This window comes from Mustela nivalis, assembly GCF_964662115.1.
Source record: "Mustela nivalis genome assembly, chromosome: 3".
Classification (NCBI taxonomy): Eukaryota; Metazoa; Chordata; class Mammalia; order Carnivora; family Mustelidae; genus Mustela; species Mustela nivalis.
The window spans coordinates 44,278,567-44,422,745 of NC_139022.1; the positions used below are offsets into that span (position 1 = coordinate 44,278,567).

Genomic DNA, 144,179 nt, shown 5'->3' on the forward strand with positions numbered 1-144,179 from the left:
ATGCTTAACTGACTGAGCCACCCAGGTGCCCAAACATTACTCAAGATTATTACTATAAAATACGATAAAGTCTTTTAGAAGAGTTTTGTGATCTTGTACTTGACTCTTGTCTTCAACTCCCTTTCTCCTGGCATCCTTCCTTTCCCTCCCCTTGACTGCTGGCTTGGGGAAGAGGTTTTCTTCCCAGTCTTAGTAAAATACTATGTTCTGCTCCGAGGCTCTGGCTACTGTTACAATGTCCCCTTTTGTATCCTTCCTTTTTCTGCTTGAGCATTTATTTTTTCTTAATTATATTTTTCTTCCAGGTAGTTTACTTTAAGGATAATATTAAAAATGAACAAGTGGTTTGCCAATGCCTTGGGCCCTACCCTCTGTCAATAAGTAAATCACCATCCTAGATTTCCCATTACACTTAAATAGAATATTTGGAAGAAGAGAATGTGTGTTTCTTATTTTTATTTTGTAAGGGTTTCACGAATATCTTAATCTCATAATTTTGTATTTCATATTTAATACGTTATCAATTGTCACATGATCTTGGGCAAGTTAATTGATCTCTGAGTCCATCATTCCTCATTCCTAACATGGAAAAATGATAACAGCTGCTATATTTGTTCACAAGAATGTCAGACTCAGATGGAATAATATAAATGGAATTTGTACAAGTGTTGGTTGTTACATTGTTAGTTGGGAAATATCTGCCTGTATTTAACTCAATCAGACTGGTCACATAGTTGATACACTGCACCCAAGTATTAGGGCTAGGTTCATCTTGGGTGCCTATTTGTATTTGGGATTATTTCTTGATCAATTTGTGCAATATCAGTTTGGCTTATTTTAGTAGTATGAACGAGGCATAGGCAGTTATTGACTGTAGTACAAACCTACGTGTTAGTGCTCTCCTAATCTTTAAGGATACATTAGGAACTTGGAATCATCAATCTTTTTTGACAATTTATTTTTATTTTTAAGATTTTATTTTGGATATAGAGTGTGAGAGAAAAAGTACGTGCATGGGAGAGGGACCGAGGCAGAGGGAGAGAGAGAATCTGAAGCAGACTTCCTTCTGAGCACAGAGACCTGATCTACGGACCCTGAGATAATGCCCTGAGTCAAAATCAGGAGTTGGATGCTTAACTGACTTGTCTACCCAGGTGCCCAACAATATGCTTTCTTTTCATGTTCTACAAATGCTTTGCTTGAGAGAGAACATAGGTATATTTTGTAGAGAGTAAAGCTAGTCATCTTTCCTTTTTTTATAAGCAGTAAAACTTCAAGTGTGTTAAAGAAGAAATGGAATACTTTTCCTGTTTAAAAATCTAATTGAAGGCCTTGGGGCACCTGGGTGGCTCAGTGGGTTAAGCAGCTGCCTTCAGCTCAGGTCATGATCTCAGGGTCCTGGGATCGAGTCCCGAATCGGGCTCTCTGCTCAGCAGGGAGCCTGCTTCCCTTCCTCTCTCTGCCTGCCTCTCTGCCTACTTGTGATCTCTCTCTGTCAAATAAATAAATAAAAAATCTAAAAAAAAAAAATCTAATTGAAGGCCTTAATTCTATACTCTCTCCATGGAGTGTGTGTGTAGGTGGGGCTAGGTACCCAATGTGAGCATGCAAGAAGAGTGAGAGGAAGAGAAAAAGAATCAAAACATGTAAACGAGACGCTGGAATATTTACACTGTTCTCAGATGTGAAATTAAAGGCCCCCAGAAATTTTACCTTTTTTTCCCTTCAAACTCCCACTTGATAAATCCAGAGTTTTTTCTAAGAAATTTATGGTAGTCTTAGACTGAAGTCATTTTGGAGTTCCCTCCCATTTTAATAGAAATATATAGGCAAAACTCAAGTTGGCTGTTTCATCCTGTTTTTCATAGAAATTGTTACAGTTGTTGTATGCCTAAATGGTGGGACTGATATTTGTGTCAACAGAGATCTACATTGAACAGAATAAAGTTCTGGGGGAAGAAATGTGACACTGCTTTGGAAACAGGAAAAATATTAATAGACTATAAGTATCTGAAGAGTGGCAGTAATAGGAAACATAAAAAATTAACTGTATTTGATGTATAATATAGCAGATGAAGAAATGTGATTGGTCTGCTTATGTTGAGACATTATGTTGCAAAACTCATTTTTGTTGAGATGTCTGTGGTTTTTCCTTCACTAACATAAGTGATTTTCATATTGCCAAATTTTTCATACGAAAGAATAAAACGAAAATCTCATTGGCTTTCCACCTAGGTTACGCGCCAGTTTTAATCTATGGCAATATCTAGGTCTCAGTTTAGCAAAAGAATCGTAAGTGTTTAAAAATGTAAACCTTTACTCCTATCCCTATCTAAATATGTGATTTGACCATATACTTACACACCTATATTTCTTAAACATTTATCAGACTTTGAGCGGCAGTAGGAGGTGTTCTTAATCTAAATTGAGTTTTTTTTTGAGTCAGAGAGTATAAAATGGCTTGTTGGTTGTCAATGACAGTATTTACAGTTCCCTGTATGGCAGACATTTCTTTCATTTATTGAGATAGGATTAACTTTGTTTCCTGTCTGGTATTGGACCCTGGGATAGCTCAAAACTGGGATATGTAATTTGAGAGGCAAATTAGTCTGAGCATGCAAAAAATCTTAGTTGCTTCTTACTCTCTAATAAAATGGTGGTGGTGTGGCAAACACAGAAGCAGTACTTTTATCATCTGTACCAAGTAATAGCAGTCAGTTTAGGAAAGAGTGTGAAAAGAGAGGTTAAAAAATATGTAAAAAACCTATTGTAATTAAAAAACAAAACCAAACCAGCATCTTTCCCTGTAACTATACCTCTCAACTTCAGTCATTAACCTTATCATCAGTCTGGCATAGTACGGAGAAAGAAAGAAAAAAAACCCTCCATGATTTTCAAGTGCGTTTGTTTCACTGGAGACTTCTGTGTTTTTCCTGATAGAAAAAGAGGGATGGAGAGACTGAAATTTCTGGATACAATGTATCAAAGCATAAAAACGTTTCATAAATGAATTTTTAAACTGGGCTGTGATTTGTCTTCATGCACACCTTAATGTCTGACTTCTGAAAGACATTCAGACATAATATTAGCTAATAATTAACCATTAATGAACATTTTCGGAGCCCTCTACAAATGCCTTTACGGTGGATCGATTTCCACAGCGGTTTTTCCAAGTGACGTATCTTCCTCCTACTTAACCATCTGTAAAGACAGAGCATGGAAATCTTCTGCCTTTTCTGTGTGGGCAGACGGGACGGCCGCGTGGAGTGAGAAAACACCGGTTCCACTTTGTGTTCTACAGCCTGATAACCTGAGGGAGGTCTGGCCTCTCGAAACTTCAGGAGGTTCATTTAAACATCGAGATAATAACCATCCCATTATGCAACTCCACGGACTGATAACCTGAGCTCACAAACGTAGCTCTCTCTGCAGACCGTAAATGGGATGCAAACGTGAGCCAAGGGCTCCGGGTTCCAAGCAGCTGCATCCCTGTTCCAGCACCGAGGTCCCAAAAAAGCGGGGGAAAAGTCAACCCGGTGAGGTCACTCCCTTAGGCCAGGGCCCTAAAATTCTGCACCTGGAGGCGGTGCTCGGCGAAGCCTCCAGAACCTCACTTGGCACAATGGCGTCCTTAGGCTCTTTGGTCACCCAAGCCGCGGAATTTTTAGTAGTTGTCCTTAATCATGGGAGCGTTTTCTTCCAGGGCTCCCTCAGACACCTCGCCAAGCCTCGCCTCTCCTAGCCTCGCCCAGAGGAACATACCCGTATCCACTATTACTCCACGCTCCCCCTCACGCACGGCTCGCGCCGAGGTGGGGATGGAGGAGTGGCTTGGCTTTTATGGGCCTCGCCAGCCAATGAACGTGCCGCCTTTCTTCCGGTCGGAGAGCCGGCCAATCCGAGCAGGCCGCTGTAATCTTCGGCTCTGCTCGGCTCTTTTCGCTGATGCGGGAGCTTGGGGGCCGCCGCCGCTAGAGAGACGCTTTCCTTTTTTATTTTTTTTTTCCATGTGTTCACTTCCGGGTCCGGCGCCGATCCGGATGCCCGAGGCAGAAGGATGTTTGACCTCCGGATAAGCGAGGCGCCGCTGTGCATTCATTCCCGGCTGCATCGGTGGCGACAGCAGCGGCCCGGGCGGCGACTCTCCGGCCAGAGGCGGCGGTAGGAGGCACCGGCAGTAGTGCAGAGAGCGAGCCCGAGCCGAGCGGCGTTCCCTCCCTCGCTCGTTCCTTCCCCCCCTACCTCGCTCGCTCCCTCCCTGCGTGGCTCGCTTTCCTCCTCCGGTCGCCGGCGGGTGTGATGTGCCGCCGCGGCTGCCCCCGCCGCCGCTGACTGACGGAGCAGGGGGCGCCGCCCGCGCCCGGGACCGACCCCGCAGCTCGCGGCCGCGCCTCTGAGGTAAAGCCCCCTCCGCGGTGGCGCGCGGCCGGCCGGCCCCGGCCCCGCGGCAGCCTCAACGCGGCCGAGGCTCCCTCCTTCCCGGGTGGGGCTGGGTGGGCTGGGGTCCCGGGCTGGGGTGCGGCGGGGGCGGCGCGGCAGGCGGGGGGCCGCGGAGGTGGAGGTGGAGGAGGAGGAGGAGGAGGAGGGGTGGGCGAGGACCCCGGCGGGCTGGCGGCGCGGAGGGAGGACGGGAGGGGCCGCGGCCCGGGGGGGTGAGGGCGCCGAGGGCTGGGCGGCTGGGGAGGGGGCCGCGGGCGGCGGGCCGGGCGGGTGTAGAAGTTGCCGAGCGGTGCTGCGCGAGTGGGGACGCGGGGAAGGTGGGCGAGTCGGGGAAGGCGGGGGCTTCTGCAGGGAGGGGTTTTTGAGGTCGGGAGCGCAGCCCTGGGGCTCCTGATTGTGTCCAGACAATTACGCTCGGAGTGGGGGTTTGGGCCGGAGGGAGGGAGGCATCTGGCTGCTGGAAGGAGGTGTCAGGGGTCAACATTCATTTCAGGGGGAAACTTCCCACTGGGGTGTCTGTTGGGGGTGTGTGGGGGGGCTGGGATTTACCTATTTGTTAGAGCTTTTGACTTAGCTTAAAACTTAACCAAGGCATTAGTCGAGGGAAACAAATTTTCTCTGCTGGCTACTGTTAAGGTGCTGGTTTGTTTGTTTATCCCACATGCAGGGGAAGTGACACACCGAAGCGTCGGTGCTCTTGGTCCACAGCTACCACATTGCTTTTCCGTGGGGCGGTGATGGAGATGTGTGTGTGCTCCTGGGGTGGGGGTAGTTAGGCCTGTATTAGGATCATTCTAGTTTTCCCAAGGAAGGAGGAAAAGTTAATGGGTGGGAGAGAGAGAGAGAGAGAGAGAGAGTGTGTGTGTGTGTGTGTGTGTGTGTTATGTGCGCGCGTGTGTGGGAGATGGCTACTGTTGCTACACTGTGCGAATTAGTTGTAACTCTGTTGTAATGAGTACGGAGGCTGGCCAATAAGTGACCCCTTTTTAACCTTTTGTGTTAAAACGTGGACTTTAATTGGAAAATGAAAAACCTTCTGATTTTTAATAGGTTAAGAAAATAAGTCAATATTTATTTCTTGTGCAGTTACTAGTGAATGGCATTTGCTCACAGTAAGAGATGTTCAACTACATCTGAGTTGGAATACTTTTTAAAATTAAAAAAAAATTTAATTTTTAAACCCACGGATATATTTTTGAGGAATATTTGCTTTCCCTATAAATAAAAAGTGGAGGAAAAATAATACAGATTATAAGAATGAGTTAGGGTTACAAAGATAGGAGGCCAGTTTAAGAAACCATTTTCCTCCAAAAATCAAATACAGTTGGTGACATTCTTCATAACTTTTTTCGGGGTAGGGTGGAGGGTTCTGCTTAGTGTATTTCATAACTCTTACCATACTTTGTCCTGTCTATATTCTGAGCTAAGATAAAGTATCCTTTGTATATATTAGCCCTTTTTATTGCATGTAAGGTAAAAATCACATTAATTGGCATTAAAAGGAGGTATTACCAAATAAATTGCATGGCTTTGACATAGATTCTCTGGAATGTACAGACTTCGGCTTCCAGAGAGCTTGCACTTCTGCATATGCATCAGTTATTAACACCTCTTATTAAAATGGGGACAGAAAGGTTAATGTTAATATTGATATATATGAGACTTTTTTGGGGGAATCTTAGAAAATGATAATCTTCAGTGGTGATTTATTGTGTTCACTTACCTTTTCTGCCACTCATCAACTCAGAAGTTAATGCATTATGTAATTATTGACATTGTCTCTGTTAGATTTACAAAGTGATAACTCTTACCAAAATATTCAACACATGGTATTCATTTATTCCTTCAAATAAAAAGGCAGGAATTAAAATCAAGGAGTAGTTCAGTTCAACCTGGACTTTTACCATCAGCAAAGGAACTTTACTCTGGTGAGGATGGAAGAGTGGTTAGAATATGAAAATGACTCAGACCCAGTGGCCGTCTTAAAGGGGAGCAGCAGACATGCACGGAAATGATGGCAACACAAAACACCTGTGGGATTTATTGGAGGTGAATGGAAGCATGGGGGCTGTGTGTGTGTGAGTGTGTGTGAGAGAGAGAGATACTAATTTTTAACTGGGGAGTTATGAATGACTTTAGATCTGGTAACAATCCATTTGGGCATTAAAATATTTGAATGGGCAAAACGGGGTGTGTGTGTGGGGTAGTTTTGGGCAGAGGCGTGTTGGTTGGGTATTATGGGCTTGTTGAACTGCACATGAGGCTGCTGTGCTGGGAGGTCTTTGTGGGAGAGGAAACTATGAAAATAGGTGGAGATTGAGCCGTGGAAGTCCAGAATGCCTTGTATTTAAAACTGAGTCAGTTTGAGGTATAAAGGTCCAAATGTCCAGATTTTATGCTTCTAGGAAGTAGGTAGGCAAATAAGGATATTAAGTTCAAGGAAACAAACTGTAACAGAATAATCAACATGTTATCATTTATGCTGATGGAGGAAAGCAGAGAAGTATATAATCTATAACACCATACCTGGCTTTGTCATATTTCTGTACTTGAATTTGAATATGGGTGTGTCTGGTAATTGGTGGTATATGAAATGAATCCAGGCTGTAACAAGGAGCCTCTGGAAGAAATGGGAAGCTCTCTTTTTATTTCTCTGTCCCCTCTGTAATCCTCTCTGTACTGGCAATAGGCTCTTTTTTCTGGTGTATTTTATTGATTCAGAGTTTCTCACAAGGGAACAAGTGGTTGTTTAAGTTTTAGAGGGTTCCCTAAAAGGATATTTCAAACTAAATTGAGGGAAAGCTGTGATATTAAACAACACAAAACACAGGCCATTATATAGTTGTATTATTCTGAATGCATTTGAAGGTGAGATTCGCTATGGATAAAGTGAAATATAAGGAATCCACATACAGGGAGAATTGGCCATGACAGTGGGATGGTAAAATAGGAGGTGTTCATGGTTCCAGATAATATGTATAAGGTTTTTAGTTATCTTAAATATTAAATGACCCTTACAGAATTTAACCCCAAACTTTATATCCTTATCAAAGAAATACTTAGAAAAATACCACCCTCAACAATAATAGTGTTTATGTCTATGTAGTAGACTAACCTTTTTGGGAAGGTTTTTGATGGGTTTTACTAACTGTTCCTTTTAGATGTCCAAAAAGGATATATATACATATATGTATGATATATATGCATACACACACATATATGATATATACATATATATACATATATACATATATATATACATATATACATATATACACACATATATATGTGGTATACATAAACTGAATTTGTGAACCCAAGTATAACTGAATTATCATGAACCTTCCATTTAAAACACTAATACTTGTTAAAATTTATTAACTGCCGGCTTTGTAAGGGACCAAGATGATACTGTCAAGACAACTTTTTTTTGTTATATGGTGTATAATCTTTGCTTTTGACAATAGGAAACAGTCAACTAGAGTTTAAGCAACCTTTTAAAGATACAGCACAGTGCTTATTTAAGTCGTTTTTTTCCCTGATTTCAGAGTCTTAAACCACCAAATACCTGTTTTTTCCCTAATCTTCCATCCTCTTCCTTTTTTGTGTTTTCTTGAGAGGTTGGCACTTAGTGGTACTGATTAGTATTGTTAGTATATGTTGGGGTGTTGGTTCTTCAAGATGGAACTTTTTTGGAAATGGCAATTTTGGGGATATCTGTAGTTTTTTAGTTGTAGAGATTGCATAGGAATGGTCAGTGTGGTTCTAGTGACTAAAGCTAACTCAGGGTATCCTTTTGTGATGATGTCCTAAAAGACAGAACTATATTTGGGATTCTTAATAGGTAGAAATCAAGTGTGTATTACCTATGAGTGTAAAGTGACTTGGGAAGATGCTCTGCATTACTCAGAAAATAAGGAATGAGAGAGAGATATAAGGAGAGATAAGTTTTATACACATTTTTCAAGGTGCTATTAGCCATGTTTTTTCTAGCTCCTTTCTCAGAGCTGGGATTTAGAACCATAAATGTTTCCTAAACCATAGAGTTTCTTCCAATTATGGGACCTTAGGAAGGTGTGTAGTGATTTGTTCTTAAACTATAGTAAGTGATTGGTTATATTCTCACTTACCACTCCTTGCCTATCATCTTTGTTGTAAGAAAGAATTCTTAACAATGAGCCTGCAGTGTTTATGTATTTGGTAGAGAAGACACACACTTTGGTCATTTTCTTGACTAATAATAGATCACACAGTTATAATTTAATTTAATGAAGGTCTGTAGCTGAATTATATCCACATATGCCTAAATCACATCCATATTTTTTATAGCTTGCACTAGAAGTAAGTAAAATCTCATGAAACTCTTTTTCTTTCTTTCTTTCTTTTTTCTCTTTCTTTCTTTCTTTCCTTTCTTTTTTTTTTTTTTTTTTTGGTTACTCTTTTTCTTAAGATATTCATGAGTTGGGTGCCTGGGTGGCTCAGTGGGTTAAGCCTCTGCCTTCAGCCCAGGTCGTGGTCTCAGGGTCCTAGGATCAAGTCCTGCATCGGGTTCTCTGCTCAGCAGGGAGCCTGCTTCTCCCCCATCTCTCTCTGCCTATTTGTGATCTCTCTCTGTCAAATAAATAAATAAAATCTTAAAAAAAATTTAAAAGATACCTATGGGTTGTCAGAAGGTTGACTGGTGGGCAGAATAAGCAAAGACTCTTGGGAACACCTGTTTGAGGAGACTGTGTTTTAACTCACCTGTTCAACCCACTCAAAAAATTGATATTCTTCATTCATTTACTGCTTGATGCCCATGTGGTATTAAATGGCAGTAGACTATTCTCTAGTTTGTTTTTCAATTTTTAATCCCACTAGTTATTTTATACTTAGCAAGAATTATTTGTGTTTACCCTCAACAAATCGTTGATGGCACTTGTACTTAATGTTGTAATTATAGTTTAATGAAACATTATTTAGTGAAGTATAGAGGCAAAAAGTTATTTGTGTAAGAACCTCTGGCTCCTTTGAAAACAGGTGAATAGCTAAAATAATTATAGTTAAAATAGGTGTGGGTGAGAAGACTTTAAACCATGAGGGGAACCCTCATTAAACCCTAAAAATCTAAAACGAATCTGCAATGATTGTGCCTAAGTTTTGTAAGAAGTCCATCCATATTTAAAAAAACAGAAACTGGAAATCACAGGTGATGTACAATAGGTGTGGTTTTTGCAAGAATGAAGAGAAAGAAGAGATTGGTCTGTAGACCAATCATACTGTCTTGGGAATGTACATTTTTTTTATGTTTTAGTTGCAAGAAAATGTTCAAGATATGTGGACTTTTTCATGACCTCATTTCATGTCTTTTTATTTTTCTTTAAGTTTTTAAAAATTTATTTGGGAGAGCAAGGGAGAGAAAGAGAGTGAGTGTGAGAGAGCAGGGGGAGGGCAGAGGGTGAGGGAGAGAGAAAATCTCAAGCAGACTCAGTGCTGAGCACAGAGCCCAACTCGGGGCTCAGTGTTACAGCCCCGAGATCATAACCTGAGCCAAAACCAGGAGTCAGAGGCTTAATTGACTGACCCACCCAGGCACCCCATGATTCCCCTTTTCTAAGTTAGTTAACTTAGAAACTCTTGGTTAATTATATATTAAAGAGAGTATCTGCTTCTAAAATACCATCTATTTTATACCCTTATAGATTGATTTAATAGCATCCTCTTATAAAAAAGAAATAAATTCTGGTATTTCTGCTATATTCATTAATACCTTAGGGTGAATTATTTAATTATCTATTCAAGTGATAAACCTGTGGTTTTCACATATTTTCCTATGTGGTCCTTGATCTGATTTTGTGTTCTACCTTTCAGCTTTTATATAGAGAGGAGCCGCCTTAGAATCCCAGCATCTCCTCAACCAGCGTAGGGACTACTGGAGTGAATTGGTAGAGGAAATTGCCCCTTGGAAGAGGAAATGCCATACGCTTGATGTGTACCAGGAGCTGTTGAGCTTGGTTCAAAGCATGCTGGTCTAGCAGCTTACAGGAGCTGCCCTCCTGTCTTGCCTAGCTGAGCTCAAGTGTGAAGGAAAACTTTCAGGTTTATAGGAAAGGAGGTCCAGGTTGGGGAAGGAGAGATGGATAGGTTTTGCTATTTATCTTGGTGTCTCTGCATCTTAATGCTGAAATGCAGTAGTTTCTGGTATGGAACAGTGAAGTATTGAGGTAGGGCTAGTTTTTCAGAGCTTTGGTCTGCCTCTGATTTTTTTGGCTCTGCTCTCCTCTTTGTGTTGGATTCATCCTCAGGCTGGTAGCAAGATCACATCTAGACATGCATTGGCCAGGAAATGTTTTGCACAAGCTTACCAGCATACTTTTCCTTTCATGTTTTATTGACCAGAATTAGGTCATGTGTATTTCCTAACCAGTCATGACAAGGGGAATAGGGTTATCATGGTTGATTTCTTTTAATCAGGATACATCCCCTGCCGTTGGGGATGGGGTCATGGTTTCCTGAGTTACATTGTGGAGGGAAGATATTTTAAAAAATTGTGGGAAGGAAGAATATGGGGGTGGGGGGAGAATATGGGGAAAATGGATGTTAGAGAGGCAATCAATAGTGACCACTACATCTGCTTGTTTTGAGAATGAAAATAAATAATGCATATAAATGCACTTTGAACTTTAAAGGGTTGTACAGATGTAGTAGATGAAAGATTAGAAAGCTGCTTCTGTTTTATACTCTTAAATATGCTCAGGGATGAATATTTTAGGAGCTTAAAACAATGTTTTTTTATTGACTATCTTTGCATCAATAAAAGGAGTTTTTCAAGTTGTAAGATTATATCTTTTTTCCATGAAACTCATAAAGCCATTATAACTTTAAATTAAAAATTCGTACCTGTAAACTTACTTAAATGTTTTTCTGAGTTGTTGCCCTCCCTCCTTTCCAAAAATTGTGTGTGCCTTTGATCTCATCAGATTTCTTTCTTCTTCTCACTTAGAGGACGATAAGTGAGTTGAGGAAATGGGAATTTGTCAGTCAGAGGAAGGGTTTATTTTGAATCATGGGATCCTAGTGAGATAGGAGGAAAGGATAATTTTTACCTATCTTGAGAAGCAAAAAATTGGTGGGGGAATGGGGACACAGGGGAGAATCACAGAATTTTGGAATTGAAATAAAACAAATCATGGGAAGGTTGAGTGAAATTCTCACAGCACACTCTTGGTGGGTGGACTCTCCTTTCCTAATTGCTAGTATGGTGCTCTTTCTGACCCAAGAGATAGGAGGCCCTGAAAAGTTTTGTCTGCTTTACAGTTTTGCTTGGGACCATGAGGTAGTTCTGTAAAGTAGTCAGCCAACTGTCGTTAGTACAGGTACGTATTTCCAGGGTTTGGAAAGTTTTAGCTAGAGATTGTTTTTTTGTTTCTTTGTTTTTTTTTTTTTTTTTTTTTTTTTTAAGTCAAATAAACTGACACATTTTTTAATCTTCCCTCAAGCACAGCAACACACAGACAGACAAGTAACCTCAAACCTGGCCTGTTTAAATGAAAATGCAGAGGCAGAATGAGTGCTTGGAACAATTTATGTATGTTTAAATTCAAGAAAGTTGTTATATTAAAAATTTTTGTACCTGTAGTGTATGTAAAAAAATGCATGTGTGTGTGTATGTGTGTGTATTACACATATACATTGAGATACATGCATATATATATGTGTGTGTGTGTGTGTGTATGTGTATAACACACACACACAGGATTTTAATTGTTGCAATTCTTCTCATTGTCATTGTGGCACTGGTATATATTCAGAGTAGATCTGTCTATCCTCTGCAAGGGTATTTATGTTAATGACAATTATTTGTAAGTAGCGAGATTCGTGGTGATTTTTATTTTTACACTTTTTCTTCTTTATATTGTTTGGATCTTCCGCTATAATTAATCATTATTATTTACCATCAGGAAAAATAGTAAAGTTTTTTTTTTTTTAAGGAGGAAGAAAAGAAGAGAATCCTGGGGTAGGATGTTTTTACCAACTTAGATTTTAACATACTTCTGCTTTTGTTTGTATATTACCTTGGGTAAAGTATGCCTGGAATGCAGGGCTGCTTTGTAATTGTCTTTACTTTTAGAATTTTACTTTTAAAAACTTATTTACTTTAAAATTTTAAGTCGAAATTGGCCATATAATACCTTTTGATACAAGTGTACTGTATGAAAGTACTGGACTTCTGAGTATTTAATAGTTCTCTTTGTGTTACCTATTTTTAAGACTTGTGTGTTTTTGACTTCAGGTGGTAAACTTGGCAGTGTATTAGAGGCCACTGTATTAGAGTCAAAGTCATAGTCAGAGTTTCCTTTAGTAAAAAGGGAAGTGAAAATGTTTTTTTCCCTTACAGTCAGTCTGTGTCATGTCTATTTTTTCTGTTTTTGTGAAATACTTATTTTATATTCCAGCAATGAATACTTTCAGATGGCAGGCAAATACAGTAGGTAATGTTATAGGTAAAGAAGAGGGAAAATTCCTGGTATTCTTCTTGTTTTATGGTATGCAAATGTGTGGCTACAAGACCTTTTAATAAAATCCTGATTTGAAGTGCAAACATAACCTCGTATTGTTTTGGAGGTGAAACTAGTAGATGTCAGTCGTTGGTGACGTTTTCAGAAACTGGTATTTACAGTTGCATATTTTTAAGGTATTATTATATTCTTTTGCTCTAGAGATCTGAAAATAATGTGAATCAAAAAAAGTATACATCTTGAGACGCCTGGGTGGCTCAGTGGATTGAGCCGCTGCCTTCGGCTCAGGTCATGATCCCAGCGTCCTGGGATCGAGTCCCACATCGGGCTCCTTGCTCCGCAGGGAGCCTGCTTCTCCCTCTGACTCTGCCTTCCACTCTGTCTGCCTATGCTCGCTCTCGCTCGCTCTCTCTCTGACAAATAAATAAATAAAATCTTTAAAAAAAAAAAAAAAGTATACATCTTAAAGATGTGGAATCTTGTAATACCAATTTTCATTTAAAAAATGGTAGATGAGGGGCGCCTGGGTGGCTCAGTGGTTTGGGCTGCTGCCTTTGGCTCGGGTCATGATCTCAGGGTCCTGGGATCGAGCCCCGCATTGGGCTCCCTGCTCCGCAGGAAGCCTGCTTCCCTCTCTCTCTCTCTCTGCCTGCCTCTCTGCCTACTTGTGATCTCCGTCTTTCAAATAAATAAATAAAATCTTTAAAAAAAAAAAAATGGTAGATGAGTGCTGTGAAATGTGTAAACCTGGTGATTCACAGACCTGTACCCCTGGGGATAAAAATATATGTTTATAAAAAATAAAAAATTATTAAAAAAAACATTTTATATATTAAAAAAAAAACACTGAACATCAGTGTTCAGGTGAGCTTCCCTGTGTAATACCAGTAATTATCTATGTAACACCAGTAATATCATCAGGTTGGTAACACTTACACAAGTTAGTGTAAGAAGAATTAACTAAATGCATATGATTCCACTAGGAAAGGATACTGGAAACTCAAGGCTTGGTTTCCACTGGACTTCAACCCATGCATTTTTTCCCTTTGTTGATTTTAATCTTTATCTTTTTACTATAATAAACTGTAATCATGAGTATAGTAAAAAAAAAATGGTAGATGATGTACTGAGTTCTTTTTTCTGTCATACGAATGTGAGCATATTGTAGCTCATATTCTTTTGTACATTTGAGTTCTGAAAGTAGTTTATAGTTCATGAAATATCCAAATGTAGTCAGCTCTTTAGAATCATTCCTTTGGGTGTGGGTATTTTCTGATAATCTGTTACAGGTTGATAACAGTATGTGTCATATGTATGTTTATTGTATGTTCCACTGTTGATACACATTTTAGTTGCCAAGTACTGATGAAGTTGTTTGTGAAGACTGAATGAAAAATAAAATCCTGAGGATTGGGAATGAGAATGTGAGATAAATCAAAATGTCTTTTATTATAAGCACTTGTTTAAAATCTTCTAATTCAAGATTAGTAAATTTTTTTCTGTGATGGAGTAAATGAGAACAAAAAGGGGTAGTTTTAAAGATAAAGTCAGCTAACACTGACTAGAAATAAGAGAAAAGTGTTTGGGGCACCTGGGTGACTCAGTGGGTTAAGCCTCTGCCTTCTGCTCAGGTCATGATCTCAGGTTCCTGGGATCGAGCCCCGCATGGGGCTCTCTGCTTAGCAGGGAGCCTGCTCCCCCCCCCCCCCCCCGTCTGCCTCTCTGCCTACTTGTGATCTCTATCTCTCTCTCTCTGTCAAATAAATAAATAAAATCTTTAAAAAAAAAAAAAAAAAGAGAAAAGTGTTTGTGAGGAGGGCTATGTATCCCGGTGGTTCTCAGCCCTGACTTCACATTAACATTTTTTGGGGACCTTAAAAAACATGATGGGTAAAGGGATTCTACCCCTGATAATTGATATTTGAATCTGGGGGTGGGGTGCTGATATATTTTAGGGTTGTTGTAAGTGATTCCAGTGTGTTGAAATGTCTGATTTCTTCTCTTTCCCCTTTTACACGTCTCTTAGCTCTTAACTTTCAAGTTCTCTTTTTAATTGAGATAAGGGTGTCAAAGTGAGACAAGAAATGTATAGGAAACATTTGCAAGAGGACCAGGTTTACAAAGTGACTTCTCTTAATAGTTTTGTACCCAGAATCCTTAGTGAAGCCACTATATTCATTGGTTATTAGCAGTTTTTGCTACATACAGCCCCCAAATTAGAGGATTGTTGAAGTTTTGAATATTTGTTAAAGGGAAGTTTATCAAGAATAAATTAAAGCATCGTCTCAGATGCCTCTGAGAATCATAAGAAACCTAAGTGATAAAAACAGTTGTATCTCTAAAGTATAAGAAGACAAGAATTGTTGCTAATCAAAAGTTTATTAGTCATAGCTTATATTTATCATATTTATAATATCACTGTATTGTATTTTCCTGGAACATAAGGTTGAAAGAGGCATTAATAGTTTAGTATAACTGCATGCGTACTGCTTTACTCTTTTTTATACCATCGTCAATGAGAAATATCTTTGTTTTCCCCTAAGTGGAAATAATTTACTTCAGTTATAGTACATTGTGTAATATAGTATGTTGTCTATGACTTATTTAGTCAGTGTTTGTATACATGTAGATGTACTATGATAAAAGGATTTTGTGGTTTTTGTATCTTGTCATTTATGACAGTCAGCGTCCTCTTTTGTGCCATATTTGGTGTAACTTCCTAGGTCACAAACACCCCTACCGGTTACAGCCTGTAGTGGTACAATGAGAACAGGCCTTTTTTTTTTTTTAAAGATTTTATTTATTTGGCAGACAGAGATCACAAGTAGGCATAGAGGCAGGCAGAGAGAGAAGCAGGCTCCCTGCTGAGCAGAGAGCCTGATGATGCGATGATGCGGGGCTCAATCCCAGCACCCTGGGATCAAGACCGAGCTGAAGGCAGAGGCCCCAACCCACTGAGCCACCGAGGTGCCCTGACAGACCATTTTATGATGAGTTTAATATGTTAAATTCCATTCAAGGAACATTGATTGGTGGCAAAATTGGGTTTTGCAGTTCCTCTGTAAATTTCAAGGGTTAGACTTTTGTAAACTGCCGTAGAAGGACAATTTGTGGTAAAGAAATTTTAAAGTGGATGGAGTTGTAGAGGACATGTTCTTTGTGAACCTGGAGAAGACTTTTAGAATTATTTTGTGTTCACCAAAATTCCACAAGAAAATCACATGATTATAAGGCTTCCAGTAACACTTTGTACACACAGTGACTGAGCAGTGGATACTGTTTCCTTATCAACAATTTTAACATCCATAATGCTCTGGAAACCAAAAATATTTTCTTGTATGTTTGGCATAAATTGATTTTTTCATAAAACTTATGTTGAACTGTTGTGTCTTTATTTCCTAGATTTGTTGGTTTCACTGCAGAAATAGTAAATTTGATTATAATGTCCTTTTCCAGACTTCTGTGTGTCATCACAACCTTTTTACAAGTTATGTGGTACATACACACTATATCACCTGTCAAAAATCCCCTAAAATTCAGGATTCCAGAACATGCTTGGCTGTAAGAACTTTGGAAAGGGACCTGTGGAAACTGCATTAATTTGCTTCTACTTCTTGTTTCTTCATTGAAACTACTTAGCATCTTATTCCTCTGGAATGGAGTTTCACTAAGATGCTAGTAAATTCCTAGTGCTTTTTTTCTCTTGTAAATACATACATACCAAGAGGCACTTTATTTTAATCTGTGTTTGTTTAACAGTTGTTGAAAGCTTTTCTGTTTTTTTGGCACTAAGTTATTTAACCCTGGTCCTGTGGGCCCCAGTGTGGTCCCAGGAGCATTGTGTAATTAGGATGCTCAGGATGGAAAATGTTTTGGGTAGCTGGTGTAGCCGAGCATTCATCACACACTCTGTTTAGTCCTTGGGGTTATATAATTTTACCTCTGCACATGGTAACTTCATACCAAAGCACCTGCAGGCAGTGCTCTTGGCTTCCTTTTTCTTTTTTTTTTTTTTTAAAGATTTTATTTTATTTATTTATCAGAGGGAGAGAGGGGGAGAGAGCAAGCACAGGCAGACAGAATGGCAGGCAGAGGCAGAGGGAGAAGCAGGCTCCCCGCGGAGCAAGGAGCCCGATGCGGGACTCGATCCCAGGACGCTGGGATCATGACCCGAGCCGAAGGCAGCTGCTTAACCAACTGAGCCACCCAGGCGTCCCTTGGCTTCCTTTTTCATTACAGAAAGAAGCAGGGGTGTGGTTGTAATGCCTCTGTTTTAGTTTCCTTAAACTTCCTTAATTTGTTTTTAAGACTTCACTGCAAAGATCTATATACTTAACTGCCCCCCCCCATCTTTTCTGTTTTTTTCTTTTCTCTCCTTTTCTTTATTACTCCACCCTCCCCTCCTTTGAAATCATATTTCTTAACAAGATAAGTTCAGGATTATGTATGGTATTCTGAATCAGGAACAAATGCCCTGCTGGTGTGAAAGGTGACAAATAAATCTGCATATTTTGGAATTTCCCTGAAGAGGACCTTATTATAGGGAAATGAATATTGTACTGCTTATTAGTGTTCTGTGTACGTGGTCTTTTGCTTTGTTTCCCTCCCTAAACACTGAGGGGGTGATGGGGTGGTGAGCACGGTTGTGTATGCTTTTTCCGTTGTGTTTTTGAATTTACCAAGATGGTAAGTATTTTACAGTGTAGTTACTAATGGAAGATTTCGAGCTTACATAGGTTATGTGCATTTGTTGTGTGTTCGGAAAGTGCTGTAATTCTCTTGTACATATCATACTTTACATTATTGTTTGTTTATGCTGTGTGATGTCAGGGATTGAGTGTCTGTGTGCCATTTCATTTCCTGTATTTGGCACATGATAGGCCTCTCGTGATTACTTGTTTGTTGAATGAATGGATTAATCATTTCATCTTTTTTATTAGGGAGAATTAACATGGAAGAACCTTGATTAAATACCTCCTGAGGCACTGTGCTCATTCCAAACCAATTTAGTGGGCATCTTCATTGTTGTATGAGGTATCTCACACAAATAAATTGGCCCTACTTTAAATATCCTAATAAACACAAGCATCTGATATAGCTACTTAGGCTTAAAAGTAGAGAAATACTTTATAGAAAGGCTTTCTTTTATTAAATGGTAAGAGTTGAAATTAAAGGCATTTATGGGCTAGCCAGAAAATTTAAAGGAAGTATTCAACTTTTGGAACATTTCAGTTAATTATGATTTTGTCGCAAGGTTTTTTTTTTTTTATATTAGATAAAGTTTTTTTCTTTTTCCTGTTTTTACATTTTTGCACACTAAAGTTCACTCCCCCCTGCTATCAGTGCACAGAACAATTCCGTTAGGTCCAAATATTGCCCTCCTTCTGCCCCTTTGTAGTAAACCCCTTCTCCCCCTCCCAGCCCCTAGCAACCCCTGATTTTTTCTCAGTTTCTGTACTTTTGCCTTTTTCAGAATAGCATATTAATGGAACTGTGTGGTATGTGGGCTTTTGAATCTAGCTCCTTTCCCTTTGCATAGGGTATTTGAGATTCAGCCTTGGTGAAGCATGTGTCAGTCATTTCTTTTTGCTCCTGAGCACTGTTCCATTATATGGATGTACCTGGGCATGTTTATCCATTAACCATTTGAAGCATTTGTTTCCAGTTTTTGGCAGTTAGGAATAAAGCTGCCCTGAACATTTTTGTGTGCAGTTTTTTTTTTTTTTTTCTTTTTGGTGAATTAAAAATTTCATTTGACTTGTTAAGTTCCTAGGATTGGAATTATTGGTCATATGATAAGTGTATGTTTGACTTTATGAGAAGCTGCCAAACTTTTCCTGAGCAGCTGTATACCGTTTTGTAGTTCCACCAGTAATGTTGAAGAGTTGTAGTAATAAGCAGTTCCTGAACTTTAAATCTCCTGTATTGAATTACTTTTTAATAATAGCTTGTTAATTTGATTGCATACCAAAACACCATAGCAATAATATTCAGCCTGAACATGATATTTTCATTGCTGTAGACCTTTATCAGATAGATAGTGATTTAGGGGAACCTCAGTTTTTAGGGAATGCAATCTTCATGATGTTTTGGAGCTTTTCTTTCTAGCTTAGATGAGCCAGCCCTGATCTCTGTAAGAAAAACCAGGCCTGAGGCACCTGGGTGGTATAGTCGGTTAAGCTTCTGACTCTTCGTTTTGGTTTAGGCCCTGATCTCAGGGTTGTGAGATCCATACCCATATCAGTTGGGTTCTGCACTCAGCTTGGAGTCGGCTTGAGACTCTCCCTTTCTCTCTGCCCCTTCGCCATGCTTTCTGTCTCTCAAATAAATAAATCTTTCAAAAAAAAAAAAAAAAAGGAAGCAAAGAAAAGAAAAACTAGGCCTTAACCCTGGTGCCATATTGGGACTTAAAGTGTCTTTCAATTTTGTGTCTCTGTCTTCTGGCTACAGCACTTAATTTGGAGAAAGATTCCTATGGTTTGGTCCAGGCAGAAAGAAATCCTTAGTCTGGAGAAGTGATAGTTTAAGTTTTTCTATCACTTGTTGCACATTTCATTATAGAATTTTGTAGAAATTAGCTTGGTTATCTATGATTTATTGTCAGTTACAATATTAAGTTCTTTCTATGATGAGAATTGACAAGATTGTCTTCCTAAGTAAAATTATCCAACGTTGATACTATTTTTTTGTTAAAGATTTTATTTACTTGTCAAAGAGAAAGAGAGAGAAAGAGAGAGAGAGCAGTAGGGGGTGGGATAGAAAAAGCAGGCTCCCCACTGAGCAAGGGACCCCCCCCCCCAATGTGGGGCTCAATCCCAGAAACCTAGGATCATGACCTGAGCTGACACTTCACCGCCTGAGCCAGCCAGGCGTCCCTCAGATGTCGATACTCTTGAGTGAACCTTTTAATTTTGTGACCTTTGCCTACACTCGATGATTATATATATTTTTACAAATTTAGAAATTAGCACTGTAGTTAAAAAGAAAAATAGAATTTCATTAGGAGAACTATGTATGAAGCAGCTACTGACTTTTCTGAAGTACTTTTTCATTTATCTGGTTTTATCAGTCAATGACCTGTTAGATAAATTAGAAGACTGAATTTATACTAAAGTTTTTTATTTTAGTATTTTTTTTAAGTGATTACTACTCAGTGTTTTCTAAACATGTTCAGATCTGCTGAGTCAGGGTTCTCATTCTGCACATCAGTTACAAAGTGTCCTGTGATGCATAGATTGTCAGAATTTATCAAGGTGTATAAGGTTGTCTTTGTTTTCTGTCACATTTTTACTAGTCACTTCAGTTGTTCCTGCTATGTTTGATTTTCTAATAATAAACTTACAAGAATTATTTTAAGATTAAAGTAAAATATAGTTTAAGGGCTCTTTTTGTTTAATTAGCAAAATAAGCATTTTGTGACCTCTTTAAGTACATTCATTTTTTTTCTTCTGGTTCATTGCTACGTTTTGGAGATTAGAGACTACAGTATAAATGACCTTTGATTCGTGAGGTGTTACCCCACTTTGAGCTGTAAATTGCCTGTCTGTCCATACCTTTTTCTTTTCTTCTTTCCTTGAAAAAGACATGATCTTATAAATTAACATTCCTAAACTTCTTTTTTTTTTTTTTTAAAGATTTTATTTATTTATTTGACAGAGAGAGATCACAAGTAGATGGAGAGGCAGGCAGAGAGAGAGAGAGAGGGAAGCAGGCTCCCTGCTGAGCAGAGAGCCCGATGCAGGACTCGATCCCAGGACCCTGAGATCATGACCTGAGCCGAAGGCAGCGGCTTAACCCACTGAGCCACCCACATTCCTAAACTTCTAAGAGGTAGATTGTCTGTTCACTCATTCATTCATTTGCTCATTTATTCAACAAACATTAAATAAATGTCTGCTATATATTATGTGTTATAATAGATAATGGGGAGGTAGAGTTCAATAAACTATTCCTCCCCTTCAGGACATCAGATAAAATAAATGGGCTATCTTAAATTTGAGAAGTAAAAGCTTTGTGTCTTGTCTTTCCTGTAAATTGGCTGTAAAATGTAGAGGTTTCATTAGGTTCACTTTTTTTTTTTTTTCCCTCCATCAGGAAGCTCAAAGGTTATCTTATTTTATTTTCTTTTTTTGTGACCTTAACAGCAAGTGATACTTACCTACTTCCATTATAGGAGTTACATAATGACGATACTTGAATTCTGTCATTTCTTACTTATTAGGCGGGAATATGTTTAAAGAGAGGAAATTCCCCTCATCAATTAGGGTTGATCCTCATTATTAACAGACTCTATATTTGCAGCTTTCTGTACTTGCTGAAATTTATTTGTAGCCTCCAGATCAACATTCTTGGTGCTTTCCCAGGCACTCATGATATGTACATGCACATGTGCAGAGTGGCAAAAAATTTGAATTATCCAACATGCATGTTCCCACCCCAAACTGAACAAGGTGATGCTCTGCCTTTTTGTTTTGTTTTTTTTTGGGGGGGCCTATATTATGCCATTTGGGGGGTGATTTTGCTGTTTAAAATGACCCCCAAATGTAGTATGGAAGTGCTTCCTAGTGTTCCCTATACTCAAAAAACCTGTGTGATATGCTTTCTTGAGAAAATGTGTGTTACATGGGCTTATTTCAGGTGTGAATTTTAATGCTGTTGGCTCCGAGTTCAATGTTAATGACTCAACAATATGTATTAAAATAAAGCATCTTTACACAGAAACATTCGTGAACAAGGTTGTATATTAATCGTTTGCTGACAAGGTTGTGACCAGAGGCTTGCAGGAACTGAACCCTTTATCTTCCCTAGGAGCATGGGTCCATTGTTCTTGTTTCAGAGTTTGCTGCAGCTTTATACAACATAACTCCTGGGAACCAACTGTTTTTAGTTTTGCTCGGATACAGAAGGATATCCTTTTTAATCGATTTAAAAAGTATACTGTTGTGCCATGGGATTCATGAAGTAGATAGACTTAAAAGGGCATGGTGAGACCTGTTCTGGGACAAGTTCATTGCTATATCCCCAGACCCTTGGATTGTGCTTGGTACCGGGTAGATATTCAGTAAGTATTTGTTGAATGCAAGTGAGTCTTCTCAAAACAGAACATGACTTTTCCTTGATGGCTTGGAGTTTAAATTTAATACTGTTCCTATGATTGGGATTTGCAACCGTGTTTGCAATTTTACAGTGAGGTGACCTGCTCATAGAGATTGATCTTGTGAATTTTTCATTTATAGAAATTTACTGTGACCTCTACTTGATTTTTCATTCCCATGATACTTAAAGGGGCAGGAGATGAGGGTATTTTATGCTTCTCTGACTGCACATGTAATAAATGTTTAGGGGGCTGGATATTTTCAAATTAAACTGCCTTCCTGTTCCAACCATTGAGACTCCTTAAGGGGTATGTATTACCAATGAGAGTATAAGTTCATCTGTGAAAATGAAGAGAGGAGGCACAAAAGATATTTTGAAGATCTATGATATAGTCATATCCTAGTTACTAGAAAAGAGTCACAACTAGATAGTTAGAAAATTTACTGGATTAGATATTCAGTAATGTTTATGTATATTAAGAAAATTTAGACTTTAATAAAATTTCTCTTTAAAATTTGACTCACTTATAACTGATTATAACCTAGCATGGTTTGATACTCCTGTGCTGTTACATATTTATTACAGCTTTCAAACTTAGAAATCTTCTCTGACCGTACATAGAAATCTGTTTATCACAACCTGTAAAGATGTATTTTCCATTGTGACCCGTGGATACATACACATTGATAAATAGAACAAAAACAAAATCTCACTGAACAAAACTATCTTTATGACCTTTGTGTATTCCATTTTCTTTTCTGTATAATACTATTTCATTTAAAAAAGTGCTGCTCAGGACTTCTTATATTAGTTGAACTAACCCACTGATTTAGGGTTATGATCCACACTTTGGGAAACCCTGTTCTAATAGAACTGGGGGCAATTTTTAGACTAGAGTTTCCTGGATCTTGAGAGGAATATACAGGGGGCATCACTGAAGTCAGGTTTCAAAACTGTAGTGTTGATGATAGTTACTAAATGTTTTCTGAGACAAAATAAGTTTCTGTAGTATGTAATTACAGAAATTAATCTCCATTTTTGACATTACAGTTAATGATTTAGCTTTTAAAAATAAGTGTTTAGTCTTTTCTTAGACAACCACAGTTGAGCTCATGCCAGAAACCAGTAACTGGGACACTTGCTGCTAATAGAAGCATGTGATGTGCCGGTAGCCATCACATCACAAATATCCTTACTCATTTAAATTTCGGAGAAGCCTGCAGACATGTATTATAATGTAGTTTTTAGAGACTGAATAAGGCATTTGAAATGCTGAATGGGTCATTACATATACTAAATATGGACTTTTTCATTTAAGTTATAAAGCATTGAGAAATCAATGCTGTGACAAGTAACGTGAAAAACAATTAATTTTAAAATTTCCATTATTTCTAATTTTGTATTTGCAAAAACACTGACAGACATGTTTAACATGAAAAGATGACCACAAGAAATTTTCATAATATTACAGATACATGGAACAATTCTATATGTATTACAGCAATATTTTGAAGCTAGATGGAGTATTAATAAGCATTTTAAAAAAATTTAGAACGGCTCATTAATATTTGAAAGCTTTTGCTAGCTCTGGGTGTTTTTTTATGAGGTAGAACATACTATACTGACATGTTCTCAGACTACTTACTCTGTTTTATGTGGTTGCAATCTAAAGAAGGCCAGTTGGCTCTGTAATGTATTAAATTACTGGCCCATGAAGATTAGAGAATCTGATTTTCTATTTTATGTTTTGAAGATTCATCATTGATCATCAAATTAGGAGTATGCCAGTGGCCTACATTTCTGTTCATCTAATCAGATTATGTGTGATGTTTTCTGTATTTAGCAGGTCTTTTTTTTTTTTTTTTTAATCTTTCTTAGTGGATGTTACAGCAAAATTGTATTTGTTCTTAAAAGCAAAACAATTGATTATTTGTATTTGTTTATCAGTTCTTGAGGATAATTTTAAAATACATCTCTTTAATAAATTATGTCTTTTAAATATAAGTATTTAAGTCAGTGTGCTGAAAATAGTGACAGAATCAAACATAATTTGTAAATATTTTGCTAGTGTTTATGCACATTCATGTAGCTTTATGCATGTTAACTAAATTCTTTCCATTCTTTTTTTTTTTTTTAAAGAATTTATTTATTTATTTGACAGAGATCACAAGTAGGCAGAGAGGCAGGCAGAGAGAGGAGGAAGCAGGCTCCTTGCTGAGCAGAGAGCCTAATGCGGGACTCGATCCCAGGATCCTGGGATCATGACCTGAGCCGAAGGCAGTGGCTTAACCCACTGAGCCACCTAGGCGCCCCAAATTCTTGTCCATTCTTTTGGTTATAGATAGTTTAGGGTTTCAGTTAAAAGGGTAATATCTTTTAAATAAAAGTTAAAATACCCTTAGGCAAAAAAAAAATATCCTTAGGCCATATGGATCATTATTTAATTTGCCTTATCAGAAGGTGTATGCTAGGCATATTTGTATGATACTTGTTCTCTCAGTAGTTTTTATTTCTCTGGATGCCAGATTTTTAAGTTTTTATGTTGTGTTTTTCCATTTTCTTCCTTGTAGTGTTTAAATTTAAAACTTCTGAGAGACATGTTTTTTTTACTAGTATTACTGTATCTGTAGGTATAATAGTACTATGATTATTTGTGGGTTTTTAGCAACTGGGGTGACTTTGATGGACATTCTGAATCTTGTATCTGCTTATATTTCTGTTTTTGTTTGACTATTAGAAATCAGAAAAATAAATTTATTAAGTATGGGTACTGAACTATGTGGTATCCATTTTGTATTTAGTATTATGTAGTTATATTTCTAGCATGACCTAGCTGCTTGCTTGATTTCCTAACTTGAAAATTTTCTCAGTTGGTTTGTACTGTGTGTATTGTAAACTGCCCTAAATACTTTTTTCTAACAAGGCTGGCTTTTAAATAGAGATGTTAGTTTTTAGGATAGATTGTTTCTAAAAATGCATCTATAATTTAGTGAGAAAATGATATACTATTCAGTGGTTCTTAACTTTTTTAGGGTCATATAATCTTACAATCTGTTGAAAGTTATGGATTCTGTCTTAAGAAAATGCTCAGAAGGTCCAGGGATTTCAGGTTAAGAGTTCCAGTACTAGTGGACTCTATTTTCATTCAAAGTAAAAGTAAATCAAACCAAAACAAAAAATGATTTGTATAGGCACTTACTACTTTACTTTTCAATAACTTGAAATATTCTTACTAGGTTTTGACAGTATTTTTAAGTTATATTAGGACTAAGTCTATTTATTCATGTTAGAATTAATATTTTTATTAAATTAATGACTGCATGCTAGAATATCAAAATAAGAGAAAGATGTATAAATAATAGTGTCTTCCTCATATCTCTAATATTTGAATTTTTTAGTAGATAAAACCACTTTTTTTAACACTTGAGGAAGAATTAAAAGCCTATCATTTTAATGCTTTAAATGTTTTCTTAATGCTTTAAATGCATTTTAGTATTTTAAATGCTTTAGGTAGTATTTCTATAATTAAAAATAATATGCATATACTATTCTCTTTGATTCTATCTCAGATTATTTTATTGTAAGTAGGCTTCATGCCCAGGGTGGAGCTCAGTGCATGCAGGGCTTGAACTCACTACTGAGAGATCCAAGACCTGAGCTAAATCAAGAGTTGGACGCTCAACCAACTGACCCACCTGAGTGCCTCCTATGTCAAATTTAAATTTTTTTTTCTAATTTTAATTTTATTTTTTTTCTAGCTTTACTGAGGCATAATTGACAAAATTTTATGTAAAGTGTACAATATGTTTTGTGTATATTGTAAAATTATCACAAGTTAATTAACAACTCCATTACATAATTACTTTTTTTTTTTTTGGATGGTTGGTAAGGACAGTTATCTACTCTAAGCAAATTTTAAATATACAATACAGTACTATTAAAATACAATACAATATTACTAACTGTAGTCACCCTGCTGTACATTAGGTCCTCAGAACTTACTGATCTTATAACTGCAAGTTTGCCCTTTGACCTACTTTTTTCCATTTCTCTTGGTGCCTGTCATCCACCATTCTACTGTTTCTATGAGTTGGACTTTTTTGTTTTTGTTTATTTATTTATTTATTTTTAGATTCTACAAATTAGCAGTTCCCTGTAGTATTTGTCTTTATGTCTGTGTATTTCACTTAGTATAATGCTCTAGAGGTTCATCTGTGGTGTCCCAGTGGCAGAACTTACTTCCTTTTTTATGGCTGAATAATGTTTCATTGAAAATAGCCTGTTTTCTTTTTTCATTCATGTATGACAGACACAGTTTGTTTCCATATCTTGGGTATTAGGAAATAGTGCTTCCATGAGCATGGCAGTGCAGATATCTCTCTGAGATACTTATTTCAGTTTCCTTTGGATATATACCCAGAAACAGGATTACTGGATCACATGGTACTTCTGTTTTTGATTTTTTGAGCAACCTTCCTACTATTTTCCATAATGACTATACTAATTTATATTTCCATTAACAGTACACAAGGGTTTGCTTTTTTCCATATCTTCGCCAACATTTGTTAATTCTTACCTTTTTGATAATAACTGTCCTAACAGGTATAAAGTAATAATCTCATTGTGGTTTTGATTTGCACTTGCATGATAACTAGTGATGTTGAGGACCTTTTTTTGTATACCTGTTGGTATATCTTTTTTGGAAAAATGGCTATTCAGATCATTGCCTATTTTTCTCTTTTTAAAAAATTTTTTTTTTTTTTTTTTTTTTGAGTTGGGAAGTAATTCTCTTTAATTTTTTAGAAAAATTTGTGTAGAGTGAGTATTACTTCATACTTAAGTGTTTGGTGGAATTCACCAGAGAAGCCATCTGGGCTTTTTTATCTACAAATTCAGTTTCTTTTTTGTTTTGTTTTTGTTTTTAATTATTTTAATTAACATATATTGTATTATTTGCCCCAGGGGTACAGGTCTGTGAATCATCAGGCTTATATACTTCACAGCACTCACCATATCACATACCCTCCCCAATGTACATAACCCAGCCACCCTATCCCCACCCCCCCACGCCCCCAGCAACCCTCTGTTTGTTTTATGAGATTAAGAGTCTCTTACGGTTTGTCTCCTTCCTGATCCCATCTTGTTTCATTTTTTCCTTCCCTACCCCTTAACCCCCCCACTCTGCCTCTCAGATTCCTCACATCATGGAGATCATATGATAATTGTCTTTCTCTGATTGACTTATTTCACTCAGCATAATACCTTTAGTTCTATCCACGTCGTTGCAAATGGCAAGATTTCATTTCTTTTGATGGCTGCATAGTATTCCATTGTGTATATATACAGTTCTTCTTTATCCATTCATGTGTTGATGGACATCTGGGTTCTTTCCATAGTTTGGCTATTGTGGACATTGCTGCTATAAACATTCGGGTCATTGCCTATTTCTTAACATTATTTACTATTGAGTAGTATGGGTTCCATATATATTTTAGACATTAACTCCTTATCAGACATATGATTCACAAATACTTTTTCTCATTCCATAGGTTGCCATTTTATTTCATTGGAGGTTTCCTTTTGCTACAGCAGACTTTTAGAGTCCAGAGCGCTCACCTTTATACCATGGAACCGCGCGGCTACAGCAGACTTTTAGTTTGATGTAGTCCTATCTGTTCATTTTACTTTTGTTATCTATTCTTTTGGTGTTATATTTAAAACATTCATTCCCGAGACCAGTGTCAGGAAGATTTTTTTCTATGTTTTCTCCTAGAGGTTCAGGTGTTGTATTTAAGTCTTTGGCCCATTATGAGTTAATTTTTGTGAATGATGTGAGATAGGGGTCCACTTTCATTCTTTTGCATGTGGATGTCTAGTTGTCCCAACACCATTTATTGAAGAGACCATCCTTTACCCATTTTATGTTTTTGGTGCCCTTGTCAAAGATTAGTTGACCATATATGTATGGATTGATTTCTGGGTTCTCTATCTTGTTCTGTTGATTTATGTGTCCTTTTTTTTTTTTTTTTATGTCAATACCATGTTGTTTTGATTGTTGGAGTTGTGTAATATAGATTGAAGTCAGGAAGTGTGATGCCTTCAGCCTTGTTCTTCCTTAGGATTGGTTTGGTATTTGGAGTCTTTTGTGGTTCTCTCTGAATTTTAGCATTGTTTTTTCTGTCTGTAAGAAAAGTCCTTGGATTTTTGATAAGGATTGTGTTGAATACATAGATCACTTTGGGTTATTTAATCAATTCTACCAATTTAAGAACATTGTATATCTTTGTTGTATTTGCGCCTCTTCAGTATTTTCCATTAATGTCTTACATGTTTCAGTGTATAGGTCTTTCACCTCCTTGGCTGAATTTATTTCCAAGTATTTAATTCTTTTTGATCCTGTTGTAAATGGGATTGCTTTTATAATTTCTTTTTCAGAGCATTCATTGTTAGTATATGAAAGTTCATGAATTTTGTATGTTGATTTTTGTGTCCTGTAACTTTACTAAATTTGCTTGTTATAGCTAACAGTTTTTGGTAGAATTGTCGGACACATAGCATACCAAAACTAATGAATATAACAAAAATACTTCTTAGAGAGAAATTTATAGTGATAAGAGCCTATATTAAGAATAAAGAAAGGCGAGCCTGGGTGGCTCAGATGGTTAAGTATCTGCTCTCCACTCAGGTCATGATCCCAAGGTCCTAGGATTGAGTGCTGTGTTGGGCTCCTTGCTAAGTGTTGAGTCCACTTCTCCCTCTGCCTCTGTCTCATGAATAAATAAATAAAATATTAAAAAAAAAAAGAATAAAGACCTAATATAAAGGAACCTAAAGTTTATAGTTCAAGGTAAAAGAAAAAGAACTAGAAGAAGAAAAAACTAACTTCAAAGTTAGCAGAAAGAAGGAAATAATGAGATCAGAGCAGAGCTAAGTGAAATAGAAACTAGAACAACAGAAAAGATCACAAAATGAAGAGTTGTTCTTTTAAGGATAAAATTGATAAAAGTCTTAGCTAGGCTAAGAAAAAAAGAGGAGACTCAAAATTAGAAACAAAAGAGGAGATACTGCAGATAATACTGCAGGAATACAAAAGCTTGTAAGAGACTCTTGTAGGCAATTATTGCCAAAAAATTGTGTAATCTGAAAAAATAACGTCATAGAAACAAACAACCTACTAAGATTGATTCAGGAAGAAATAGAAAATCTTAATAGACTTGTAATTACTAAGGAGATTGAATTAGCAAAGAAAAATTTCCCAACAACAACAACAACCACAAAATAACAGGACCCGATGGCTTTACTGGTGAATTCTACTAAACATCTAAGAGAGGAATGAATACAGTTGTTCTGAAACTCTTCCAAAAAATGAAGAGGAGGGGCGCCTGGGTGGCTCAGTCATTAAGCGTCTGCCTTCAGCTCAGGTCACAATCCCAGGGTCCTGGGATTGAGCCCCACATCGGACTTCCTACTCACTGGGAAGTCTGCTTCTCCTTCTCCCTCTCTCTGCCTGCTGCTCCTTCTGCTTGTGTGCTTTCTATCTCTTTCAAATAAATAAATAAAAAATCTTAAAAAAAACAAAATAAAACAAAAAAAAACTGAAATGGAAGTAATACTCCTAAAGTCATTTCATGAAGCCAGTACTACTGTGATGCCAAAGCCAGATAAGGACTCTATAGAAAAAAATATTACAGACCAATATCCATAATATATATAAATGCAAAAATCCTCAACACAACACTAGCAAACTTAATTTACTGGAACATTTAAAGGGTCATATGCTATGATCAAGTGGGATTTAAGCCTGGAATGCAAGGATCCTTCAACATTTGCTAATCAATAAATGTAATACAGCACATTAACCAAATAAAGGTTAAAAATTGTATGAGCACAATAATAGATTCAGAAAAAGCGTTTGACAAAATTCAATATCTGTTCATGATAAAAGTCTTGAGAAATTATGTATAGAAGAAAGTACCTCAACATAATAAAGGCCATCTGTGACAAGCCCGTAGGTAACATCATTTTCAGTGGTGAAAGGCTGAAAGCTTTTCCTCCAAGATCAAAAACAAGACAAGGATGCCCTCTCTAACCACTTGTCTTCCACATAGTACTAGAAGTCCTAGCCACAGCAGTCAGACAAGAAAAATCAATAAAAGGTATTCAAATTAGAACAGAGGAAGCAGAATTGTCTTTTTTTTTGGCAGATGGATTATCTTAGAATTTTCTACTGTAACAGTGATATAATTTTAGCCTACACATTTCCAGTTATCCTTCTGTCTTTAAATGTTTGGAAAGTTACTATTTTTACTTCTTCCATTGCTTACCTTTGACATTTTATTTTATTTTATTTTATTTTATTTTATTTTTTTTTTAAGATTTTATTTATTTATTTGACAGAGAGAAATCACAAGTAGATGGAGAGGCAGGCAGAGAAAGAGGGGGAAGCAGGCTCCCTGCTGAGCAGAGAGCCCGATGCGGGACTCGATCCTAGGACTCTGAGATCATGACCTGAGCCGAAGGCAGCGGCTTAACCCACTGAGCCACCCAGGCGCCCCTACCTTTGACATTTTAAATAACATTTTTACATTTCTGTTTTATTCTAGCAATTTTAAATTCTCTCACTTTTTTTTTTTTTTTTTCATTTTGTCTTTACTCCATACTTTGTAAGGTGCAGATACTCTTATTTCTCTTGTTTTTTTTTTTACCACTTCTACTTCCACTTAACAGCTGAGCATTTGTCAATTGTATGAAGGTTGGGCAATTTATATTCTCTTCTGTAACATTTATTTTGCATTTTTGGGGTAGGATTGATTCTAAAACCTGAAAATTAATGAACTGTGCTTGCATTTTTAGGACATGCTGGAGAACCAAGTAGTATACTAGGATTAAAAATTTTTTATTATTTTTTATTGTAATTCCAATATAGTTAACCTACAGTTTTATATTAGTTTCAGGTATACAATATAATGATTCAGCAATTCTGTACTTTACTCAGTGCTCATAGTGGTGAGTTTACTCTTTCTTCCCCATCACCTAGTTCATCTATTTCACTCATCCTTACACCCCCTCCTGTCTGGTAACTATCAGTTTGCTATAGTTAAGAATCTGTTCCTTAGTTTGTCTCCCTCTTGCTCTTTTTTTCCCTTTGTTAGTTTGTTTTGTTTAGTAAATTCCACATATGAGTGACATCCTGTATTTTGTCTTTCTCTGACTTATTTTGCTTAGCCTTAAACTTTCTTGCTTCATCTGTGTTATTGCAAATGACAAGATTTTATTTTTTTATGGATGAATAACATTCCATTGAATACATACACCATATCTTCCTTACCCTTTATCTATTGATAGACACTTGGGCTGCTTCCATAATTTGACTGTTTTAAATAACTAACAGTGCCATAAATGGAGGGTATCCTTCCTCATTAGTGTTCTTTGGGCCCTTTTTGCTCTAGTTCAGGAAAATTTTCTTTGAAAAGTTTTTTTAATTTTCTTCGTCCTTTACATTTGTTGAAATTATTAATTTGAGGGGCATCTGGGTGGCTCAGTAGGTTAAGCTTCTGCCTTCGGCTCAGGTCATGATCTCAGGGTCCTGGGATCGAGCCCTGCATCCAGCTCTCTGCTTGGTGGGGAGCCTGTTTCCTCCTCTCTGTGCCTGCCTCTCTGCCTACTTATGATCTCTGTCTGTCAAATAAATAAATAAAAATCTTTTTTTTTTTTTAAAGATTTTATTTATTTATTTGATAGCGAGAGATCACAAGTAGGTGGAGAGGCAGGCAGAGAGAGAGAGAGAGATGGAAGCAGGCTCCCTGCTGAGCAGAGAGCCCGATGCGGGACTTGATCCCAGGACCCTGAGATCATGACCCGAGCCGAAGGCAGCGGATTAACCCACTGAGCCACCCAGGCGCCCAATAAATAAAAATCTTAAAAAAAAAAGAAATTATTAATTTGAAGTTGGAGGTGTTTGGTTGCTTCATCCTGTGTGTTTTCCTTTATTTGTTTTCTTATTTTTGTTTTGTATATTAAGATTGTTTCCCCACTTGATCTTTGCTTATTCCATTTAATGTAACATTATTTTGTCATTCTCCCTCTATATTACTGTTCTTCTCAAAAGCCTCTCTGGATCTAGTTGTTATTATTTTTGGTAGTCTTTCCTCTTCTTTTGTGTGGGTGATCTCCTTTTGCCAGATTTTTTACTTGCTTTTTTTGTTTGTATTTTTCTTTCATATAATTAGCTTTCTTCCCAAATACAGTAATTCTGAATTGTCAGTTCATTAGTCTCTTGATGTCATGTATACACTATGGTGCTTATTGACTATGAGTTTCCACATTAGAATGAGTACTCAGGGCACCAGTCTGTAGGCAAGGGGTTCTTCAGAATGCCAGATGGGGATGGGTTTCATTCTGTGATGCCAGAGTATAATTTTCCCTTCCCCATGTTCTCCTTTGGGCCTTCCTTTGGCTTCTTTAGAGGTCTGTTCTTATTTTGTTTTGCTTTGTTTTGTTTTACATAGGAGATAGTTAATTGTAGTTAGTAACAGTTTTCCCATTCCCCCATTTTACCCCTGCCTCCCATCCCTTCTTTCGTGCTCACTATTTCACCTTCCTTTAGGAAGCCTTTGTGGACTTCTAGTCTGGCAGATCACTTCTTTACTTACCTGTTTTATTTTCTGGCACTTAGTTTGGGATTTTGCTTCCTTCACTCTTTCACCTGTAGTATATGTGTTTCTTCTCATCTTTTATAAGTTTATTAATGTTTCATGTCTCTAAGGGTAACTGGTAAGAATATACATAGTTACAGTTGTTAACTCTTAAAAAATAGGATATTTAAACAGAAAGGTATATATATATATCATAGACAGCATGTTACAATTTTGTAGGTTAATAATTTTTTTCTTCTGTTCTCTGTGTGTGTATGTGTGTATGGTTTTTTTGTTCAGAAATGTCTTGGAGCCCTATGTACATGAATGGGGCTTGTTGAGTGGTGGGTCGTTCCCCCCGTGCCCCCCCGCCGCCCAGTTTGGTTCAGATTAGGATTGGCCAGTATCGAGGTGTTATAGAATACTGAGAATATAGGATGGCAAAAGGCAGAAGGAAGTCCCAGGCTGCAGATCCAGCTAGAAGGAAACAGTCTGTATTTTGAGAGGTCAGACAGTTAGCAAGAACAACATGAGAAAGTAAAGTGGGTAAGAATATGAACTCAGGAATTCTCCTTTTTTAAATCATTTCTCACCGTATCAGTTACTAACTTCATGATGCTGGTCGTGCCATGTGATGTCTTTAAAATTTAATTTCCTTGTTGGTAAAAAAAAACTTTTTGAGAATTTATGAATTAATCTATTTAAAATACTTACTGTAGTAAGTGCTCAGCAAATACCAACTACAGAGATTTCACACACACACACACACACACACACACACAGAGCTTCTGCATTTTTCTGGAAAAATTGGTATGTCTAGATTCCTCAGTGGCACTGGTAATATTTACAGCTGAGTAAAAACTGTCCCTTTCAAGTGGAGTATTTGCTTTCTAGTGCTGTAGTCCCTAGTATTCCTTATGGTCTTAGTCTCTGCTTGATTCACTCATACATATTACCTGCCTTACTTGTTTGGGCATTTGGATTTGTGACTCATGGTTTATTGGTGTTAGGTAGAGCTGAAAGAATGTCTTCGGTTTTCAGAACTGATTTTTCTTTGGTGCTAGGATGAATCACTACAGAAGACAGAAATGCAGACAGTATTAACAGAGTAACTCAGGCAAGGGAATGCTATCTCATCCAGAACATTCTTGGGAGCACGGGTAGCAGACTGGTTGGCATATGCAAAAAATTCTCACTGAGGTCTTTCAGGTGAACGAACAGCCTGATGTTAGGGGGTCTGGTGATAAGTAGCTGGGGGAGGGGCGCTCTAAGTAGAAATTATACACCTAAAACCTGGAAATGTTTAGGGATAGAAATAAATCATTTATTAATCTATAATATCTATTGACTGCCCTACATGCCCAGTAGTGTACTAGGTTCAAAGGTCATGAAGTTATATATGAGTCGTTGTCATCAAATTCAACAGGCAATTTTAATACTGTCCGTAATATAATGGCATCCTTAGAAATCTCCTAGTCTAATCCTATTTTATAATTATTAAAATAAGGATAGCCATATTAATCCTTGCCCAAGTGTTTGCTACTAGTTGGTATTCCAAGACCTCTTTTTTTATTATCCTTGATAGGCAGGTAGCATCAAAGAGGTCTGGAATCATGTAGTGAGGGTCCCTAGACCTGATTCAACTGTTGTATTAGAGCAGGGTACAAAGATTGGAACTTAGGTAGGAGAGAAGGTTGTATTACCTTACATAAAACTCATTCTTTGAAAATTGGAGTTAGAGATTCTTTTAGGGGACTTGAAGTAAGTGGCTATGTCGGAGAAGCCTACATGGCACAGAACTATAGGCACCTTCTAGGACCTGTAGGTGTTGTGTAGAACCCAAGGGTAGCCTCCATCCCAGAGCCAGCAAAACAGGGGCCCTTACTGTTACAGGGCCAAAATGTGAATTCTGCCCATAATCTGAAAGGGCTTGGAAGAGAATTCTTCGCTACTTTAGCCTCCAGGTGAGAATGCAGCCTGGCTGATACCTTGAATGAAGCCATGAATTCCTGAGCAAATGACTCAGTTGAGCTGTGCCCAGACTTCTGATCCATGAAAACTGTGAACTAGTTAAGTGTGTATTGCTGTAAGCCTTGACGTTTTTGCTAAATTGTTACACAGCACTGGAAATCTAGTACTTTTGGTCATGTCCAAGTATATTGTATTCTTTAGTATAGTGTTATAATGAACACAGTGCTTTACTATCTAATGTGAAATACCTAGTCCACCCTGTCCTGTGCTTTAAAAGCATGGTCATAGCAATTTGTGGTGCGCTGTGCAACAGTTCGAAATGACAGGTGTGCCACATACGCTCTCTCACAACTACTCCACTCATGTAACCCGAAGTAGCCATCAAGATATGTAAACGAATTGGTATGGATTCATTCTTTTTTTAAGATTTTATTTATTTATTTATTTGACAGACAGTGATCACAAGCAGGCAGAGAGTCAGGCAGAGAGGGAGGGGGGGGAAGCAGGCTCCCTGCTGAGCAAAGAGCCTGATTCGGGTCTCTATCCAGGGCCCTGGGATCATGACCTCAGCTGAAGGCAGAGGCTTTAACCCACTGAGCCACCCAGGCGTTCTTGGATTCATTCTTACAAAAACTTATTCATGAACAATAAAATTTGAATTTCACATGATTCTCATGTGTTATAAAATGTTATTATTAATTTTTTTCCCAACCATGTAAAAATGTAAAGACCATTTTTAGTTTGTGGTGTGCAAAACAAATCACAGGCTGAATTTAACCTGTAGGCTGGAATTTGTGGCTGTAGTTAATAGCTAGACTTGTAGGTGATACTAATACTATTGGGTAGTTGCTATAATAGGGAAAGTACTAGTGCTGTTTGAGATCCTCAATAAGAAAATATTTCAATAAAAAATGTATTTGTAAACATATTTTAAAGACTAAAAAATCTTATTACGGGTTCATGAGGAGTTTCTTTTGAATGTGGTGAACTGGAAAGGCTAAAACAGAAAAGAGCTTCCTTTCTCACTAACCACATTATCATGTATCTGCTTTGATTATTCTCCCTTCCTCACTCATAGATGATATCTTAGTTTCCTTTGATTTTTTGTTATATATTTATAAGAATAAGTTTACTTTTGGCAGTGGACTTATTTTCAGGTATTAAAGGTTTTGAGGTTCAGTTTTAAGCTAATTCCTTGCTTCTTTCAACCACTATCTCCCCACCTCTCACTTTCAGGCCTGGCTCTTGGCTCTGGAACTTTGTTTGGGGAAGAGATTTGACTTTTTTCTGCATCCCCCCCCTCCCCCCGCCCATTATGCTGGCCCTTGCTCCTTTACCATTCATATTGGATAGAGGGGTATGAAGACGAAAGGGCAAAAGTCCTTTCATATATGAAACACGTTCATAGGCTCTTTCTTTCATGAGGCACTTCTGGTTTTTCAGAGGCTTTGTGAGGACTCTGTAAAACAAAGTTCTAAATATTGCTGTACACAAATATGTACATACATGCATTACAAAAAAGGTCTGGAGCATACACACCAAACTGAAAGTAATGGTTATTACCTCTGCATAGGCAAGTGGGTTGGAAGACAAGGGGTGTGGGTATCCCAAGGGGTACTTTTACTTCATCTTTATTATTTGAATTCTTAATTACATGTAGATTGTGTTTTGGGTATTTGATTAAATGTAAACCAAAAGCTATGTATTGAAAATAACATAAAAGATTGCAAAAGGGGGGCGCCTGGGTGGCTCAGCGGGTTAAAGTCTCTGCCTTCAGCTCTGGTCATGATCCCAGGGTCCTGGGCTCTCTGCTCAGCGGGTAGCCTGTTTCTCCCTCTCCCCGCCCTCCCCGCCTGCCTCTCTGCCTACTTGTTATCTCTGTCTGTCAAATAAATAAAATCTTAAAAAAAAAAAATGAAGATTGCAAAAGGAAAATTACTTCTAGAAGTAATAGAAGTATAGAAATATAGAAAGGCTCTTTAAGGTTCTAAAGTAAAGTACTGTGGTAAATTAAAGTACTGATACATTCTAAAGTAGTAAAATTCTGATATATTCTAAAGTAAAGTACTGATACATTCATTAACTTTAAGAAACATTATAATAATGTTATAGGATGGAAAAAAAACCTGAGCTTTCTGATGTAGCATTGCTTTTTGGGTGTGGGTTATTTCTAAAAGTCACATTTTGAAGAGTTGTCGATACTATGACCTATGATGTGTAGGTTTTAAGTATCATTTTATGAGCTTGGACAAATGTATACACCTGTGTAGTCCTTTTCCACTTAAGATGTAGAACATTTCCTTCTCCCAGAAAGTTTCCTCAGGCTACTCTTCACTCAGATATCCCAACACCCTAGGCAGCACTGGTGTGATTTCTATCACCACAGCTTGTTTTGCTGATTTTAGAACTTCGCGTAACTGGAATCATATAATATGTACTCATAGGTTCCTGACTTTGTTCACTCAAATATGCGAGAGATTTTGCTAAAAAAAAAAAAAAAAAATTAAGTTCTTTTAATATATACAGAGCTATTGATATTTTCTATTTCATCTTGTAATCCTATGTTGGATTTCTAAAAAAAAATTTTGTCCATTTCCCTTAAAAAAAAAGATTTTAATTAATTAATTTATTTTAGAGAAAGAGAGTGTGCACAAGCCTTAGGGGGAAGAGAGAAGACAAGCAGACTCTACACAACAGTCTTGGAGCCCAGTGTGGGGCTGGATCTCATGACCTGAAGTTCACGACCTGAGCCAAAATCAAGAGTCAGTTGCTTAACTGTCTAAACCAGACAGGTGCCCCAAGAAATTTGTCCATTTCGTCTGAGTTATCAATTTACTGGCATAAAGTTGCTCATAATTGTCCTTTATCTTTTTAAAATTTGTAAGATCTTCAGTGATGTGCCTTCTTTCAGTATTGTTATTGGTTATTTATATATTTTCTCTTTTCATTTTTGATCATTTTTGCTAGGAGTTACCAGTTTTATTGTTAATTTTCAGAGAAGGAGTATTTTGGCTTTATTTACTTCCTCTGTTGTTTATTTTCTACTTTTATTGATTTTGTTCCCTAGATAATTTCTTTGAATTTCCTTTCAGGTTCATTGACACTTTATTCTGCTTTATTCAATCTACTTTTAAGTGTATCCAGTGAAGCTTTTCATTTCACATATGAGTCTTTTTGTTCTAGAGTTTCCATTTTTTTAATGATATTTTGGCATTTATCAGCTGACACTCCTGATTTCACTTATTAAGACTATATTTTCATATAGTTCATGGGATATTAATAATAGTTTTATTAAAGTATTTCTTTCTTTCTTTTTATTTTTAAAGATTTTATTTATCCATTTGATAGAGAGAGATCACAGGTAGGCAGAGAGAAAGAGAGGGAAGCAGGCTCCCTGCCAAGCAGAAAGCCCTATGCGGGACTCCATCCCAGGACTCCGAGATCATGACCAGAGCTGAAGGCAACGGCTTACCTCACTGAACCACCCAGGCACCCCATTAAATTATTTCTTAAAGTGATGTCTAGTTTGCTCTTTTCTAGCTTTTTAAAAAGAATACCTAGGGTGCCTGCGTGGCTCAGTGGGTTAAGCCTCTGCCTTCAGCTCAGGTCATGATCTCAGGGTCCTGGGATCAACCCCCACATCAGGCTCTCTGCTCAGCAAGGAGCCTGCTTCCGCCTCTCTCTGCCTGCCTCTCTGTCTACTTGTGATCTCTTTCTCTGTCAAATAAATAAAATCTTAAAAAAAAAAAAAGAAAACCTAGATCATTGCTTAAAAATGTTTTTCAGTTAGGCATTTAAAGCTTCTGATTTTGTTCTAAGTGTTGATCTAGATAGAGCTTACAAAATTTAGTGTTTCATTATTATTTTGTTACAGCTTTTTCTAATTTCGCACATTTATTTTTCAATTTATTTATTTATTTATTTATATTAACTTGTAATGTATTATTTGTTTCAGGGGTACAGGTCTGTGATTCATCAGTCTTACACAATTCACAGCACTCACCATAGCACATACATTCCCCAGTGCCCATCCCCTAGCCACCCCATTCAACTTTATACACAAAAGTGTATATAATTCCTTTTTTTTTTTTAAGATTTTATTTATTTATTTTATTTTATTGTTTATTTATTTGACAGAGAGGTCACAAGCAGGCAGAGAGGCAGGCAGAGAGAGAGGGGGAAGCAGGATCCCTGTTGAGCAGAGAGCTTGATGCGGGGCTCCATCCCAGGACCCTGAGATCATGACCTGACCTGAGCCGAAGGCAGAGGCTTAACCCACTGAGCCACCCAGGTGCCCTTTTAATTGCTTTTAAATTTTATTTTGATCAGAGAATGTGCTGTGTAATACTTCAGCTCTGTGAGATTTAAATTCTGACACAGCATATGATCTTTCTTGGTGAGCATTTAAAGGAAATACTATTTAGTAGTTATTAAATGTTATATTTTATAAATGTCAGCTAAGTGCAGGGTACTGATGGTATTATTTAGATCTACTGTGTCAGTATAATCCTGATATTTTTGCTTCCTTTAAAATTTTTCGAAGATCGATTTATTTATTTCCTAGAAAGAGCATATAAGAGCATGGGAGGGGCAAAAGGGAGAGGGAGAGAAAATCTCAAGCAGACTCCCTGCTCTGTATGGAGCTTGATGTGGTGGGGCTTGATCTCATGATCCTGAGATCTGACGTGAGCCAAAATCCAGAGTCAGTCCCTCAACTCCCTGAGCCGCCCTGGCGCCCCTAGATATTTTTGTCTTCTATTTTGTCATTTATTGAAGCATTGTTAACATTTTCACCTTTGATCGTCTTTTTTCCTTTAGTTCTTCATTTTAGTTTTAGTTTTAGTTTTTTTTTTTGTTCATATGTATTTATGATTTTTATGTTTTTCAGCTTAATCGATATTTTTGGCATTATGAACTGGACCTCTGTATCTTTAGAGATATTTCTTTGGCTATTTACTTTGGTAATATTGTAGCTTCTCAAGTTTTCTTACACTTGCCATTTGCATAGTGTATCTTTGTCTCTTCTTTTACTTTCAGTCTCTTTGTCTTTGTATTTGAAATTGTTTTTAGAGGTGAATATAGGTGAATGTTGCTTTTAAAAAAAAAATTTTTTTTAAAGATTTATTTATTTAACAGAGAGAGAGGAAACACAAGCAGGGGGAACTGAAGTGGGAGAAGCAGGCTTCCTGCTGAGCAGGGAGCCCGATGTGGGGCTCAATCCCAGAACCCCAGGATCATGATGTGAGCCAAAGGCAGGCTCTTAACGACTAGGCCATCCAACTGCCCCTGGATGTTGCTTTTTTAATACAGTGACAATTTTTCCCTTTTGAGAATGTGGTCTATTTTCATAGGCCTTTGTGTGTTTTTGACTGTAATGTCCTGATCTTTGTTTTCTTTTTGTCTCATGTCTTCTTTCTCTTTTGTTTTAATCAGCTGTTGTTTATTGTTTTTATATTTTGCCTTAGTTGTTTAGTTATTCCTATTCAGTTAATTTTTTGTATTTGTCCTGCATATTAAAATAAACATTCTTTGCTTGACATTGGCTACTTAATATTGAACCACATCATTCCCCACAAATATAACAATCTTAAAATAATGCAATTCCATATACTTGCCCCCATTTTTGTTGTCGTAAATTTTACTTCCATTTTTTGTTATTAATGACACTAAAAAGTTATTTGTGCTTTAATCAGTAATTTATCTTTTAAGGAAATGAATACCCATGCATTTTTGATTTCCAGTGCTCTTAATTTCTATTCGAAGTTTGACATTTCCTCAATTTATAGGTTAATGTTTTTCACTGAATTTGGGACAATTTGAACCATTATTTATTCACAAATTTTCTGTCCCATTCTCTTTATTCAATTTACTAGGACTTTAATCGCTATTTAGTAGTTTTAAAGTCCTGTTTTCTAATTCCACAATCAGGATTGTTTTGGAGTCTGTTTCCTTTGACAGTTTGGTTTCCTGGCTGTGGACTTTCTAATTATTTGCATGTCTGGTAATTTTTAATTGTATGCTAGACATTAGGAGTCCAGCATTGTTAAGAGTCTGGGTCTTTTGTCTTTTTAAGTATGTTCAGTTTTGTTATGGAAAGGAGGGAGGTTTGCTGATGCTTTTCTTAAATCTAGGCTTGGTTTTAGGCTTTAGTTGAGCCGTGTATTGTAGTCTTTACTCTAGAGTATGGTCTTTACTCTTAAGACCTGGTCTTTGTGGTGTCTCAGCTGAATTCCTGGGATATTAATGAGTTTCCTCCACCATGACTATATATGAACTTAAATCTCTCCCAGCACTGTGCAGCCATTAGTATGTTCATTATTCATTTAACCCCATAGTAGCCATTGTCCAATAGATATTTCAGAATATTGCTACACATGTAGTCTAGCTTTCTGCCTACCACTCTTTATCCCCAGCACTGTACCACTGCCTCACCTTGTGTACCAAATCCTACAAATTTCACTTGTTTCAGCAGTGACTGATCTTAATCACTGCATTCTACCCGTGTCTCACCTCCCTATATTGTGGTCAGAAAATTATCCCTCCCTAGAGAGCTTAGGTAAAGGTGGGACTCACCTTATGTGTTTGCTTTTTCTCGAAGATCATAGACCATAGTGCCTGTTACTTAATAACTGAAAATGGGTGCTTTATAAATTTTATCCATTTGTGTAGTTTTTTATAGCAGGGTGGGCAGTTCAGTATCAGTTACTCTATTATATTTGGAAACAGAATAAACAGTGTATGTCTTTTACAGATACCAAAGAGATGCTTACAGTTTTATCTGCAAAATATGAGTATGGCAGAAATACTATGAAACAACTTAAACACATTGGGTGTTAGGATTAAAAGCCTATTTGGGGGATTGCTGGGAATTAATCAGATGATACTATTTGTTTCAGCTCTTGTTGCAATTGCATTATATAATAAGTTTCAGAAATATAAGAAAGAAGTCCTTGATACTGATCCAGGTTTCCTTATTAGTGACTATGTTTTGAAGTTACTTCTTTAATTGCAGAGAATAGGAATCCACTTAAATTGTTCAAACAAAAGTAGGAGAATTGCTCAAGCTTGCAGAATTGAGGTATGGTAGATGGGTGAAATTCCCAGAGAAGATGAATGGGGAAGACTCCTCCAAAAGCCTTTTTTTGAGGTTTAGTGTTTTCATGTATCTATTAGAAAATATAAAAACTAATCTTCTCCACCTCATGGCCAGTATTTCTTTTTCTATTTTTTTTTTAATTTTATTTATTCCTTTGACAGAGACAGATCAGAAGTAGGCAGAGAGGAAGGCAGAGAGAGGAGGAAGCAGGCTCCCCGCCGAGCAGAGAGCCCGATGCGGGACTCGATCCCAGGACCCTGAGATCATGACCCGAGCTGAAGGCAGAGGCTTTAACCCACTGAGCCACCCAGGCGCCCCATGGCTCAGTCATTAAACATCTATCTGCCTTCCAGCCCAGGTCATGATCCCAGGGTCAAATTACTTTTTATTTTTTTTTAAGGCCTAGTTCAAATGTTACATAAGAATTGTTTCCCATGATGAGTGGCAAGAGTGCTCTTTGCATTACCATTTCTGAAGCCCATTTCCATATATAGTTATAAGTAATAATAAATATTTATTATTTATTAATAAATAGTATTTGAATTCTTTTTTAAAAGGTTTTATTTATTTATTTGACACACAGAGAGAGAGAGAACGAGAGAATGAGTGCAAGTACACGTAGGGGGAGCAGCAGGCAGAGGGAGAAGCAGGAAGGAGAAGGAGAAGCAGGCTCCCTGCTGAGCGAGGAGCTCAGTGTGGGTATCCCAGGACCCTGGGATCATGACCTGGGCTGGAAGGCAGATGTTTAATGACTGAGCCACCTAGACTCCTGTATTTGAATTCTTTCCTTCTTTCTTTCTTTTCTTTCTTTTTTTTTTTTTTTAAACATTTTATTATTTATTTGACAGAGAGAGAGAGAGAGAGCGCGTACAAGAAGGTGGAGCAGCAGGCAGAGGGAGAGGTTTCAGGCTCCTTGCTTAGCAAGGAGCCTGATGTGGGGCTTGATCCCAAGGTACTGGGATCATGACTTGAGCCAGAGGCATTCACTTAACTAACAGAGCCACCCAGGCACCTTGTATAATTTCTAATAAATATTTGAATGAATGAAGTTCAAATGAGAATGTATATTTGAAAAGATTTTGAAAATGTACCTATGTGTGTATGGACTTGTGGAAGACAATTTTACTAAAGTCTTTTATTGATTTTCAAAATATATTCTCTTTTTTGCTTTTAAGTAGAAAATCTTATATTGACTTATGGATAAAACTGAAATGGTTTTAAGTTGTAAGGTCTAGGTTAGTGAATGTATACTGGCTTATGAAATAGCAAATTTTTAAAATATTTTAAATTTTTTTTTTTAAGATTTTATTTATTTATTTGACAGAGAGAGATCACAAGTAGGCAGAGAGAGAGAGAGAGAGAGAGGAGGAAGCAGGCTCCCTGCTGAGCAGAGAGCCCCATGTGGGACTCGATCCCAGGACCCTGAGATCATGACCTGAGCCGAAGGCAGCGGCTTAACCCACTGAGCCACCCAGGCGCCCCAAAATATTTTAAATTTTTAATAAATTTTCTTTATTTTTATCATCTCTTTGTTATTAAAGTATAGGAAGAGGCTAATGGTTACTCTAAGTCTACTGTGGTTTGATTTAAGTGGGAATCAACAAATAGCAATAATCCATTGCTTGAACTTATGTTTTTAATATCCCCAAAATATGTTTTTAAATTCTTCAGGTTAACTAATTTTCTTTTCTTAACATTCTAGCTCTCTATCAATATCAGCTTACATCACTGAAGAGATAATTTGGAAGACATGTTTTGCTGAAAAGACAACTGAGAAAAATTTCACGAATGGGATGAACACGCTTCAGTTAACTGACTACCTGCTGCAATTTGAATGTTAGCAGTTACCTACCTGGTACAGTTAACCTAGTGATGTACCTATTCTCACAATACCCTTTTTCATTGTGCTTGTCTTGATTAAAGAATTCAAAGTGGAGTACCGCAAACTTGATATGGATAATAAAAAGAAAGACAAGGACAAATCAGATGATAGAATGGCACGACCTAGTGGTCGGTCGGGACACAACACTCGAGGAACTGGGTCTTCATCCTCTGGAGTTTTAATGGTTGGACCTAACTTTAGAGTTGGAAAAAAAATTGGATGTGGCAATTTTGGAGAATTACGATTAGGTAAGACTATTTTGTTTATTCCATTATGCTGGAAGCTTTTTTTTTTTTTTTTTTTTTTAAGCTGAACGTACTTTCTAATGAAAATGATATTGTTTAGTTGTTTTGTTGTTGTGATAATTTTAAAGAATATAAATGTTGGAAATTTCTTTCATACTTGTATTTTCATTTGTAAGGAGTACCCTAGTATATGAATGTGTATTCATACATGTATATATAGTATAATATATGAATAGTATGTGAATGTCTGTTTACTTGAGATCACCCATTTGGAATATGAGAAAAAAGAAAGTAAATTAAAAAGACCCAACAAGGTGGGGGAAAAAAAAAAGGACCCATAAGGAGCCATTTGCAGTGTTATTAAGAATGGTATTTAGGCTCTTTTTTTCATATTTGAAAACATGTAGTAACTGACCCCTTTAGGAGGGTATGTATGGCTTAAAGCCAAGGTAATATACTGAAACTGCGTAAAAATCAGTGAAATTAAGGAGCCTGGGTGGTCCACTTGGTTAAGCATCCAACTCTTGGTTTCTGCTCAGGTTATAATTTCAGGGTTGTGAGATTGAACCCCTGTATTGGGCTCCGCATCCATTGTGGAGTCTGCTTAAGGCTCCCTGTCCCACTCCACTGCCCTTCCACCCTTCTCTCAAATAAATAAACCTAAAAAAAAAAAAAATCAGTGAAATTTACATTGTGATTCTGTCACCACCCCCTCTCTAACCATTTAACCAAGTATATTCCACATTGGGGCTCTGTAATCTGAATTTTTTTTTTTTTTTTTTTTAAGAGACCCAATGGGAGTGATCGGGCTAGGGAGAGAGAGAATCTTAAGCAGGTACCATGCCTAGCTTGAAGCACTAGGTGGGTCTTGATCACATGGCCCTGACATTATGACCTGTGCTGAAATCAGTGTCCAATGCTTAACTCACTGAGCTACCCAGGCGCCTCAAGAAATCTTTATTCTTACCAAGGGACAGAGAATACTGATTCAGTTTATTTTTGTAATCAGGGTGGTATGGTAAACACTGGTCTAATTAAACTTCCTAACTCTACATTTAAGGCAGTTGAAATTCCGTGAGGGAAGGTTGCCTGCCAGATGTCACACAGCATTTTAATGACAGACTCGGGACCAAAATCTAGGCTTTTAACTGCCAGTAAAGTAGAAATATGGCTATCCTGAATGAAGAGAAATAAGAACAGGGCAGCATGGTTATATGGCTGTTAGTACTGAGGTTGCTCGAGGGCTCTTTGATCACTGGCCCACCAAGAGTGAAAACTTGCCATGTAAAAAGGTAAAACTTAGCTTTACAATATTCCTTAGATACAACCCCACTTATTAGAAATAAATCCAATTGTCTGTTTATCTACTCAATTACTTCTTATTTTCATCTTGTAAAACACCCTAATTTGTAGTTAGTCCTTCATTTTAATACTATTCTGTGTTGTTAATGTGCATTAAGTCTTTTCATGAAGCAAGCCAATAAAAGGCAGTGATACACTTGTAAAGAGCTGTGATTGATGTGCCTGGCATACTCTTGCATTTGAGTAGGGACTCACATATTTGAAAGGCTGAATGATTTACACTTCATTTTCTCAAGGATATTGAGTAAGATTTTTTTTTTTAAAGATTGTATTTATTTATTTGACAGATCACAAGTAGGCAGAGAGGCAGGGAAGCAGGCTCCCTGCTGAGCAGAGAGCCTGATGCAGGGCTCTATCCCAGGACCCTGAGATCATGACCTGACCTGAGCCGAAGGCAGAGGCTTAACCCACTGAGCCACGCAGGCACTCCAAGTTAGATATTTTGAAATTCTTAAACTGTTTCTGATTTTAGAATTAGAAAATCGAGGTTATTTACCTGTGTAACTTTTAGCACCCTTCATCCTTCCAAATGTACTTCTTGTCTGTCATGTAGGAGGCATGATTTGGCACTGATAATACTGGAAAAATAAAAAAATTGTCCCCTCTATCATGGAAAATATAAGCCAGGGAACTACTTGGGGTTGCAGATTCCTCAACTTTAAAATGGAATTACTCCTACTTCATAGTTTATTGTGGAGATGAAATTTAGATGATAATGTAAAGGACCAGCATTGTACCTGCATATTTTAGGAACACAGTGATTGTTCTGCTTCCTTAAAAGATGGTATCAAGATATTTGTTCTGTTTTGAAATTATATTGATGACATGTTCTATGTATTTTTATTTAAATTTATATGTATAAATTAGCTCTACAGGTGATCATATATACGTATTTGTATTCTTATCTCTTTGTGGCTATGACTGTAGGACTATAGTATATTGGCCATTTTTATTTAAAAGTGGTTTTATGTAATTAATTTCAAAATGACTACGTGTATATGTTTATAAATATATTTATGTGTATGTATACCTCTGTGCGTGTGTGTGTGCGTGTGTGTGTTTGTATACACACACAATGAATCTAGCTGACCCTTTTCACCGGGACAATATGAGAAACTATGTGTACCATATACTGAACCTGTATATGCTACATATAGTGAAAAAACAGTAAAATACTGCTGAATAATCAGGAATAGGATTAAAATGATTTGTTAGTCCAGCTGTCCATCTACCATCCATCCATCAGTTTGTCATCCACCTGGCTGTGTATCGGTATCTAATCTATGGTTATTTATTGTATATTTGTATATATTTATTTAAATGTATCATCTGTACACTGCAATTTTGTTTTATGTTTGTAATATAACGTTTATACTTATATAGCTAATTTAATAATTTTATTCATTTTTATTGATAGGATACTAAAGAAAGCAGCATTTTACTCCTTTTTTAAGGGCCCCTGATAATTTCTCTGTATAAAAAAAAGTTGTTCAGAGCCACATTCTTTATATACCTGGGTAAACATGCTAATGTTAAAAGCTGGTTTGGATTCCAAAAGTGCTTGCTTTAAAACAATAGTAATAGACACATCTTGAAAATTTGATTCCTGACCCTGAAATGTTTGTGATTAGTATTGGGTGAGAAAGAATATAAGGTATTCATGTTATAGGTAAGTAACTTTCAACAAAGATGCTTTTGACATTTTGAGCTGGATAGTTCTGTTTTTTTGTAGAGGACTGTTCCAAATACTTCATGTTATTTAGAATGTCCTTCTTCTTGGGCACTAAATAAAAGCTGTACCTCCACATACAACTCCAAATACCTTTTCCCTGCCAATTTCAAATGCCCCAGGTATTATGCACCATTGAAACTGCTCTCTTATGGGTAATTATTAAGAAAAAAAAAAGTTTGGCATAAAGCTGTCCAGATGCTTTGAGATTTTATCTTATTTTATTTTTTTTATGCTTTGAGATTTTAAAAAGAATAGGTAAACATTGTAAATAATCTAAATTACACTTAAGTAATTGATAGCACATTTATAGTAAAGGTTTTATTTATTTATTTGTCAGAGTGAGCACAAGTAGCACAAGTCGTGAGCTGCAGGCAGAGGGAGAAGCAGACTACCTCCCTGAGGAGGGGACCCCATGTGGGTCTCGATCCCAGGATCCTAGGCTCATGACTTGAGCCAAGGGCAGATGCTTAACTGACTGAGCAGCCAGGCATCCCTCGTAGTATATTTTTATTTATTTATTGTAAAATGATGAATTAATATTTTTTGGTTTTATTTTATTTTTATATGTATTGATGGTAAGACTTGCCTTCTTCCTATCTGTAAATCTGTGTCTAGCTTAGATAGCCAACTGAAACCCCTGGAAATATTGAAAGGCATTGAGTGAGAACAAACATAGCTAGGTAGAATACAGTGTTCTATTGTATGTATTTTTTTTTGTTGTTGTTTTTCTTCTATTATGTTTTGACACCTTAAAAAAATCTTTCTGCTTGGGGAGAGACTACTCCTGCTGGGGCTAGCCAATTCCTAGCCATCGCAAAGGACTCAGCTGGGAGCATGCCTTTGATCTGCAGAATAACTGGTGCAGAGCTGTACCTCCTTTGTCTGGCCTGTATGTTCTAGGAGGCAGTCTTCATTAATCATCCCATGGCTAGGTATAAGATGAGAGACCACCTTTATAGCCCAAAGACCCTTAATTATTTGCCACCAGAATTATCCAAACTAGTTAATCCTGAACTGTTGATCCTGCCTTGCCTTGGTTTTCTACAGAAACTCCAATAAAGCCTTTGATCTAAACTCCCTTTCCTTTGTTTCTGTCCCCTACCACTTGACCAAACTGTGATACTTCTCCTGTAACTTCTTGTCTGTGAGGATAATAAACTTTGTTTTCCTGAGCCTCTTCTATGTCCCCTCTCTTGGCTACCCCTGCCTGCATAAAAGAACACAGAACCACAAGGTTGTTACATATAGCTCTATGGGATACTATTTCTGAAATAAGTTATTGGAACTTTTGACATAATGAAGTATGCCACAGGAGTTTCAATAACTTCTCTTACTGTTGTTTCTTTTCTTCTATATAGTTGATAATTCTTCTTGTTTGATTGTTTTTAAGAATTGTTTTATTGAAAATTCTGCAGGCCTTATGATAATATTTTGAATAAATAATGCAGATTTGAGTGCATTCATCATTTTTATGCTTATTGATTTTTACTGCTACTAACTGAGGCATATTATGGAACTTAACTGAAAAATGTCATAATAAGGAACAGATTGTGATGCTCTAACAAAGAGATCCTGGAATATAGTGGTAGTAAGCAAAATAGGTTTTTGTTGTTTTCTGTAACACAAAGCAGAGGAAGAGCCTGCAGGCCGCCAGGGCACCTCTGTATCCTCAGTATATAGCTTCAGTCTCTGTATGTAAGGTGATTGCCCCTTTGGTTGCTTTCTCCCACCAGCCAGCCAGCCAGCCAGCCAGCCAGCAGGAAGAAGAAAATGGGCCAGGAGAACACAAAATCATTCAGGAAGTGAGGAGTGACAAACCTTCTGTCCGCTCATATCTGGAACTTAATCACATGGCCACACCAAGCTGGAAGAAAGGCTGGAAATGTCTCTAGCTGGACTGCCGCTTTAAAATTGAGTCATTCTGTTGTTAGAGAATGGAGCACTTGGATATTGGTGGGCAACTAGTAATTCCTGCTATAAACATATACATAGTTTCTGTAGAACATAGGTTTCTATGTACCCAAGTATCCAAGTACCACCCAACTGGTAAATCCATGTTTTCAAGTTCAGTATAGCACAGAGCTCTACTGGGAATGTCCTTTGAAATGGGATTAAAACATCAGTTAATCGGAACCAGTCTGCTTGGAGCCTTGTCTTAACTGGATTCCCTCTACACATACCACTCCCTCTCTCTCTCTCATACTATACCCACAAAGACATACTTAGCGTGTCATTGTTTGTTCATGCATAAAACAAACATTGATTAAAAGCCAACTGTGAGGCTCTGCCTGTTAGGTAGCACAGATGCATTGGTAGTATTGTCTCAACATTGCTCATGTTTAAAAATATAATCCTCAGAGTTCAACAAAATCTTTTGTGTTCAAAAAAAAAGATGATGCTTTAAGGATTTAGTGCTTTCTGCTCTGACCCAAAAGTAGACCTTTGGTTTTATAAATGCCAGTAAAAAAAACAGTACTTGTGGAAGAATTTGGTATATTTTGGTTCTGTGTTCTTTGTATTTAACCTCACTTCTTGTCCCGTGGATATTTTCCCTTGGGTACCTGTGACTAAGCATCACATGCGTAGTTGTGAAAAGATGATAACGTCTTGAGGATATACAAGTTCTCTCTTTGAACTCAAAACAGAATTATTCCTTTGTGAAACATCAGTTCCTCAAGATGAATTCCTCACTGTATCATTAAATGATTTACTCTGTGCTTATTCGAGGAAGCCTGCAATTTCATACATACTGTATTCTGGAAGGTATAGACAAAGGCCATTCTAAATGTTGAACCAAGCGACTGAAAATGTGTTACTTTTTTTGGTATTTTTTGTTTTTTTTAAGATGGGATCAGCCAATAACTTGAATGAATGTACACTCTTACTGAGTCCATCCCTGTTCCAGGTCTCATGGCTTTGGAGCCTTGTGCTATTTATTTAGCATGGGTACAAATGCTTTAAAAAAAAAGAAATCTCTTTTTTTGTCATTCACTTTTATTAAAATAAGGACAAAATTCAGATATGTGTTATCGTATTAGTATGAACAAACACTGCTCTGGGTATCTGACACTGAAATTGTGCCTAGTTTTATTGCCACTCATTGTTACTGTTGAAAAGGAAGTTAGAGGTATTATGGTAGAAAATCCCATGTGTGAACATTGATGATTGCCTGTTCTCTGTTCAGCAGCCATGTAAGCAGGGCCGGTTACTATCAAAATTAAAAAAAAAAAAAAAAGCTATCATTTTTCTGCATTTCTTATTATAGAAATAAGACATGCTTATTGAAACAGTGCTGGAAATTCAGAAGTCACCTTTTTTTAAAAAATTCTTTTTACTGTACTTGTGAAGGAACATTAATTTATGTATCAAAGGTATTAAATCTTTATTTTGGTTTGTTACTTGCCTGTTCTTTGTATATGGTAAAATTTTTTCAACATACAGAGGTTAACATGTTTTATGCTTTCTAGTCTGTATAAAATCTTAACTTTTTCTACCTTTTAAAAATGCTCAGAAAGACTCCTATATATTGGGTAATTTTTTTTTCTCATTTTATAATCTATATCTACATTTTAAAATATTCAGAATTTAATGTGGTCATAAGCTAAGATGTTAAAAACCCTTGTTCCCCTCGAAGTAGTTAACTAGTTTGTCAAAGGCAATTATTGAATAATGTTTCTTTCTTTGTTTCATTTTTAATATATTCCAGGTTTTTTCTGGGTTAATGTATTTACTGGATTACATCTGAGCTCTAATGAGAACACATTTCATAATAATGAAGGATTTAAAATGAGCTGGTGACTGGAAAAGGAATTTTGTATTCTTCTTTTTATATAGGCGTTCTGGTTTTGACATTTATTTTAGCATGTGTTTGACTATTGATTGACTTTCTGAGTTGTGTGCAGTGTTCCAGCAAAATAATAATCTTTCCATTTTTGTAAGTGGGCTAATGTATTTATTAGTATCACCTTCTACTCTGAATCCAGGTGAAATGCTAAATAGTCATTGAATCGATAAATGTAAGATTTCCTTGTCATTGAGGTTTTTGCTAAAATAGTTGGATGTGAAGACCTTTGCTTGAAAGATTTTTTTGAGAGAGAGAGAGAGAGAACGCTTGTGCATGCACAGGAGGGTGCGGGATAGGGAGAATATCAAGATATCAAGGATATGGCCTGCTGAGCGAGGAGCCCAAGATCATAGGACCCCCTTTGCTTTATGTAAATAGATTATGTGCTTTTTTTTTTTCCCCCACCCAGAGTAGAGTTTTACATAATGTATCTCTAAGAATTAATTACTGGTAGAATCTGACATTTTTTCTTTCTTTTTCAAGGGAAAAATTTATATACAAATGAATATGTGGCAATTAAACTGGTAAGTTCACCTTTCTAATTTTCCTGTTTTGTCTTTGATGACTAGTTTATATTTTACTTACTTTTCTGTTTTCATATCATTTGTAATTTGAATGTTTCCTGGGAAAATGATATGCATAACTGAATTTTCTGTCATTAAGCTGCAGGCATAAGCATGCCCCTCGAGTATGTGATAATGTATAGATGTCTGTGTTTCTATGCCACGAGAACGCAGTCCCTTTATTTTGATAGCAATTTAGAATTTCATTTTCGAGTTTTGGCACAGTTTTTCATTTAAAGAACCTGGCACATTGGCATTTTTAACTGTTGAAAAACTAGAAAACGAAATTTCTCTTAATGAGTCAAGCATTTGGACAGAAGTGTCCTTAGTATTCAGGATTACATTCTTTGAAAATATATTTCCAGGTAGTTTCCAAAATCTCTTTTTCTACCGATCTTTTCTGTATGGTAATACTGGCTCTTGTTTGACCTTCAGGGGTTCAGAAATTATTGATGTGAGTGGAGGATAGCAGGGAAAGCAAAGTCCCATGGGACCTTTCTGTAGTCCTAACTGTGCCAACTATGACAGCTGTGAGGCAGCTCTTCTCTGGAGGAATTGGGATCTGGGAATTTTTATGAGACCCAACTTTCTTCAGGCACAACTTTTCTCTCTGGCTTGCCAGCCAGATTTCCCTGAGGTTAAGCTCGAGCGGCTTGGTTTTTCCAGTCCTCTTGCCATTGTCAATCTTGCTTCTGCCAAAAGAACCACTGTTACTAGGGTAATGTGAGATTAATATATAAGGAGAGACTATCAGAAGAAGAGGCAGCAGAGAAATAGAAAATCTTTGGAGATAAGATAGAAAACTTGTACTACTTAATTTTAAGTGTCTCTGTGATTGTAGACGAACTTTGGCTATAACAAGGCTGTTTATTTTTGCGGGGAAGTAAAGATGCACAATAGGGTTCTGATTCCACCAGGAGAGACTGGCTGGCTGACATGTGCTTTGGTACTGGCTTTTGCCTAGATGAGTTCACCTTAGTGTTAAGGTCTCTCTTTGGCTTTATGGTAACAAATCTAGTTAGGTCATCTGTTAAGCTTGTCATTGGCAACTAAAAGTGGATTTACATTAACCATCAGTTCACACCATCAGTCAAGCTCTCAGAGATATAAATATTTGGAAGAATTAACTTCTTATTTAAAGTGAGGTATTTTACTATTATTAACACGCCCCAAATCCACAAATCATTGTAAACATGTTTGCTTTCTGTAGGCCGATCTGTATAGAAAGCAAGTTAAAATGACAAGATTCTCCTCTGATCATGAAATCCAAACAAGGGACAAGAGTTTGTATGAATCACAGAGGGAGGCTGAGGTTGCAGGCATTGGACAGTGTCTAAAAGATCATTGCTGACTTTCATGTCTTTGGAATTCTTCCTTTTTCCATGTTCTAGGCCAGCAACCTAGGATCTAGACATTGTGTGGTGTTGGGAGTGGGGGTGGCACGCAAGGATAGGAATGTGGCAACACCCATATTCAGTGTTATTGCTCTAGCAGCCGGTAGTGAGCAGCTCCCAGGAGCTGTGATGGTGAAATGATAACGCTGTGGCGCATCAACCACGGTGTCAAAGCAGGAGCCACTCTTCTAGGCTCACCTGCCCTTGTCTGTTTCAGGCATTAATTGGTAACTCTTAGATCTTGTTACTCTCAGATTCCGGACTTGTTTACCCTGCTTGCTCCATTGACGCCTTAGTAAACATTTAGTATGTCATCTCTCAGTCTTACATATACACATGTGTGTACAACTCTTTTTAGTTTTATCTTTATTATGTCTCACTATGCCCTTAGTTATTATTTTCCTTTTATTTTTTGAACAATCTCCCTCTGCTCTGATTTGCCCCTTTTTATAAAGCACATTGCTCAATGCTATGTATAATAATTGTGGTTTCCTTGTGAAACTGGCAATTTCTTTGGATCTGTGTCTAATACTTTGAGGCTTAAGTATGGTATAGAGGCACCTTTGCCTTGAATTCACCCAAAAAATAGATTGGTAGGACAGAAGGCATTTCACATAAACTACTGGACCATCATTTGGTACTTAGTTTATTAAATATTTTTATATACAAAATATATATATTTTGTATATCTTATATACGAAATATATATTTTGTTCAGGACCCGCCTTAAAAGCAATCACTTGAAAATATTATGTTTGTCTACCTTCAGTGCCATCTGATTTCTATTTTTTGGTTACAAATAGGGGCATTTTGATAATAGTGGTGTTCAGAGAGCAGATTTCAGTGACTACTTTCAGTTCTATCTCTTAGAAAAGTTTTCACATTTACTTAATGTTATCCTAGTGCAGATTGGTAGTTTGTTTCTGGGTAATTTGTTAATCTGACCTCAGCTGGTACCCTCATCTGTTGTTGTTTGCATTCATCTAATAACCTGGTGTTCATGAATAATGAAAATGTCAGCCTGTTAAACTTTTGTTATATGATGGTGTAATAAAATTTTACTGCTAGTAAAGTACTGGAATCAAGCTGAACTGACTTACCTAAATTAGATGGGAGTTTCTGTTTTTATCTAGGGAGTTTTAGTGAGTGAGTAAGTTGCGTATTTAATTTCACTGGTGATTGCATCTTTCATTACATTTTATGGTTACATACTTCTGTAGAGTTAAGTGAAGAATTTATAGGTATTACAGCACTCACTGTATGGAAGGCACTGTTTTAAGTCATGTATGTAAATGTATATATATATATGTATATATATATATAAAATATAAACAGTTAATGAATGTGTACATAATGATGAGGATAAAGTTTTATCCCTCTTTAGTAGAGGAGGAAACTGAGAAGTACAAAAAGGTTAAGTAATTTGCCAAAAACACTCAGCTAGTACATAACAAATTTAGGATTCAAACTCAGAACAGTGAGGTTTTAGTGTCTGTTCTTTTGTTAACTATTCTGTCCTGCCTCTCGGGAGCTAAGTTCATTGTTTTCTCTCACAATTATGTTTATGACTGTAATTGTTCCCCTGGGATTTTACTCACTTCTTATCTGAAGTCTTTGTCATGGGTTAGAGTTTTCATTATGATAGGTCTTGGTATAGATTTGTTTTTAGTTCTTTTGTTTGGGATCTATATTCCTCCTGAGTCTGTGGTTTGTTGTCTTTAATTGGTTCTTGAAGATTCATAGCAATTACTTCTTCAGTTGTTGCTTCTGCTCACTTCTTTTCCTCCTGTTGTCCTGGGACGCTTATCAAATGTCTATTAGACTTTCTCTGTGTATTGTCTGATCTTTTTTTCCCTCTATGTTTTCCATTTTTCTTCTTTCATAATGCATTCATTCCGTATAACTTCTTTAGAGGCATTCTCTAAATGAGAATCATTTAGAGTTCTGTGGACATTCTTCCATATATCTTCCAGTTTCCATATTCTCTCTTCTGTTGTGTTAACTTGTTGGCACACTGAGTTTGCAAGTTCACTTATAGAAGTCTTAAAAAAATTTTGAAGTTCTGTTGGTTTTGTTTAAATATTGTTACATTGTTATACTTTCCTACTGGATCTTATACAGATTGCCTGTTACTTTGTTAAATAGTTAACTGCTTTCTGTAGATATTTTCACACACTTATTGCTTATTACTTATATCTAGAGTGTCTTTTGCTTTTGTTTATGTTGTTTCTCTCTCTGTGTATATAACTCTTAAAAACATTATGTTGAGTGAAAAAAGCCAGCCACACACATATAGAACATAGAGTGTGTAATGTCGTTTATATGAAATCCAACAACAGGTGAAACTCATCCAAAGGTGATAAAAGTCAACAAGTAACCACCTCTGAGGGAAGGATGATGGAAATGTTCTAAAGGTTTTTTGAGGTGGTGGTTGTGGGAGTATATGTAGTTACCTAAACTCATGGGTATAATACTTAACAAACTCTGTGTTTAATTGTAAGCTATACCCTAGTTAAAATTAAAAAAAAAAAATCTTGCTTCTGTCAAAATTTTCTTCTTTGTTCTTTCTCACTTGTCTGTGACTTCCCTTTAACCTAGAACCTTTACATGAGAAATACACAGTTCAGGGGTCACTTCTTGGGAATGGGAGAAAAAGAGTAAGAGCCACCATTTTCCCTAGTCATGGATGTTTGGAGTATAATTTTCTTCAGGGTCAAAGAGTCAGACATATAGATTTCCTTATTGCTTCTGCTTCTTCTATTAGCCCGTTGACATTATGTACATTTATGGTATCAGTTGTTTTTACTTAAATGTAAAGTTGATTTTTATTTGGATCTAACCTTAGGGAAAGATGCCTTCTAGAATATTAAATTATGCAAGAGTTGACACCAAGATTTATAACATTTGGGATTGGGGCCTAGTGATGTTTTAATAATTTAAATATTTTTTTGTTATTTTTGTTTGTTTTTTAATTAGGAGCCCATGAAATCCAGAGCACCACAGCTACATTTGGAATACAGATTCTACAAACAGTTAGGATCTGGAGGTAAAGTCGTGTATTATTTTTTACATTTGTAATAAAATGAATTGTTATCATAACTCTTTGGTTTCAAAGAATAGTATTTTAAATTTGGTTAAAATGAATCATTTCTTAAGGCTATGCTTATAAGACATTTTTTCACTAGATTCTTAATGTTTTCATTTTATTGTTTTCAAGATTTTATTTATTTGTATATCAGAGAGAGAGAGAGAGAGGCAGGCAGAGGGAAAAGTAGGCTCTCTGCTTAGCAGGGAACCTGATAGGGGACTTGATTCCAGGACCCTGGGATCATGACCTGAGCTGAAGGCAGTTGCTTAACCAATGGAACCACTCAGGCGTCCCTCCTTTTATTTTAATTATGACAGTTTTGGGAGCTTACTGCATTGCTGCTAATATAAATAGAGAACATTGTGAAAAAAATTTAGTGTGAGAATACAAGATGCATATGACTTCTATAGCCTTAGCCTTTTTGGTGGTATTATAGTTGTTGAAATGACCTATGACATAGTGGTAGGCTGAAAAATGGCTCCGTAAAAGATACCTATATCATAATCCTTAGAACTTGTAAATTTACCTTTGCAGGTGTGATGAAGTTAAAGATCTTGTGATGGGTAGATTATTCTGGATTATCTGGGTATCCCCTAGACACAGCCACAAATGTCCTTGTAGAAGAGGGGCAGAGGGGTATTTTAATACACAGAAAGGAGAAGGCAAAATGGCTACAAACTCAGAGACTGGAGTGATAGAGCATAAGTAGGGAATGCTCAGTCTTAAAAACCTGGAAGAGGCTTCTAGGATTCTCCCTTTGAACCTTCAGCGGAAACATGCCCCTGCCAACACCTTGATTTAATCTGATGAGACTGATTTCAGATTTCTGGCCTCCACATCTGTGACAAAATAAATTGCTGTTTTAAGCAACAAGTGTGCAGTAATTTCAGTGACTGTAGGAAGTTAATACAGGTTTTTTTTTTTTTTTTAAAGTACAGGTGTATTTTTATGTAAACTCTAAAATTAGTGAGAACGGATATTTTTGGCCATTGGGGAAAAAAACTAATGAGAAAATTTCTTATAGTATGTTGCATTGCCTTTATGTGGAAGCCTCTCACAGCTATGCTTTTTGTTTACTTCTGTTCTGCTAACTGTAATGATTTTTTATGTGTAGTTTCTTATCAGGTAGGAATATTTTGTTTCCCCAGGTTTAATAAAATAAAGTTTTTTCATGTGTCTTTTTGTAAGTACATGTTTATATTCTAATTCATAGAATTGAGCACTTAATGCATTATTAATTTGCATATTCTTTTTTTCCTAACAGCATATTTTCCAAATGAGTAGTCACTGTGGGGACAATAAATTGACATTTTGTGTTAATGTTTTTTATCACTGTAGGCTTCTTATAATGCACATCTAAGTCTGATACAGATAGCCCTCTAGGAGTTACCAAAATTATCATTGACAACTGAGATTTAAAGGATAGGGGGAAATAAAACCAATTATATGTGAAACCATACATGTTAGTTAGAAGTAGCAAGTGATAGAAAGCCCTAAGAAACTAAGTTGGGGGGGTGGGGGTGGGGAGTTTATTGGCTCATCTCCTGGAAATTCAGAGAAGGGACCTATTTATAAGACATTATTGTATCCAGGATTTCAAATACTGCCATGAGGGACATTCTTGAATTTGTTTCTGTGCTCTGCCTCTGTGTGTGTGTGTGTGTGTAAGTGTGTAAGCTTCATTTTCTGGTTGGCCCTTTTTATGAGATGGCAGAGGTGGTTACCAGTAGCCGAACTTAGCAATTATAATGTCATTTATTCTCTTTTCTTTTCAAATATTTTATTTATTTGACAGAGAGAGAAAGAGAGAGGGAGAGAGTGAGCATATGCAGGGTGAGTAGCAGAGGGAGAGAGAGAAGCAGGCTTCCTGCTGAGCAGGGAACCTGGTGTGGGACTCCATCTCAGGACTTCAGAATCATGATCTGAGCCAAAGGCAGTGCTTAGCTAAGTGAGCCACCGAGGCATCCCTATAATGTCATGTCTTTCCCGAAAATTCTTGCAAAAGTTCTAGGACCAAATCTTACTGTATTATTTTATGTCCCATGACTTTCCTTGTTTTAATTGCTATGAATTTGATTGCTGAAACTTAGGTCTTTTGCTCATCTTAGTAGCTACCTGAAACTCCAGGACTGAGAATGGGGTAAGGTGGTTGCCTATTGGGAAACTGAGGTGTTAATCAGAAGGAAGATTGGATGCTGGGGAGATTTAAAGACAACAGATCAATCATTACTTACATAGTAAAGCTATCATTTCAAAAAATCTGGTTGAACACTTTAATTAGAGAAGAATGAATAAGTCAGTTTAGAGTTTAGGGAGTCATTGAATTAAACATCAAAGGTACACTTAATTTTATTATTGTATTCTTTGCCTTTTTTAACTTTAAACTTTATGTCAGTGTAATAATAGAAATGAAGGCTACGTCTTTATCCTTGAATGCCATAGGACTGCAAGTAACAGGGCCCACAATGTAGAAGACACTCCATATATATCAGGTGATCCCCCTGTGCTCTGTGGCATAGCATTTTCACAGATTGAAATATGAATGGTATTGCATGAAGCTTTCAAGTGTGAATAGTTTTGAGTATTTTATGTGAATCATGTCAGTTTAGGTTACTACATAGTTTTTTTAATCAAACATGAATTTTGGAAACATTTGTGAGTGCCCATGTCATCTTTGTAGAAAAGACTAGTTGTTTGGGGAGGGACTGATGATTTTTAAAATAGTTTGATTTTGGGGATGCTGGCTGGCTCAGTCAGTAGAGCATGTGATTCTTGATCTCAAGGTCCTGAGTTCAAGCCCCACAGTCAGAATGGAGCCTGCTTTAAAAAAAAAAAAAGATGGATTTTGGAATTGATACTTGAAAGGATTCTATTTTCAGAGTACTCTTAGTCATAAATGAGCCATTCAAAGTAATTTAGCTTAAACTCTCTTAAGGTACTTTAAGTTTTATTTAAGTAGCAGTTTGCTTGTTAGTGTTCCCTTTAAAAATAGGTATAGTTAATCAATAGCTACACTATTTAACAAACCCCTAAAACTCAACCATGAGAAAACAGGCAGTCCACTTCAAAAGTGGGCAAAGGGTTTGAGTAGACTTTTCTCCAAATATATGCAGATGGCCAATAAGCACCTGAAAGGATGCTCAGTATTAGTCATCATTAGGGAAATGTAAATCAAAACTACAGAGATACACCACTTCATACCCATAGAATGGCTGTTTTCAGACAAATGAAAAACAGCAGCAACCAGTCAACAAGTGTTGCTATGAATGTGGAAAAATAAAAATCTTGGTGCATTGCTGAGGGCACAGTAAAATGGCACAGCTGCAGATGTTGTGGAAAACAGTTCCTCCAAAAAAAAAAAAAAATCAAACCTATAATTATCATTTGATGCAGCAATCCCACTTATTATCTGTACCAAAGATTGCCTGCTAACAGATATCCAAACAGCTATGTTCAGAGCAGCATGATTTGCAGTAAAAAGTGGAAACAACCTAAGTGTCCATCAGTGGATGAACAGATAAACAATGCGATCTATACATACAATGAAATATTCAGTCTTTTTTCTTAAGATTTTATTTATTTATTTATTTAGAGAACACGAGAAAGGGGAGGGTCAGAGGGAGAAGCAAACTCCCTGCCGAGCGGGGAGCCAGATGTTGGGCTTGATCCTGGGACTCCAGACGCTTAACTGACTGAGTCACCCAGGTACCCTGAAATATTACTCAGTCTTAAAGAAGAAGGGAAGTTTGGACACATGGTACAATATAGGTGAGCCTTGGGGACATTTTGCTAACTAAAATAAGCCTGTCACAGTAGGACAAATACTATGTAATTCCACTTATTTGAGGTACCGAGAGTAGTCAGATTCACAGAGACAGGCAGCAGAATGGTGGTTGCCAGGGCCTGAGGGGATAGGGAAATGGGAAAATATTATTTCTTGGATATGGAGTTTCAGTATGAAGTGATGAAAGCGTTCTGGAGTTGAGTTTTGGTGCCGGGTGCACAGCAGTGTGAATATTTGCCTCGTGCCATTGATCTGCACGCGGACAGATGATTAAAATAACACATTTTCTATCATGTATGCCTGACCACAGTAAAAACAAAAATTAAGAGATGGATTTATTTTGGGGTGCCTGGGTGGCTCAGTCATTAATCATCTGACTTCAGCTCAGGTTATGATCCCAGAGTTCTGGGATCAAGTCCCGCCTTGGGCTTCTTGCTCAGTGGGGAGTCTGCTTCTCCCTCTCCCTCTGCCTGCCGCTCTGCCTACTTGTGCTCTATCAAGTAAATAAATTTTAAAAAAATTTTAAAAACAGATTTGAAAAGATTTAGAATTATTTATTGAACTGTCTCTGAAAACATACATAATTTCTCTAGTTCTGCCTGTCTGGGTTTTGAACCTCCAGTAAGTCCTTACGTCTCTTGTTCTCTTTCTCTAACTGCCCAGTTTTTTCCGTTTTCTCTCTCATTTGTTCATTGAATCTGTTTTTTACAGACAGTGGGACTGTTTAGCTTTAGTGCTTAGATGAGGGATTGGCTCTCTCTTACTACTTAGCTTTCCATAGGATTATAATAATATTGTGTTTGATACCATGATCACGTTCTGTGATAGCGAAGATGTGATATATTGAATAGTCTTGTTTTGTCATATCCAGTCAGCATTTACTGAGTCAAAGAAGATCTAGATTTGAGAGTCATTAGCACATAGGTGGTTTCTAAGAGGGAGGGAATGGCTGGGATCCCCCAGGGGAGAGTAGAGTGTGACTTGAGAAGAGGAACAGAGATAAAACCACACTGACCTTGGCGTTGGGCACGAATGACTTCGTCAGTAACAGGAATCACGACAGCAGTAGTTACACAAGTGAAGGGACGTTTTGTGAGGAAAAATAAACAAGGAATTCTCAGGTAGACAGACCATTGTAGGTTTGATATAGTTGCTCAAAAGTGAGGCATCGGCTCCCTTTAGCTTCCTCCTCCTGTTTTTCATATGTGGCTTTCATCTTAAGATCTTAAATTTTTTGAAACTAGAGGAGGGAGAAAAAGATGAAATTGGTGTCTAAATAAGGATAACTTCCAATTCTGTTTTTTTTTTTTTAAGATTTTATTTATTTATTTGACAGAGATCACAAGTAGGCAGGCAGAGAGAGAAGGGGTGGGGGGAGCAGGCTCCCTGCCGAGCAAAGAGCCCCATGTGAGGCTCCATCCCATGGTGCTGGGATCATGACCTGAGCCGAAAGCAGAGGCTTTAACCCACTGAGCCACCCAGGCGCTCCGTGACTTCCAATTCTTTACCTCTTGCCTCCATTCTTAAAATTTAGTTATTCATTTTTGTCCCTAGTGGAATTGAGAAATTCTGTATACTTAGAATTTTGCTCCCTCCCTTCTTTTCTCCTTACCTTTTCAGTGATTTTTTTCTCTTCTCAAAGGCCTGTTTGCTTTTTTTGGATTATCTTTTGATTTTGGCCAGTTAGGATGAACACAGGGTTCTGTCCTACCATTTAGCATAAAATTTCTTTGTCTTTCTGGGAACTCACTTTTCTGGTTGCTCTCAATTTACTGTTCCTTGAAAAGATGTTTGTATTTTCATCTGTATGTATTCTCCTTTGGGAATGTCTTTCTTTCTCAACAAATTTGTTTCTTCAGGCCCTAGCTAAATATCACCTCTTTTGCAATGCATTTCCTGACATTGTTTTCCACTCTCTACAAAAATGCTTCTTCTTTGACCTGACATTAGTATGAATATATCTTTGCTTTTCATGTATCATACTATATTTCATTATTGTTTGCTTATGTTTTTCCCCTCCACTAACAGTTGAACTCTTTGAGGCAAATAAAATGATATATTTGCCTTTTTATCCTTGAAACTGAGCAGAATGCTTGACAATTGTAGTTCCTTGGTAGATGATTGAACTGATAAATTCTTAAATGAGAGGGACTGTTTTCTTTTACTAGATGTGAAGTTGTGATATAGAATTCCCAGAATTTCCTGTAGTGTTTTTTTAAAACTTCTGTGATGGGTTTTGAAAGTTTGATATATCAGTATTATAAAGATTGTTTATAGTATTATAATTTTAATTTATTTCATTTCTGACACAGAAGCATAGCTGTACCATTTCAAAAATTTTATTTGTTTTAACTTATTTCATTTGTGTATTATTTTCTAATTAGGAAAATTTAATTCCTCATTTTAGGAATCTGGAAGTAGAAGGAAAAAAAAATCAATGATAAGTATTTTTTGAAATAATGGAAATGATAAACCTAGGAGATAGCCAGATAGTTATCTAATTAACTGAACTGTACAGTTCAGCCATCTAAAAATAATAACTTTGTAGAGAAGATAGGGTTTAATTATTAGAATAATGTGGTTTTTTATTTACTTGAATTGTTGATACTTGATGAGAGTGCAGGGACTATGCTTTGAAATTTATGGGGTAATTTTCTCTGAAGATCAGTGATTCTGAGTATTGTTTCTTTATGTTAATTCTTCACATCAAATGGTTTTCAAAGGCCCCTCTGTTGGGGGCAATTATTTATTCCTCAGAATCTCTTTATTAGCTGATAATCTTTCTTTCAGAGATTAAAACAGCCTTTCTTTGTCATAAATTATTGCTTACCAAAGGAGGTAGAATAATCTTTTTTCTGTTATAAATTACTGTTGTTGGAAATCTGCAGCTATAGGAGTGATATTAAACACCCTGTTTGAGACCATGCATATGTTAAATCATTGTTTCTAAGTCCATGCTTTGGCTTTTTGATGTGCTCTGAACTATGTAGTTCTAAACAATAATTTGATAATAGCTGCAGTGGCTCTTTTAGAAATCATACCTATTCGTAGTATTGTCTTTCAGGGGCTGTTAAAAGAGCTCCTCTCCCTGCCTTGTACTGACCCCTCTGCCTTCTTGGTTTGTGTCTTGTTAAAAAGTCAGGATTTAGTTGTTGCCTCTGTGTTTTACAGACGCCTCCATTTTCACATTTTTTCAAGGCAGTTTCGGTCTGTTTGCTAGCTGAATGTGTGTTGGTGATTCCATAATGTATGGAAATTTGATCGTACTATTTACTAAAAGAAAGGTTGCAACAGTACAAAGCTTTTAAACCTGGCTATATCCATTTGTTAATATTTGAAGTTTCATTTATTCATAGAGAAGCCTGATTAGAGTTTTTCTGTGTTGAATACATTTAAGAAATTCTACTCTTTCCATGTATCTACTCTTTCCGTCTATTTGAGAAAACAGAGAAAATACTGTAAAACTATTAATGTGAAGTGAATATATTAATTAGGATGTCACCTATTGTATTTTGGTATTAACAAACGTAATAAAGAATATTATATGGGTGAGCCAGTGGTTAGTGTAGACTTAATCACAGCTCAGATAACTAACAGTTGATGTAGCAGCTTCTGAGAGTTCCCTTTTCTCTCTTAGCTGAATTGCTTTTAGAAGTCCTCTTAAGTATACATAATATTCCTCATTCCTTATGGAAGCCTCTCGTATGGGAATTTCTGTCACTTATAGAATGTTGAGCTCTTAATACATAAGTATGTTGCTACTTTTGATAAAAGTATACAAAGTTTTTGTGTTGAAGCCCTTATAGTTGATGGAAAATGTATACATTTAAAGAATGCTGTACGTTATCAATATAAGAAGGAAGGGTTAACAGTGGTTTTAGTTTGGTTTATATGGTGCAGATACTAGATTAGTTGTATGTGATGTGGTAATTATAGTATTTTTAGTGAGAAATTAATCACATAAGAATCTTAAATTTAAAAAATACCTTTGAATAGAATAGGACTAAATGGTTATGGATTTAATTTTCTAAAATGCAACATCATTTTAAAATTTCTCTATGTAATAGTAAAAAGTTTAAGGCTATTAAAAACAGTATGATTTCATACTTTGTTTTAATTTTTGATTTAAATATCAAGTATCCCATTGTGAGAAAAACATTTGCAAACTAGAAGGTTGAGGATAAAAATGATACAAAGGATTTATTTTTTTCCTTAATTAATTAGGCCCAGAGAATAATAACTAAATAATGAATAATAGAACATTACATAATGAATATAATTTTATTTGATATTCATACAATATTCTTTATTCATGTAATATTCAATATTCAATATAATGAACAATACTTATTTGTAGGTGTTATTATTTTTTTAATGTTCTCTGAAGTTTAGAATAATCTCAATGTGTAAATAGAATTATCACAGAAAGGACTGTTTTTTGTTTTTCATTTTTTCTTTTTACAATGAGGTGGCTTTATTTTATTTGGGGGTATGGTAGAATTTTATTACTAACTGTGTGGGCTGGAATGTAATGGAACCACTGTTGGCCAAGTCTGGAACTCAGTGCACCTGCTTGTTCACATTAGAGCTTGCTGTACAGCTGGGTCAGCATTTCTCAAACTTTTGGGTATCCGGATCCTTTTTAACTCTTCAAACTTTCTGAAGATCCCAGAGACCTTTTGTTGTGAGTTAGTAGCTATTGATATTTTACCTTATGAGAACTCAAAACAGAAATATAAATATGTTGCTGTATTAATTCATTTTTAAATATCACTGACATTTTACAATTACAACTTACCATATTTTCCAAATCAAAAATATCTGAGAAAAGTGTCCTTATTTTACAAATTTGCACAGTTCTTTAATGTGTGGCTTACTAAAAAACACCTATATTCTCCTTTTCTTCTTCTTCGTTGAGTCCATTGCCATATCACATGTCATGTAACCTCTGAAAAATTCGACTTTTCGCTTGTGAGAGGAGAGTGAAAAAGGTAAATGACATCTTAGTGTTTTTACAAAAATAATTTTGATGTCATTGACCTCCTGAAAGGATCTCATGGGCCACCCCTACCCCCCAACTGTGTATCTCCAGAGCACCTGTTGAGAACTGCTGAGCTGAGAGTGAAAGCATTTATGGTAAAGGTTAAGAGCACCTTAAAGTAAAACTTCCTTGGAAAACAACATACCCTGCGTGATAATTCTGTATAGTATTTCTAGTCAGATTTTAAGTTTTCTTAAGCATATCTGTAGAGTTCAAATTTCCTAATCAGAAAGTTAATGGTTTTGTTCTAATCCTTCCCATAAGAACAATACCAGATCTGAAAAATGGAAAGAAGCATCATGATATTATTTCTTTTAATGATAATGTTTAATTGTCGCCCAACTGAAGTACTTCCACACCTGGCATAAAGTACTAAGCAGTCTTTAAAAGTGTTTGTTAGACCTGATACTGATCTGTGACTTAAATTAATGAATGTTTTATCACTTAAATAGAAGGCTGAAATAGAAAATGAAGACACTTTGAAGCCATTAAAGTAAGGGGGTTTTTGAGAAAACTGAAACAGTTTTTGTCCCTGTGCTGATCTTTCCATGGCATTATTAATACTCAAAGGTATGTTATGTAAATAGCTTGATTGAATGTGCATGTTAGGTTCACGGTAATTCTCCTGGCTCATGTGAAACAGAGCAGAGCAGATGTACTCTTTTAAAATCAATTTTAGGAGACTAAGGGTGAGATTGTATTTTCAAATATATGAATTTTGTATTTTTGCCCACTCTTCAGCTTTTGTTGGAAATAGATACACTTGTCTTGAAGATGAGGGGTGCTAATAAGCAGCCCTGAGAATCAGTGATACTGGAAGTGATCAGAACTAACTTCCATAAATTCGCATGGATGGCTCTTTATAGTAGTCTCACAAAGAATTTTAGAACAAGTCAAACTGGGTGCAGTGTGAGTTTACAGTTGAAACTTCACTGGATGTGAGACCAAGTACAAAGCTTGCTCCTGCCTCTTAGTTCATTTGCATTCCTGCAATTAAGTAGCCAGGTACTGTGATCAAGAGGCATGGATAATGATGTAACACCTCATTACTCTTCCTTCTAAGCCTTCTTTCTGCCTTTCTCTTCTCTCTCACCTTCTTTACCTTCATCTCTCCTTCCATAAATCCTCTACCGGGTGGTCTTGCCTCTCATATTCATACTGGCTGGGGTGGTTTTGTTTTGTTGCTGCTTGGGGTACTCCCCAGCTCCAGTTCGTTGGTTGGTTTCCTGACGCCTAACAACTTAATTTTGTTTGCTCAGAAAACTGCCCAAACTTGTCCTGGGAAATGAAATTCTAGTTTGACCTTTACAGTGTTTGCTTTACGTTCTTGATTTTTTAGGAAAAATTATAACTCTTGATTTTATACTTCAGTGACATGAAATTGGTATTGAGATACATTCTTAATACTTACCTAAGAAGTTTGTACACTCATTGATTCATAGAACAGTATGTATCTTGAAGAGTCATTTAGAGTTATTTTTTCTTTTTTTCCCCTCAGAAATTTTTGCTGAGTCATATTTTAAGGTAAAATTATGTTGCATGATAGAGCTGAAGTATTTTCGTTCAAATTTAGATTACGTGTTAAATTTACTCAATAAAATGTAATGCTGTTTATGGAATTTAGCCATCATGAGTAAAGTAGAGCTATATAATTTTGAGACACTTTGAAGCCATTTAAGGGAGTTTTTGAGAAAACAAAGTTCTTGTCTCTTTGCTGATTTTTCTCATGGTGTTATTATGCTCAAAGGTATATTATGTAAATAGCTTGATTGACTGTGCATGTTAGATTCATGGTATTTCTCCTGGCAACGAGTTGGCTTGTATGAAATAGAGCGAAGCAGATTTACTTACGCGTGCTTTTCCTCATCTATGGGAAATTGTGTGTTAATAATAAAAAAAATCATGTCATGCTTAATAGAGATTGTTTGATAAGAGGAGATTTGAAAGTTGGGTAAAAATTGAACTTGGCAGCTTGGATGGTAGAACTGGAGTAGAAATTTTTGAAGTGCAGCTTTAGAAGAGCTCAAAATAAGGCAGAGTAAATCAGAACCTTTGAATAAGGCCTGTACCTTGTGTTAGTGGGGTATGCTGGGAGAGCTGGGGAAGCCACACACATTATAAGGCCATAGAGTCAGAATGATATACTCAGCTTTGTTTTAGAAGCTCCGGAATGAAGCTAAGAGTTAACAAGAGTAGAGGTACCCTTGCATAATCTTCAGTATTTGGGAGAATGTTTAAGAAATACTTGCTCAGGGAATTAATACATGGATTAAATAAATGGAATCTAAATCATTTTCCAGTTCAAGATATTCTTTTTGGTCCCAGAAGAATCTTTTAAAAATGAGTATTTTATTCCTAATTGTAAAAATAGCATGGGGTTGTTCATAGCAATTTGGAAAAGTTTAAAAAGTATAAAAATGGGAATAGAAATTACCTACACTTCCAGGAATCTGTTAGCTTTTTGGTTTTTTCTTCCAGTCTCCTTTTGTATTTGTGTTTAATGACTCATTAGAAACATTTTATTTTATTTTTTATTTATTTATTTTTTTAAAGATTTTATTTATCTATTTGACAGAGAGAGATCACAAGTAGGCAGAGAGGCAGGCAGAGAGAGAGAGAGGAGGAAGCAGGCTCCCTGCTGAGCAGAGAGCCCGATGCGGGGCTCGATCCCAGGACCCTGAGATCATGACCCGAGCCGAAGGCAGCGGCTTAACCCGCTGAGCCACCCAGGCGCCCCAGAAACATTTTATTTTAAAAGTAATGTATGGTTGTTGTAAATGACAAAATTGATCACTTCAGACTTATAGAAGTAAAAAGCAGAAGTTTGTCCTTCACAATTTATCTCCATAGATAGTTAAAGGCTATTTTAAGTTCCACAGTGTCGGTATGACAGAGTTGGTTTAATTAGTCTGGAGTTGATGAATGTTTAGGTGGTTCCCATTTGGTTTCTTTTTCTTTAATTTTCTTTTCTTTCTTCCTTTTTCTTTCTTTCACTGTTCCCAACAACATAGCTTCAGTATAGTTGTATGCATGTTTTTGTTTATTTTGGAAAGGTTAGGGCAGTTGTCCCCCCACACCCTGCCCAGAATGTTCCAGTTCATATTTCTCTAACAATATTTTAACTCACAGCCTTGTTAGTCTAGGCTAATTAATTAACTTTTAAATTATAAACATCCTTTTGGCACCACACTAAAACTTGAGCAGTGGTAGTTTCTTCAAGTTGCAGTATAGAGTTAGAAGCCACACGGAAAAACCTTTTCCTATTCTCTCTTACATTAAAATTCACTGTACTTTAGATCATTTACCTTTGCATGGTTTTATAAACACATACATTGGTCACTTGGAAAATACTGATTTACTGAATTAGATTTTCAATTATTGCCATATGTATTACCTAAAATTAAGTCATAATAGTTAATGTCACCACAGTTTCATTAGAAAAGGTATTCTGTTTTTCTTCTTTTTAGTATTGGGAACTTTCAAAGGTCATCCTGGCAGATAGAATTTAGCCAAAATCTGATTTTCATGTGAAAGCTTGAATTTTATTATTGGTAACAAATAGGAACAAGTAAATTATTTCACTTTTTCTTAAGTAACAGACTGTCTTTGTTCATTTTTTGAGAATGTCTTTTATTTATTTTTTTCTTTTGCTTCATTGCACTGTTGAATAAAAGAGGTAAAAGTGGACCTCCTAGTTCTGATCACAGCCATAAATGGAAAACATTCATTCTTTCACCATTAAGTATGATGTTAGTTATGAGTTTCTCATAGAGGCCCTTTACCAGGTTGAAGGAGTCACCTTCAATTCCAGATTTGCTGAGAGTTAATGTCACATGCTTTTTTAGTATCTATTAAGATGATGTGATGGTTTTTCATATTAATTCTGTTACTGTGGTAAGTTGCATTGGTGGATATTTGGATGTTAACCTAAAGTTGCATTCCTGGGTTAAATTATCCTTGATCATGGTGTCTTGTCCTCCCTAATCCATAGTGTTCCACCATGTGCATAAGGATATAGTGGATGTTCTGTAAGCATTCATTGAATTACTTAAGACGGTGAGATTTCTGAAATGATTTTCTGTTTTTGGAAACCTTTGAAAACATTTGAATAAATCAGTCATTTATTACTTTTTAAAAAAGATTTTATTTATTTATTTGTCAGAGAGACAGTGTACTCTCATGTGCACAGCAGAGGGAGGGACAGAGGGAGAAGCAGACTTTCTGCTGAGCAGGGAGCCGGATGGGGACTCCACTCCAGGATTTAGGGATCATGACCTGAGGTGAAGGCAGACTCTTAACTGACTGAGCCACCCAGGCGTCCCTAAGTCAGTCATTTAATCAACCAAAGTATATTGCTACCTTATTGAGAGGTCATTTCACAACAACTTTAATTATTAGGAATACAGATGGTGACTCAGAAGGAAGTCAGAAAGCCTTTTGACAGTCCTTTCATGGAAGAACCTCAGAACCTGTTTGTTTTTACCTTTCATATATAGTTCTAACAAGCTTGATTGATCTGGTTTGCTTTCGTCCTACAGATCAGAAGCAATAAGCTAAAGAGTAGAAGTGAGTTATTAGAGATTGCTTGATTAACAGCATGAAAATTAACTTTCAGGGATAGAGTAGGGGGACAAAAGGCATTGTGGAAATAATTTTAAAAACTTAGTAGCTGAGAAGTTTTAATGTCTTAATTGCATCTCCAGGCTCTTAATAGCATAATAAAAGCAGATTAAAGAATAAACTCTAGTGAGATTCTCATTCACTATTTCTGAACTTTTTTTTTTTTCTGCTTTTACACATGTGAGGGGTAGATCTGACACATGAATGCAAGACAGGCTCTGATAAGAGTGGCTGACACTAAAATAGTGATACTCTGTGATGATGAGAAGTGTTAAGTGTGTGTGTGTGGTGGGGTGTTCTGACATACACACATGGAGGGGTTGGTCAGGAATCTTTCTGGGAAGGGGTGTCATGTATGCAGTTTGAACTTATCCCCCTTCCCCCACCCCCGCCATGATTTATTATCTTGTCTTCCTGTCCCCAGATGGCCTGCTGGCTCACTCATTCACATTTGAGAAAAACTGGTCTTATCCAAACTACTAATGTTATGGAGAATCAAACTGAAATGTATTTAAAAAATAATAGGACAGTTTAAAAAAGAATAGGGAAGTTATATCTTGAGAGAGTCTTTTCCCTTCTGAAATTACTAGAATCAAACTAGTAAGCAGAAAAAAAATCACTTGTGAGTAAAAGTGAGACATTGAAGATGGAAGAAGTTTGCTTTGTACAAATGAATAAATAAATGTATTTTAAGATAAATTGATCACTGATGATATGTTCATTTATTGTGGAACATTTAGCTCAAAAAAATCAAATGCAGATGATTTCTCTGCATTTAGACTTCATATTTGGAGTTTGTATTGTTTTACATTATCATATAATAAATTACTTAGTATTTAGTGGCATAGAGCAAGAGACCCTTATCTCTCATTTTCCTTGGGCCAGGACTCGGGGGATAGCTGAACTGGGTCCTCTGTTGAGGGTTTTGCCAGGGTGAAATCAAGGTGTAAGCCTGGACAAGAGTCTGGCCTGAGGCTCAGAGTCCTTTTCCAAGCTCACTGATTATTTCCAGAGTTCAGTTCCTTGTGGCTATGGGATTCAGTTCCTAGAGCCTGCCCACCATTCCAGGTCACATGGCGCCTTCTACGGCAGGACAGTTTGCATCTTAAAAACCAACAGGAGAGCTTCTCTGCTGCTTTGAATATCTTTGGCCTTTAGACCCTCTTTTTTAAAGGACTTATCTGATTAGATCAGGCCCTCTGATGGGGCCTTGATGGCGTCACTTTTGTCACATAACATAACCTACCCCAAGAGTGATATCGGAGGTTTTACCTGCACTCACAGGGAGGGAAGTGTACTCTGTGTGTATACCAGAGGATGGGAATCTGGGAGGGTGATGCTAGCATTATGCTTCCCTCAGACTTACTTAAGAGAGCAGTGACTACTTGCTTTTAAAAAAAAAAAAAAAAAAAAAGAATCTTTCCTGTGCAGCAAGTGTTTCTCTAGGCCATGGAAATATGAGGCTAAAAGACACCCCCCCACCCCGTCTCTGTTGCGGTGTTGGAGACCAACACGGAAGCACTGTCTGTGATGTCGTTCAGGACAGGTGTGACCAGGCTGCCTGTGGAACATGCAAGAAGATACAGGGAGGGAGAAGGTTGGCTCAGAAAAAGTTCATTATATGTAGACAAAAAGCACAAATACCACTGCACTTCTTAAAAATACAAAAATATTTCTTAAATTGTTTATTAATTTCCTAGGAAGAGAAGTTTGACATTTAAGATGAGGAAGTGATTAAAATCATTTTTCTTTCTCCCAGATGGTATACCTCAAGTTTACTATTTTGGCCCTTGTGGTAAATACAACGCCATGGTGCTCGAACTGCTGGGACCTAGTTTGGAAGATTTGTTTGATTTATGTGACAGGACGTTTTCTCTTAAGACTGTTCTCATGATCGCCATCCAGCTGGTAAGTCAAGCAGGAGGTTCTGAAGCTATTTGAACGGTTTATATGGTTCTTTTGGTCACACATTTGTATTGCAAGTTTCAGGCTTTGGGACGTTATTTTTATAGAACATTTGAGCTAATGAAGTTTCTACTTTTCAGCACACTGTTTTTTTAGGATGCATAGAACTTAAAGTAACTGAGCCAACTGTATTTTATTCGGGTGAAAGAATTAATACCTTACTGCTTTAAGTCAGAATGTTCTCGTTTGTTTCTAGGCCTGTTTTCATAAGGAAGATGAATGCATAGAAAAGGGAACTCGCAGAAATGTGGATTTATAATGTTAGTAGTAATAATTTCTAATGGCCCAGGAAAAGAAGAAACAGTGAAGGAGTCTTATAAAATATTTAAATTTCAGGGAACCTGAGGGGAAACCACTCAGAGGATGATTTAAGGCAGTTTTGAAATCTCTGCCAGTAGTATGTTGCAAAATCTGCGAGTTGTTTTTCTCCATTGACTCATTAATTCCACTTCTACAAATATAGCTTGTGGAACTGTTCACATATCCTTAAGCTTTTTGTGTAAGGATGTTTGTCATAATGAGGGAAACAACCCAAATGTAGAGAAATTACAGGATTAGTTCAGTAAATTATTAATAGATGTAAAATAATAGGTAGCTATTAAAAAGTACATATTAAAAAAGGTCTTATCACCTGGAAAATGATCAGCGTATATCATTACTGAAATGTGTGGGTCATAGAAATACTGTATATAAGGTTCCAGAATTTGTTAACGAATGAAAATGGCCTAAGTGACTGTATGTTTACATTGTGTGGTCAACTATTATTACTGCTAAATGAAGCAATTTTGTTTTCGTTTGTAATGTCCTACATTGTGACATTTTGTACAATGAACTTTATTCGAAAATGTGTAAAAGAATTGGGGAAAACGTGCTGTATTATCATTAAAGTGATCTTAGAACATTTTCTGGTTTCAGGATCTTTTAAAATGTTTAATACCTAAGGAAAGACATAAATACATTGTGAAAAAGAAAGATATCCTAAAGGGTACTGTGTTATTTTTATTTAATGGTTTAGATCTCAGTTTCTTTAATATAACTGTAACAGTTGCTCGATGATTGAATTGATAAGGAAGAACAAATGGCAACTTTATGAGTATGTGTTTTTGCAAGTCTCAGTTCAAGACTTGGTATTAGTAACGCTTTTGATTATCTGAGGTGGGATCATCTGTAAGTGCTGACTGAATCTGGCTCACCAGTATGAAAGGAATTCATGAAATTCAAATACTTAGATTTCTAACTGACCAATACAGTGAAAGCAAAGACTTTTGGTCTTAATTGGATATATTTTTGAGAAACTATAGACCGATATTATATTACTTTTAAAGGGTCGAAACAGATATCCCTACATTCACTTTTTTTTTAATAAGACAACTTGAAATGTTCAACTTTGATACAGTTAGGCAGATACATAAGATTATTTTTATTTTCTGATAGGTCTCTTCTTTATGTTGTTTTCATTGTGAGAATTTTGTCTTGTCTCTATCATGCTTTTTTATGCTAGTGACAGCGTGAAATAAAACTTTCTTTCTTCCTTTTCTCTTCTTTTTTTTTTTTTTTTTTTTTTTTGTGTGTGAATCAAGATCTCTCGCATGGAATATGTCCACTCAAAGAACTTGATATACAGAGATGTAAAGCCTGAGAACTTCTTAATAGGACGACCAGGAAACAAAACCCAGCAAGTTATTCATATTATAGATTTTGGTTTGGCAAAGGAATATATTGATCCAGAGACAAAGAAACACATACCATACAGAGAACACAAGAGCCTTACAGGAACAGCTAGATATATGAGCATAAACACACATTTAGGAAAAGGTATGTGTACCTTTCATAAGTACAGAAATTTGAATTAGTAACTATCCTAAGAGTGTGAGTTTTTATTTGTTATTATGGTTCAATTTTGGGGGAATTACAGTTGCTTCTATTGTAATTTCTTTATCACATCTGGCTAGAGTTTACTTTGATTTATATTTAATAAAATTCTTTTAAAGTAAGTTGCTCTAGAGTAAATGAATGACAGATCCTTACATTCACTCTTTTTTTAATATGACAACTTGAAATGTTCAACTTTGATACAGTTAGGCAGATGCGTAAGATTATTTTTATTAAAGAATATGAGAGAATTCTTAATTTTAACTGCATTTAATGTATGTGTGAAGATTTTTGATTGAGACTTTGGCTTTCTATACAGCCAGCCAAGGAGATGGTATCCTGCCCAATACATTGAATGCTGAGAGTACATACCTTAGTGGTTCTGTTTACAGTATAGAAATTGTATGACTTGAAACAAATTATTTAACTTTTTAAAGACGGTTCCTTATAAAATAATATCAACCTCACATAGTTTCTTACAGCTTCTCCCCCTCCCCCCACCCCACCAAGGATTCATTCCAGGAACATGTATTTCATTGATTTGTCACATCTCCCTAGTCTCTTTATCTGGAACGCTTCTTCACCTTTCTTTTTGGTTCATGACCTTCATATTTTTGTGGAGTATCTATAGGATATTTTATAGAATGTCTTCAATTTGAGTCTGTCTCATAATTTCTTCATGATTATATTTGAGTGTGCCTCTGTAGCACAAAATCAGAAGTGATGTGTTGTCAGTGTATCATGTCAGGTGGTGTGTGATGTCAGTTGGTTGCATGTAGTTTTCATCCCTTGCTTAGTGTAGTGTCTGCTCAGCTATACTTAACAAGTTTCCTATTTTCCCTTTGCCATTCAGAAGTATTTTGTAAATGAATTTGTGAGATTATGTAAATACAAGTATGTTGCTTCTCATCAAATTTTACCCACTAGATTTAGTTACCATCCATGGATGATTTTCTAATTCATCAGTCCTTATGTATTTATTGATAATCTAATGTAAGCAGAAGCTTTTTCTCTTTTTCCCATTTATTGAATAAAGTAAGTAAGGACTCATGGATTCTTACTGAAAGTAGTATAGTTCACTACTGTCATGTTGTTCCAGATTTGGCCATTGGTTGCCCAGTTCAGCTGGCTGCTCTGTCCTTTGGCTTATCCTCATGATTCTTTGAGAACTTTACTTTCTGGAGCTACAACTTGTTCCAGATTCATCTTATAGTTTCTCTGCTCTAACCCAGAAACAGACGTTTCTTCAAGTTTCCCTGGGTTCTTTTATTGGATAATGTTATACAGAAAGCAAGATCTGGGCACTGGGTATACTCATTGCTACTGGTGTGTTATTGCTTCTAGGCCCCTTCTGCAGTGGAACTACGAAATGCATATGTGTATGTGAAACACATGTCCGCACATACATGTATTAATACCTATCTACTAAGAATCCTGAGTTGATTATGATACTTTTAAATTTCATTCTGAGACCACAAAGTAGTACCTCCATTTCCATATGTGTAATTCCCTTGTCTTTTCTCTCTATATGTCTTCCTTTGCCAATAATGAGAACTATGGCTACCACTACTCTATTTTACTCATAGTTAGAAGCCTAGGATCCTCAGAATGTTGTTTCAGAATTGGTAACTAATAGCAGTATGTAAAGCAAGCTTACTAGAATTGACAGTATTTGTAATTCTTATTTTATTGAAAAGTTCATTTTTTAAAATAAAAAGTACATTGAGTAAAGTTAACAACATTTGAGTATATCATGTGTGATTTTTGACATATGTACACATGTGGGTAGCCCACAGCCCTGTCAGGATTTACATTATTATAATTCCTTATACTTCATTTGTGTTCTCTCCCCTACTTTCTCCAAAAGTAGCCACTGTTGTGATTTCTGTCACCATAGATTAGTTTTGCTGGTTCTGTTACTTCATATAAATGGGATCATCTGGCTTCTTTTGCTTACTATGAGATTAATGTTTGTTTTTCAAGTATCAGTAACTTTTTTTTAGAGGTTTCTTTTTGAGGCTCAGTAGTATTCCATTGCACAAATATACCACACAAATGGTTTATTTATTCTGATGTTGATGAACATTTTGATTATTAACAGTGTTTTACTATAAGGAATTTTTGAAAATCTTTCAGTGGGTGTATGTTTTGAGTTCTTTGGGCAAATACTTGAAATTGGAATTGCTATTGGGTTCTACGGTAGGTATCGTTTAACTTTATAAAAAACTGCCCATCGGTACCCCAAGGCATTCATACCATTTCCTGTTTCCACCAGTAACAAATGAGAGTTCAGTTTGTTTCAGTCTTGACGATATTTGGAGTTGTCCTTCTTTTTCATTCTAGCTGTTGTAGTGGATATGTGGTGGTAGTCTGTTTCTTCATGACTAATGATTCTGAGCTCTGCTTCTTGTGCTTATTGACCATTTGTGTATCTTCTTTTGTGATCTGTGTGTCATTTAATTGTTGATTTATAGGAATTCTTTATATATTCTGGATATAAATTCTTTCCCAGGTATATGTCCTGTGAATAGATTCTTCCAGTCTGCCGCTTACCTACTTATTTTCTTAGTGATGTTAGTAGTTAGCAAAAGTTGTAAATATTTGTGAAATCAGTTATCAGTTTTTCTGTTTCATGATCATTACTTTTTGAATCCTGAGGAATCTTTGTCCCCAGGAGATGAAGACATTTTATGTTTTCTTCTACAGTCTCCAGTTAATTTCATATGGTGTGAATTAGGGGTTGAGGTTCTTTTTATGATACCATATTCTTTCCCATTGGGTTACCTCTTTGCCTTTCTAAAAAAAATCAGTTCTAGGTTATGTTTGTAGTAGTTTATTCTGAAGTCTCAAACCGTGGTCAGTTTTCGTATCAGAGAAAGTCAGACTTTATTTTCTTTATTTCTTTAGATTCCATCCCTGACATCTTACTCACAAGGAAAAATAGAAACATAAACCAATCAGCACTTACCCATCATCCCTGCTTAAATGTACCTTGTGGTATACAGTCACTTTTTCTTCAAGACCTTAGCAGTAATGTGACCCAGGCTTCAACTCCTGGTCATAGCTTCTTCTTCTCTGACCATTCTTTGGAGACTTACCTGCTCTCTATGGCATTCCCTGCTTCTTCCTCTCATTGGAACTAATAGCACTTGCTTACTGAAAGTGTGTTCCCTGACAGGCTCTTAATAGAAGAGCTGTGGTATTATTTCTCTTCAGCTGTCTAAAATCCCTAAAAAATATAAATCTGCCTTACTTTAAGAAAAATAAGTTTCAAATATCTAAAATTAGTTGCATTCAGGTAGTGTTTTCTGGGGGAGTGCCTTTCGAAAGCGAACTTTGGTGACAGATTTAAAATAAGATTTCATAGATACACAACTTTCTGGATTGTGTCTTCTGTTAAAATCAGGCACACCTGTATTTATGCGAACAGTGTCTGTGAGAGATTTTCATTTCATGGTAGTTGTTAACAGGCTATTGCATAACAACTAACAAAGGTTCACCACCATTTTATTGTGAGATATGAAGTCACAACTTCCTTATGGCCCGATGTTTTTTTTATCCGAACAATGGCACATGTAACAGCATTCTATTTGTAGAAATGGCAAAGCGAATCTGATATGTTTGTCCCTGTTAGGAAAAGCTTTCAGAGCTTGGGAAATGGCATTTAACTATTACAGTAATCTTTTTACTCCTTTTTCAGCAAGAAAACAGACAAAATATTTCTTTGGCAAGTATTGCGAAGAACAAAGGCTTTAATCCTTACTTTCTCCTATTTACAAAAGCCTTGCTTCTTAATTTTTATGCAGTACTTGGGAAGTAGATGGGCAGAGAAAATTTGTTTCCCAGATTACATGATTTCCTGTTTTTTCAGAAATTGAGAGTAGGTTTAAGTCACATGAGTTTAAGTGCTGAAGAGTTAAAGCATTTTTATAAGTGAGATGACTGTGAACGTGGGCTTTTTAGTGATGTTTTGAGTTTAAAGCACTAGCTTTGTGAGGAGTCAGGAACAGATAGAAAAGGACAAGTAGTGAAAATGGGATCTTCTATTAGTGATTTTAATTTGCTTACATATTTTTTTCCTTTTGGCTTTGCCTGGACTTTGGTGATTACTCTTTTAAGAGGAATTAAAGCCTTCTTATTCATTCTTTACTCTTGTGCATTCAAGGACTTTCTCCACACATGAGCATTTCAAAAGAGAGAATTTGGTCAGACCTTTGTGCACGTTTATAAGTATTTTTCCTTTGTGGAGATTGGTGCACTGTATCAGATTTAAAAAGGAAAAAGCTGGAATAGTGTAAAATCACAGTGTGGATTTTAACCTCTTTATTCCTGTGAGACATATATATATAGATATACATATATCTATATATATCTTCACTGCACAATTAATGTTAAGTAGGCAGATGTCTTTATTCACTGTGTACCTTCTTATACCTTCTTGAGTCACTGTTCAAGATGAAATCTTATAAAAGCTGTGTGTGACACGTGGATTTCTGTGGTCTTCTCTAGTGGAAGCCTTCTTTACTATGATGTTGAAATGTTATTTTAAAATTGTGTCTGCTTGAGTGTCTTATTTTTAATACTTTTTCAAGACTTTTGTTTTGTTTTGGTCAACTCCTTTGAGCCTCATTTTAAAGATTTTATTTATTTATTTGACAGAGAGAGATCACAAGTAGGCAGAGAGGCAGGCAGAGAGAGAAGAGGAAGCAGGCTCCCCAGTGAACAGAGAGCCCAGTTGGGGGGCTCGATCCCAGGACTCTGGGATCATGACCCGTGCCAGAGGCAGAGGCTTCAACCCACTGAGCCACCCAGGCACCCCTGAACCTCATTTTATAATCTTCCTTTGGATCACTCATTTTTCCTTTCATGACAAAACTGGTCTTGTTGAAGTCATTTGAAGTAAATACTGTGCATTTCTCTTTACTAAGTAGTAGTAGAATTGTTTTTTTTTTTTTTAATTAATATTGAATATTCATGAACTAAGGGATTAGGATTTGAAGAATAAACTGCCAGTTGCTTTGTAAATGTTAATAAAAAAATCTGTGTTGCATAGAAGAATAACATTTCAAGCCTCTAAGTGGTAAGCTCTGTGAAGGGATCACAGAATTTATGATTTTACAAAAATGTCTTCTTTCTGTGCTGTCATCTGATGGTGTGTGATTCATATAATTTCTAGGTTAATTGCCCAAATTCCCGAGGACAGCTCTCAGGCTCCCAAACAGCTTCTTAGCAGTTGAAAAACATGTATTTACATTTTATAATTACGTTTTAACAATTTAAAAATGAATTGCACAATTCCTTGCTTTCTTAAACAAAATACAATGAACATAATTTACATTTTCTGGATGACTCAGCTTTGTAAATTTTGTGTGATTACTATTATATGGTGATATCCTCAAGTTCAGTTAGGGAATGTTAGGATGTATACCTTGATTTAAATAAGCTAAGAGAAAATGCATTTAAATAGTAGTGCTTTTTTTAAATGTAATTTTTTAGAGCATTTTTTTTTTAAAAACAGTTTTTGATTCACAGCAATATTAGGCGGAAGATACAGAGATTTCCCTTATACTCCCTGCCCCAACACAGGCAGCACCCCCCTGCCTCCCTGCCTGTCAGCATCCCTCACCAGAGTAGTACATTAGGTACAAGTGATGAGCCTACCCTGATGCGTCATTAGCCTCTGTGGAGTCTGTAGTTTATTTACTCTTGGTCTTGCACATTCTATGACTTGCACAGTCTATCCCATGGGTTTGGTTACATTTATAATGACGTGTATGAACCATTATAGTATTATACGGGAGAGTTTCACTTCCCTAGGCATCCTCTATGCCCCACCTACTCATCCCTCGCTTCCCACCTCCCACCCTCCAAACTCTTGGCAGCCACATCTTTTTGTTGTCCTCATAGTTTTGCTTTTCCCAATACCATGTAATTTGAAATAAGCAATATGTAACCTTTTTAGACTGACTTCTTTTACTTGGTTATATGCATTTAAGGTTTCTCCATGGTTTTCCATGACTTGATAGCTCATTTATTTTTAATGCTGAGCACCATTCCGTTGTCTGGATGTACCACAGTTCATTCACCAATTCACCTACTCCAGGGCATCTTGGTTGCCTCCAGGTTTTGGCAGTTATGAATAAAGCCGCTATAAACATCCATGTGCAGGTTTTTGTGGGACCTAAGTTTTCATCTCCTTTGGGTAAATACCAAGGGCAGTGCTAGATCATATGTTAAAAGTGTGTTGTAAGAAGCCCTCAGACCCCAGCAGCATGTCTGAAAGTTCAGCTTAAATTCTGATACTGTCTACTTGGAGATAGCATCAGATCACAAGATTAAGGATTACATCCTACAAGACCACTCATCAACCACTGCTTCTGATAAAACTTGCAAACTCTAGGGTGTTACCTGTGCTTCTGACTGACCATGGACAGATTAGAGGCTCTAGCTACCTCCTCCTTAAGTTCAAGTTTCTTTGTTAGAGTGGTTTTTTAGACTCAGGGAAGCACTTACTTAGGTTTATGATTTTATTACAGGACATGATAAAGGATACAAATCAACAGTCAGATGTAGGATAGGAGCCTAAACAAAGGAACTTCTGTCCTTGTGCAGCTTGGGCCCTGGCTTGGTGACACATGTAGGTGTTCTGGATCCCCAAGTGTGGAAGCTCTCCCAAAAGGGCCAGAAAGCTGTCCTTTTGGGATTTTATGGGGACTTCATTACATAGTCATGATTGACTAATGCATTGGCCATTGGCTAGTTTAACCTCCAGCCCCTTTTCCCTCCCTGAAGGTTGGGGGCTGGGACTGAAAGTCCCAACCCTCTAATCATAAGGTTGATCTCCCTGGCAATCAGCCCGTGATCTAGGGTTCAAGATTCACCTTCATTAGTTACCAAACACCCATTTCATCTTTATGGCTCTGAAGTGTTTTCACGAAATGTGGCTAAAGACCTAATATATCTTGAGATATATATTCTGGTCATCTGAATGACCAAATATATATTTCTTTTCTTTCTTTTTGTTTTTTTTTTTTAAAGATTTTATTTATTTGACAGAGAGATCACAGATAGGCAGAGAGGCAGGCAGAGAGAGAGGAGGAAGCAAGCTCCCTGCTGAGCAGAGAGCCTGATGCGGGGCTTGATCCCAGGACCCTGAGATCATGACCCGAGACAAAGGCAGAATCTTTTACCCATGGAGCCACCCAGGTGCCCCCAAATATATATTTCTTATAAATCATTATGTGGCAATAGTTTTATCTCGTCGTTTTAATTTGAGTTCTCTGATGACATAGGGTGTGTAGCACCTTTTCTTATGTGTCGATTTGCTGTAGGTTTATAGTCTGAGAGTAGTTATTTTTTAAAAGGCTTTTATTGGTATTTAAATGTCTCATAGCATACTGTTTGTTATCATGTGTAGTACTGTTGTTGGCAGTACTTCACTCTTCTCGGTTTTTGGTTTGCTTCTCCTGATAAATTTATTGGATTTTATCTAAATTAAGAGAACTGGATTTCAAGAGCACTTCTTTAGTAATCAGGTGAATGCATGTGCTGGGTTCCATCACTCTGAAACCTTTTTTTTTCTTTATGCATTCTGGTTATTGCAACATTGGGTATCTGGATTGGTAGCTGTTGCTGCACATTGTCTTGCATAATTGTGCCCTTTCTTTTGCTAAATAGGTTTGTGTTTTCATTTAACAAAAACCATGTTAATTATGTAATTTTGGAACATGTAAACAAGCTCAGTGAATTTTGAAGAAGAGTCTTTTTTGCAGGGGGCGCTGTTAGGGAAAAATAATTTTCAACATTTTAGAAGGAAATATAAAGTGAAACCTTTGCTTGTAGTAATTTTTTTGTTGTTGTTTATATATAAAGAATGGTTTAAATTTTCTTCAGTGAGAGGTTTTTTTTTAATTTTTTTTGAGCTCTCTTGTCTTGCCTGTATTTAGTATTAACTAACATGTCTTTTGGCCTCATTGTTTTTCATTTTTGTAGGAAAATGCAGTAATGAGGGTTTTTTTTACAAATACTTATGTATATATTAGAAGGTTTCCTGCTTGTAAGCATTTGATCTATTTTTTCTTTGACAGAGGTAAATTTGAGTTAATAAGGAAGGGAGTATTTTTCTGTTGCTGAAAATTAAGTTGAAATTAAGTCAAAATAGAAATAGTTCTAAGCATGTGAGAAATAAAAGTAGTTTAAAAAGAGGAAAATAATGTTCAGTTAAAGAGTAGGACTTTTAAGTAGAAAAGCATTGCAGAAGATGTACAGTAAATGTTTGATTAATTGGTTCTACTTTGCCTTTGCTTTCTGAAAAAAGTGCAGATGTGGTTTAGAATTCTGCCTTTCTCTTGTAGGTGCATAGTATTAGGCTTCTCTCTTAGCCTTTCTGAGCCTTTGTTTTCTTATTTGGGATTACTGCTGCTTTAAGTGTAGGTAGAATTTTAAACAGTAATCACACATTGTCACATCACATACAGTCACACAGTATCACACATTGACCCATAGTAGGCTCTCAATATGTGCTGATTCTGTGTATTTTGTGTGATACATATATTCTGAAATAGCAAAATTTTAATTGACTCTTTACATAACTTTTAAACTTATTGGAAAACTTACTTTAGAAGATTCTTTAATGATACCTGTTGTAAAGTAAATCATCACTTTCTCATTTCTTCGTTGCTCATAGTAAGGGTTCCTATAATGAGGATTCTTGGCTTCCAGGGAAATATCCATTTTCAAACAGGCCTTTGTAGTTAAGTGCTTTATAAAATGTGAACGGGGCCTAATAAGGGCCATATTACCTTTGGGAAATTTTTTTTTACCCCTATGAAACAGATCTGTTAAAGACCTGAGGAGGTATTCTTTAGTCACTGTGTTTGACTTCTGTTACTCACTACATGGTGAAATTTACTTCCAGATTTGTCAGTTGAGGAAAGAAGACAAAGAAAAGAATTACGAGGGTAAGGAACATTTCAGGCTGAGTTACAGAAGAGGTTTATTATATTATTATACTAGGTTATATTTATGAATTTTTAAATACTGTGTATGTTTTGAGACTAATACTGCTTTCTGAGACTGTCATATAGGCAAGATTACCTTATGATCAGGGCTTGTTGGCACTCTGGTAACTAAGGCCCCACACCTTGAATTTAAAGGGAAATTGCCTTTTATACTGTGTTCCTCTCCTTAACAAAGAATGCTACTTGGGAGGGGTCAATATTTGCAAATCATTCAGTCTTTTAAAATTATCTTTACAGTATTTCATATGCTTCTTATTTCATATTTCATATGTATTTCATATGGTACTGCTTTTTAAATCTGTTTTCCAGTTGTTGATTGCTTTCATAGAAATACAATTTATTTTTATATATTGAACTTGTATTCTGTAACCTTGCTAAAACTCATGTACTAGTTCTAATAGGTTTTTTGGGGGGGGGGGAGATTACTTTGGATTTTCCACCTATATAGTCATATAGCCTGCAGAAAAAACTAGTTTCACTTCTTTATTTCCAATCTGAATACCTTTTAATTTTTTCTTTCTTTCTTTTTTTTTTTTTTTGTTGTTTTTTGTTGGTACTAACAAGGCTTCTAGCATAAACACTGAATAGATAATGTGAGAGTAAACATCCTTGTTTTGTTCTTGATTGTAGGAGTAAGAATTATGGCCATGCAAGAATTATGTTACAGATTTTTCATAGAAGTCCCTTGTCAGAATGAAGTTTTTTTCCTATTGCTTATTTAATGAGTTTTAATATCATAAATGCATGTTATGTTTTATTAGGTACTTTTTCTGTATCTTTTGAGGTGATCATATGATTTATATATTTTATTGGCATGGTGAATGACATAGTTGGTTTTTGAAAGTTAAACCAACCTTAAATTCATGGGATGAACTAGTCATCGTGTATTAACTTTTGAAGGATTTTGCGACTGTATTGATGAGAGACATTTCCTGTATTTTCCTTTGCTTGTAAAATGCCTTTGACTGGTAACATCATTAATGAAAAGAGTTTGGAAAGATGCCCTTCTGCTTCCTGAAAGAGTTTGTGTAGAGCTAGTATTATTCCGTAACTGTTTAATAGAATTCAGCAGTGATGCCATCTGGGCCTTTGGTTATATTTTGGGAAGATTTTAGATTATAAATTAAATTTCTTTAATTGGCGTAGAACTGTTTACATCTTTGTAATTTATCTTTTAAGACATTTGTTCATTTCTTCGAGTTGTTGAATTTACTGGCATGATATTTGTTCATAATACTCTTTTACCATTCTTTTGATATCTGTAGGATCTATCCTGGTGCCTCCTGGTTGCTCCTGATGCTAGTAATTTGTGTTTTCTGTCTTCCAGCCTAGTGATACAGTCTTACTGAGTTTTTCATGTAACCAGCTTTTGACTTTGTGGTTTTCTCAATTGATTATCTTTTTTGTCATCATTGGTTTCCTCACTTATCTTTACTCTTCCCTTTCGTCTTATATTTGGTGGTATTTATTGGCCTAGACATAGATAAATGGATCACATTACAGAGTCCTGAAATGGACCCCTACTCAAATCTCAATTGGTTTTTGAGAAGGGTTCAAAGGTAAATCAAGGGTGGAGAGCATAGTATTTAAAGAAACTATATGATAATAACGAGGTATCGGTATTGAAGAAAATGAGTTTAAACCCTTATCCTACATAGAGCAAAAAGAAAAATTATCTCAAATGAATCCTAGATTTAAATTTAAGAACCCACATGGTATAATTTCTTAAAGAAAAAGTAGAAAATCTTTGCAACCTTAGACTAGTCAGAGATTTTCAGATAGGACATAAAAAAGCATAAGCAAACAATAAAACCCTGTTAAGTTGGGCTTCATCAAAATGTGAACTTCTGTTCTTTGAAAGATACTGTTAAGAAAACAAAGCAAGCTACATGTTTGCAAAACTTACATCTGATAATTACTTACATCCAGAATACACAAACAACCCTTACAACTTTATAGCAAGAGACATAGTACAGTTTTAAAAAATGAGTAAAACGTCACAAAATGATGTTTGAATAAGTAGTGACACAGTTGAAACAGTGTTCAAAAATATCAGTCACTGGTGAAATTCAAATTAAATCGCAGTGAGCTAACACCTCACAGCCACTAGCAGGGCTGAAGTATAAAAGAGTGACCATGCTAAATGGGGAATGGGCAATACACCAACCAGTACGTGAGTTTTAGCAAGGTTGCTGGATACAAGTTCGATGTATAATTGAATTCTCAGATGTTGCTGGTGGAGATAGAAAATGACACAATCCCTTTGGAAAACAGTGTAGAAGTATCTTAAAAAGTAAAATCTACAGTTTCCATATGAAGTAGTAATCCTCCTCCTAAAACTTTACACAGGAGAAATGGAAACATATGTCCACACAAAGACACTCATACAAGAATGTTCGTAAAAGCTTTATTCACAATAGCCCCAAACTGGAAGTTACTCGTGACCTGGCAACTGGTGAATATATAAGTATATTGTAGCATACTACTCAGGAATAAAAAGTAATGAACTACCAATGTACACAACAACATAAAAAGATTATGTTGAGTGAATGAATTTGGACCCAAGGGTCCATGTTATACGATGCTTTTCATATGAAACTCTATAAAAAAATCAGATTTAATGTAGCCTGACAGAAAGCAGATAAGTGGTTGTTTTGAGGCCAGAGGAGGGGAGGATAGCTGGCAATGGGCATAAGGAAACTTTTTGGAGTGTTGGAAATAGTTGTCGATTGTGGTGGTACTAAGGTCTACATTGTTAACATTTTTCAAGCTGTACCCTTACAAAGGATGTATTTTATTATGTGTAAAGTATACGTCAATGAAAAGAGTTTCGTTTTTTAGTGTTTATCACTTTAGTGCTGTATTTCAGAATCATCTGTTAAGCTTTTTAAAATGCGTGTTCTTCTAGGTCATGTCATACTCAAGCATTTAAAAGTTTCAGAGGTGATTCTGATTCTCAGTGGGAGTTCAGAAATATGTATATTTTTTTCTTTGCATGACTCTTTATTCCTGAGGGTCCCAGGATCTAATATGGTCAAATTGTATATGTAAAACATTACTCATCTTTCTCATATTATTCACATCCCCACTTTTTAAAAAATGGCTTTAAAAAGACCTTGAGTCTATTTTATTTATTTTGAAAGTTTTCTGTTTTTAATAGCATATGCTTACATTGTTATGATAGAAAATTGAAGCAGAAGAGAAAAATTTGCCATTATGCTGCAGTTTGAATATATGAAATGAGAAGGTGGAATGTCCTGTCTAATCCTCCAATCTCATAACCCTAATTACTAACAATGTGATGCATTTTCTTCTGGATATCTTTGTTTCCTTGTAGGAAAGGGACACATATCTAGTATGATGTGTTTTCAGATGTTCATTTTTCTATTTAAGTAGTCAGTGTTGAGTGCCTTCTCTGTGGCAGCAATTATACTTGGTCCTGAGGATAATGAGCCAAGTGACATCTGCTGTCCTGTAATCTGCCGTCTGGTGGGAGGAGAGATAAAGACTAGATAATAACTACACACACACACACACACACACACACACACACACACACTGTAGCAAGTGTTATAGAAGACTGTTGTGGAATGAGATTAAATAGTAGAAATTAAAACCATTTCTGTCCTGTTCACGCTAGTTCAGAGCCAAGCTTTGAAAAGTTTGCTTTTTCAAAAGCATTCAGTACTGCTTAGGTAGCATGATGATGACTCATTTGGATAAAACATCTTACACATTTATAATTAAAGTACTATTTTTTCCTCTTATTGTTAGAGTTTTTGTATTATTTTAAAATAGTAAGGAATCTTAAGCATTTAACTTCAGTGACAAAAAAATTGGAAAAAAATTTCACTTAGCAAATATAAGTATCTTTTCGAGTCTTCCTCTGTGATTGTCACTCAGTTAGGTGCTGTGCAACATTTTGTTACTAAAACAGCACTAGCAATTTGAAAATGGCAGTTTGTTCTAGCAGCTTTTTTTTTTGGTGGTGGCAGAGGGGGTTATTAATGTTGGGATGGGTCAAATACAAGTGTTTTAAAGAATATATTACATAAAATCTAATTGCATTTAATATTAATAGAGAGTATATAGGATGGATGTTTTGTGCTCATATAAGCTCAGGAGATTCAGAGTTAAATGAAGTGAATCATTTTTATCTCTGGGTTTTTTTTTTTTTTTTTTTAACCTTTAATATGTTATATCCTGTGTCTTCACGATGGAGCTATGGTACACAGTGACTCTGTATTTGATCATGGAACCCTTTCTGACTTGCTTTATACTTCTGTGGATAGATATATAAAGAGAGCAATGAGTGCCCAGTGGAATCTTAAAAAAACCAACCAAACAAAAAGACCCCCCAAAATGTAGTGGCATATTTTAAAGATGCACAGTAATTTTAATGTTAAAAACATTGTTTAACTGGTCATGATTCGTTGCTTGTAAGCACTAGATAGTTTATGTTTATATACTGAACTTTGGGAATTAATGTATATGTAACAAAAGAGTCAGTTCTCCATTTTTAAATCCTTAACTGGGAGAGCAAAGTGAAATTGATGTTTCTCTTATATTTCAGAACAAAGTAGAAGAGATGACTTAGAAGCTTTAGGTCATATGTTCATGTATTTTCTGAGAGGCAGTCTTCCTTGGCAAGGTTTAAAGGTAATTGTTTTTGTGTTTCCTTTTGAATTTCATAAATTGTTAATATGTCAGGGGTCTTTCTTCCAAATAGTTAATTTTAACATCACCAGCTTCTCAGGACTTTTTTTCCTTTCTGTTTTAGGCTGACACATTAAAAGAGAGGTATCAGAAAATTGGAGATACAAAACGAGCCACACCGATAGAAGTGTTATGTGAAAATTTTCCAGGTAATGAATAACATGTGCTTATACACAGAAAACCACAGCAGTTAACTTCCATTGCTCAAGTTTGTAATGACTGGTTTTTATGCTTAGAAGAAAAGAGTTCAAAGTATGATTTAAAAGATGTCAGCCTTTGATGCATAGACCACAGGGACAGTTCGTATATTTGCTCTGTTCAGATGGAATTAATAGAAGAAAATCCCATTTTTTGATAGTGTTGATAGTGATATCAGCTAAAATACCAATGACATACTTCTAATAAGTTAAAATACTTGCTGAGATATGCAGCTGTAAAGTTTTGGTGCATACTGTTAGTCATTTGAGTCTCATTGTCAGACTCAAAAAAGGTGTGTGATACATGATTTAGTTTTCAAAGTACATTAAGATCTTACAAACCTTAGTACTGGCAGGCTAATGTTACATTGGGGAGCTTTATAAAAATAGTTTTACTTCCATGCAGAGTTTTGGCAACTCAGATTAAGCCAACAAAAATTCTCTTGATTCCTAAATCAGTTAAGGAGTAAGAATAATGTGTTGCTAATGATGGTAAGTAATAAGTGAACCAATCTGGAAGGTCCAAGACTGAGATCATGCCTCACTTCAATATTCACGCATCCTCCTGTCCAGTGCTGGCATCAGTGCTGGAGTATTAGCAGGTAGTATAATCTCAGGGAGCCCTTCAAGTTTGCTTTCGTTATTCGGGGACATAGACTTTAATTGCATATTTTTTGTCTTTGCTCTAACATCTAGAACTGGAAATTAATAAAGATTTTGGTTGACACTAGCAGTGTAGGTGTAGACAGACTGGCTCTGTGTTATTATAAAGTGTATACACATTTCTGCCGGATAAAATGGGGGTGTCAGAGTCACTTAGCCAGGTAATTAGCTAGATTGTAGAATAGTGAGAGTCACCCTGTGAAGAAGGTCATTGGATGCCATTCTCATTGCCTGTTGGGCTGTGCCTGATTCTGTTCTCACTGGCCACTGTCAGTGAATTGGATCAGAAAAACACCCTAGAGTAACTTTCCATCTCTCACTACAGTTGATTTTTCTGTATCCTGATGGTAAAACCCTGTTTTACTGATTGCTCACCATATTGTGTGTTGATTTTTATGGCTTTTTCTTTATTTTCCTTTAGGAAAGAGGCTTTTTAAGAAAAATACTTACCTCTAATACATTTGGGAATTACAGTGGCACAGAGAAATTTATATGTTATCAAATAATTGTTGTATGACCAGAAATTAAATGAAAAATTAAACTCTGCTGCGGTTTTATTTCTGAGATCGCTTAGCTTTGTTTGGTTAACATTCTGCTCATGGCTCAAGTTAGGAATTTGAATCCTCTGTTGGTCAGTTAGTTGAATGTGCCTGATGGTAGAAGAAATCCATCATGCTAGTGTGGATGCTTTCATATATAAATCAATTCCCATCAGTATTTTAAAGAAATATTTAAGTTTATGAGCGGAGTGTGGTGCTTGTGTTTAGGTAATTATGTGTTAAGTTTCTAATTCAGTTTTTAGTACTATCCAAGGTTTTTACTCATAATAACAATATAAAATAATTTTAGCTTTTCCTAATGAAATGAAGCAGAGGAATTTGTTAAGTAAAACCTCTCATTTCTCCTTTGACCCTATATTTTCCTTCCATTCTCTTCTCCTTTTTAATTTCATTGTGATTTAATTCCTTAAATTTTAAATTTTAGTAGAATTTTGTTGCTTTTTCATATTTTTGTAACACTGTTTTTTGACATTTAAATAATTTTATTATTAATGAATATATAGGAAAGTATAATCAGAATACTTTTTATTCCTTTCTAGAAGAAATGGCAACATATCTTCGTTATGTAAGAAGGCTAGATTTTTTTGAAAAACCAGACTATGACTACCTAAGAAAGCTTTTTACTGACTTGTTTGATCGAAAAGGATATATGTTTGATTATGAGTATGACTGGATTGGTAAACAGTTGGTGAGTACACGAAAGATTATTTGTAGTAACTTCCCCCCCACAGTACAGCTTCTTCAGTGAAAAGAGTTGAGTACAAATAGCTTTTTTAGAAGATTTTATTTATTTATTTAACAGAGAGAGAGAGAGAGACAGAGACAGAGACAGAGAGAGAGATCACAAGTAGGCAGAGAGGCAGGCAGAGAGAGAGGGGGAAGCAGGCTCCCTGCTGAGCAGAGAGCCTGATGTGGGACTCCATCCCAGGACCCTGAGACCATGACCCAAGCCGAAGGCAGATGGTTAACCCACTGAGCCACCCAGGCGCCCACAAATAATTTTTTTAAAGAATTCATTTTATTTCATCTTCCTGGGCATTTTAGGTAGCATAATACTAAAATTACTCGTTGAGTTTTATAGAAACCCCATATTTGGACTCCTTGCTTTTTAAAGTAATGAGTTACTTTCAACTTTTCATTCCTGATTTATTTCTTACTGTCGAATTTAATTTTTTTTTTTTTTTAGATAATATCTTGTTATTTTAAAAGATCAGTTAGTCTTGTATTTTGTTTATTTCAGCCATTTCTCAAAAAATTTGTAATTCTAAATTATAGGTTTTTTTTTTTTTTCCTTTAATTTTATTTATTTATTTGACAGAGAGAAATCACAAGTAGATGGAGAGGCAGGCAGAGAGAGAGAGAGAGAGAGGGAAGCAGGCTCCCCGCTGAGCAGAGAGCCCGATGCGGGACTCGATCCCAGGACCCTGAGATCATGACCTGAGCCGAAGGCAGCGGCCCAACCCACTGAGCCACCCAGGCGCCCCTAAATTATAGGTTTTAATTATACTAGCAGTTTTATTTAGCTGAAGTCTTAAATAGACTGGTACTTAAAAATTACAGCATGATTTTGGTTTTCAAAACTGTTCTAAGTTTTCGTAACTTAAAAAAAGTTTAGTCTTAACTGTAACTGTAGGATTGGTGCTTATCACTTCAAGGGACACATCATGAAATTCTTTCTTTGAAGGGACAACTTTTAAAATATTTATTCTCACTATTTTTTTTTTTTTTGATAAGTAAGAATATCTTACAAAACTTTAATTGTGGCTTGCTGTTGGCCAATTTTTGTCCATATTTGGAACTACGAAACTCTCAGATTCAGGTATTTTTGAATAATTGGCTTATTTAAGTGTTTAATCTACATTTTTCTTAGATCCAAAGTTGAATTCACTATGTGTCTCACCTGGGTAAAAATATTGACGACAAACCATTTTATTAGCTTACTTTAAAAATAATTTTCTTATTTTCTTAAAATGATTTGTTCTGTTTATGCATTGGCTTTGAAAATGAGAGACATACATGAATACACTTTTATTCTTCTGATATGAAAAAGTAACCTGAAAGTAAAGACAGCATTAGAGAGCCTTTAAACGTTTTTTGAAAACAGTGTAAAATGTAGCTATGTTCTCTTGTTTTAACTTCTTATTTTTAGTGACATATTTCGAGAATGATCCCATTTTCTAAGGTGTCTTTACTTTTGGTGTCTTTTATTATTTCTTTGATTCCACGAAGCAACTCAATACTTGTGAGTAACCCTTCTGCAATAGTCTTACTATTGATGCTCATTCTGTATTATAGCCAACTCCAGTGGGTGCGGTTCAGCAAGATCCTGCTCTGTCATCAAACAGAGAAGCACATCAGCACAGAGATAAGATGCAACAATCCAAAAACCAGGTTTGCTGCTCTTTCAGATATGAAATATCTTGATTTGCTTCTGTATTACCTTTTGACAGTGTAAAAATAAATTTGGTTTTTTACCATGCCCACATGATAGCCTTATAGGTGTGCCCATGTGGATGTGTGTATGTGAGCACATATCTACACATATAGATACATATTGAAGGATTGAAATACATCTTTTTTCCTTCAGTAGATAAAGATGATATACACATGCATAATAAGGATTGAAAATGCACAGATATGCAACAAATGAACTGTTTCCCCCTCAGGTTCACTCTTCACTAGTTTAAAATCACATGAAATGTTTAATGATAAATTTTTAATTAGTGATATAAATTAGTATGACAGCAATATTTGATACTCTATGAGAGTGGAAGTGTTTGGATATCTTGTTGGAGTAAATTATGATAGCAGTTGATCTTTCTAACTGCAGTCTAATTTAGCTCAGTAAATTATTTGTTGAGTTTCTCCTATTTGAAAGCTACTATTCTGCATATCGCAGAAATGCACAAGGAAGGAAAACAACATAACCTATAGGAAATTATTTTGTAATGAATGGCTAAGAGCTCACTCATTCTCTGGAATCAGACACATTTGGGTATAACTTGGTCTTGGACAAGTTACTCCATCTTTCAAAGCCTTAGTTCTCTCATCTGTGAAACACAAAAATGCTTGTTAATTCCTATAAGCATTCAGTAAATCTCAGGTCTCATGGCTGGTGTTACTGTTATGATTATTGCAGTAAACTCACAAGTAACTGTATTACCAAACAATGTAACCTCTGTCACATCGAACATATTAGTAAACTGCCATGAAGGTTATTGGAGTATGGGGATCTGTAAAAATTGTAAGCAGAAGGTGGCTTTTGAGATGAGCGTGAAGAATGAATGGTGTTTTTAAAAGGCGGATGAAAGAAAAAGGGCATTTGAGGGAGAGTGAACAATGTAAAATAGGAAGGAGAAGTTTAAAAATGTAGTTTGTTTGAGGAATAGTGAGTATTTTAGTTTGCATTGATCAGAGACTAGGTTCCAGGGAAGCCTGGCAGATAGGGAGTGAAGAGTTTGTATTTCTTGGGTAAGATAATTGAAAGCTGTTGAAATTTTTGAGTGGTGGTCTTGCTTTTCTCTTTTTTGTAAAAAGAAGCTTGATTTAATCCATCTTTGACATAAAACATTTTGCTAATTGGGAGTTAAATAGTGTCTTTAGAATTTCCAGTTTTAACTCTTTCTGGGGAAGGATAATGTGCTATCTTATCTTACTCTTACATTTTTTATCCCACTGGAATTCAAGTGAGTTAATAACGAGCTAAAAATCAAAGGAAAGAACACAACACAATAAAAATCATAGCAAAATAAAATGCTCCATTTAGGGGATGTTTAACAATATTATGCTTTAAAGTACAGCCAATTAAAACAGAGTAGTTTTCGAATTTTGCCTTAGAAAAATTGGGACAATAAAGGATCTTAAATACAAATTTCTTCAGATATAAATTAGTATCAGTTGATAATTTGAATACTCTCGTAAGATGCTGCATATAGAAAGAAATGGCTCCAAGTGAAGACTTGAAGTTTGTGTCTTATAAATCAGAATTAATTTCTCAATTGGATGATGATCAGTAATTCATGTTCTCTGGAGATGTCCTCTTGAGCTGTTAGGTGTTGTAATAAGTGAAACTTTTCTCTTAATTTTGAGTTCAGTTATAATTCAGATGTCTTCAAGTTGAACTTCCTGTGTGTTTTGACTTGTCTTCCTAGCTAGATGGTGAGCTCCATTAAGGTGGGAACCATGTTTTATTTATGTAGTCCTTGTTGCACTAAATATAGGGAGTCGATTTTTGTTTTTCATTGTGTGGTTTTTTCAGGAAACCCTTTAGGGTAGCTTATGTATTAAATTTGAGACCTGGATATGTGCACTGTCATCATAATAGAAAAGTTGTATATCTCAACTTTTCCTAAACATCATTGAAGCAGTAAACATTTCAGGTGTGTGAGAAACTCAAAATTGACAATTGCAAAAGAACATTTAGTTAAATGACTGAAATGTTGCAGTGTCCCCAGTTAAACAGTTTTTGCTGTACAGCTGGTGGGTGAAGTTCAGAATCTCCTGACATTTCAGAGAAGGAGTTCGATGCATGTAACTTTTGTTTCTGAAGGGAGGCTGGAGAGCTGTTCCTGTCTTCTTAAAGAAGTCCGTGACCCTTAAATGTTACCTGTTGTTCTAGGCAGTATTTAGGTGTTCATCTCCATTTTAGCATCATTTTCATTCTTTCATCCTCTTCAGATTTAATCTCTTTGAATTTACCTTAGTTTAAGCTACACAGCTGCTAAATTCTGGTTTTGAACATGGAGGGTTTAACGAAAAGACCTAGAACTGTTGTGATTGCTTTGATGATAGACCTCATGCCTCTTCAGACTTCTGGTGTAATTTTGCGTTGTACAGTTTAATTTGGGAGGCTTAGGGCCAGAACATTTATTCACTGTGCCTATTTGGACTTAACATCTCTTCTCCCATAGGCCTGCTCTGGCTACTGATGGGCTCAGGCTCCTGAGGGGCCAATATACTTAGCACTTTGAGGCAAGTTTTTTTTGGCAAGTTTTTCATGACTTCGGTTGAAAAAGAAAGAAAAGAGCACCAAAGACTATAAACATATGTCATTGTTTTAATGAGCTAGTTAGTACTACTGGCAGAGCAGTTGGCTCTTGAGTTAGAATCCCTGCTGTACTTCTTGCAGTGTCTTTGACCTTAGTCAAGTGTTTAAAGTCTCAGTCTCTTTATCATTGGAGTGAGGATGATACTGTCTATCTCATAGTGGGATAACACATACAAAGCAGCTAATGCAAAACCGAACATGTAAAAGAATCTTAAATATTATATTCCTTCCTGATCTTTTTATTAGTGCTGTCCACAAAAACTGACCCCTGTTAAGCAGCTACTGCTAATTCTGCCGGTAGATTATTTTCTGTGGTTATTGTCATGCCAGTTTGCTAAGTCATGTAAAAGCATCAAGAATTATCAGCCTATCATGGGAATGGGCTCCTTAATTTGAACCAGATAAAAAGAGGTCAGGGAAGCAAAGGGATTCATATAAAGTAGGATTATCACTTTAAAAAAAAATTTCTCGTTATATCCTCATAGTGTTCTATATAACACTTGTCACTTCTTAAAGAACTCTTCTGTTTTCTCATATTAACCTCTCAATCAGAAACCCGGTACTAAGCAAGAGAGGAAAGTTTTCTAGGATCTAAGTACAGCTGTTTGAAGACTTTTTTTTTAAACCTTTGCTAGAAGTAGTTCCTCATCAGAAAACCAAGGGGGACATCTACCATAAGATAATATAGTGGATGGCATTTTAGTACTTCGGTGATTTATTTGGAATGCTTTCCTGGGCACTTAATTTTTACCTCCCTGGTTCTTCGTTAACTTCATTTATAAAATTGGAAGCTGGACCGTATCATATTTAAAGCCCTTTCACTTCTCAATTCTATGGTTCTGTTTTATTTCTGTGGTTGATCATTACCTAATGGTATCCATGTGACAAAAACCTCTCCACATCCAGTATGCAATGTCAACTGCATCTGTGACTCAGAATAGCAAGGATATTTTGAATTTCCTTTTATACGTTTGTTTTCTATATTATAAGGATGAGATGTTTAACATATTGGGTTTTTCTTCTTCCATGCATGCCACATGCATTAAATAAATGGCAGTCGGCAGACCACAGGGCAGCTTGGGACTCCCAGCAGGCAAATCCCCACCATTTGAGAGCTCACCTTGCAGCAGACAGACATGGTGGCTCGGTACAGGTATTTTCTGATTTTTGCATGAGTGATTATTTCCCAGATTTATACAACTAACCCTTTTTTGGAACTCATGGCATGACTTCATATCCTACTGAAAAACTTGTTTCTGAACTCTCCATAATTCTCTTCCTTTGTATTTAACCAAAAAGCAAAATTAACATGGTCTGGAAAGACCACCAGGGATACTACAGTTTTGCCTTTGTTCATTTTTGCAAGTACACGCAACAGTATTAAAGTAAGTCATACAACAGGTTAGAGAAACAAACTGTATTATTTGAAATATGTGTTAAACTTGATTTTTCAGTAATAAGACCAGACTTTTTTTTTTTTTTAATGTTGTAAGCAGTAGAACACTTTTATAACTTTTCATTTTCATTGATTTTTTTTTCCTTCTTTAAACTTCAGTCAGTTGACTAGATAGGAAATTTTTTATCTTTAGTACTCAGAATATACTTTCTGATTAATTGGTCAAATGAACATGACCCCAGCTGTTACAATGGTATATTTTGTTTCTAGAAAATCAGATGGAGAAAATAATTTCAAGAACAAGTATTTATTAAATACTCCCCTCAATTTTCTGGATATTTCTAAAAATTTAAAGCTGTCCTTTATTTTTTTGAAGTGTTCATTCCCCCCCCATTCTCTGTTCCCTTAGAATACCTTATCTTGCCCTCCCATGCCCCCTCAATTTTCATCTTTTATGTGAATTATAGAAAGGGGAAGGTTAATGAAGTCTTTTATTTCTTTTAAAATGCTAGCTTAAGGTAATTTAAATGCTGGTTCAAAGTAATTGAGATAATAAATGTTATCTCCATCCATTTCAATTTAGAACTTCCTTTAAAAATTTTGATTTTTTTCTCCACATATTTCCACTTGAATAATTTTCCATTATGTTTGACCAGATTTACATTTTTTTTAGTGAATATGTATATATATAGTCTATTGGATCTCTGCTCTGGATTTTATTCTTTCTTGATTTGAATTCTAAAAGTCAGTTCTTGATTAAATCTTGTAAGTTCTTGTGTTTTTCTCACCATTAAGTTTTAGAGGTAATTTAAGTATGTAACCAAATATTTTTTATAGAACTTTGTAGTCTGTGGACCTTTCAGTCCTGTGTAACAGAGGTATTTGAAAAGGACTTAGAAGTAAGGGTGCCTGAATTGTAAACATTTTTTATGACCCCAATTCATATCCTTGGAAAAGTTAATAGAACAAGTTATATTTGGTTCCATAACACAAACTGGATGGTAGGTGTGTCTGTACACGTTTACACGTTTCTAAGTGTTGTATGTTATGACAGCAGGTGTCTGGCTCAGTGTTCAGGGATATCTGCAACCGTTATGGCACTATTAGAAAGCTTTCCAGCCACTTCTGCACTATTACCATAAATGTATTATTTTCTTAGTTTCTTCTTACCCTGTGGGATTCCCCGAGGTGGTTCATGGGATCTCCAGACTATCAAGGGGGTGATTATTGGCTCATCAGTCTAGTACTGTATATTCTGTTTTTTCATATGTTCCTGGAGAGTCATTTCCACTCTGCTCCTTTCTCACCGTCTCTTTAAAGCTTCTCTGCCTATGGAGACTACACCTGGCTTCATCCTAATATTCAGGATGTGATCAGTTTTACTTACTAGAATTTTAGGTAATACATAAGTAAAGCAAAGAATTTTACACTATGTCTGTTGACTTCCTGAATATGTTTTATACTATTAACTAGCCTGACATGATGGACATTAAGCAAGCTTAACTCCTGTGAAAAATGTACCGACAGCCTAAGTAGGCTCATGCCTGAATCTTGTTCTGTCCTAAAATACTGACTGCATTTATGATTAATATCCTACGCACGTAAAAAGTTTGAAAAGTTACAATATGACACTTGTATAGTTGGGCTAATAAAATTGTAATTTAAAACTAGTAATATGAAGAGGAAAGAAAAGTGCCTAAAATCTAAGCTAATGTGATCATTATAATAAATGAACACTACATTTGATTCTGAACAAAGGAAGTGAAACAATGTATTGTCATTCTCATTCTGATAAAGGGAAGAGAGAAAGAGAAAAACCTTTTTATTAATACAAAAGTGTGACTAATTTGCCTTGAGATTCTTTCTGTGATGATCATTACACTCCCTGTTGGACAATTTCCAGTGTTGACTTTGTAGGAGATGCAGAGACTTTATATGGCAATTAAAAAACTAACCTTCAGCAAATACTAAGGTCCTGTCATCAGATAGTTTCTTAGAAAAGGCATTACCATAATAAGCTGATAGCTATCTGGTAAGAAATAAATATGGTGCAGATTTAGGATATTTGGAAGTAGAATCAGGAGTTAGCCCAAATAAGCCCATTGGGGTCCATGGCATTCATCCCTCATCTGTCACTGCAGTGTTTTCCTGGAGCTTAGAATGGCTCTCAGTGCAGCACCACAAAGCATTCCGGGCTGCTTCCAGTTGACCTACAAGATGAAACCTCTTGCTATTTTGACTTACAGAAGGATCCTCAGTTATTCGTTATTTCAGGTGAGCTTTTAATAGGAACTAAATGGTGGAGTCTAAATTTGAACTCCTTGTTTTTCCAGAATTACAATATGTATTTTTTTTAAGATTTTATTTATTTATTTGACAGAGAGAGACACAGTGAGAGAGGGAACACAAGCAGCAGGAATGGGAGAGGGAGAAGCAGGCTTCCCGCCGAGCAGGGACCCCAATGCGGGGCTCGATCCTAGGACCCTGGGATCATGACCTGAGCTGAAGGCAGACGCTTAACGACTGAGCCACTCAGGCACTCCCAGAAGTACAATATGTATTACAGGTCACACATCTGGTTTACCAAGTTAATTTCATTGCATTTAAGAGTGCAAGCCTTAGAGTCATATTCAAGTTTAAAATCTATGCCATAGATTATTCATCAGTAAAATGGAAACTTTTTTTTTCAGATTTTTAAAGATTATTTATTTATTTGAGAGGGAGAGGGAGAAAGGGCAGTGAGTGCGAGAACACGAGGGACAGAGGGAAAAGCAGGCTTTCTGCTGAGCACGGAAGCCGTTGCGGGGCTCCATCCCAGGACCCTGGGCTCATGACCTGAGCTGAAGGCAGACACCTAATGAACTGAGCTACCCAGATGTCCCAGCAAATGGAAATATAATAATACTTCTACCTCATGGTTTTGTCGTGAGAATAGTATAGAAGGTGGGCCTTTTGAAAGACTAAATACTAGTATAATCTATTGCTTTTTCAGATTAAGAAACTTGATTAATCTCTGGGAAGTGAAGTCTAGTGGTACAGCCCAAAGGAAATATTGCCAAATTGGAATTTATCCAATTTTTCCTACATCTTTAGTGTAATCATGTTAATCCACTGACTTTAAGGATCCAGCTACACATTTGATAATTTCCCCACAGATTAAAAATTATATTCAAATATCTGAAGACTAAATTTGAATTTGTTCTTGGCTTTTATGTGTTTTGGAAAAGCAATCAGACATATTCCTGTCTGCTCCCTTTAGCATCCTTGGTAATAAATACGGCTAAGAATCTTAGACCTAGCACTTTCAGTTTCTGGGCTAGTCATTATTTAGCAGATAACATATATAAGTGTTCCCAGGAGGTACTAGGCATTGTACTGGAGTCTTTGAATAGAAGGAAGAATAACAAAGCTAGGGTGCCTTTCCCATGGAGTGTCCAGCCAATGGGGAAGGTCAATGAAACAGGCAGAGTGGTAAGCGGAGAATGTATAGTGCGCTATAAGAACATACAGAGAAGCACCTAACTTGGATTTCAAGGGTTAAGATTTCCTGGAAAAAGCAAAACCTTTCTGTATTCTGTCTTTTCATCTGTTTCTAAAGTAGAGCTTCAGTAGCAGGAGTTAGCAGATGGAAAGGGTCTAGAGGGGACCATCCAAGACAAGAAGGCAGCACATGTAAGGTGGCGGAGGAGAGAGAGAGACGTCTTGAGCAATTAGCTGCAGTCCAGTCACGCCGGTGTGTATATTGAGAAAGAGGACCGAGAGGTAGACAGGAGGCAAGTCATGAAGAACCTAATAGGTCTTGTTATTAAGTTTGGACTTCATTTGAGGATGTTGGGTAGCCGTAACGAGAATTAGATAAGGAAGGTAACTCTATTAGTGTGTTTTCTAGGGATGACTTTTATTGGAGCCTAGACTGAAGGGAAAACAAGTCTAAGGCAGGGACGCAACTCACAGAATTCTAGCTGAGGGAAGGTGATAGGTAGCTGAAATGAAGAGAAATGAGAGGATTTGTAAGATAATTAGAAGGCGGATTTTAGTTTGGTGTCAGGGTTGAGGGGGAAGGTCATGTCACTTATCTGCCTTTTTGATGTATCTCTGCCTGGCAAACCAGAATCTCCAAAATGAGGTTTTAAAATGTACCACTGACAGCAGGTAGTGCTCATCTCGAATCCCATGGGGACTGTGACTTTATGGCTCCTTTGAGCTCAAGGTCAACTGGAAGCCCGGTTCTGGAAAGCAGGCAGTTTCCAGCACAGGGAGGAAGACAGATGTCAAGGGCGCTACTGAAGACTGCTTCACGTGCGCTGGTGTAGGCCAATTGTTGGGGGATCTCAGCTGGTCGTACAGGCTTTGGTTGTGGTTAAAGGAACTCTGTTGCGTCTGAGCCCCTGAAAGGGAAAAGGGCTAACTCCCACACATTGTCGCTGTGCCTGCAAGGGAAGGGTAAACGTTATCTGTTGTGCTGGGCATGCAGGGATATTCATCAGCCTCACTTGACACATACCCATGCGGGTGAGGACAGCAGAAAAGAATGGGACGGATGCATTTCGGAGTGATCAGGAGACTTGTGTAGTGACGAGTTGGGAATAGCGGGTGCCATGCCTCAGCCCTTCCTCCATTGTGCTTGTCGTTGTTAATGCTTCTCTTTCTAAAACATGGCCAGTCACCACTTTCACTCTGCTCTCTCCCATCTTTCAGAGCACACAGGTACTAACAAGGGGGGGCACGGATTGAGTGATGAGTACAGTCATGTCTTTTGTCCCGTGTTCCAGGGTGCTGAGGTCTGTGAGGGAGCATTTGTTTGAGGAGAGGGGTTGGGTGCCCTTTGCAGATGAGTAGTGTACGTCTCCGCTCTGTCTGCTTAGCTTAGGAAGTGTCTTATCCAGGGGTTACTGGGGAAATTCAGCATTAGAGGTTTATTTTCATACCCTTTTTAGTAACCTTTACAGCAGCATCTCAAAGACTGGAGTATAGTGCTCTGCTTAGTACTTTATAAGTGAAAGTTAGATCAAAAATCCATTTTGGTTTCTCCTTGCTGAAAGTCAGTGAGAATCTCACTGGCTTTCCAGTTGTCAGTTGGAGTATAAGGAAGATCAGTTATAACTCTAGCTCACTCTGTTTTTTTTTTTTTTTTTTAAATTTTTAAAGGTTTTATTTATTTGACAAAGAGATAGAGAATACAAGGAGGCAGAGGGGCAGGCAGAGGGAGAGGGAGAAGCAGGTTTCCCACTGAGCAGGGAGCCTGATGTGGGGCTCGATCCCAGGACCCTGGGATCATGGCCTGAGCCAAAGGCAGCTGCTTAACTGACTGAGCCGACTGGGTTTTAGAATATGTAAGAAAGTTGGTTTCTTGTAATACTTGGGAACCCTAGCACAGGTCCAGAAGACTCTTTGGGAATTACTCTTACCTATATCTCATTTACTAGTGTGCTTTCTTATAGATGGCTCTTAGAAAAAGCTTAGGACATAAGTAAGATAGATAACATTTTAGTATTTCTAGTGTATTTTTTGGATAGAAAGAGATCTGGTTAACTAAGATAGTGAGCCTCTACTGTGTACTTGGTGTAGTATGCTTTCAGTAACTCACGTAGAAATGAGGAAGGTAGTACTCTAATTTGTATGAATTCATTGTATGTGGAAAGTAAATTAATTGGCCTTATAAAATCATTGACTACAAAGATACCATGTGTTATCTTTGTACTCAGACTTCTTTTGGAATTAGACACGGCTGGCAGCCATCAAGTGAACCATCATTTCTCTCCCATCATTAGCTGCAGGTTCAAGGCCCCCTCCTCTTAAACTCTGGTGCACTAAAACTAATACCGAATCTGGATGCCTTTTTATTTGTTATTTTGTAACATCTTAAAATAAAAACTGTACTAAGTTTCTTGTCAAAGTGGGAATATCGGAGAAAATTTCTTTAAGAAAAATAAGAACAAAACCCCTGTAAAACACCTGAATTTTTTCTTTAAATGTCAAACCTCAAAGCAGCTGTGATTTTTAAAAATTATGTTACTCACTATACAGTACATCATTAGTTTTTGATATAGTGTTCCATGATTCATTGTTTGCATATAACACCCAGTGCTCCGTGTCGTCTGTACCCTCCTTTAATACCCATCACCAGGCAAACTGTTCCCCCTACTCCCCGCCCTTCTAAAATCCTCCGTTTGTTTCCCAGAATCCATAGTCTCTCGTGGTTCATCTCCCATTCCGATCTCTCCCCCTTCATTTTTCCCTTCCTTCTCCTACTGTCCTCCATGCTATTCCTTATGTTCCACAAGTAAGTGAAACCGTATGATAATTGACTTTCTCTGTTTGATTTATTTCACTCTGCATAATCTCCTCCAGTCCCAGCCATGTTGATGAAAAGGTTGGGTAGTCATCCTTTCTGAGGGCTGAGTAATATTCCATTGTGTGTATGGACCACATCTTTATCCATTCGTCTGTTGAAGGGCATCTCGGCTCTCTACAGTTTGGCTGTTGTGGACATTGAGCAGCCGTCCATTTTGGATACTGTCATTAGAAAAATCAGCTGATACACACCAATATTTTGGAGACTCCTATGGTCTACTTCAAGTTATAATTCTAGAGATGTACCTAAATGGAATCATTTTTTAGAATATGGTTTATAAAAATAATTTGTATATATTTGTTTGATTGATTTAGGTTTCTAGAAATGTAATGACAAGTGCTATTTATAATATTTTGTCTTTGGTTTTTCTTTGTAAAATCCCTTCCCTAAAAGATACTAGTTTTCTTAAGTGAAAACAATTTTAATGCCCTGATATACTCTCATGTCACCAGTATTAAGTAGGCCACTTTTACAAGAGAACTCTTTTACCACATTGATTCTGTTCTTAGCCTGGGATTTAGCCTTTACTCAAGAGAGTTAGGGAATCAGGGGAATCAAAGAGAAATTACATTTAAAAAAATACATAAATGAAGATATTATTTCATTCTAGTCTGGTTCTGATCAGTGAGGCAAAATGAGATTTGAAACATTTCACTAAATAAAGCTTATTAAAGTCAGGTATGACTTTGTGTGAACTGAAATAAGTCAGATTGTATAATTACCGTTTCATATGGTTGCTCTTGCTGGAAGTTTAGAACACCTGGGTTTTGAATTTTAAGTTATGCCGCTGAATGTAAGGGGAGGCATATTCGAGGAGCTGCCTGTAGTTTGAGATGGGGTCCCTCCAACTCTCTTGGGCCACTGAACTCGGAGGAGGAAAAGAAACCTGTGAATATCATATTGAGGGAAGAGCAATGTAAATTGTTGCATGAGCTGTTTATCTTCTGCATGCAAAACATTCTGCTAATTACAGATAGTGGCGAATACAAAAGTGTAAGATAAGAATCCTGCTTTGTAGCTCCTTTCCAAAACAGCGGAGGAGTGCTGACATTTTAGAAATTGAGAATAAAGAACCAAATTAAGTTTGATAATTAGAACCAATAATGATTGTTAAATGTTTTCAGAAAGAGGGAGAAATAAAGAGAAAAAATTGACATGGAACTCAGTAGAATGGCAGAAAGGAGGAAGCAGAGCAGCAGACTGAGACCCAGGGGTATTCCTCTTGTTGGTCTGGTTGGCTCTGACAAGGATCAAGGCCGTTCTGTATGTTTTCAGCTGTGGGCACATTTGCAGTGTTTATTTCAAAGTACTTGTTCATGGGGTACAGATAACTCAGCCTCCATAATCCTACATTCGTCTAGATTTGTTGGTTGACTTCTAGTGACTTTTCTTGGAGTTGTGGGGTGAGAGGCCTGTTTCTGTGCACTGGAATATCAGGCCCACAAGGGCCAGGGTGTTTTCTTGTGGTTTTCTAAGTTCCTGGGACAGTCAGTGCCTGGCACATTGTGGCCTCTCAGTAAGAATGTCAAAATTAGTTAGGTTTCAGTAAAATGGGGTTCTGTAGATAGACCTGTTAAGTCTAGTAGTCAGCTGTCGGTCTGCTCTCCAGGCTTTTGATCTATTAGCATTTTTTTTTTCCCCTAATGATGAGCTCAGATAGGGAAAGCAGCAGAGCTGATTGTTACGTTTTGAGCCTGGAGGTCTGGGAACATGGTAGGGTTTACTAGGAATTGGAACCATAGATAGGAGGAGTGACACATTCAAGAGGAGTATGAGGAATTTGGTTTTGGAAGTATTGAGTTTGAGGTACCATATGTAGCCTAGGTGGGCATGTGGGGGAACGGTGGGGCTCAGCAAGTCCTTTATGTAGAGGTTGTAGCTGAAGCTTTGAATGCAGGCAAAACTGGCTGAGGAACAAGGGTGACAATTCCTGGAGCTCTTAGATTAGCCCAGTTATTGCCCTTTACACACTGATTCTGTTTTCTTTCTCTCAGTCTTGTTCGATGGGTACTACTGTTTGCCATTTCGTAGTTGAGAATGCCGAGGTTTAGCGCAATGCGGTATCTTTCCCGGGTCACACGGTGGGTGAGTGTTAGAGCTAGGCTTTGTTTCTAGACCCGTCTCCTCCAGAGTATCAGCTGGGGCTAAGTGATACAGAAATGTATGAGAAATTGAGGAGAAAGCAAAGGCCAGGAAATGTATTTTTCTAGGAAATGTTGGTAACCTGCAAGAGTTTTCTTACTTAGAATTCCAATGTAGCGACAGAGTACAGATTGCAAGGGATTAAGGAATAAATGAGTGGAAAATTTTATAAAAATGCAGGTGATAAGTTAAGACTGTTGTTTTGAGAAGTTGAGGGGAAAGCAAGAAATAGGACAGTGAGGTGACTTTATTGGACAAAGAGGATTTGGGAGAATGTGGGAATTTTGCTATGATTTTTATTTTATTTTAGGATTTCACTCATGCATGTGTACATTTATTTCAACAAATATTTATTGATAGCCTGTTCTCTGCCAGGGTTAGTAGGGAGAGGCGGTGGGGGAATAGTACAAAGTCCTTGCTGTCATGGAGCAGGAGTAGGCGAGAGTGGGTGTCAAGAAACACAGTCCAGAAAACATCTATCTGGATAAATGCCATACAAAGAGTTAACAGTAGAGTATGATGTGCCATAGGATGTTCTGTATGCAAGTCTCAGATTGTATCATGGAAAAGGACTGCTTTCGAGATGTTCTCTGAGAATCTAAAAGAGAAGAATATAGCCAGTCAGCAGGAAGAGAGTTAGTTCAGGCATTGGGAATAGGTAATGCCAAGACCTTAAGGTGGGAATAAGTTTGACGTCCTGGGTGGAGGCTAGTGATCATCAGAGAAGGGAGTATGGGGTCGGAGGGGTGGGCAGATTCCAGATACTGTGCGGCTTTGTAAATGGGGGCAGGAATATGGATATTTATTTTAAGTGAAATGGGAAGTTGATACTTGAAGAGATTTAGTAAGGTTAATTATACATGGTCTAATTTCTGTCTTAAAATGAGCACTCTGGTTGTTGTGTGGACAATACATTCATGGAGGGCGGGGGCAGGTGAAAGCAGAAGACCAGTTTAAAGTTTGTTGCTCTTATTCACACAAGAGATCATGGTGGCTTGAACTAAAGTCCTGGTAATAATAGAAGTGGGAGAACTGATTAGATTGGGGATGAGTTTTGGGGGTGGACTTTAATGAGCCCTGCTGACAGACGAGATGTGGGGTTTCAGTCAAAGAGAGGAATCACTGTGATTCCAGGATCTGAGCGTGAACAAATGGGTAGACAAATGAGCAGTATGCGAGGGAGATATAAGGTTGGTTACACACTGAAATTCATCGAAAGGAGCAGGATTGAAGTTTGCGTGGGAGATAATTTGTGACGTAGTAAGGTGCCAGTGGTGATGGGCACACCTTAGGGAGGTGATTTGACACCAAAGTGTAGGCGTTAGTCTTACACAGCAGAGGGAAAGAGACAAGACAGAAATTTCAAGATGAAAAGGAAGTTGAAAGGCAAATATTGATGACCTTGAATTTTAATAAAATATTAGACCTGTTACTATATTCAGTTATAAACAGCTCAACTACATACTAATTGTTTTATGTTCTGCATATTAACTTTCTAAATTAACCTTAATTTTACCTTAATATTTATCATTGTATATAACCTGTTACTTTGTATATATAATTTTTTTTTTTCTTTTTGGCAGGTTGTAAGCTCTACAAATGGAGAGTTGAACACAGATGACCCTACTGCAGGACGTTCCAATGCGCCCATTACAGCCCCTACGGAAGTAGAAGTGATGGATGAAACCAAGTATGTACTTGCTTGACTTTTTTAGTAGCTTTTTTGCCTCAGCTGTGCATGTTTGAGATTTATAGTCATGTACAGTTATCCCAGGAAGTTTTTTCAGGGAATAGGTGCATGCAAAACAAGTGATATTTTCAGTCGATCACTTTGTATAAAATAGCGTTGTTTCAGTAAATATTTTGTAATACAAAAATAATTACTTAAAAGCTGGGCTCAATTTCTTAGAATTAACAGTGCAGTTTTGGCTTTTTGTTTATAGGAGTATTGATGCATGAAAATAATTTTGGTAGGGTAGATGCTCAGTTTTTTTTGCTAAGGAGAATAATGAATTTGGAGACACTAAAAAAATGAAATTAAAAAAATAAAAAGTATGCATTGTTTATCTGAAAAAAAAATATTAATTTTATAGTATGCTGCATGCATTCATATTAGTTTTAAAGTAGTTTTTCTGTGAATGTAAGTGATAATGCTTCTTGGGAAAAAAAGTAAGCATAAAAACAATGTGATTTTTCATTGTGGGCTACATCTGATGATGTCTCTCTCTCTTTCTCTCCCTCCCTTTCCCTCCCTCTCTCTCTCTCCTTTTTTGTTTTTTGTTTTTGTTTTTGTGTATAGCTGCCAGAAAGTGTTGAACATGTGGTGAGTTTTCAAGTATAGGCAGGCAGAAATAGCTCCCTTGACTATAATTTCAAAGATTTAGCATCATTTTGCGCTTTAAAAAAAAAACAAAAACAACTTTCAACCTAGAAATTACAGTTGGTCGAAGTTGTTCAAAAATATTTGGTGTCATTTACATTAGGTCTGAAAAGCAAGAAATAATTGTTTGAGGAGCTCTTTTGCCTGCTGCACCTTTTTTCTTTTTGTTCAACTGACATAGATTTGGGGGCACCTTTTTGAGTAGCTGGTAACGCCCACTCTGCTTGTGCTCGTGCGTTTGTTCTGTAACCCAGAGGCTTCGTTTGCTATTCGAAATAGAAAGGTTTTTGAGTTTTAAGCTCCCTTTTTCCCTGTTGGAAAAATGATTAAATACACATCCCCACCCACCCCGATAGTCTCACTGAGAGAGTATTTCATTGATTACTTGCATCGCCATTGAGTGCACATGGGGTACCGCTGATAAACTCAGGATTAACGATAGTAAGAGCGCGTTATGGAAGTCTTCACCTAAGAAGGTCCTGCTCATTGCAGATACTGTGTCAAAAATATTCCTCTTAAGTCGAGTCAGTGTTGGATTTAAACTCTTCTATGGTATCTGTCTCTAGTTGAAATGCCACGTTCCATATGTTCCTCTCAGTTTCAGGACAAATCTTGAGTGAGCCTGGGAGTGAACAGAGAAAGTTGCTTTGCTTATTAGCACACTTTGAAACATTCTACTCCTATCCAAAATAAACTTTACATAAATTCCAAAATAATGCTCATTTGCTGGCCCGTAAGATGCGGAGACTTTTGTTGGGGAGATTTCTCTTTAAAGAGCAGTGGTCAAATATTCATTTTTATCATTTTGTGGAATTTATTGACAGCGTGACCTAGTGGATTTGAGGATGTAATCAATCAGCTCTGTACTCGGGCATTTTTATAGTGAGAGCAAATACTGCCGTTGATGTTTGCTTGTGCATTCGTAAGCGGAGTTCCCAGAGTGATGTGGCCGAGCAGGGCACACACGTCCTGTGTACCCAGCATGGGTCGAAGAACCCTCCTTCCGCCATTTACAGTTACCTTCTTCAAACTTGTTTCTTTCTTTGTAAACTGAGGCTCATAATATCTGCTCCGCAGGTCATTGAGGAAATTAACTGTGATAAAGTACTGCACGTGGCAGGTGCTTGAGAGCCAGTCCCACCCTGTTTGTCTCCTTGTTGTCTCCCTGCTGCCAATGACCTCTCTAGTCTTTGTTCTCCTCAGCCTTGTCCTTCCAGCAGGTGTCCCCTGTTTTTACTTCCATACCCCCACTCTTTGCTGAGACTGGATCTTCTGTGTCCGTTTTGTCCTGGACACCTGCTTTGAGCCAACTCCGTTCCCTTTCCCATTTTTTCGGACCCCACTTCTGCCACCTGGATTTCAGCAATAGTCTGAACCTGCCCCAACCCTTCAGTAGATGGCACACCATAGGGAAGGTGGTGGTGTCTCAGTACTCGTTCATAATTTGCATATGGTAACTACCATGGAAAGGTAGGAAAAAACCTGTGAGAGCTTCTAAGGAGCAAGATGACTGACAGACAGGCTGATCAGGGAATGCTTTGTGGAGGTGGCTTTGCAGAATGGCATACTGATTTATTTAGTTGGGATGGTGTGGGTGTTTGTGGGTTTGGGTTTTTCTTTCTTTCTTTCTTTCTTTTTTTTTTTTTAAAGATTTTATTTATTTATTTGAAAGACAGAGATCACAAGTAGGAAGAGAGGCAGGCAGAGAGAGAGAGAGAGAGAGAGAGAGAAGCAGGCTTCCTGCGGAGCAGGGAGCCTGATGCGGGGCTCGATCCCAGGACCCTGAGATCACAACCCGAGCCGAAGGCAGCAGCCCAAACCACTGAGCCACCCAGGCGCCCCGAGTTTGGGTTTTTCATTATAGGTGTTAGAAGATGAGTAAAATGCAAGTGTGGTGCAAAAGCTGTTCCTGAAGGAGAGGTCCTCCATAGCCTAGAGCCTCGAGTCCAGATTCCTTGGCGCAGCCCACGGCCCTTCGTGCCTCTCATAGTCCAACCCCTGCCTCTCTTGCCCTGCCCCGTTTTCTGTTCCGAATGCTATACTCCCTGGCTGGGTTCCTTAAGTCTGTAGTTGGTATGTTATCCTCCTTAGCTCTGTCCCACTTCGTGAAACTTTTTGAATTTCTTGTATGCAAGGCCTTTTTCATCTTCAGATCACTGGTGCCCAAAACAGTAGGCATCAGTGACTTACTACTAAGTGATTATGACTGAATCATTTGGTGTTTCTGTACAGTGGAGTGTTACTCAACAGTGTAAAATAATGAGGTGGAAACATGCTAAGTGAAAGAAGCCCTGGGCAAAAGGCCATGTGTTCTATGATTCCGCTGATGTGAAATATCCAGGATAGGCCACCGCACGGAGAAAAATCCAGTTATTGCCTAGGACAGGGGAGAGGAGGGTGGGAGAAGCTGTTAGTAGGTTAGGTTCTCTGGTTTCTTTTGGGGGGCGGTGGAAGTGGTTTCAAGTTTGAAAGTGGTGAGGGATGTAAATGTATTAAAAACCACTGAATTGTATACTTTAAAAACATTAGTTTTCTGATATCTTTAATTATATTTGAATAGAGCTGGATTTTTTTTGTTTGTTTATTTGTTTTTTTTTTTTTTTTTTAACATGGATAGCAACCCGTAATTTCGGTAAAGCCCGATTACAGATGGGTTACAGAAATTCTCCCACCTTCCCTGCCTCTTCACTGGTTAAAAACTTCCAGCACATCACATTTGCTTTCCCTTTTATCACGGTGACTCTCAACATTCCTGCAAGTTTGTTAGTGCATTCCTCATACCTTCTTAGTCTGCAGTGAGGGGGCTGTGAGTGTGGTTTTCTCCTAAATTGCATCTTACGCTTGCTTCTCTTCTCTGTCCCACCTTTTTTATAGTTTTCTAGGAACCTGCCAAGAATTCCCTTTCAAAATGGGTTTTCAACTCCCTCTCTTTCTTCTTACCTGTAATTGGTGGAGGCCCCTTTCACCCCACCCCATTAAATATAATGTATTTCACATTGGACATTTTAGAGGCTCAGGCTTCCTAGAATAGTACCTTATAGGGCTCGATATATAATTTCCAAGTGATAGAAAATGTTCTCTTGTCCTGCATATAAAATGGCTCATTCATTAGTAATGAGATTTTGCTCTTCTCACTGTGGCTAAGAATTTTTTTCAAGACAGGTGACACAGGGGTATCACCCTCATTATTCCTTCCAGGAATTTAGGAAAACAGAGCTTCCTTTGGTTTAGTTACAGAGTTTTAAGGTAGTTTGTAATTATCTTTTTTCACCTTTATTTCTCTTTGTGTCCCCTTTCCACCATTTACTGAATAGTTACTGATTACGAAAAGTCATGGCCCCTGTGCTCCCTTAGAAAAGATAGAAGGTACACAAGTAACTTTCACGTAGTGATCCCCAGTCTAGGCTTCCAGTCACAAGCATTTGTGACTACACTAACACTTAGGCTGAGCTATGTCAGTTTCCGATTTAACTGTTCTGTGGTTAGGGTCTGGTTGACAATATATATATATATTTTTAAAGATTTTATTTACTTCTAAAAAGATAGAGCATGCGTGGGGGTGGGGTAAGCAGAGGGAGAAGCAGACTCCTCACTGGCAGCCTGCCGTGGGGCTCGATCCCAGGACCCGGAGATCCTGACCCCCACCAAAGGCAGAGGCTTAACTGACTGGGCCACTTAGGCACCCCTGGTTGACAGTAATTTTAAAAAGCTTGTAAGCTGATTCCGAAGAGCAACCAGGATTGAGAGTCATTGGTCTAAAACCAGCTATTAAAGGATTAGCTCATAGGATACAGTGTGACTGGATTTAAGAGACTGGAACATGGGAGATCAGAGACATCTTCACGGCTCAGGGTACATTTGTCCTGGTTCTCCAAGGTGACCAGGCTTGGCTGAAGAGTTGGGTGCAGGAGTCCGAGAGAAGTAGCTGGGAGCAGGGACAGAGTGAGGCAGGTCTGAGAAGTGATCCACTGTGTAGTGTGTGTGTGTGCGCGCGCGCGCGCATATACACCAATGCATCTCCCTGGGAGCTGAGATAGTCTAAGTGCCCGATCGCAAAGGGCTTTAGTAGGCAGATGAGCAACAGCAACAATAAAGACATGATCCTTTCTCAACACAGGCAAGCAAGCTGTGGGTTTTAAGCCAAGAAATGGTATAATCAGATTGAGCCTTGAGACAATTAGTTTCGCAGCACTTTTGTGGCCTATGTCATTTCATGGGGTTCATTAGATGACATGAAATCAATTCCTCCTCCCTCCTTCTCTTCCTTCTATAGTACTGACTGCCTAGAAAGGCAGCTTGATGCAAGAGGAGACTAAGAGGAGAGGGAAATAGATCAGAACCAAATTATAAGAGCCGTGTGGACCTAATGCCTTAGACTGTGGCGAACAGTGGTGAGATTTAAAAGGCAGAGGGCAAGGCCATCTCTCTGCAGGAGTGAGTTGGGATGGCACGTTGGAGAGAGGAAGACACTTAGCCTGGGTGTCTGTTAAGAGGCCCTTAGCAGTGAGGGAGGCAAGATGTTCTGAAGTAAGCCAGCATGAGAGGATGGGACAACTTTGAATGTCATTTTAGACTAGAGAGACTAATGGCATGTGGATGGAGAGAGAGAAGTTGAAGATGAGGCTGGATGTGCAGGTTTCCAGTTGGATTAGTTCAGGGGATGGTCTTGGGCCTCTGAACTCTTCTTGCTTGACTGATAAGTTACGGGGTTTTTACACCAAGATGTCCAGAGATACAAAGTTACATTTGTATGTATAGACTTGAAGGGGGCAAATCCTTTATCAAAGAATTAAAGACAGATGTCTTAAAAGCTGTTTTCTGTATGCCCAGTAACCTAGGTAAGAAGAAGCAAGGCTCTGGAGTCCCAGGTGGGTAGGGCCCAGCACCTGTCGAGCAGTCTCTCTACTGAAGGTGGAGCCAGTGAGTCATTAGAGAAAGGACACATAGGAACTTCGGCCAGATAGAGACATGTGTGTCAGTTTCAGGTATGTGAGAAGGAGCTGTAAGACATGCATCCAGGAAGACAAATCCTAGAGGCAGGAAAAGAGGCAGTAGATGAAGGGGAAATGGTACAGAATCTCTTAGCAAAGCCTCGGCCCTTCTGTATGTTTTTGATATAGTTGAGGACTTTGATCCATTATGATTTCCTGTGTAGCACCTAAACAGTATTTACAGCAACAACCCTCAAGTTCATCAGAAGCAGGATTTACTATTTATTTGGAAAGAATTTAGGAGCAGAGCTGTGGTGGGCACCTGGGTGGCTGAGTCAGTTCAGTGTTTGCCTTTGGCTCAGGTCATGATCTCAAGGTCCTGGGATTGAGTTCCTCATTGGGCTCCCTGATCAGTGAGCAGCCTGCTTCTCCCTCTCTCTCTGCCCCTCCCCTCTGCTTATGCACTTTTTCTCTCACTCTGTCTTTCAAATAAATAAATAAAATATTAAAAAAAAAAAAAGTGGAGCTGTGGCTTCAAAGCTTTTAGGCTAGCTACAGAATCATGTCAGAAGCATGAACCTGACTTGTGAGAGCATACTGGCTTATTGGAAACACATAGGCATAATCAAGAAAGAGCCAAGAGAAGGAAAAACATTGAGAAGAACATGATTAAATGTCTGGCCAGCTTGATCCATTTACCCAGGGTTGTCAGTAGTCCAGATCTGAAGAGACCCCGAATGAGGCATGGACTAACAAATAAGTAAATGTCGCCACTGAGCAGCTTGGAGAAAAATGTGTCTAAAAATGTTAAAGGTGGGGGTCGTTTTCTAAGACCATCTAGTTGAATGTGGTGATCTGTGCTCATCGCTGCACCATTTGCTATCATTTGCAGTTACCGTTATCAGTAACTTCTGTTCCCGTTTGACTTGAGCCACGTGATAGGATTACCTTGTTTCCTTTTACACATGGCCCACATTCATGTAAGTTGATGACGTGGTGGGCCCTCAGGATGTGCAGTGCTCAGCTCACAGCTCCTGGGACTGGGACTCCCTGGAAACAGAGAAGCTGGAGGGGAGGCCTGGCAGGTACACGTTGGCAGAGCAGGGCTTCTGAGGTTTAGAGTCCTGTAAGAATCTGATGCAAACTGATTTTCTCTAGGGAAGCTTCCACAGACACTCAGATCTGCATTTTGTGAGATTTCCCTAGGGCTTGTGGGCCCGAGGTAAGAACTCCAGCTTTAGAACATGGGGTATAATGTAGTAAGAACCTTTTGACTAGGTTCTTAACTCTAGGAGTTGCTCTTAGGAGGTAAATCATCCATTTATTCAGTAAATATTAAATGAGTCCCAACTGGGTGCCCGTTTGTGGGATGGATCTGTGCAAAAGCCCTTACGAAGCTTACTTTTTATGTGGAGGAGATAATCAGTAAATAAATAAGATAAATTCATATTAGTCTGAGGACTGAGAGGAACGTAAAAGGGTCATGTGACACAATGGTCATGTGGAAGCAGCCTTGCTTTAGATGGAGGGCAGTTGGTATGATTTCTGAATCACAGGCTGCACAAATCACCTGCTTTGGTAATGAGTTTTAAGAAACCAGCCACAATTTTCTTCTTTTGGTAACTATAGACTATTTTGAGAGCATCTCTCCTTTATGTGGATGCATTTGATAATTGACTCTCTCTGCTTGACTTATTTCACTCAGCATAATCTCTTCCAGTCCCGTCCATGTTGCTACAAAAGTTGGGTATTCCTCCTTTCTGATGGAGGCATAATACTCCATAGTGTATATGGACCACATCTTCCTTATCCATTTGTCCGTTGAAGGGCATCTTGGTTCTTTCCACAGTTTGGTGACCGTGGCCATTGCTGCTATAAACATTGGGGTACAGATGGCCCTTCTTTTCACTACATCTGTATCCTTGTTGCCTAGAGCAATGCTGCCCTCTGGTGGTTGTCCGTTTAATAGCATGCCAGCTTCTCTGTCAAATCTGTTTCAAGGGTGTATGTACTCTTTATTTGGTGGGTTTATTTCTAACAAATAGATGTCTTTTTTTAAGGTGGCCTTCTAATTAAAAGGCTTCTATACTCATGGTTCATTTGAAAGTTTTATTTAGTCTCAGGTAAATGCTTAGACTGCTTTTCTGTGATAAATAATACAGAATTGAAGGAAAGATGACCTAAGAAATAGGACAGACTCACCTGTCTTGAGTTGGAAAGCAGATTGATGATACTAAAAAAATAAGTCAGACAAGGTGAATTGCTAACATAAGTGTGGAAAATCTGGAACTTGTTGATCAAAACATGTATTACATTAAATTACCTGTTCCAAAAAGCTTATTAAAACACTTAAAAAAAAAGATTTTATTTATTTATTTGACAGACAGAGATCATGAGTAGGCAGAGAGGCAGACAGAGAAGAGAGAGGAGGAAGCAGGCTCCCTGCTGAGCAGAGGGCCGACATGGGGCTCGATCCCAGGACACCGGGATCATGACCTGAGCTGAAGGCAGAGGCTCTAACCCACTGAGCCACCCAGGTGCCCCTAAAACATTTTTTAATAAACACTTATTAAAACACCTTTTCAGCAGAAAAACTTAAAAGATTGTAGTTTCGAATTTGAAGACACAAATACAGTAGTTGGAAACAGTGAACATTATTAATAGAATTTTGTATTAAATAACAAATTTCCATTGAAATGTGGTCATATTCTTAAATTTAATATTCTAAATATTTGGCCTGTTTCTTCTAAATACCAATTAATTTTTTTTTTTTACAATGTGAAAATTTTATCACTATCCTTTTATTGAAAGGTTTCCTTTTTTTTGAACAATGGTCTTCATCTCTTAAAATCTGAGTTAAATAATATTTTGTTTCACTGTTTTAGAAAATTAATATAACAGATTTGAGAAAGTATTTAGGTAACTGACAGTTACAAGTAAAGTTGACTTGTTTTTATAAATCCAGAAAAAATCTATTGTACCCAGAGGCTTCTTTCACAGAAGTAGCTCTCTTCAAGGCCCTTGATTGGATAATTTGTTTCTGGTTGTTCTGGTGATCACCATAGTAAGAGTAAAAATCATAACGATTGATAACTGCATAGATTTCCAATTGAGTCTGTGGCAGCTGACATATAAATGTTTGACTTATTCACACTTCATGGTCTAATCATTCTGTGCTGTTTGAATGGGGTTAAAAAATCCAGTCATGTAATTTGGTTTCGAATGTCCCACAGTGATTTCATAGTCATAGCATAAATCACAATAAATGGTCTGAAATTACTTTTGACTAACGATAATGTGGGTGGAGAGATTATGTAATTTAGATGGACAGGCTGGGTTTCTGTTTACATTTCTTTCACAGTAAGACATAAAAGGTATCTAACAATTATTTCATCTTCCACAATCTTTTGCTGGAGAGGACACTTGAAGCGAGGGTGGTCTCCATTATGCTTAGCTTGAAATTACTCATTTAATATCCTTCTTTGCAGGTGGGCTGGTAAGAATTAGAGGAACATTGTTAGAAGGTCACTTTCTGTACAAGCTTTGAATTGGCTGCATTTTGTTGATTGAATCACCACATATATAGATACTTCTTTAATCACAGACAGGATTTACACATTTACTTACGCACACACGTAAGACTTCCAACATAGACTTTGTTGGAAAAGAGGAGAGAGCCTCTGTGTGTCACCTGTCTTTGTCGCATTCTGAGAGATGGACTTTCCCTTAAGTGTGGAAGGGGAGAAGAGCCAGACCTGTATTTGAAGGAATGCCGGACTATTAGTATAGATGTATGCATGTGTATATATTTTGGTGTGAGTTTCTGCTCAGTGATTCTCCTCTACCTGTGAGTTAGTACCAGCCTCACCATCGCGCCCCACACGCTGCGTGTGTTTCGTCTTTTCATGACAAGGAGAACTTAAAATGGGAAAAATCAGGTCTCTCAGGCATCGTCTCTAGATTTTTTTTTTTTTTTTTTAACTTAAGAATGAAACTCCGTATGCTTTCCCCTCATAGACTGCAGAATTAAATCATCTTGATTATGCTATTTTTAATGTTAAGTGCAGCTTTCACTTTAATTAACTTAGGATCAGTTTGGCCTTAACCCTTAAAGCATTAAAAAGTGCCTGTCTTGACATGCTAGTTAATGCCTTTTCTCTCCTCCAGTTTGTAAATGTGGTGGAGAATGTTTGTTGAAGAGTCTGTTTAGGCTTTCTCTTTTTCTTCTTGGAATCTCATTCTTGGTGAAAACCAGATCCTCAGTATTAAGATCATTATTGCTTTTCTGACAGTGACTTTAGTAATCATATACAAATATCAGGAATAAAGGGAGAGAATGCATAAGATGAATTTTATATAAGCATGCCCCTGCCAGAGGTTAGTAAGTATTCAGAGTAAAAGATGGTGGGTCAGTGAGCGTTCAGAATTCTCTAGTTCCTCAGTGAGTCTTGATGCAAAGCCTTTCAAATTTAGTGGCTTCTTGTAATGTTGCCTAGACTGTCTGCCTATCTTCTAAAAGGCACGTTGGTTGCGCAGTAGTAATAATAATAACTCTGCCCTAGGTTCACTAATATGTTTGCTTCCTTGGCATGTTCTCCGTGTATCTTGCATTAGCCTGTTGCTTTTTACGACCATTGAAATTAATACGCTAAACTCAGCCTTTACCCTGTGACCCTCTAGTACCTTTATAATACAAGAAGTGTTTCCCTCCGTCTGCAGGTGCTGCTGTTTTTTCAAACGAAGGAAAAGGAAAACCATACAGCGTCACAAATGACTCTGGACACAGACAGATCATGGGGAGTTACTTACGTGTTCATCTGCTGTCTTGTGATTAAAATCATCTCTGTAGTGACCACATACATTTTCAAGGACTCACTCTTAGAAACGAAATGTCATACTTTCCTACTTCATTTTGTGGTTGTCTTACATTCATATTTTTTTCTAATTTAACTTTTACGGAAGCTTTAAAGTTTTGTCCAAACATACGAGTGCTTTGCCCATCAGTGAATGGAATGGACCAAGGAGGTGGTACTGATGGATACCATTCTGAGGACATTTTCCAGAAGCTCTCCTCCTGTTGTAGAAAGCAGTACAGTGTCTTCAGTGTCAAACAGTCACATGCCTAATCTGGTTTTTTTATAACTTCTGTAAGAGCATAATCAAGCAGGAGTTTTCTCCCCAATGGAATAATGCAACAGAGAAGACGCAGTTGCCCAAATATGTAAAAGAAGTTATTTTGTGAGAAGTTCATTTCTTGTGTGACATCTGCATTGATTTCAGTATTACTGATGGTACTGCTATTCATGAGTCATACTAACATTCTCTCTGTGAAATCATGGTACAGTCACTGCCCAGAGGTACTGAGGGAAAAGCTCTATGGGTTCGGCAGACGGTAGCGGTCGAACGAATCATGCTAGGTAGGAGCTCTGCTTTTGTGGCCCCATGACGCCAAGTACAGTGTTGCTCAAGTGGCAGAAGCGCTTTTTTAAAAAAAAGGAAAAAAAAAAGCAAAATATTTGTATAATGTAACTTTATGCTTCCAGATAATAATGTATGTTAGACAGCAAGAAATGAATACTTTGAGAAATGAAATATGTTGGAGTTTTTTTGTTTTTTGGTTTTTTTAAAAATACACTAAGGAGAAGAAATCAATGTGAATCTCATTGCGATGTGTAAGGTTGAAGTCCGAGGAGATCCCACTGAAACCTACTGCTGAATGATTACATTCTCCCCTAAGCAGAAAATTTTGGATGTGCCATGCAGTGGTGTCTGTCTATTAATTATTTGCTTTTTGATTAAAAAAAAAAAAGAGAGAAAGAAAAGACCCCCAGCAATAAAAACTGGGTCATTCTCTTGCCCTCTGTGCACATTAGTCTCTTGTATTCAACTTTGCTGGTTCTCTGGAATTTTCCTACTTTTTAGTGTAATTTTGATGATCGAAAACTATTTTGGAAAGGATGGGTCAGGTGCTTTGCCTCCATAGTCTTTTGAAGTGCCTGGATATGAACAAAGTAACAGTTCTGTAAAGAAAAAGGAAACCCACGCCACTCTTTAAGTCTAGTTTGTTTTAAGCCATAAAGACACAGGTATTCTTTGGTCTCATTCTAAAGCCAGATTCTTCAAGAAGAGTTAAGACTAAAAGACTGGCTAGAAAGAGAACGAGTTTTTCCAAATCTCACATTCACCTGTCATCGATAAGATTGTTACTTGCTCTTTCCACGCAGCCCTTTCTTTGTCTTTAAGTGCATGCCTTCCGGCGTGCTTATTTATTTTTGTTGTCTCAAGGTAACATTTGAAATGTGTAATTAAAGGAAATAAATTACATTTTTGACTTCATTATTGCATTTGCAGGGATTTAATTGTACTTTGTAACTTATTTTTCTTATTAGCCAAAAGTTCAACGTGTTGCTTTTTGATGAATTAGGCGCCCATATGAATACTGCAAAGCAGGACATTGTTTATCACCATTGCTCTGAATCGTCTCAATGGTCTTTTCAAGTTCTTGATTTTAAAGGCCCACACTCAGCCTAGAAGACATTTGCTGTATAATTTGGTCAGCAGTTTCCATTCTGTTTGTGTACTGTCACGATGTCTTAAACAACAGGAGTTACATACTGAGTTTTCATTTTTTTGTTTGCCTTGAGCAAGGTAGATGGATGTTTTGGCCATTATAATGTGAAACCACTTTTTTTCTTTACAGTATTTGACCAAATTTGTGTGTCTATGATATTTGTAAATACACGCGATATCTGTATTTCTTATCATAAGCCTATTTAGTTTTATTCTCAGTAGGGTTTTTGGACTGTACAGTGTTTATATGATCTGAACTCCTTATACATAAGAAGGTGTGTATATTAATCCAATTATGGACTTAAAATATTTTAAAAGTATAAATACCCTTATTTGCTGCAAAGACCAGTGTGTAGACATTTGCTTTTTAGCAATATTTTTAAGTGCTCCATTTTAATGCCAAGGAATAAGTCTTTTGGCAACACAAACTGGTCAGTAATAGGTAACGCAGGTATGTTCAGGTTAAGCCAACAATGTTTTGCATTTTTATGCTTCTTTTCTGTCAACACTAATGAAGTCAACATTGCCTGAATGTCTGAATAATGAAACACATCCCTGTTTAAAAGTATGTAACTGAAAAAGAAATAAAAAATAAAGTAGTTTTTTTAAACTCGCTTTTTCCCCCTTCCTCTGATCACGGGTGAAGTGATGCTACTCATATTAACCCGAGACAGGAACTTCAAAAATCCGGTTCATTGAATTTTGTGTACGTGAGAAGCTGAGCTAAAGGAATATGCTTTTGTGTTTTGTGTTTCTGTTGGGATTTTGCTCTCTGGGAGCCCCGTCGCAGGGTACATACCAGGAAGTAGCTGGGCTTTCTTTAATCAGAGTTCAAGAAAAAGCCTTTTATACTTCCTCGAACCATTTAATAGAGCACTTAATTAAATCTAATGCCACTAATAAAGTCAGGAAAAGAAACAGGATCATTTTATTCCTCGTAAAAAATGAAGTCCACTTGGGTGTGCACAGCGATGAAACACGATTAATCCACTTTTCAGTGAACGACTTTATCATTGCAGACGGAGGGCATCTATCTGGGACAGCCTCTCACAGCTAATCCTGTGCCAGGAACATTTAGAGGAGTTTTCCAAAATGGTGCTAAAAGTGCTGTGCTCACGGAGAGACGCCCCAGGTAAGATAAGGCAAAGCAGCACACGCTCAGCACTAGCATTCAGAGACTGTAGATCTGGAGAGGAAACGTAACGGTCCAAAGGCCCAATGTAGAAAAAGCTGATTTAAGAGGGGGATTCGGTGGGAAGGACACAGTAGCTGCATCCGCCAGCGCCCTCTGCACTGTGAGTGGCTCCCGTGGTGGGGATGTCTGTCATTGCATCCTGCTGAGAAGTCCGGTGGAAGCGCCAGCTTCCCCTGTGCTTGATGCTGGTGTAGAGTCCGGGATCGCCCTGTCTCTCGGTTTTGCGCCCTCCTGGGCTGTATTCATCGCCAGGGACACTTCTGTGTGACAGAGAAGTGGCCACCCAGCAGCTTCAGACGTCTGCCGTCTTCGTAACCTCAGCCAAGACAGCAAGCAGTTCCTCTCGGCAGTCCTAACAAAACCCCAAGACGGACACTGGTTGCTTTCTCTGTTTACAAGCCCATGCTGAGCCAATTACTGCGGCCAAGGGAAGGCTGTCTGCCCACCTTCAGAGGACACGCTGGCCTGAGAGGTGAGGTGCAGGGGTTTTAGCCAAGAGGAAGCAAGGGCCTTAGTACCAGAAGTCAGAGCGAACCGGCACCACTGAGGCAAGACTCACAGGCAGCCTCTGTCCTGATGAGAAAAACGGGAGAGGCGAAAGGCAAACCTAGCCATTTTAAATTCAGAAACATTCTTGTTACTGGACTTTACTAATCTGATTATGTTCTTAGAAATGATGCATAGTAAGTAAAAACATTTGAAAAATGTTCTAGACTCAGGTAAAGATGGTGGTCCCCAGTATCTTTGGCGTGCTTTTGTTTTTGTCAAGTGTGAAAAAGCTGGATGAGTAGAGTAAAAAGCTGCTTTTTTCCTGCAGGGTTACAAGTAAATGGAGTTAACAGAGCTTTGTGGACGTTCAGGATAACTAGTTTCTTCTCTGCCTCAATCTTATACAGACTCACATGTTATTTTCTTAGGAAATTGACTTAATGAGAATACATGATCAGAACCAAGGAAAGAAGTAGGTATCATCCGGTAGTATTACTGGGATCTGAAAATGCTTTTGCTGGAAAGACCAGTTGTTCAGAGGAAAGCTCATTGTATTGCAATTGTATTTAAATGTAAAAACACACCTGTACTCATCTGCAGCGAGGGTTGGCAAACTTTTTGTGGGCCAAGAGGCAAAATCGAGACTCATAAACACTTGTGTAACGAGAACGAAAACAGATTTACGCTAATTTTTTATTAATGGAATCCAAATGATATATTAATGCCTGAGTACAATTTTAAAAAAATCTACGTCTAGTAATGGTAAGAATTGAATTATTTTGAGGGAATACTGTTTCACTTATCTGGGGTTTAAAATCAATGGCACATGTTCGTCTGTTAAATACTGATTGGTAATGTGACTTTCCATATTTCCTCTCTGAAAATTGCTTCCCGCAGATAGACACTACCGAATACTGTTACCAGTTCTCACATGTATGATTTTCATTGAGTGTGTTTATCACTTGGAAGGTACTTACAGAACTTCATTAGATTACCCTCTTGATATTTGCCCTTTGGTAGATCATTCCTTTGCAGGTACAATCACTTCCAATTGAAGGCCACGTAAGTGTTCCTCAGTCGTACAGTTACATGGATTTTGAGATCCAAAAGTCCAGCCAGAACTGTGGTTCGGTTTGGAAAGTGGATACACTACACGTTAGTGTGGGAATGGAACTTCTATTCCCTTTGAACCTGACCACGTGGGAAATTATATAAAGCAGCTTGACATCACTTGTGATTTAAGCACGAGTTGTTACCATATTGACTTGGCCACAGTGTAAGTTTCCCATAGAAGTGCTGTTCTGCCTTGTAGTTTTAAGTTGAATTTATTAAGAAGCATGATCAGATCTGCAGCACAGGCAGAATTCAGGGTTCATCTATAATAGGCAGAGGTGATTCTCATTCAGCAAGTTCGCAGTCTTGGTCCTGAGCTGAAAAAAATTGCTGTAACACTTTACCGCTGTCATCAAACTGCTGTACGACTGGGCCCATCAGGTTCCTCAGTTTCTGTTTCTGGTACGACTTCATGGAAGCGATGGTGGCTAAGGCCACAAGGGTGAATGAAATACACCACTGACTAGTGGTTCAGTAACCTGACAGATTCAGGTATATTCCACAAAACCCCTGCTGACAAGTGGTACAAGGTATAAACACTGACTTTAAGCATCTTACATGTTGACAAGCTGTGTGAATTTGTCTAGTACACCTGTCTGCACTCTCCACATTTTTACCACCTTCTGTTGCAACACATCTTAGCAAAGTCCACTTGATTCTGCACTGAGTTGGTGTTTTCCCAAGTTCCTCAAAAATATTCTTTACAACAGTTGTTCTAGAGAGGCTCTTCCTAAAGACTAATTCTTGAGTCACTTCAAGCTCAGCACAGACTTCTCTAGTAAATAAAAACTGGGCAGTATTGCTAATGTCTGTTGACTCATCACAAGTGAAGGAGAGCTGCTTGAGATCATTTGCCTTGCTTTTTAGTTGACCGTTGGTGTCTTTGAGGCTTCAAGCACCTGTCCTTGCTAAAAAGCTAGCCTTAGACACATTTATTTTCTCTGCACACACTTTCTGGCTGCTGGGATCCAATACGATTAACCTGAACTCACCATCCGTAAATAGCTCTGCTTGGCTAACGGTGAGCCCCGTGGGAAGTAATTGGTTTGTCGCCCCCTTGTTCTCATTTTTTTGAGTGTGTGAAAGAATTCTCTCGTTGCACTGAGATCCTCTGTTGTAAGTTTTCTCTTCTGACTGTTGCTTTCCTGTAAGCTGGGGATACTGTGAAGAGCACTTAGTCTGGTAATGTCACAATAAATTGTATTCTTTTCACACAGCTGAAGTATCATTGCGTAATAAACAGGATGCTTTGCCATGTAATTGTATGACAAATAATCACAGTCCACTGTGCCTTAAAAGTGCTACACTTAAAGTTTACTTTCCTTTCCTTTTTTTTTAAACATGATTGATATGCACTAATAATAATAAACAATAAAAATGTCTGTGTGACAATTGGTGTGGCACTTGAAATGCTGTTGAATTCTAAGTGCATCATTGAGATTTGAAGTGTGTTGCACAGCAGTGTGTAGTGATGAGAATGCCATAGATGGTCTCTGTCACAATCATTCACCTCTGCCTTTGTAGCTTGGGAGCAGCCATAGACACTCTGTAAACGAACAAGCTTGGCTGTGTTACAATAAAACTTTATTCATGGACACTGAAATTTGAATTGCATACGATTCTTACATGTCATGAAATACCCTCCCTGCCCCCTAGCCTTTTATTAATGTGAATACCATCAGCTTGTGGACCAGATAAAAGCAGGCGATGGGCTCGATTTAACTTGCAGACCATAGTTGGCCAAACCTCTCTTCTAGTCCACGTTGGATGGAATTGGGTATTTGAAGTAAATTATTTTGGTCCCTGATTGAATGTCACTACCTACCAAAAGATAACCTATCCTCCCATTATGAGAGAAAGGGCCATTTTTCAATGACATCAAGAATGAGGATAGCAGTGAAGAAAATACACCACAGCGCAGGTGGGAGTTGGAAATAAAGCCAGGGAGGTATCTGTCTGCCATACGAAATTAGATGTTGAAGCAGGAAAGAGCATGGGTTTTGAGATCAGACAGATTTAATTTGAATCTCACTTCTTCACTTCTCTTGCAAGAACAACAGCAAAGTGATTTGACTTCTTCACATCAGTGTCCTCCCCTCCAATTGTGGATAACGCCTTCTCTGCAGCCTGGTCCTGAGGATTAGCAATAATGTTCATAATTGCTCTTAATTCAAGGTACCTTTTACCCTCACCCTTATAATGAAGTAGAGTTTACAACTGAGCGACACCTTGACTTCTCACGCAGAGAGTGTGCTTCTGCTCTGAGACAAGAATAAGGCCTGGTATTTATCAAACTTTGGGGTGGAAGCCATCATTCCCATCTGTTGAGAGATGTCTGTACCCTAATCCTGTCATGTTGCACCATTAGCCATCTTGCCTCCCTTAATGGCATTGATAAATTCATAGCTATCAATTCTATACCTATATGGATGAAAATGTCAATCTGCGGAGAGCCAGTGCCGGACTCCGCGTCGAGTCCCTGTAATCCTAGCTGAAGTTTAGTATTAAGTCATTGAACCGATATCACAACCTCTAAGCGTTCTAATGTATGACAGTCCGCCACATTACTGCCACTGGTTTCTTACAGATGCTTTGTGGAAATCCAGAAGAACAAGCTAGGTAATTTCTTTGGCCGTTTCCATGATCCCATCCAAAAAAAAAAGGGGGGAGTGGAGTCCTGGATTTAGTCTGATAGGACCCTTTCTAATGAATCCTTGTTTATTGCTAACAATCACCATTTCTATTACTAATATTACAAATTGCCTTTTAACGAATTCAGTCTAATCTTACTTAGAATCAGCATTATCAATCTGTGAGCTACATAATCCATCTTTTAATTTTTTTTTAAATAAAAATTTCAGGGACGCCTGGGTGGCTCAGTTGGTTGGACGGCTGCCTTCGGCTCAGGTCATGGTCTCGGAGTCCCGGGATCGAGTCCCGCATCGGGCTCTCAGCTCCACGGGGAGCCTGCTTCTCCCTCTGACCTTCTCCTCGCTCATGCTCTCTCACTGTCTCTCTCTCAAGTAAATAAATAAAATATTAAAAAAAAATTCATGTCGCATCTCTCTTCTGTCTTGTTCCATTTACCCCCACATGGTCTTTCTGTATGAAATCTGTCCAGGTCTGGATACTCAGTTTTTCTTTTTAAATATCTGTGTATCTGTAAATATATCCATACATATTTCCTTTTTAAATATCGGTACCTGTGATGGGCTTCATTTTCTTCTTGCCATATATCTTCTTCCTTAACTTTCCTAGGTGCAAGTTATTCTTGATTAAAATAAAAAAAGATAGTAGAATGAAACTTTAATAGGCTAAGCCTTATATTCTTTTTGTCATCCTCCCCCCTTGTCTTCAACTGGCTTGACATGCGGTTTATAAAACCCTTTTTTGTTGGCTTCAGTATTTTTTTAAAAGACATCTTCAACTAATTCCAAAAATCTCAACTGAGATTTTACCTTTTTTCATTTTCATTGGCAATGCACACTGCTTCAGCTCTTGTATGCTTTTAAAAGCTGAGCTTGTCAGAAGAGATGCTTTTTTGGGGGCAAACTTATTCCTTTTTTCTTTATCAGGATCATTTCTAATAGCAGAGCTGGAAATCACAGTCTTGAGCTCCCTTCACGAGGTATCAGAGATCTTAACATGAGTCGCTCACATTCTCTCTGGGCGCCTGACACTTCCACTTTATCACTCAATTCCTTATTGCCGGTCATTTTTGTGGTCTAGAGTAGATTTTTGCTATCTCCACTTCCTAAAGATTAGGTTTCTGGCATATAAAAATTGTCAGATGCTCTGCTTTTAGGGAAAAGATATTCTTTGGACATTGGGAGTTCTCTATCAACTACTAAGTTTTATGTTTCCGTATTTTGTGTTCTTTTAACCAAAGTTGATGTATTTAGCGTTTTTCTTTGCTTTTTTTCCACGCTTAGTGCCCAATCTGATTTTCTTTCTCTGTCTTGGCATTCTGTTCTATGTTTTTATAACTGTGACCCAGTTTTTCCTCTCTTCTTTGCCCTAGGATTTTACCTTGAGTGTCTTTAACTTCACTGCAGGTGCGTATTGTCTCAGTAGACTGCCCTGTGCCCCCCTTCTCACGTGAATGATCCAGTCAGAAATCTTACGCCCAGTGGCAGTGACTCCTAGGTTGTATTTACTGTGCTCCATTTTTACCGGACTCTTCCTGTTTGTGGCTTCCATCTGTTGCTTTCGTGTGAGGACGGCTGCGTACGATTTTCAGGATTACCGCTAAGTTCTCTGCTTGAGTGAGTTACTTGGCCATCTCTAACCTGGTGGCCATCGCTAACCTTCTGTGGCTTTTATCAGCTCTTTTCACCTTCATCCTCTTTGAGTTTAAAAATGATATTAACAAGTCAAATAGGCCCTTCCTCGGAACTCATGAAGTTAACACTCTAAGCCATCTTAAATTGTGCTTTGGAAATGAAAATCCCATTTTAAAACATCGTATGAGTAGGAAAAGCACTCACTTATTGTACTTTGTATTTTGTCCTGTGTCGCATATTAACTTTGTCGGGATGCCCTGATATTCTCTATGCAGCTTTGTTTTCAAAATGATAAAAATTATAAATTTATATGATACATCAACATACATATTTTATATATACATATATAATTTATGTATCATATGTATCATATATGTGATAGATATATCACATATACAGTTAATTCAAGATACCTTCAGATTAATGCACCAGCTCTGCCAAATCGACGGCATCACTAGTGGCCATACTTCTGAAAACAAGGAGGTGGATGGCAGCCTCACTCCAGCTCTCTGATGGCAAGCACATCAGTGACAGTCCCACCCTTGTGGCTGACAGCTGGACGGCAGGTGCCACAGTCCTGTGGCCACATTCCCACAGGCAGCTGGCCACCCACAACCTGCCCCCAGGGACCACACCTCAGATACTGTGTTCAGCTCCTCCTGATCTCCCTCAGCCCTGCCACAGCCTTGTCGATAGTCCGCTTAGGACACTCCTTTCCCACCCCTTTTTGTGCCATCTCTTTCCCTCTCTGAAACTGACTGAGCCCTTGGGGTTCTAGGAATAATTTTGTTGGAATGAAGGGTCTGTTTAGAATACAATGCTTAATAAATGCTTCCCTAAATTGGGAAATACATTTATTCCTTACGTGGTGCTTAAGGAAATGGAAAACTCTGTATTCTACATAGTCAACGGTAGGTAGGAAGATTTCTCTCCAAAGGAGTTAAACATTAGGTCTGACTAACCTTTGTTGGTGATAAGGCCTCCGCATACCATCTGGTCCCTGCTGTCCTTTTTTCTGTAGCAGAGCTCATCAGCAATGACGACATGTATGTCCAACTTTCCCTTTCACGTTGAGAACACCGAGAAGTCAATTTCCTATCTTCCCTAATGGAAATGTTCAAAGCAGGCAAGCGTGCATCAGTTCTCATGCAAGAGAGAAAGCTGAGATGACTGACAATGATAGCATGTTTTTGTTGCCTCCCCTGGTTGTAAGCTGGATACGTTAGCCCTGGGGAACAAAGCATACACTGTGTGTTACAGCTTCTTCAGGAGATGGCTTAACTTTATACCAGAGTAAGGAAGGACGGTGGCCATTTGTCTAGAGGTCTAGAAGCCTTGGCAGGGTTTTCTTAGATTCCCCTGACAGAGATCGGCATGGATGGAGAGGGGGAGATTTTGTTTATTAGTTTGAATAGCTTTTCTTGGGACACCCTGGGGGGCTCAGTCAGGTTAAGCCTCTGCCTTCAACTTCGGTCATGATCCTGAGGTTCTGGGATCGAGTCCTGCATCCGGCTCTCTGCTCAGCGGGGAGCCTGCTTCTCCCTCTGCCTCTGCCCCTCCCCCTGCTTGTGCTTTCTCTCTCTGGCAAATCCATTCAAAACAATCTTTAAAAAAAAAAATAGCTCTTCTTAAAAAGTGAGGTCATGAATGAATTTTATGTTTTAGACTTTTTAAAAAGTGTTTTGCAAATGAAGGATGAAAACCCTTGAAAGGAGTGGAGAGACCGAGGAAACAGACTTTGGGTACAGAGTCTTATTTTGGAAGGCGTGGTTAGGTGATGAAGAAATGACTAGGGGGGGAGCAGCATCTAGGGAGAAGAGTGTTTTGCTTGTGGCTTTAGGATTGGGGGAGCTTGAATGGGTATTTTTTCTTTTTTACTGGGGGAGGAATCTATCAATCCTTGGGATGAGGCAGAAGCCACCAGCGAGGAAGAATGACAGGGGAGATGAACTAGGAATCCAAAGAAAGGGGCAAGTGAGGGAGAAGGGGCTGATCAGATTAAGCTTTGTGGAGATGACTTGTCTGTGGGGTCAAGGGGGGTGAGAAAGCTATTCAAAGGAATGTCTCTACTGTCCTTGTTGGCTTGAGATGTGGGTGAGGCAGAGAGGAGGCTTCCTGTGGGTTGCTTTTTATCTGGAAGAAAAATGGAGCCATCAGGAGACTGGGGGTTCTCAAAAAAGTCAAAGACCAAACGTAATTATTTCAAGCTTCATTTTGTTATACCATCTGCTACCCTGACCTTCAGTTTTCCTTTAGGCAATGTGTAAAGTTACTGACAGACACATTAATTGAATTATGAACTTGTAGTTAAGTGAAAGAACTCTTTCCCAGGTTGTTATAATGCAAATCCACTTATAAAAAGAGCTTTTTGATTAAGAAGTGTTTTGCAAGCCAGTTGGTCCTTTTTAAAAGAGTCCTTGGTAATATAAGTTGGATTATTTATCTTGGTGACATTTTATAAATGTTTCATATTAATCATCTTCCATTGCTTTTGGCATGGATATAGAAATCTAGTTAGCTTGAGACTGAAACATTCTCTGCCAATGCAACATAATATTTTGCTTTCTGGTATGTGTAGACCATAAATTGTGATCTTTATGTATTTACATTATGAATATTATACACTAAGGATAAAGCTTTCCTAAATCTGATGTTACCCAAAATGAAAACAAGGGCAGTGCACAAAATTCTGTTGCTTCTGATTTTGCTAGTAGAGGAAGAAAATAATGGAAAACAATGAACTAAAACAGGAAATTAACCTGATTACTCTGCTATATGCTTTCAATCGATTAAAAATATACATTTGAAATTTCATTTGGTCTCAGAAAAAATCCAAATTGTACATTTTAGCGAGCTACAGTCTTAAGTCACTGAGACAAGTGAGTTTTGTATATTTTACAATGCACATAAGAAATTTCTTCCTCTGGGGACAGAATTAAATTTTACTTATCTCTTTCCATCTTTTCTGCTTCATTAATATACTTAGAGTGATAACACATGGGTAATGCTGAATAAAGATCATACATTGAGGGGTCAAAAAGAATACGAATGCAGATGAGCAGTGCTTTTAATTGCTAATCTGAACGTGTTTTTCCTACTAGACATTTTGTCATTGGAAGGATGTAATTGTCGGATTTTACCAAAAAATCCTGAAAATAGGCCAATTTTTTGTAGGTTTCTTCTACGCAATCATAGATGTATAATCCTATCTTACCTGTCTCTTTCTACCTACTTACTTACCTACCTACCTGTGTATCAGAGAGCAAATTTACGTTGCAAAAATCTATCATTTTGAGCATTTTAGATTGTACAGTTTTGTGGGGGTACGTATGTTGACAGTATTGTGCTACCAACACCTCTACTCTGTTCCAGGACATTTTCATCACTGTAAAGAGAAACCCCACATCCGCTAAGCCGTCACTTTCCATGTCCCCTGATCCCAGCCTCTGGCAACCTCTCCCCTCCTTGGTTCTCTGTTGACTTACCTACTCTAGGTAGTTCATCCAATTGACATCACACGGCCTTTTGAAAGTAGTTCTTGCCCTCAGCCTCATGTCTTCAAGATTTATCCCTGTGGTACCATGTATCAGTATTTCATGCCTAGCTCATGCCTACTTCATGACTCTCCCTAGTTTATGCCTAGTTGATGCCTGGTAACATTTCATCATGTGATCATTTCTGTTGCTTTTTACTGCGTCTCACCCCTGGAATCCCTACACTACACGTGTTTATGAAGCTAGTGGCTCTTCTCTCGTAAGGGTAGTCCCCTTAGGAGATGACGGGTTGTTAAGTTGTGGAAAGTTCTCAAGAGACTTCTTTTTGGATTTCTACACCCAAGTGGTGATAAGGCCCCGCACTCCTCTTGCCTTCACCAAGTTGAATGTTCTGTCATCGTATGCCTTAAAAACTCAGCCTTCTTCTGCAAAAATGTTTTTGGGACAAAAAGGCATAAGTGAATGGGCATGTCATTTTCATGTGGGCTATACTATAGGCCTTAATTTCTTTCTGGGTCCAATTAAGTTCATGTCAAATTATGGCTTCGAGTTTATTTTGGGAGTCCTGACATCTAAGGAGGTATCACCAAGGATGGTGACACTCTTCCATGTGACGAGGATCTGTTCTCATTAAGCACCTGTAAATCGATTAGGAAAATTAAATATTTATGTTAATTGGGTCACACAAGAGTTATTTTGGCTGTGATACTTGTATTTGGGGGTCTCAGATATAACAAATGTTTTTCACAGTTTATCTTAATTGTGTCTTGAAATCACAGCATCTATCTCCAGTAAAGGAGATCACATCTGACACTGAAGTGAGTTATATAAATTCTGTAATTTCCTAAACTGTATTTTGTTTTTTAGAGTACATGTAATAATCCTTCTGTTTTCACAACCTGGTATTAAGATATTAGGCCATTGACTCTGAATTTAACTCTTTGGAAAATGATATGTTAGAGCAGTATAATATTACTCTGACTCCATGCATCTTTTATAATTAACCAAGCATTTAATGACTTACGTTAACGAGCCCATTGTTACTGTGGTCCTAGGATTCCAAGAAGTACGGCTCAGCACCCAGCTTATCTGTGCTCCTTGGAGCGTCTAAGTGTCCTTTATTAAATCAAACAGCAATATATGTCAGTGATAAAAACCCATATAGTACAGATGTCTGTATAGGGAAAGGGAAGTCTCCTTCTGATGCCAGACAAGCAGTTCACCACACTTCCTCTCCAGAGGCAACCAGTGTTAAGTTTCTTGCCTATCCTAAATAGAAATGTTCTATGCATGTGTGAACTTTATACATATGTATTATATGTATGTGTGTGTGCATGTATACACAGTTACATAAACACATATCATATATCTCATATTGCTCTAAGTAAATGCATACTGAACCTACTGTGTTTTGTCCCTTGCTTTTTTATTTAAAAATAAGATCCTAGAAATTATTTCATTTTAGCGTAAGGACTACTTATTAGCATCTATGTAAGTTGGGCAGATTTCTAGAATTGGAATTGCTGGGTCAAAGAATATATATAGGGGTGTCTAGGTGGCTCAGTTGGTTAAGTGTCTAACTCCTCGTTTTGGCTCAGGTCCTGATTTCCTGGATCATGGGATCAAGCCCTGCGTCAGCTTCCACGTTCAGTGGGGAGTCTGAGTGAAGATTTTCTCCCTTGGCCCCTTCCCTACCTATGCAAGTTCACTCTCCCTCTCTTTCTCTCTCAAATAAATAAATCTTAAAAAAAAAAACCCAACAATGCAACTATGTTATTTACAACTTTAAAAAACTTTTGATCTACTTGGATTTATTTTGATAGAAGTGGTATGGGCATCTAGCCTGATCTCTTTCCAGATGAGTGCTAATTTTCCCCAACACTCTCCTATTGGGGAAGTCTTTCTCTGCTCTTCCAAAATGTATATTTTTTATCATATACTAAATTTCATATATCTGTATTTATCTCTGGACCCTTCTGTCGAATCATCTAATTTTTGTAGGTTTTTAATTATCATACCATTGTACAATGTCTTAATGTCAGATTAGGTTACCTACTTGCATGTTTATTTTTTTTCTTTTTAATGGGTGAATTTTTTTAGGGAGGTAGTTTATTGAGGCATATAGTGTTATACTAGTTTCAGATGTTCGACATAGTAATTCAGTATCTGTGTACACTACAAAATGATTACTACAAGAAGTCTACTTACTACTCATCACCATACAGTTGGCCTTGGTGTGTATAATTTTGGACCTTAATTTCACTTTTTTTGGTGTAGAGAAATTTATTTTTATTTATTTATTTTTAATTTTTAAATTTTTAAATAAACATATAATGTATTTTTATTTCTGTACAGGGGTACAGGTCTGTGAATCGCCAGGTTTACACACTTCACAGCACTCTCATAGCACATCCCCTCCCCAGGGTCCATATCCCCACCAGTAGAAAAATTTTTTATGACTTTTCTTTTTCTGAACTCACACTTAATTTTTGAGTTGATTTGATGGAGATTTAAAATAAGAGTCTTATATAACAATGGGCTATGCATATTATTTTAATTTACCTGGTCGCATTATTTTTTGTTTCATTTTTAAAGTGTTTCTTTCCCTTTATATTCTAAAATAAGATGAACTCCCTTACTCCATTTGTCAGCTTGAAACAATATCTGGTGATAATCTTGCAAAATTATAAAAAAAATCTATGTGCTTATATTACTTATACCATATTCTTTCCTTCCCACTTCCTCTCAGTATTCATTATTTTCCAACATGTGCATGATGTATAGCATCTGTGTTCTTTTCTTTGACCAAAGTTTCCACAGTTTTAAAATTTGACTGCAATCCGTTTACTCTGCTGGTTCCTTGGCTTTTATTTTTCAAGTTATTCTCGAGTCCCTTCACATTTGAGAATGTATGTTATTTGCCTTTATTTGTGAAAAATAGCTTGATGGAGAAAAACATTTCTGCATCAGCCTTTGCGTCTAGCCTCTGCGTCTAGCCCTGTCTCACTGTCTTCTGTGGATGGAGGAAGCTCCGTGGAAAGTGGACTCAGTTCCTTCCGCTCCCCACCCCCACAGGAGACCTGATGGGTTTGTTTGCCTGGTGCTCATAGAATCTTTTAAGTTCATCTTTGAAATCTTGGAGTTCATCTTTTTATGTCAGGTTTGGAGGAGCAAAATACATCTTTATTTATTTTTTTCTCTTCTTTTTTTAGTGAGGGAGAGAGAGAGGCAGAAGGGAGAGGAAGAGGATGAATCTCAAGCAGTTTCCGTGCTGGGCATGGAGCCTGGCATGGCCCTTATCTCACGGCCCTGTGATCATGACCTAAACTCAGCACAAGAGTTAGAGGCTCAACTGACTGAGCCATGCAAGAGCCCCTAAAACACACCTTTTCAAACTTTTATTTTAGGAAAAAAATTTTTTTTCCTTTTTTTCTCTTTTAGCAAACGTCTGTTTTATTTGTTTCATTTCCTTTTTCAGCATCATCAATGATTCCTTCTCAGAACTCTTTTGTCTGTTTGTCATACTCTGTCATCTTCGGTCTCCTATTTGTGCATTGTTTCGTCTTTTTCATTTATTTTGCTCGGTGTTCTCAGTATGGTTCTCCCTATTCATGACTTTGTTTTCAGTCATGTTAGGGCTCTTTTTTGATGCTTCTCTTGTTTCATACATTTAAATCACAATTTTATTTTTTCTGTTTATTTTATTTCATTAATTTTATATAAAAGCTTCCTATGACCTTCATCTATTTTTTTTAATGTGCTTGCTTGTTTTGTGACATTTTTTATATATATGTATATATATAGTGACATATATGAGTGTGTATATATAGTGATATATGGTGACATATATGTGTGTATGTATACATAGTGATGTGTGTGTGTATATATATAGTTATATATATGGTGACATATATTGTGTATGTATATACATAGTGAGATATATATGTAGGTATATATAGTTATATATAGTGATATATGTGTGTGCGTATGTATAGTGATGTTTATATGGTGACGTGTGTATGTATGTATATAGTGATGCGTAGTGACACATATGTGTGTGTTTAGATATAGTGATATATATATATATGGTGACGTGTGTGTATATATAGTTATATGGTGACATACATGTGTATATTTAGTATATATATGGTGACATGTGTGTATGTATATATAGTGACATATATGGGCATGTTTACATATAGTGATATATATGGTAACGTGTGTATGTATATATATAGTGATATATATATATATATGGTGATATATGTGTATGTATATATAGTGATATATATATGGTGAAATATATGTGTGTATATAGAGTGATATATACATGGTGACATGTGTGTATGTATATAGTGATACACAGTGACATATATGTGTGTTTATATATATATTGATATTTATGGTCACATATATATGTATATATAGTGACGTGTGTGTATATATAGTGATATATATGGTGACGTGTGTGTATAGTTACATATATATGGTGACATATATGTGTATATGTATATATAGTGATATATGTAGTGACATGTGTGTATATATAATGATAAAATATATGGTGACGTGTGTGTGTATATATAGTGATATATAAATATATGGTGACATATATGTGTGTATATATATAGTACCATCGCATATATATGCTTTGTGTTATGGTGTTTCTGGTGTAGTATTTGGTTGTCTTTTACATTTTCTTCTTGAAGAGTTCTTAAATATATTTTAGAATTTTTTTTTCTTGGAACATCTCTTTACATATTTCATGTTGGCTTATTTCTAGTAATTATCTTAGAATTAAGGCTTTTGAAAAAAAGGGGAGGGAAAACTGAGTCACTTGGCAAAATAAAGAAGATACAAGCTTTTGAAACAGGAGTGTTGCAAGGAGATGAAAAAGCACTAAGGCAAAATGATAAACCAGCAGGAAGAGATGAATAGTGAACTGGTAGAGCTCAAAACGAAATGGGAGAGAACAATAAAACCCTAGGAGAAATCAAGACAATGTTAGACGCTGCAAAGAACAGAGTAGACAGCATGAAAATATAGTCAGTGATGAATAGAAGAGCCTTAGGATTCCATTTTTTTCCAGTGGGCCATCTATTTCTTTGACGATAGAGTAGAGTGGAAGGGCCATAAGAGTGGGCTGGATTAAATAATTGTCTCACAGGCTTCGCAGATGAAAGACCAGCGCCGCTTGTGGTTTGGATTCCGTGATCTTGCAGAACTTCTTGATGGGTCGCACTGAAATTTCCTGTGCCCCAGGATTTCTCGCGTTCTGACTTCCCGTGTACATCTCATCTCACCAGGAACTGGTTCCTGTCCTCCATCCGTCTTGTCTTTTCTGACTCTGGCAGGTAGATTTTTTCTTTGGGTGTGTCACTTTTTCCTGACTCAGCCCCATCTCTCATGCTAGGGCTGGTGGTCAGGAGGCTGTAGGGACTCTCCAGGGCTCCGTCATCCCCCCAGATCTTGCCTTTGCAAGGAAGGAGTTGTTGATTTCACTCCTCCTCTGATGACCTCTCTGTAATGCTGGAGGTTTGCAAACTCCTGTGACTGATCTCAGCCTTCTCTCCTACTGAGGGCTGGTACTCACGGTCCTTGTCACCTCCTAGAAGGGAGATACTGAGTTAATGACATGATGACACTTGAAGTCAGAAACACTGGAGTCTGAATTTATTTTTACCATATACCATCGGCCACAGAAAAGTGCCAGGGAAGCATGAGAGGCAACTGCCTGAAGGGGAAGAAGTATTGCCTTTTTGCTGCAGGCATGGACTCTCCCAGTGAAAGACCCGGGTGTTCTCCTAACGGCTCTGTACTTCCGTGTTTCCTGACACAATCCTCAACAAGGTGAGATGTTAACTTTCTCAGATCTATTGTTTGGTAAGAACTGGAATTAGGAGTGCTATCCAAGGTATTCAGGTGGTTGACAAATCGCAGAAACAGCTTCCTACTCCCCACTTTATATGAAATGACTGGACCATGCCCATCAAAGGTGGCCCTCCATAAAAAACCTGCTGAATAAAGGAATAGTTGGATTCCCTTCTAGGACTGGAGTCAGGCTTCCAACCCCGCAGCTCCTCTGGGACCCTGTGCGTGCGCCTCCTGTCTCATGGCCTTCCACATGGTGTCTCTGTCTTCTTTTCTGTCTGTAACAATGACATTGTTGCTGGACTTAGGGCCCACCTGTTCAGTCATCATGATCTCATCTTGAGATCATTAACTACAACGGAAAGAACTCTTTTTATCAAATAAGGTCACAGCCACAGGTTTTGGGTAGATAGATATTTTGGGAGCCACACTTCAACCCACTGTGGAAAACACATTGGAGAACATTCTCATGTCCATACGTAATAGGATGATGTATGGGAGAGTTATAAGCTGGATGTAGATCAAATTCTTGAGGAGGTAGTGACAGCCCCAGGTCCTTCTTGCCCTCTGATCTCTAATGTAACAGTGAATTGTGACAGTGAGGGTGGGAAGCCAGTGGACGATAGGCCACTTACATGCCTGTCTTTGAAGATTCCTGGGATCTTACTTGTTGCTTTGCCTCACAAGCAAGGTTGGAACCACCTGATTTTGATCCTTGTCCCCGTCCCATCTAAGCTTGCTCTGTTCTTTTTGCACTGTAGGTTGCCAACCCTGTGTGTGGGCACAGACTTCAACACACTGCCTGGTCCTATAGAACTTCCCTTCTCATATTCCGAGGGTCCTGACCTGACTTCAGAGCGGAGTGCCTTGTCAATGGAAAAAAATATTTGCAAATTCTGCAATTGTGCTGAGGTTTATTTTGCCACAATTCCATAAGCAAAGGGGTCATCATAATAAAACAGTGGGCATTCATTTTGCTGAATGCAGCACCAAGAAGGTAGTAAATACCTGACTAGAGCTAAGTCTCCAGTCTGGGTGTTTCTGAGCCCAGGCATTGAACCACTATGCTGTAAGGCTCTTTGGAAGGTGGCCCCTTAAATTGGGGATGGGGTTATGTCACCATTGCGTGCAAGTTTAATTGGAAACCAACAGGGGGCAATCTGTGAGATCATCTTATTACTCTGAATAGTATAGAGGGTGAAATAACTTATTTTATTGAATGGATTAATTCGCTGATAAGAGAACTTTGTGGAACCATTTCATGAACGTAATTTTGCTTTCTGGTAACAAAGGCCATGCTTAACCTAAATTTTTGGTGCTGTGCATGTTGCCTCCCTCCTGTGGACGGTGGGGCGTTTGAAGTCACCTTGCCCAGTTAAAAAGGCACCGGGGAGAGGGCAGAGGAGGACGACAGAGAACCCAGTGAAAGGAGGCCCCGGTGAAGGCACTCCCATCGACGGCAAGGAGAGCATTGAAATTAGACCGCACAGCCTAAAGACACAAAACATTTCATTTCCCGGTGCATGAAACTGGTCTGACCTTCACCATTCCGAAATAACAGGAAATATTATTTTTCTGCTGGCTGTACTGCATTTGAGGCGAGTAGTTAAGCAGAATGCTCAGCATGAATAAATACAGTTAGGAATTGTTAGGGCCGGTTTCTATGAAGAGTGCATGTTAAGCAGTAATATAAATGTAAGAGCTCGCAGCAAAATGAGATTCATAATGTAAAGGTCAAACCTGCCGAAGAGAGACTTTTAGCCAAACGATCGGCTGAAAAACCGATTCCCATTTTGTTTTAATAGTTAGCAACGTATGGTGGCGGAGGTGATGGGTTTCAGTTGAGTGGGTCTCGCGGCATTATCTTGTGCTCGATTCAGCAGAAATGTGTATGACTTCTCCGGGGCGGTGAAAGATGGCTGAATTGCCTCTTCCCGAACCTGAAAATTAACGACTAGAAATATTATCAACCAGGTAGGTTGTCAAAAAAATAGTGTAAGCACTTTATCTAGAGATGGTATATAGTCTCCCTTAGATAAGTGCTGGGGATCTTAGGGGACCGCCTAGGAGGGCCAATTTATGTAATGTTGAAGTTAGCCACGGTTATTAGCTAGAAACAACTGGAGATAAGCATCAGAGATGCTTGTTTATTTACCTTTTTAAAAAAAGACTCATGGGTTTATTTTAGGGGGGGAGGGGCAGAGGGAGAGGAAGAGAACCTCAAGCAGAGCCCAAGGCAGGGCTCAAGGTACTGGGATCAGGACTGGAGCTGAAATCAAGAGTCAGATGCTTAACTGACTGGGCTACCCAGGTGCCCCCACCCCCATCTATTTACTTGTTTTTAATCTCCTGCCTGATTTTTTTCTTTTCAAAGATTTTATTTATTTATTTGACAGAGAGATCACAAGCAGGCAGAGAGGAAGAGGAGGAAGCAGGGTCCGAGCTGAGCAGAGAGCCCGATGCAGGACTCGATCCCAGGACCCTGAGATCGTGACCTGAGCTGAAGGCAGAGGCTTAACCCACTGAGCCACCCAGGCGCCCTTCTGCCGGATTTTTGAGTTTGAAGTATATTGTTTGGATCTGTTCCTAAGTGAGAAGGCTGGTTGGAGCCTTGAATTCTTGGAGGAGAACAAGAAGATCCCTAATGTCCTATCTGGAAAGGTGGATGAGCGATCCCAGGTTGTCCTCCTCTGGGAAATTTTGTACTTCCTTACCTAATCCTTACCTTTGTCACCCATTTATTAAATCCCATCCAAATACCAGCCGCTCATCTAGAGATACAGAGATAAAGGAAGCCTCGTTATTGTCTCCAAGGCTGGGTCAAGAGAGAGGATGGGCACGGGGAACCAAAAGGTACACTAACTAAAAATCAGAGTGCTCCGAGGACTCAGTCCCATCAGAATGCTGCAGTGGGAGCTCGGGGAGGCTGAGCTGGTGCTGCCCAACCCTCGGAGGGAGGAGAGGTATTCAGGGAAAGCTCCTCAGCAGGGGTGTGGTTTGAGGGGGATGTAGAGGTCACTCCATTTCTGGCCCATTTACTCTTCTATAAAATCCTGAGAGGGGCCCCTGGGTGGCGCAATGGGTTAAGCCTCTGCCTTCGGCTCAGGTCGTGATCTCAGGGTCCTGGGATGGAGCCCCCGCATAGGGCTCTCTGCTCAGCAGGGACCCTGCTTCCTCCTCTTTGCCTGCCTCTCTGCCTACTTGTGATCTCTCTCTGTCAAAATAAATAAATAAAATCTTTAAAAAAAAATCCTGAGAAAGTAGCTCCTGCCTGTCAAAGGTCTAGCAAGGATCACATCAGACGGTATGTGTGAGAAAGCCTGGCCCAGGTGGCGCTCCATGTTTTCATTACGATCACTGGGGATGGGTTTCTGGTCTCTCTCTCTCTAGTATCAAAATGCTTGAATCCCAAAAGATAATTTAATCTCAGCATTAGAGGAGTTTGACTCTTAGGCCAGCCATGTAAAAGCACAATGTAAATTATTAGGCACCATAAATTCAGGATTCAGTACTCTGAATGCATATGGGAAAGGAGAGATATGTACTGGTTTCTTAACGGCAGTTGTAGCTGATTATGAGACTTAGTGGCTGAAAATGACACAAATTTATTGCCATAGTATTCTGGAGGACAGAATTCTGAAATCAAGTCCATGGGGGTAAAATCAGGTTGTTGGCAGGGCTGGTTTCTTCTGGAAGCTCGAGGAGAGAAGCCATTCCTTACTTTTTCCAGGTTCCAGAAGCTGCCCCATTATCCCTTGGTCGGTGGCTACATCTCTCCCCTCTTTGCTTCCAAAGTCACGTTAACTTCTCCACCTTCAGATTTCCTAACTCCCTTTCATAAGGACACTTAGGATTACATAGGGTCCACCTGGGTAACCCAGGTAATCCCATCTCAAGATGGGATTGTGTTACAGGTTCTGGGGATCAGGCTGGGGATGGCTTAGAGGGATGCTCTAAGGTCAGAAGACACTGTCCTTACTTGCAGTGTTACCATCTTTTGCCCCTGACATAGTTTAACTGCTCCCAACAAGTGTGTGAGCCATTAAACATAGATAGAGCTAGCTTGTAAAGGGAAGTGCCTACCGGCGCCATTAAGCTATCCACATCCACCATATTGACTGTCAGTTTCAGGAAGTCCGAAGCGGGCACAGTGATTCACCTGGAATTTAGAATTCTGTCCCACTCTCATATAGATTCCATCTCATGGCGATTAGATCACAATATTTCTTAACACTTAAATTCATTTAGTAGCCATGTTGTGGACAGTGTCCAAATAGAAAGATGGTATGCTAAAGCCATTGGGTAATAGTTAAATTAAATGCGGTGATGTTATTTGAGCATAATACATTTTTGCTGAGGGAAAGGTTGTGTCGACTGTATCACTGAAAGCCACATGAGGCAGAGATGTATTTGTTCTATAATACTCATGTGTAAGGTATTAGAATGTAGCAAGTTTTATTAAAATTATGTTAAGTAGAAGATAGCAAAATATGATATTGCTTTATTTTCCTAAATCAAATTAAATCTGAGCCCCTGCTTACAAAGGTTGGCAAGATATCCACTATCAGTCTTGATTGAAAGGCTCTTCCCAACTCTAGGGTTGAACAAGTGTTTGGAAGTCTAATCAGGCCAGGAATCTGGGGTAAGGGCTCTGGTCTTCATAGTTGTTCTTCATAGTTGATCAGAAGCTGCTCATGGTTTGGGGCCAGTTGGAATGTTTAAAAGGGAGTTAGTGTGCTCTTCAGAACATCTATTTCCCCTAGGAAAAACTAAGCCACTACATTTTTTTTGTGGTCCCCTAAGGCCATAGCTCCTATAGTTCATCGTTTCCACATTCTGATCTACCAAGGTACAGTGTTGGAGGTCTCTTCTATTCGAGAAGACCATTTTCCCTAACTTAGAGATTTCTAGTCATTCCCTTGCCCATCCTCAACCCCACCCCTTAAAACAAAACCCCGTTTCCTTTTCAAGCCCTTGAATGTGCTCACTGTGAATTACACGCTGGTAGCGTGTGTGAGAAGGCCTGCCACATGGAGTACCTCCATGTTTTCATTAAGATCATTGTTTGCCACTTGTCTTAATATTTTTAAAATAAAGGTCCTTAGCTCTCCTTTGAGAAAAGGAAAACCCTAAAACCTGAGAACATGAAATCCAGCTAGCCTTCTCTTTTTAGTGTGATGAACTGTGTGAAATGAAGGCATAAGCAATTTCTCAAGCAGGTGATTCTGATAAAGGTGTTCATGGCTTAAAAGTGAACTGTTGGCTCCAGGCACGTCTAGCTGGTAAGGGAAAGTCAAGTGTTAGTTCACTGTTGAGTTTGTCATTCTTTGATGTCTTTGCCTTTACTCTTTCTGTGGCCACCTCCCTCTTTAAGTATGCCTCTTGGGTCCCTTGTCCTAGGGACAGCAAGAGACATAATGTTCCTAGCTAATCTCACACAGCATAACACCCAAGTGATGCATTTTCAAAGTTCATTTAGATATGATTTATCAGCTCTTGAAAGTAGTGTGATTCTGTGTCATAATTTTTTAAAGGATCACAAGAGATAAACTTTTCCTGGTGATTCATCTCTATTTTATGGGCTCCAGCAGCACTCAAAATCTGCTGGATCCATTTTAGTGGAAATGTTGAAGTGAATCCATTTTCAAATGTTAGAGCTTAGCTAGAAGGAATTTTAAGAGCTTATGGTTAGGTATACAAAACTGTAATATTTATTACCTTAGTTACTTGAACCAACTGAGACCATTTATTCCCCTCTTTGGGTACACACAGTACATATTAGAATTTTCTGTCAAGGTTTTCTTGCTTTACTAGTATGTCCAGCTTTGTGGTGTTTGTGGTTTCTTTTGAACTTGCCATCTGGGGATCAGGTTGGAGATGGCTTATAATGTCATATCCTAGTGGCTTCCTGTTCCGGCTCCAAGTGGTGACCTAGATTGTCACTTGCAGCCATGGCTTCCTCAGGAGGAAGAGCCATCACCCCCAACCCCAAGTTAATGGAGAACGAGGAAGCTGCCACTGGGTTCCTGTGGTTTTCTAGTCTCAGGAACATCTAATAGTTTCCACAAGCCTACCAGTTCTTCATGGCTGCTTAGAGTAAAATCAGGACATCCTTTCCTAGAAGTCTGTACCACAGCTTTCCAGGGTGGTCCACCACTCCAACTCTTTGTGAACAATCACTGAAACAAGTTGTGAAAGTCATGCAAAGGTGAGAGGAAGGATGTCAAACTGAACCCGGTACCATCACCTCTCAGAGGAACTCCTTTGTCCTCTCCTCTCTCTTGACCCTTGTGCCAGTGAAATGAAAGAGTTAAAAAAAAAATTACATAAAAAAGGTAGTATTTTTGTAAAAGCAACCCTGAAAGGCAACTGTTGAAAGAAATAATCTTTAAAAAAGTTCTGAATAGACTCATCTAAATTCTTACTTTAAATTGACTTATGAGGGGCACCTGGGTGGCTCAGTGGGTTAAAGCCTCTGCTTTCGGCTCAGGTCATGATCCCAGGGTCCTGGGATCGAGCCCCACATTGGGCTCTCTGCTCAGCAGGGAGCCTGCTTCCTCCTCTCTCTCTGTCTGCCTCTCTGCCTACTTGTGATCTCTGTCTGTCAAATAAATAAATAAATCTTAAAAAAAAAAAAAGAGAGAAATGTCATATTTAAAAAAAAAATAAATAAATTGACTTATGAATACGATTATGGTGAAATGTGTCTTTTGTGTTCTTTTACACTATTAATTCTGTTGAATAAATGTCGAATGAGGCAATGAGGTATATTGAAATGGGGGCTATGATTTATTATAATTGTTTAATTTTGGTTTCCTAGTCTGGATGATGTACCTTCTGCAGGAGGGGAATGGGCTTTATTGCCCTCACCGTGGAGGAAGGAAGAGGAGGTCCAGGGACATTGGCTCGATTTCTGGCTCCTCCTTGACCAGCACTTTCCTTTTCTTTTTCTTTGCTCTTTGTGGAATCACTCTGATCCCTAGAGATGGTTTTTCCTTTTTGATCTAATGAGGAAATTAGATACAGAAATAAAGAGGTTACTTTTTGCTTTTTCCTATTTAGTGTCTTGACAATAATTTTTAAATTTTGAACCTATCATTTTTTTATGATCAGTTTTTAGTTTTTTTTTTTTTTTTAAAGTAGGCTCCATGCCCAATGTGGAGCCCAGTGCAGAACTCCAGCTCATTACCCTGAGATCAAGACCCCGAACTGAAATCAAGAGTCAGACACTCAACTGACTGAGGTGCCCAGGTGCCCTGATCTGCTTTTATTTTTTGATCATTTTTATTTGCTACTTGGTCTGAGGTGTTCATATTTTTTTCCAAGTGTTTATAGATTTAAATTGTGACTTAATGAGCTGTTGCTTTAAGATTCAATATCTATTTGACTCCTCTTCAAAGAGAGAGATGAGTATGTTTTCTCTTTCTTCCAACTTCTCTACTTCTCCTTCCCTTATGTCACTTGAGGTAAGATTATTGTATTATTTCTAAATTGTTGTGGTCTATTACATTTTTATTCTGTTCTACAGATAATTCTTAAGGTCCATACAACAACTTCTCCATTTATCTCTAAATTGATAGGATATCATGCTGCAGGTATTGTTTTAAAAAAGAGCTCAAAGGAGACGTGTTCTTGATTTCTTGTATGTTTCTTATTAGCTGTCGATGACTTTATACTTGAAATGAAAACTTTTTAGATTGAACATTCTTGGTTTCTTTTTTCCTTCCCTGAAGACTTAGTAGATATCCCTCTGTTGCCTTCTACAGTGACCTTTTTTTTTTTTTAAACTTGGAGGCCAGCCAAATAATATTCTTTCTTTTAGGAAAAATCAATTCTTTCTTGTCCCCTATCGAATACTGTAACATTATATTCCACTAAATTTCTCAGGTTATGTGCTGATCATTCTTTAGCAACTGTTTTTCTGGTATGCAGTGTCCTCATTTTTATCTACATCTTTGTTTCTTCCTCTGTTTCAGGAATTTTTCTTTTATTATGTCTTTGAATATTTATTGTTCTGTTTCTTATTTAGCAATGTCAATTATATATGTGTTGGATCTTCTTCGGCTCCAGAACAGTAATTTCCTTTCAAATACTTAAAAAAAAAAATACCTATGCTCTTCTGTATTTCTGTACTTTTAAAAATGGCTTTTTTTCTCCTTTTAATACCTTTATTGTAACCTTCATTTATGTAATAGTTGCATTTTTCTCTTCTTCTTCTTTTTTTTTTTTGACTCTGACACATCACTTTTCATTACATTTATTTTGTGATTTTTTTCCCCCTTGAGTTCTACTATATCTTGTCTGAATTCTTGCTTCAGAAGGGTTGTGATTTTAGAAATAACTTATTTGAAGAGTAGTGTATTTATCATTTTGGTCTGATGTGTATTAGTGTCTTGCAACTTCTTATCTGCCTTCTGCTTGCCATATTATTTTTCTCAGGCTTTTGGTACTACTTTTGTATAAGCTCCAGCTGATTTTTTTTTCTACTATTCATCTGTAACACACTCCTGAATCAGCTCTTTGATGATGGCCAGGTACATTGTGGCAAGACATTTGAATTTTATATAGACCATGGCTTTTGAGCACATTCCTACTAATGTTCTACTCTATGTATTTAAATCAACTCTCTTGGAGTTAGCCAGAAGTTTCTAGGCACGCAGTGAATCCACAAATTTTTTTTTCTTCCTTCTTTTCTTTCTTTCCTTTTTCTCATAGTGTTTTTCTCTGCTTCTCTGCAGGACTCCTTGCCAATGAGAGTTTCTCCAACACCCTGTTTCACTGGCAGTAGCTCTTGAAAAGATGGCACATGTGTATGCTTTCTTATTCAGCTGGGTACCCAGCTGGTATTCTGAATACCCAGAATACCCTGAGTATTCTGCTACCCTCTCAAATAAAGTAAGGTTTACTGAGGGTCCCATAGCTTCTTCATAAACCCAGTTGGCCATTCAGGTGAAGAGTGATCCTGTCTTGGTCTAGTCCCGCCACATAGTGTGACAAATGCCTTACTCTGCTTGGAGCCTATAGGGGCTCAGGTCTCTTCCCGGAGCCCTCCTCGGTGTTTGTACCACTTTCATTGTACTTGGCAGCAGCTGTGGTTGAATATTGTGATTGTTGCTTCATATGCTGTGGTTTAGTGTTATGGTTGTTCCTTGGTGTATTAATTATCTGTTGTTATGTAACAACCACCCCAAAACTGGGTGGCTTCAATCAACCATGACTTATTATGGCTTCTCATTCTGTTGGTTGCCTGGGCAGTTCTGCTGGTCTCACCTGGGCTTATTGATGTGGCTGTGGTAGGCTGGAGATGCCACTGTGAGGGCTGAGAGAACTGGCTTGCCTGGGCCTCTCCACATGGTTTTCGTCCTCGCTTTCTTCATCGTAGGAGGCCCTCTGCGTTCCGGGAGGGTGAGGAACTTCAAGACCTCTCATGGCTGAGCTGAGGAAGTCTCAAAGCACCCTTCATGCTGTATTCTTCTGGTCAAAGCAAGGCAGAAGACCAGAAGACCAGTTTCAAGGGCTGTGTCTGGTCTTCAGTTTTGGAATGAATTATTGTTCCTCTTTTTGGGCAAATAGTCCAACCTGTGTAGGTTCATCTTTTGATTTCTGTTTCTTGACCTTGTTTTTGTTTGGCTTCATAGTCAACAAAGGAGTAGAGACCATTTTGCACTGTTGTCTTCACAGAAATGTCAGCTATTATTAGTTTTAATGGTGATGCATAGTGAGAAGGGAAAACTCATGCTGTTATAACTTCTTGTTAATAATGTAGCTCCTTTGTTTAAAAAAAAACATATTAAAGAGCACAAGATGTACTTATGAAGTGTCTCTTCTGTATGCAGTCAGTAGCTCCCTATCCATCGTGCAAAGATTTTGAGATTTGATATGGTAAATTATTTCCCAGTTTGTATAGTATAGGATAATGAATTTTGGGCCAAAGGGCAGAGGGCTAGTTTCTGTTTCTGATTCTAATCCTAACTTTGTGATCTTAGCAAAATGAGTTCACTTTCATCTCTCATTTACTAAAATGATGAGGTTCTTAAACTATAATGTCATAAAAGTAACTTAAGGGGTTTGTTAAAAATTCAAATTCCATTGCTTCCTCCCTTGGAATTGTGACTCCATAGGTCCAAGATAAGGTCTAAGAATCCCACTTTTTAAAAATATTTTATTTATTTGGGAGAGTGAGAGTGAGAGAGAATGAGTGAGCGAGAGAGAGAGCATGAGCAGGAGGTGGGGCAGAAGGAGAAGCAGACTCCCTGCTGAGCAGGGTGCCCCACGTGAGGTTCTGATCCCAGGACTCAGGGATCATGACCTAAGCTAAAGGCAGATGCTTAACCATCTCAACCACACAGATGCCCCTAAGAATCCCATTTTTTAGTAAGCATTTGATGTAATTCCTTTGAAGGTGGTCTTTTGACCAAAATTTGAGAACCCTACTTTATGTCAAAGGTTTTATAGAATTTTGAAAACCTCAGAACAAGCTCTTCTAAAATTCTGTTGCCTATGAAGTGTATATTTAAAATGTGTTTGTTCATTGAGCAATGATGAACTATCTAACTGCCTGCATCGCTTAGAAGTTCTTTGAGAATAAACATGCCTGCTTGGGTTCAGTGCTTTCACTGGCGTGAAAGAA

At 37.6% G+C, this 144,179-nt stretch overlaps 1 protein-coding gene across 8 annotated transcripts; it reads left to right on the plus strand.

Annotated features, from left to right (window-relative positions):
* Window positions 1–3,934: 3,934 nt before the first annotated feature.
* Window positions 3,935–117,714, plus strand: CSNK1G3 (casein kinase 1 gamma 3). 8 transcript variants are annotated; one of them, XM_082724887.1, is made up of 14 exons: window positions 4,260–4,398; window positions 43,438–43,865; window positions 51,284–51,324; window positions 55,734–55,803; window positions 71,050–71,198; window positions 72,836–73,070; window positions 86,721–86,806; window positions 86,928–87,012; window positions 88,823–88,971; window positions 90,579–90,674; window positions 94,388–94,483; window positions 104,807–104,913; window positions 105,523–105,546; window positions 115,254–117,714. In XM_082724887.1, the coding sequence occupies exons 2-14, from the start codon at window positions 43,688–43,690 to the stop codon at window positions 115,306–115,308; spliced, it is 1,371 nt and encodes a 456-aa protein (XP_082581013.1). In that variant the 5' UTR covers window positions 4,260–4,398; window positions 43,438–43,687; the 3' UTR covers window positions 115,309–117,714. The 8 variants fall into 8 exon arrangements, with proteins under 8 accessions (XP_082581017.1, XP_082581018.1, XP_082581019.1 ...); XM_082724888.1 differs by having other exon boundaries at window positions 88,826–88,971; XM_082724891.1 differs by lacking the exon at window positions 94,388–94,483 and having other exon boundaries at window positions 3,935–4,398.
* Window positions 117,715–144,179: the final 26,465 nt, after the last annotated feature.

What these genes read in the sequence shown, in the direction of transcription:
- CSNK1G3 (XM_082724887.1), top strand. Translation starts at nt 43,688, where the DNA reads ATGGATAATAAAAAGAAAGACAAGGACAAATCAGATGATAGAATGGCA. An exon ending in ACTGGATTGGTAAACAGTTG is followed by an intron (nt 88,972 to 90,578) that starts GTGAGTACACGA and finishes TCTGTATTATAG; the next exon opens with CCAACTCCAGTGGGTGCGGT. An exon ending in GAAGTGATGGATGAAACCAA is followed by an intron (nt 104,914 to 105,522) that starts GTATGTACTTGC and finishes TTTTGTGTATAG; the next exon opens with CTGCCAGAAAGTGTTGAACA.